The sequence below is a fragment of the Panthera onca genome, chromosome B4 (assembly GCF_046562875.1).
Source record: "Panthera onca isolate mPanOnc1 chromosome B4, mPanOnc1 haplotype 2, whole genome shotgun sequence".
NCBI classification, from domain to species: domain Eukaryota; kingdom Metazoa; phylum Chordata; class Mammalia; order Carnivora; family Felidae; genus Panthera; species Panthera onca.
The window spans coordinates 20,450,030-20,594,208 of record NC_138345.1 but is presented as its reverse complement, the minus strand read 5'-3'; the positions used below and the strand labels follow the sequence as shown (position 1 = coordinate 20,594,208).

General features: G+C 40.1%; 1 protein-coding gene across 1 annotated transcript; it reads left to right on the top strand.

The window, feature by feature from the left end:
• The first annotated feature begins 56,277 nt into the window (after nt 1-56,277).
• LOC132695425 (uncharacterized) lies at nt 56,278-141,788 on the top strand. The gene is made up of 4 exons (XM_078450543.1): nt 56,278-56,286; nt 57,805-58,496; nt 59,135-59,242; nt 141,693-141,788. The coding sequence occupies exons 1-3, from the start codon at nt 56,278-56,280 to the stop codon at nt 59,145-59,147; spliced, it is 714 nt and encodes a 237-aa protein (XP_078306669.1). The 3' UTR covers nt 59,148-59,242; nt 141,693-141,788.
• The last annotated feature ends 2,391 nt before the right edge of the window (nt 141,789-144,179 follow it).

Below are 144,179 nucleotides of genomic sequence, written 5' to 3'. Positions count from 1 at the left end.
GACCATGTTCTGGACCCTCTAAGGGGACACAGTTAGGAGGTGGGAGAACAGACTCTGCATGACCCATTCATTCCAACATTTTTATTCCCCTACTGTATAGATGTCTTCTTTGACATTATATCAAGGAATTTCAGGTATATGAACTTTATTTATCCAGGTTTCAGGTAACCAGTTGGGCAATCCATTAGAACCATTTCCAGCTTGGGGCGCCTGGGTGGCTCAGTCGGTTGGGCATCCGACTTCGGCTCGGGTCATGATCTCGCGGTCTGTGAGCTCGAGCCCCGCGTCGGGCTCTGTGCTGACAGCTCAGAGCCTGGAGCCTGTTTCAGATTCTGTGTCTCCCTCTCGCTGACCCTCCCCTGTTTGTGCTCTGTCTCTCTCTGTCTCAAAAATAAATAAAATGTTAAAAAAAATAAATAAAAAAAAAAAGAACCATTTCCAGCTGTTTGAGTTCATGTACCCAATAAATTCAGCCTGACCCAAACTTCCATCCCATTGTCTTCGGTTAGACATCCTCAGAATCCATTTCCAAAGTTTAGCACTATCAGTTAGCATAATCTTACAATTCTTTGGATGTACAGTTGGTATCTCTTTTATTGGATTTTGTTATTATAGCCTATCTCCTCCAGGGAATACTAGAATATATAATATAATATAATATAATATAATATAATATAATATAATATAACATAACATAATATAACTTAATATAATATAACTTAATATAACTTAATATAATATAATATAATATAATATAATATAATATAATATATGTGATTATATGCTATATGTATTCTGTATATATTATATATAATTATAATATATAAGTATTTTAACCTATCACTAATATGTATATAACTATATATAGTTACATATGTATGTGTGTGTGTATGGTTATGTGTGTACATATAACTGTAGTTATATATATACGTATATATCTATGTTTACACACACACACACATATACAAACGTATATATAATTGTATAGATAGACACAATGAAGTGTGGAGGAGACAAAGTGTGAAGAAAATATTTCTCATCAGCCCAGGTCTTTATAGACACTTCAGACAAAGCATGAATTATCTTATCAGCTTTAGTTGTCAAGGGATACTCAATGGGGGTTGGAGGTGCAGTATAGTCTGAGTTATTCTAATCCTCCTCTACATCCATATTCCAATCCTCGGGGCCCTATGCTTTTCCATTCAGTGCCTTACGTTGAATATGAGAAATCTGTAAGGCCGGTACTTCAACTGACACTGAGATAACTCACAAGATCTAAGTGATGTTTGGTTGTCAATAATCTCACCTTTTATTTTGGGGTCTATCAGCTCTGGTGTACGGTAGATAAGAGATTCTCTAAGAACAATCATAGGAAGTTCCTAGTTTTAGTTCTTGATATATATGCTGACTGCTTAGAACTTTGAGTTTGGTCTTTTTTTTTTTTTTTCCTTTAGGTTCTTCAACACCAGTAGATGCACCTACTCTACCCTGTCTTTGAATTCTTCAGACCTTTCTTGCTGTTTCTTGGGAATAGGTCTTGGGTCTCCCAACACTTTATATGAAATAGCACTTCATGCCAGGTGACTATAGTTAACGGTGCCATGTAATACCAAAGTCCCATCCTTCAGTAATGCTTGAATTTTTATTGAATTTCCATTCAGCCCCAACCTGGCCAGACAACTAATTCCAGCTTCCCTATTAGTCTAGGTATTTTGTTTCCACCTTCCCAACCCAATAAGTTCCCGTGAGATACTGAAGAAACACCAACAGATTCATGCATGTCTATCTCTGTGTTTAAGATGACATTCACATCATGGCCCTTCTGTTATTACATTGCACATACAGATGATGCAAGAAATTAAATCACAGGGATAACTCATGTTATATAATTTCTATCCTTGATATTTCTATTTTAATACTTTGGAATTAGGAAGACTTGGCTTTTCCAACCCTAGATCCATAATATACTTGCGGTATAATCTTGGGTAAATTACTCAACCTCTTCACGCCTCAGTTTCCTCATCTGTAAAACTAGGGATAATAATATTTACCTAAATTTTGGGTGATGTTGTCAGGAGAATTAAATAAAATAATCTGTGAAGAACTCAGTAAACTCTGAGCTCCTATTTCTAAAGTGAAACCTCACGAGGCTTTGAAAAGCACCCAGTTTCATTAGGAAGACATTTACAAATGATCATAAAATGCCTCAGCAGGTGCCTGATATCACCCATTATGAAATTGTCATGATTAAAAAGCAACACACAGACGACATCAATTCTATGGAGATTCTCAGTGTGGAATTCAGACACTGGTGAGGTTGCTTCTTGAGTTCATTTACTGCTGTATCCCTACACACTGTGACACCTGCTGGACATCATAGCCAAAATCGGGCAGTGAGCAAATTTATTTATTTATTGAGCAATTACAATGTTTCTTCTGATCTTGTCCCCAAATTCTAGATATGTCCTTTGTTTTTTTTGAAGCTTCCAAAGCCCTATGCAACAACATACTCCCAGTCAAAATCTCGGTAGGCTTTTTCTTTTCCTTTGAAGAAACTGAGAAAGTGGTTTTAAAATTAACATGGACGTGCAAAGTGTGAAGAACCCTTAAGGCAATCTTGAAAAACAAGGTTGGAAGACTTTCACTGTCAGATACTAGGACATGATACAATTATAAAGCTATAATAATTAGGACAGTGTGGCATTCACGCATAGAAGATAAACCATTTTAAAGAACATAATAAAGAGTTCAGAAGAAAATTCATACATGTCACCTGATTTATGACAAAAGTGATATTGTAGGCCACTAAGGAAAGGGTTGATGTGGGTCAATCGGATGTCTATATGGAAAAAAGGATGTTAATCTTTACCTCATTGTCCATAAAAATAAGTTTCAGGTAGACTCCACGTGAAAGATAAAATTACAGAGCTTTTAGAAGAAAGCACAGGAGAAATATTTATGACATTGGAGTTGGTAAATATGGTGTAAGCACAACACAAAAAGGGCTTACCACTAGAGAAAAAAATGATAAACAGAACTATATTAAAATTAAGAATTCTGTTCTTTCATGAAAGAAGACAAAAAGTTCACCCTTAAGAGAATGAAAAGGCAAACTATAGAATGGGAAAAGATATAACACTACATATATGGACAAAAGACTCACTCTGAATATGTAAAAAGCTTCTACAAATTTTAGAAAGATGAGCTAAAAATAGTAGGGGCACCTGGGTGGCTCAGATGGTTAGGTAACCGACTGTTGGTTTTGACTCAGGTCATGATCTTGTGGTTCGTGGGTTCGAGCCTTGCATCACATCTGTTTGGGATTCTCTCTCTCCCTCTTTCTTTCCCCCGCCACCTCTCAAAATAAATAAATAACCATTTTTAAAAAGTGGCCAATAAGCCTATGAAAAGATGTTCACCTTCTTAAGACAACAGGGAAATGCAAATTAAAACCATATTCATTATACCAAACATTTAAAGAAGAATGAAGAGCAATTATTTCAAACTGTTTTAAAAAATGGAAGAAGAGGAAACCCTTACCCACTCATACTATAAGACCAGTATTCCTCTGATACTAAAGCCAGACAAAGATACCACAAAAAAGAGAAAACTACAGGCCAGTATTCCTTATAAATAAAAGTTCAAAACCCCTCAACAAAATACTAGCAAATCAAATCCAACAACATATTAAAAGAATTATATGCTCTGACAATGTGGGAAGTATCCCAGAAATGCAAGGGTGATTCAACCTAAGAAAATCAATGTGACATACCACATTAATAGAATGAAAGTAAAAACCACACAATCATCTCAATTGATACAGAAAAGGCATTTGACAGAATCTAAAACACTTTCATGATTAAAAAAAAAACACTCAGAAAACTAGGAATAAAAAGGAAGGTCTTCACCATGATAAAGGGCATCTGTGAAGAACCACTGTTAACATAGTCAACAGTGAAAGACTGAAAACTCTCCCCCCTGAGAGCTAACACACAAGAAGGCCTGTTTTAGCCACTACAATTCAACAATGTGCTGAAAATTCTATCCAGAGCAAGTGGGCAAAGAAAAGAAATTATAGGCATTCAAATTGGGAAGGAAATAGTAAGACTATCTCTATTCACAATGACATGATCCTACATATGGAAAATCTCCAAGTCTCTACCAAAAAAGGGGGAAAAAAACTGCTAGAGCTAATAAATGAATTTCAGCAAAGTTTCAAAGTGGAAGATCAGAACATACACACACATATTCTCTCTCCCCCATCTCTCTCTCTCTCTCTCTCTCTCACACACAGTTGTGTTTCTATACACGAGCAGTGAACAACCCAACAAGGAAATTAAGAGAACAATTCCATTTTCAAGAGCATCCAAAAGAATACAGTGCTTGGAATAAATTTAACAACATTGGTAAAAGAATTGTACACTGAAAACTACAGAACATTGCTTTAAAAAATTAAAGAAGATCAGGGACGTCTGGGTGGCTCAGTCGGTTAAGTGCCCAACTTCAGCTCAGGTCATGATCTCCCGGTCTGTGAGTCTGAGCCCCGCGTCAGGCTCTGGGCTCTGTGCTGACAGCTCAGAGGTGGGAGCCTGCTTCAGATTCTGTGCCTCCCTCTCTTTCTGCCCCTCCTCCACTCACACTCTGTCTCTCAAAAATGAATAAATGTTAAAAAAAATACAAATACAAAATTGAAGAAGATCTAAATAAATGGAAAGACGCCCTGTGCTCATTGAATGGAAGTCTTAATACTTTTAAGATGGCAATACTTCTCAGAGCAATGTGCAAATTCAGTGCAATCTCCAACATCCTAATGACTTCAATTCTCAAATTCATATGCAATTGCAAGGAGTCCTTAACAGGCAAAAAATACTGGAAAAGAACAAAGTTGAAAGACACACTTCCCAGTGTCAAAACTTAACTACAAACCCACAGTAACTAACAGTGTGTACTGATGGAAGGACAGATGCATAGACCAATGTAATAGACTTGAGATTCCAGAAATAAGTCCATACATCTATGGTCAGTTGATTTTCCACAAGGATGATAAGATCATTCAATGGGGGAAAGGACACACTCTTCAGAATGGTGATGGCAATCTACTGAAAATCAGCCCTTGAGAGAGGGTTTGCAAAAAGAAAAAAAGGGAAGAAAGTTAAAAAAAAAAGAGAGAGAGAAAAGCTAAAAAGTGCAAATGGTGCTGGCATAGCCAGATGCAAAAGAATGAAGTTAACCCCTACTTCACATTATATATAGAAATTACTTCAAAATGCAGCAATAATCTAAATATAAGAGGTAAAACACCTCGTAGAAGAAAACATAGAAGTAAATCTTCACGGCCTTAGATTTAACAATCGATTCTTAGCTATGACATGAGAAGCATAAGCAACAACAGCAACCAAAATAGATAAATCGGGTTTCATTAGGATCAAAAACTTTTGTGCTAAATATTCAAGGACACTATCAAGGAAGTGGAAAGATAACCTATAACTTGGGAGAGACTTCACAAAAAATATATCTGCTAAGGGTCTAGTGTCCAGAATATATAAAGAACACTTACAACTCAACAACAGAAAGACAAACAGTCCAGTTAAAATATGGGCAAATTACTTGAACACACATGTCGCCAAAGAAGATATGTAAATGGCCAAGGAGCACATGAAAAGACACCCAACATCATTTTAGGGAAATGTGAATCAAAACCCCACTGAGGTACCACTTCATAGAATGGCTGTGGCCATAATAACAATCCTTTTAAAACTCTGGAAAATAGTAAGTGTCATATTTTGCTGAGGATGTGGTGACATTGGAGCCCTGGTACACTGGGGGTAGGAATCTAAAAGGGCTAGACTGCTGTGGAAACCCTCTGGCAGTTCCCTGATGAATTCAACAGAATTACCGTGTGACCCAGGAATTCTACTCCTAGGATTTATATACACTTATCCAAAAGAATTGAAAAGAGGGATTCAAGCAAATACATGGACACACATATTTATAGCAGTACTATTCACACCAAAAGGTAGAAATAAGCCACATGCCCATCAATGTATGTACAGATAAACAAATTGTAATATAGTATATATATTACATAGTATATATATAGTATATATAGTATATATATTACATATTACATACATATTACATATTACATATATATACTATATATATTATATTATAATATATATAGTATATATTATAGTATAGTATATATTATACTATAATATATACTATATATATTATATAATATATATATTATTATATATCAATATATATATTAATATATAGTATATATTATAGTATAGTATATATTATACTATAATATATACTATATTATAGTATAATATATAGTATATATTATAGTATAATATATTATACTATAATATATACTATATATTATATTATAGTATAATATATACAGTATAATATATACTATAATATATAATAATATAATATAGTATATATTATAGTATATAATATATATACTATATATTATAGTATAATAGCATAGTATAGTATAGTATAGTATTCTATATATAGTATAGAATAGTATCTATATTCTATTCAATATATACAAGTGAATATTATTCAGCTGTAAAAAGAAAGAAGTACTGCACAGTGTGAATGAACCTTGAAAACATTATGCTAAGTGAAAGACGCCGGAAGACAAAGGTCACTTGCTGTATGATTCCATTTGTATGAAATATCCAGAGAAAGTAAATCCATAGAGACAGAATGCAGTTTGGTGTTTGCCATGGACAGACAGGGAGCAGTCAGGGTTTAGGGAGTGAATGCTTAAACGGGTACAGAGTTTCATTTTGGGATGATAAGCTGTTGTTGTTGTTGTTGTTGTTTTGAGAGAGAGAGAGAGAAAGAGTGAGCACAGGAGGGGGGCGTAGGAAGAGAGAGAGAGAGTGAGAGAGAATCTGAAGCAGGCTCCGCATTCAGCAGAGCCAGAAGCAGGGCTCGATCCCACAGTGTTGATAGACTGTTTTAGAGCTAGATAGAGATGATGGTTGCACAACATTGTGAATGTACTAAACGCTACTGAATTGTTCACTTTTAAAAGGTTAATTTTATGTGAATTTTGCCTCAATAAAAAAAAAGTGTTCAAAAAAAGTATAGTTTGGGATATCTACCAGAAAAGCAAAACTGGGGGAAAAGGACACACACACACACACACACACACATATATGTTTATTTATTTTTGAGAGAGAGATGGAGTGTGAGCAGGGTAGGGACAGAGAGAGAGGGAGACACAGAATCAGAAACAGGCTCCAGGCTCTGAGCTGTCAGCACAGACCCCGACTCGGGGCTCGAACCCACAAACCGTGAGATCATGGCCTGAGCCAAAGTCGGATGCCTAACCGACTGAGCCACGCAGGCACCCCTACTTTTTAATTTTTTAATTACATTTGTTTTTAATTGTTTTTGAGAGAGAGAGACAGACAGAGCGTGAGTGGGGGAGGCTGAAACAGGCTCCAGGCTCTGAGCTGTAAGCACAGAGCCCGATGCGGGGCTCGAACCCCGAACCGCGAGATCATGACCTGAGCTGAAGCCAGATGTTTAATGACGGAGCCCCCCAGGCACCCCAAATACATAAATCCTAAGCTTTGGCAGGGATGTGAAACAACAGGAACTCTCGTAAACGGATCGGTGGGTGTGTAAATTGATTACAATGACTTCAGAAAACTGGCAGTGTCTCCTAGAGCTGAGCCATACACATGCCCTATGACCTAGCACACCTTCTCTTCAGTATATGCCCTAACGAAATGCGGACATACATGTTTATTAAAAAGAGGTGTACTCAAATAGTCACAGGAATACTGTTTGTAATAGCCCAAATCTAGCAAGCAGCCGAAAGACCGTCAATAGTAGTACAGGTAAATGAATTACTCTACAGAATTGAGAATGAACAGTCTAAAACTACACACAACAGTGTGGATGCATCTCATGAACATAATATCAACCGAAAGAAGCCAGACACAAAAGGGCACATGTCGTATGATTCCATTTATCTAAAGTTCAAAAGACAGTTATGGCTAATCTACCTTGGTAGAACTCCCAATAGTGGTTGCTATTGATGAGGTAGTGACCGGAAAAGAATTGGGCCTTCTGGGGTGCCGATGATGATCTCTTTCTTGATCTGTTGCTGTTTTCATGGGAGCATTCCGTTTATTGAAGTTCACGAACTATTCTTTCATCGTATGTGTCCTTTTCAGTTTCTATTATTCCTCAATAAAAAGTTTAACAATATTTCTTTGGAGAAGTGTTGCATGATAGGGGGAACCCGTCTCTCTGGGCCTTTGAAAGAGTAGAGATGAATCAAAACTTCTGTCCCCCCGAAAAGCTTAGGAAGCCAGGGCAACTTGGATTGTGTAACAGGAATCATTGCGACCTGCCTTCCTTTGGAGTTGTAATAGCGATGAGACTTCTACTTGGAATTTTGATTCCTATTTTGAAGGAAGAGCACCATTTCATTTGCTTGCATTAGACATGGAGACTTGTTGGGGCGCCTGGGTGGCTCAGTCGGTTAAGCGTCCGACTCCGGCTCAGGTCATGATCTCGCACTCTGTGAGTTCCAGCCCTACATCTGTGCTGACAGCTCAGAGCCTGGAGCCGGCTTTGGATTCTGTGTCTCCCTCGCTCGCTCAGCTCCTCCCCTGCTTGTGTACTCTCTCTCAAAAATAAATAAACTTATATATATATATAAAGAAAGAAATGGAGAATTGTATCTGGAAAGGACCTTAGAGATAGTGTAGTCCAATTCCTTAATTTTATTAGGTAGGAAAAAAGCACAGAGAAGTTACGTAATACAAGCCACATGTTTCCTTCTCTGTTCATATGAGTGATCTTAAGGGATTTCAAATCTCCCCTCCTCCCATTTATGATTCAAATCATATAATTTTTGGATTTGAGGCTTTCAAATTATTTTTGAAAAGAAAAACGTAAAACACCAATAAACTGTCCCTCCCCCGTCGAGCGATCTTTCTTAAATTAAAAACAAAGTACAAATGAATCTCAGGCATTTTTTGAGATTTAACAGATGATTAAATTAGGAAATTCAATTTCATTGATTTGTTCTGATAAATTTCCTTAAGAATTATACACGACATTGAAATAATAAGTTGAATGCACTACAGGATCTTAATTACAAATGAGAAGCTAATGAGTTAATTCTATAAAATGCTCTATTTCCATATCTCTTTAAAAGAAGCTTTAATAATCATGAAATCTTCTGGAGAAGTTGAAACATTTTCTTTTTTCTGCTCACAAAATGCCCCCAAGCCATTTACTGCAAATGTCCAAGTTATTTTTACATTTATATTAAAAAAATTAAATCTAAGATTTTGTCAAAATCTGTCGATTCTCTTGAATTCCAGTCCATTTGTATTAAACAAGGCATGAATTGACAAGCTCTTAACCATAAGCTTGAGACAGACAGTCATTTTGATCTTCTCAGTTGGAATTCCTGTTCTCAACACCTATACTTGATGCACATACATCGTCCCTTGGCTGTCATCCCTGTGCCCATCTGTTGGCATGGCTTACTGCCCACCACAAGTTTGGACTCCCGCCCTAGCGTGTAGGTGCCAGGAAATAACAGTTTACACGAGCAGCCTGTACAACAATGTAAATGTATTCTCGGCCCAATGTCTAGACATCGTGTCCACTCAACTTGGGGGCTGAGTGCTCTCCCTTTGTAGGATCACATTTTTCATCACACGTTTGCGACAGATGAAGTGTAGAGTGGAAGAGAAGAGGCTGAGGAAGTGAGCTTCCTGGTTTTTAAGGTTAGATCTTGCAGGTTAATTTTACTGTGGTCGCTACCTTGGCAAACCATGAAAATCATCTCAGAAGTGTCGCCAAGGTGATAGGCCACAGGAGGAAACATCTCAACTCCTTTGGTGAGATCAGCCACAGCAGGCAACTGACCCACAAAAGACTATATTTGTTTCTTTAAATTACCCAAAGGGGTACAAAGCTAGATTTCTTTTGTTTTCTTTTTTTCGCTAAAAGTTTGTGTGTGTGTGATGCCTCTTCATGTCAGGCAAAGAAATAAAAGAGGTTTTTCCAAGTGTTTCTAGGCTTTAGAGAAACTACGACTTAGTGCGGTTGAAATAGAAAAGATAAAAGACTATTATGTAGTATCTGATAAATTCTTGTTGTTCAAGAAGGCTATGGTTCATAGCTCAGTTGGAAACATGATTATTTTCAACAATAAGTCTTAAATATAAATAATCATACTCTTTCTTATATTTAATCATGCCTAGAAAATGTTAGGAGTATGCAATGAGATGTTGAAGCATAAGGTTTTAACCCCCGCTATAAGACAATTTAAAGCTAAATCCCAGGGCGCCTGGGTGGCTCAGTTGGTTAAGCATCCGACTTTGGCTCAGGTCATGATCCCACGCACGGTTCGTGAGTTTGAGCCCTGTGTGGGGCTCTGTGCTGACAGATCAGAGCCTGGATCCTGCTTCAGATTCTGTTGTCTTTCTGGTCCTCCCCTACTCGCACTCTCTCTGTCTCTCTCTCAAAAATAAATAAACACTAAAAAAATTTTTTTTTAATTTAAAGTTAAATTTCTCTGACTCTTCAAATACAAGAGAAAAGGGGCAGAAGGGAACACAAGATCTTGTAAGATCTGGTGATTTATTTTTTAGTTCAGAAGAAAATGACTCAAGTCATGACACCCAGGCATGAATCTTGCAGAACTCTTGGGAAATGAATCAGGTGTCTTTCTGTGAGAAAGACAAATAGTAAATATGAATATGATTAGAAAACATGGGCCCATTATGATACTTTTTGTACCTTAGGAAAGTACTTAATTTGTATGAAAGTTAGCAACATTTGGGCAGTTGTTTATTTTTCTGCTAAATGATATGAATTATCTTTTCTATGACAAGTCTGGCAAGTCAGAGCAAAAGAATGAATAAATATATATATATATAAATGAATAAATATATATATAAATATATATAAATTTATAAATATATATTTATATATATATTTATAGTATATTTATAAATACAAATATATTATAAATATATTTATATACAAATTATATACAAATTAAATAAATGTATTTATTTGTATATAAATATATTTAAACATGGGGCGCCTGGGTGGCTCAGTCGGTTGAGCATCCGACTTCAGTTCAGGTCATGATCTTGCCATCCGTGAGTTCGAGCCCTGCGTCGGGCTCTGTGCTGACTGCTCAGAGCCTGGAGCCTGCTTCAGATTCTGTGTCCCGCTCTCTCTGCCCCTCCCCTGCTCATGCTCTGTCTCTCTCTGTCAAAAATAAAATAAACATTAAGAAAAAAATTAAAAAATATATATATTTAAACATATTTAAATATTTAATATATTTATTACATTATAATATAATAAATATATATTATATATTTATATATAATATATAATATAAATATATTATATATTTAAATATATTTATAAATATTATAAATATATAATATATTTATATATTATATACTTAATATATATTTATTTATAAATATATATTTTAATATATAAAATATAAATATATTTAAAAATATATATATTTTACCTTAAGTGATTAGTAAACATGTACTAAGCACCTATTATATACCTTGCACATGCTAAACATACAAAGGATACAAAATCCATTCATTTAATTCAGTGTTTATCAATAGAAGATTGCGGTAAATGAAACCCTGAATTTAGTATCAGAAGAACCAGTTTTCTAGTCCTGGATACACCAATTGCCAGCTATGAAACCTCAAACAAATCACTTCTTCTCTTTGAATTTCACTTTCCTTATCTGTAAAACGAAAATAATGATGCTTGCCCTGGATTCTTCCTAATGCGGTCACTATTATAAACAAGCAGGCTATGTAAAAGCTCTTTGAAAAGCATAAAGCATTGTTAGGATGAGAAGCATTATTGATCCCTAGAAAAATCATCCTCAGACATTTCTGGAAACTTCTTTAGTTTGTTATTTGAAAAAAAAAAAAAAAGTCTTGTTAACTTTTCAGTTCAACGTTGGCTTTAAAATTTAAACTTAAATTGTAGAAGGCCTTGAATGCTAGATTAGAAGTTTGGATTTTATCATGGAAGTTGTAGTTATCCATGGGTTTTCAGTTGGGGAGTCACATGCTATAATTTGCTTATTTGACCAAATTCATGTAACCTTTTCACATTTAAAAAGCTTAGGTGGTTTTGGCTTTTGCACAACATTCTTATTTCATCACAAGTTTCAAAGGACTATCATCATCATCATCATCGTCATCTAACAATTTACTATCAACCCCATATATAATTACTGTTATAATCACTATTCCTATTTTATGAAGATACTAAGCACAGAGAAGTTAAGTGCTTTTCCCAGGTTACACAGCTGATAAGTAGAGGTGCTGGGATTTGAACACAGGCAATCTAGCTTCAGTCTGTGTTCTCCAACAAATATTCGACAAGTATTTATTGAATGCCTGCAATATGACAGATACTGTTAGATGTCAGAGTCACAAAGAAAGAAATGGCATGGTGGCTATTATCCTTCACGAAACATAATTTTTTTTTTTTTTTAATTTTTTTTTTTTAAATTTTTTTTTTCAACGTTTTTTATTTATTTTTGGGACAGAGAGAGACAGAGCATGAACGGGGGAGGGGCAGAGAGAGAGGGAGACACAGAATCGGAAACAGGCTCCAGGCTCCGAGCCATCAGCCCAGAGCCTGACGCGGGGCTCGAACTCACGGACCGCGAGATCGTGACCTGGCTGAAGTCGGACGCTCAACCGACTGCGCCACCCAGGCGCCCCGACGAAACATAATTTTTAATTATGCTTTTGCCTTAGTCACAAATACTCTGTATTTACTTATTTATTTATTCAACTTATATGTATTGGGCACTTCCTGTGTGCCAGGAATTGCTCTGGATGAATAAACAAAAGTCCCTGTCTTCATGGAGCTTGCGTTCCAATGAAGGGAGATAGACAATAAACTATAAGTAAAATATACATCAGAAGGTAATAAGTGCTGTGGACAAAAGTAGAGGAGAGATAAGAGATAGAGTGTTGGGGGGAAGGTGGATGTTGCACTTTTTAATGGGCTAGTCAGGTAAAGACTCACTGACAAGATGACCTTGAATCAAGACCTGAAAATATCTATGAGGCCATCCGGAAAAAGACCATTCTTGATAGACGACCAACAATTGCAACGATCTTGAGGGGAGAGCATGCCTGGAAGGGTCGGAGGGATAGCAAGGGAGCCAGGGTGGGCTGGAGCAGAGGTGGGGCATCTGAGGCGATTGTGAAGATCTTGACCTTGACTCTGTCTGAGATAGGAATACATCGGAGGGCTGTAAGCAGCGGAAGAGATTTTCAAAGGATCACCTCTGGTGCTCTAGTCAAGTAGACCTTAGGTATGGGGGTTGGAGAAGAAGGTTGAAGCAGGGAAACCAGTTAGGAGACTATTAAAAGAATTTAGGTGAAAGTTAATGGCAGCCTGCACTGTGACAGAGGTAATGAGTGACAGAGGTAATGAGGGTGGTCAAAGTGTAGAGAGATTATGGAGGTAGAACTGACAGGGTTTCCTCATGGCTTAGATGTGGGTGTCGCAAGAGAAAAAGAGATAAGTCAAGAATGACACCCAGGTTTCTGACCTTAGCAATTCGAAAGGAGGGGGTTGCTATTTATCGAGATGCGGAAGACTGTGGGACTGAATTTGTTTTTAGGGGGAAAATCCGAAATTCTGTTTTGGGATTAAGTTTGACGTGTCTTTTGGACATTGGACATCCATATGATGCTCTATACACGGGGATACATGCGACTGGAGCTCAGGGGAGAAGTCTGAGCTGGAGACGGAAAATGGGGCGTTGCCAGCACAGAGGTGATTCTTAAAGCCAAGCGATTGCTACGTATCAGCCCAGGAAGGAGGCAGACGTGAAGACTGAGCCATGGGGTACAGCGACATTCAAGTTAGAGGGGATCAGGAGGAAGCAAGACTGGGAAGAGCAATAGAGGAAGAATAGTGGGCAATCACTGGCGTTGTGTGGAAGAGGCACGAGAAGGTCTTATTTTGTTTTGAATTAGATCCATCAGTTTTCCCAAGAGCGTATTGTACTTGTTTATCAAAAACTTGACAGCGGTATCCCAAGTGCCACTGTTTCTTTTTACAAGCAAATAGCCTGTTTGTGGCTGTGTTGGAGTGCTACTAAACATTTAGAAAATCAGTTGCAGAACGAATTGTCCTTTAGGGAAGTCTCTGTAGCCCACTCTAGAAGGTCAAGTGTTTTATTTTTTAACAATAAACAATCGTTGCTTGAGCTCATGCAAATTACATTCTTAACCCAATTAATTAAATTTGATGTTAAATAAATATGCATAAGGTAAGATTGCTCTGTGGTCGGTTGAATTTTTTTATTCTTTTTAATCTTTATTTTTGAGGTGGGGGGAGACACAGAGTGTGAGCAGGGGAGGAACAGAGAGAGAGGGAGACACAGAATACGAAGCTGGCTCCAGGTTCCGAGCTGTCAGCACAGAACCCCGACGCGGGGCTCGAACCACAAACCATGAGAGCGTGACCTCAGCTGAAGTCAGATGCTTAACTGACTGAGCTACCCAGGCACCCCAACTCTATGGTCAATTTTAGTGAGGAACTAACTGGTATCTGGGGACATGGAAGGTCTCTAGTGCAGGGATAATATGAATCAAGAGAAATGTCTGAATTAGATCACAAGAGTTGCCTGTTCTCTTCAGGTTGAAGTTTCCCAGCTAATAGAGTCCATTGTTTGTCACACAAAGGAGGTTAAGTATGCCAACATTGTAGATGAATAATAGAAGGTTTGGAGCAAAAGTATGGTCAGCCCGGGAGTTTGAATTTTACTTTCTAGGGAACAGGGTTGAAAGACAGCCAAGGAATGAGGAAAGGAGGGTTTTAGCAATCAGGATAATCCTGAATTATGACAGGATTGGTGAACAAAAGGGCAGAGCCAAGAATGGAAAAGGTTGGTATTAGCTCACAAAATACATTCTTCACTTCTTCAGGTTGACTGCTCTGCTAGATAAATTGCTCTTCTCCCACCTCCCCATCTTGGTAACCTCATAACTCCATCATTCTACCCCACTTGAGCAACTCCTCTCTTTCATTAGCCAGAACATTCCTCCTGCTAAGGAAGTATTCCAAAGCAGTTTGGGCAGCAGGACCCACATGTATTCTGCATACTAGCCAGATATCTTTGCTATAATAACTCATGATTTTTAGCAGACACAAGACCACTCGGAATACACATTACTTTTCCAAGGCTCCCTTCCCTTTCCTTCTGACAACGTACTCATTTTGGGATTTACAAAAAATGTGGCCTCTTTCATGAAGCCCACCCTGATGTGTGTAACCGAAAGATGGTTTTGCTCTTCTGTGAACGCTCATGGGATTTTATCTGCACCTCTGTTAGGACATTTATAAAAATATCAGATGTACATTCCTTGGTATAACATCCACTATCCTGCAGACTCTTTGGACACATGAATGGGGTTTTGTGTTTGCTTCACAGCAAGTATGTGGCGAGTAGGAGGCACTCCATCAATATATTTTTTGTATTAAATTGTGGCAGTCGCTCCTTTCTCAGTCTCTACCCATGTGTTTTGCACTTCACGCTCCTGGTGTGTTTTTTCTAAATTTTCTTCTTTCTGATGGAATAAAGACAATACAACTGAACTTGAGCAAACAGAGCTTATGACGTTCTGCTTTCTTTGTCATTTGTAACATCGTCTTTGCCAAGCAATGGCCCACAGTCTTCACTGGTGATCCAGATGAATTTCCACCACTTCCAAAAATGGACTCCTTTTTGCCCATAAAACAAACCTTGTGAACTCCCACCTGTGTTATTTTGCTTATTCTCTTCCTCCAGCTGAGACAACTCATTGCCCTCAGCCTCTTGCTGAAATTCCATTCATCTCCTTATGGCCTTGATTAAAGTTCACTGCCTCCTTTTAATTTTACTTGAATACACCAGCACCTACGAATTACTTCCTTATCTCAACTTCTGTTGCATTTATAATGTACCGTTTTTCTTTTTTAATATAATTCTACTTAAAATGATCTCTACTGTTTAAATCTTACATCCTCAGTTACATTATAAGCTCTTTAAATTCAAGAATTCACACATTCCTATTGAATTATAGTTATTATGATATAATCACCAAGCAACAACAGCTCAGTACACAATAGATATTCAATAAGTATTTATGAATTAAATATTTATGATTGATGGATTGATTGGAGAAATATAGTCTACAACATTGAGTTGAATATACACTATCTTTTTACTCTTTTCTTGAAAATGTATTTGCATAATGTTTCTACTATACACGCAATTTTATTTTTCATATCACTTTGAAATAATCTGAATATCCATCTACTTATATCACTGCATTTTCAAGTCAATATTGGGGAGGTATGTTATCTCTGAAACAAAAACAAAAAATATACATTGAGGGTGCCTGGATGGCTCAGTCAGTTATGTGTCCGACTCTTGGTTTCAGCTTAGGTCGTGATCTCATGGTTTTGTGACTTCAAGCTCTGCACTGGCAGCACAGAGCCCGCTTGGGATTCTCTCTCCCTCTTTCTCTGTCCCTCCGTCACTCATGCTGTCTCTGTCTCTCTCAAAATAAATAAATAAACTTCAAAAAAATTTTAAAAATATATACATAGGCAATTCCCTCTTGAAAATTCAGTTAGCATACAAAATTAACTTGGAATTAGAAACTGGAGACAACCTGAGAAAGTTTTAGTTGTACGCTGTTTAGAAAACCCTAGCAATCCACTTTTGTCTGAAATGGAGCCTCTTTCAAATTCCTGATTTTATTGAATAATAATGTACCCTCAAGTTTTTTTTTACCTGAAATTTTAGTTAATTAACATACAGTGCAATATTGGTTTTGGAAGCAGATTTCGGTGATTCATCATTTATGTACAACACCCAGTGCTCGTCCCAATAAGTGCCCTCCTTGGTACCCATCACCTGTCTAGCCCTGCCCCCACCTACCTCTCTCTGTCAACCCATAGTTTGTTCTCTGTCATTAAGTGTTCCTTGTGGTTTGTTTGCCTCTCTCCTCTTCCCCCCTTCCCATATGTTCATCTGTTTTGTTTCTTAAATTCCACATTTGAGTGAAATCATATGGTATTATCTTTCTCTGACTGACTGGTTTCACTTAGCTTAATACACTCTGGCTCCATCCAGGTCGTTGCAAATGGTAAGATTTCATTTTTTGGTGGCTGAGTAATATTCCATTGTATATATATATGTATATATATATAGTATATAATATTCCATTGTATATATGTATGTATATATACATAGATATGTGTGTGTGTGTGTATACACACACACATATATATATCACATCTTTTTAATTTTATTTTTAATATAATTTATTGTCAAATCGGCTAGGATACAGTGTGTAAAGTGTGCTCTTGGTTTTGGGGGTAGACTCCCATGGTTCATTGCTTACAAACAATGCCCAGTGCTCATTCCAACAAGTGCCCTCCTCACTACCCATCACCCATTTCCCCCTCTCCCGCACTCCCCCATCCACCCTCAGTTCGTTCTCTGTATTTAAGAGTCTCTTATGGTTTGCCTCCCTCCCTCTCTGTTTGTAACTATTTTTTTCCCCTCCCTTTCCCCCATGGTCTTCTGTTAAGTTTCTCAAGATCCACATATGAGTGAAAACATATATCTGTCCTTCTCTGACTGACTTATTTCATTCAGCATGATACGTTTCATTTCCACCCATGTTGCTGCAAATGGCAGGACTTCATTCTTTCTCACTGCCAAGTGGTATTCCATTGTAAATATAAACCACATCTTCTTTATCTGTCCATCAGTCGATGGACGTTTGGGCTCTCTCCATAGTTTGGCTATTGTTGAGATCATGACCTGAGCCGAAGTCGGACGCTTAACCGACTGAGCCACCCAGGCGCCCCTGAAAATATATTTGTAATCACAGTGAGAGTAACAACAAACTCAGAACTTGCAAGATATAAATTAATGAGGATCCACTCTACTGGCTATTAGAAACAGTGGAAGTGTTCTTTTTGTTTTTCAAAATATGATCATGAAACTTCCATGGCTTTTATACAACATACCTGATTAAGTGACAGAAAGAATTGAATATTTTCTTTTCCTGAGAGGGTAGACTAAGCCTCAGTTCATATTATCACAGTAAAAGAATATTATTAGATAAGTGGCAAATTTCTACTATCAGCCTAGAAAAGTCTTAGTTCAGGTTTGTCCTCTGGAGGTCAATGATCATGCCTGAAAAGCCATCAACAAAGCTTACTGTGTTTTAAGTAGCTGTTCTGGAGTTGCAAATTATATGTAACAATACTGTTTACAATTTACAATGCCGTTGAGAATTTCACTATTGGCAAAAATATATATATATTAACATATGACAAATTTTCAGGAATAGAAAGAAGAAAAGAATTGTTCTTTGGTTGTAGCATTCAGGGGTCATACTTATCTGTCAGTTAGCATTTGTAGAGACTGGATTAATCAGAGACCTGATTAATTGGGAAAAATTCAGAAGCATGTATAATTTTCACCTTATAATAAGTCAAGGGCAAGCATCTTATAGTCTTTTGTAAGCCCATACAGCCACATTTATGAGCAAGATTCATGCCATTTCAGATCAGAATTTTAAGGCTTTTGGACACGGTCATTAACAAATTTGCAGAACAAATGATTACTTATTCTGATAATGGCATTATTCTAAGGTATTGATTTAAAACAGTATAGAGGCAGACTAAGTTTCCAAGCATGAAACTATGCAATATTCCAATTGGAAATATCACCATTTCATTTTAACTGGTAGGACTAAAATGTATATTTCCCTTATCTTTAAGACAACTGATTTGAAAGACTCTAAGGGGCTCCTGGGTGGCTTAGTCGGTTAGTCGTCCAACTTCGGCTCAGGTCATGATCTCACGGTTCATGAGTTCTAGCCCCGGGTTGGGCTCTGTGCTGACCGCTCAGAACCCGGAGCCTGCTTCGGATTCTGTGTCTCCCTCTCTCTCTGTTCCTGCCCCGCTCTAGCTTGTCTTTCTTGCAAAAATAAGCATTAAAATTTTTTTGGAAAGACTCTAAAAATGATTAATTGTGTTGTATAAGGCAGTGACACAACTTTTCTCAAACTGATATTAAGTATGTATTCCTCAGCTTATCCTCAAGGAATCTCTGGCATGATACTTATTACAGTGATTTCGGAAATTAGCATAAAGGAAAGTACTAAGACACACAATTGTTTTCAGGATCGATACTCTCCAGTATTTTTACTTGCTATTTGCTTATTCGGGGACTTTTGAAATTTGGAACCCATTACAGCTTGGATCTGTATTGGAACTGTCTTTAGGGGAAGAATGTGGTATTTGATGAGACATTTTTAGCAATTTAATGCAATTGTTAAAGATATTTTAAATTTCATTTCGAAACTTGCCTTCTAGTGAAAGGGTTTTGTTTTTGTTTTTGTTTTTGTTCTGTGAGCTGGTTATCTGTCATTTGAGTCTAATGATCTAATTTCATTTGAATGAAGAGAAAAAGCCAACACTAACACATGGAAACCTCAACATGCCCTTGGGTAGCCTGTTGAGTTTGGCAGAACTTATGACTCCTTTCTGATGACTAGAGCACAGCAGAAGTGATGGTGTGTCATTTCCGAGACTAGGTGACTGCTGCTTTTCTTGGGGTCACCTGTTTCTGGCTCTCTCTTAGATTTCTTACTCTGAGGAAAGCCAGCATCCATGTTGTGAGCTGTGCTCTGGGGAGGCCCGTGAAGTGAAGAACCAAGGGAGGCCTTTGGTCAACAGCCAGGGGTAGACTGGGGCCCTCAGTCCAACATCTTGCAAGAAGGGGAAGCCTACTAACACCCACACAAACACGCCTATAAGGGGGGCCTTGAAATGGATACAGTCCTGGTCAACAGCCTGACTGCAATGTTGTGAAAGGCTCTGAACAAGATCCACCCAGGTAAGCAGCCCTCAGACTTCTGACTCTCAGAAACTGTGAGATAATGAAAATTGGTTGCTTTAGGCTACCCAGTTTGGGGGTAACTTGTCATGCAGCGATAGAAAGGTGACACAGAATGTAACTTCTGACACGTCAATAAAACCCATGGGATGGAGGCCCAGAAGAACCAGTTTTAAACTATATTCTACTCCATAACTAGTAGTTATATAATATAGAGAGTAGGAGTTCACCAAAACTCAGCTAGAGCATCGTACATTCTTGAATGTGAGATTTCGTTTTCTAGAAGTCAGGAAATAGCCTGAGCTCTGGGCTTCAATCTCCTCCCTACCATTAAAAAAAAATTTTTTTTTAATGTTTGTTTTGGAGAGAGACAGACAGTGCGAGTGGGGGAGGGGCAGAGAGAGAGGGAGACACAGAATCCAAAGCAGGGTCCAGGCTCTGAGCTGTCAGCACAGAGCCCAACACGGTCTCGAACCCACGAACCACAAGACCACGACCCAAGCCGAAGTCGGCGCTCATCCGACTGAGCCGCCCAGGTGCCTCAATAAAGAAATTTTTTTAAAGTATTATAAAAAGTGCAAGGAGTTGGATTACAGTCAGATTATCAGATAGGATGGATTACCACTTTTTGTAAGTACTTGTTAAAAAACATAAATGTTGATACACTATGAATTAGGGTCCACCAAATATGAGACATTTTTTTTTAAGTTTATTTACTTAGTTTGCCAACAGGGCAGAGAAAGAGAGAGAGAGATGTGTGAGCATGCATGTGGGAGCAGGGGAGGGGTAGAGAGATTAGGAGAGAGAGAATCCCAAGCAGGCTCCATGCCATCAGGGCTTAGCCCTAACATGAGGCTCGAACCCACCATCCATGAGATAATTACCTGAGCTGACGTCAAGAGTAGAGTCAGTGGCTGAGGGGCGCCTGGGTGGCTCAGTCTGTTGAGAGTCTGACTACAGCTCAGGTCATGATCTCCCAGTTCCTGAGTTCGAGCCCCGCATTGGGCTGGCTGCTCTCAGCTCAGAGCCAGCTTCTGATCTTCTGTCTCCCACTCTCTGCGCCCCCCTTGGTGGCACTCTCTTAAAAAAGTCAGAGGCTTCACCAATGGAGCCACCCAGGCAGCCCCGTGAGCGATTTCTTTTTCTCAAACACGGTAAAACTATTCATGCAAATGGATGGTTTCCTTCAGAACGGTAACTCCCATCGACTCAACAGGCGGTGTATCTGTCTAGCCCCCCTAGTTCAAGGCACGATGCCAGGCGCGAGAGATGCGGGGATAAACGTTAACAGAGCCCGTGCCTTCAAAACATGGACAGTTGGAGACCGAAGCGTGCACGGGCCACTTCAGGACAGTGTAACGGGGACAGTGGGGCAAGCACCGCGTGCTTTGAAAACACGGGAGTGAAATTCCCTGGTCGAGGTGAAGATTGAGGCAAGTCCTGGAAGGTGATCCAGAGTGATTAGGCAGGAAGAACAGACAAGGAAGGTGGGCTGGTGTTCCAGGTGGAGCTGGCAGTTAGTGCCAGAAGAGCGTGTGGTACATTTATGAGGCAACCCAGAATTCGGTTTGTCTGGGCCATCTCGGGCCACAGGATGGGGAGTGACCAGAGACCGCGCTGAGGAGGGGAGCAAGGTTCCCATCGTGAAGAGTCTTGCATGCCGTTCTAAGGATTGTAGACTTTATTGCGAATGCATGGGTGAGCAGAGGGAGGATTTTAAGGGCAGGGTGCTCCCCAGGTTACCTACTTATTCAATACTGCTTTTTTTTTTTTTTTTCCAATGTGAAATTTATTGTCAAATTGGTTTCCATACGACACCCAGCGCTCATCCCAGCAGGTTGGGCTCACTCTTTTGAATATGTCCAATGTGGATGATGCTTTTGACAGCAGATTCGATTTGGGGGGGGGATGGAGGGTGGGGGATGGGACGGAAACCGTTTCAAAGAATTGTGTTCAGGGAACAAAGTGGGCGCTGAAGCGGGTTCATATTATTGGGGGTCAAAAATTTGCTGAGAATAACGCCATGAGGCTGAATTCTTGCTTATTACTGCCTTTCATGAAACACACATTTAGGTACATGCATTTTATTTATTTTGTTTATTTTTTTGTTTGTTTGTTTTGAGAGTGAGAGAGTGCACACTGGGGGGAGGGGCAAAGGGGAGATAGAGAGAGAGAGACTTAAGGATGCTCCATACTCAGGGTGGAGCCCAACACAGGGCTTGATCCCATGACCCCAGATCATGACCTGAGCCCAAATCAAGAGACGTTCAACCAGCTGAGCCACCCAGGTGCCCCATAGATATACTTCAGAATTTGCTAATAAATGGCTACTTATGTTTCTAACTGACTTGGCAGCAGTAGAATCAGCCAGATTCTCTGTAGGAATATTATTGCCCCGCTTAGAAAATGGCTCCTGCGGGGCGCCTGGGTGGCGCAGTCGGTTAAGCGTCCGACTTCAGCCAGGTCACGATCTCGCGGTCCGTGAGTTCGAGCCCCGCGTCAGGCTCTGGGCTGATGGCTCGGAGCCTGGAGCTTGCTTCCGATTCTGTGTCTCCCTCTCTCTCTGCCCCTCCCCCGTTCATGCTCTGTCTCTCTCTGTCCCAAAAATAAATAAAAAACGTTGAAAAAAAAAAAATTAAAAAAAAAAAAAAAAAGAAAATGGCTCCTGCGAAGCTTCCAGTCTGGGGCAAGATTGCCAACTCTCTTCACTGTCCACACTTCCCTCCACTCCCTGGGTTGTGGTCCCATCTTAGATAATCTCAGACAACATCACTGGCATTTGGGTATGAGTTTCTCACTTTGCTCTACTGTCCATCACTGGTTAAAACATTTTAAGATGCATTTTTATTCCCTAAAGTATTGGTGACAAACACTTCCGGTTCTATTGTGTGTGATTCTTATCACTACAGTGAGAAGATTTAAGGCCAATACCGAGCATCCGCCTTTTATATTCACCCTAGATGACGAGCATATGGAGGAAAGTCTGTATTTTTTCCCAGGGAACAAAGCAGAGACTTCTGTTGGGGAACAATTTAAAATATTTTGGGGGGGCGCCTGGTTGCCCCGTCGGTGAAGCAACCAACTCTTATCTCGGCTCAGGTCATGATCTCTCCACTCGTGAGTTTGAGCCCCACATCAGGCTCTGTGCTGATGCTGCAGAGCCTGCGTGGGGTTCTGTCTCTCCTTCTCTCTGTCCCCTGCCCCGCTTGTGCTCTCCCCCTCTCTGTCTCAAAAATAAACATAAAAATTTTTTTTAAAAATAAATATTTTTCTAACGTTATTTTACGGTTACGAAATGTTTAACCACAGTTTTTACTTTTGATACCTAACATCCTGACAGTTTTTATAATGTAGGAGGTAAAATGTCTTTCTTCAACAGTTGAATTTCTTGTTTAGCAGGTGTATTCTTATAATCCTCTTTATATTCATAAAGGGTTTCTGCCATGTGGAAAAAATAGGCTACAGGGGCGCCTGGGTGGCTCAGTTGGTTGAGAGTCCGACTTGGGCTCAGGTCACGATCTCGCAGTCCGCAAGTTCGAGGCCCATGTCGGGCTCTGTGCTGACAGCTTGGAGCCTGGAGCCTGCTTCGGATTCTGTGTCTCTCTCTCTCTCTCTCTCTGCCCCTCCCCCGCTCGTGCTCTGTCTCTCTCTCTCTCTCTCTGTCAAAAGTAAATAAACATTAAAAAATTTAAAAAAATAGGCTACAGAGTGAAATAACAAATTATAAGGAAGGGAATTAAGTAAAAGGGGGAAAAAGGGAAAAGGTAGGATCAGAAGTGAGGGTAGCACACAAAATATATAGAATGAAAACTATACTTTCAAGAAGGAGGCCATTCATTTGCCTTAAAGCCTTTTTTTTATATTCAAGAGGAAAAAGAAAACATCAGTGGTTAGAATTTCCAGTTTTCGGATGATTTAGAAAAATCACACCATCATCAAAATCACGACCACCAGCAACAGATAGTGTCATTGGAGAAGCCCAGCACTTTGTGATTCTGAGACTAAAGAAGTTTATCTTGTTCTGAGCTTAGTTCATCAACTGTGAGGAAATCAAATGTGCCTTAAAGTGCTTTATTGCAGGTTACCTAACTTTGCAATAGTCTTTATTGAAACGCCAGGAGACAAAAACCAAAAAGAGACAAAACCAAAACCAAGTGGAATTAATAATGATTTCAATCATTTTAATAAAGAAAGGGCAATCAAAGAAGTGCTTATTTAATCGCTCCAGAACCACCCTACCTCTGCTAATGGGCACCTGCAAAATGGACAGCTCGTACCTGCTTCCCTCACTTCGCTGCATTCCTTAGCTGCAAGGGAGTCTGGGAAATGTAGTTTTTAGCTTTCCAGTCTCAGCTGTCCAGAAACGCACGGTAGAAGGAGGTTGGGAGAAATACTGTGTTAACAAGTCTACAATAGCTACCTCAGCAAGTTTTAGTCCTTTGGACATTCTTTGGTCTAAGAATAGGTATGGAATCCAGTTCTGGCTGATGAAATGTCAGGAGTAGTCTTCTGGCAAGGGCTTCCCTTCCTAAACAAAAAGACAAAACTTCTGAAGGAAATCATTCTCCACCCACATCCTTCTTCCTGCCTGGAACACAGATGCAATGCCTGGCAATGTAGTAGCCATCTGGAGACCATGAGGTAACAAGCACGAGCATGAAAGCCAACACATTAAGGATGATGGAAAAGAAAGATAGAGTCTGCGTCCCCAGTGGCATTGTTGAGCTATTGTACCAGACCTGGATTGCCCAACTCTTGGGCTGTTTTTATGAGAAACAAAAAAAAGAAAAAGAAAAAAAAAAAAACTCTACTGGTCAAAGCTACCATAGTTGAGGTTTCTGTTGTTTGCTGCTGAACGTATTCCTAATCCAAGGTCTAGTACAGTAGTCCGGGCTGGGGCAGGGCTGGTAGCTGTGATGATGGTGAGAAGCAGTCAGACTCAAGATATATTTTGTAAGTAGAACCAGCAGGACTTGATGAAGGGTTAGCGGGAAAGAGGGGGTAAGGATGGAAGGAATCGAGGGCGCCTCCTAGGTTCTTGGCCAACTGTGGCTGATGGAAACGTGCGATCTTGTTTCTATCCAGAATGTGGGAAAATTCTTTCTCCCACCACTGCAGAAATAGCTAAGGAAGATAAAAACGTCTTCATGTTGCTCCCTTAACACCTGTTTTCCATTGAGCCTAAGGAAAAACTGGGTTAAACTCCTGTTAAATAATGCAGGAAGAGATTGGAAATACCTAACATTTATTCTGAATACTGTAACTGGAACATACAACAGCCTCTCCAAAGCCTTCTCATCATCAAAGCCTTCTTTCCCCTCGAAGTCCAGGTGTACAAAAGCAAACCCTTACTTCAACCATTATGTTCTGTGTTTTATTGCTTGCAGGAGTAGACTATTATAATACTAATACTTCTAAAGAATATATTAATTTCTTGAGTCGGGAGAATAATACTCCACAGCTGGGTCAAATAAACATTCCAAATCAGAGCTTTTTTTTTTTTTTTTTTTAAGACTGTATTCTTTAAAAATACCTACCATCATTATATGCATATATTTTAACATTAAGTAGAAAAGAAAAATCACTTTGTATGTTTTGTACCTATTACTTACATTGCTGAGGCCTTTCTTTTGTTAATGAGGTATACTAGGCATCTCAAAGACATTGCCTACTACAACCATACGTGCTTCTAAGGAAGATGGATTATTCCCACTTGCCCCCAAGCCCCCGCTCCCTGAACCCCCTGACATGGCAGACTTTCAGGACATGTGCTCTATGATCCCTTTCATCCCATGTCCCAGCACCAGCTGAAAGGACAGTAAATTCATAGGCTGGCCAGAGACCCGTGGCCTGACTAGGCTTGGAAAGGATGAATGAGCCATTCAGATTCTCTCTCCCTCTCTTTCTCTCTCAGTCTCTCTCTTGTCTGTCTTTCTCTCGGTCTCTCTCTTTCCCTCCCCCCTTCTTTCTGTCTCTGTCAGGAATTTGAAACAAAAAACTTGAAGCGAACGAGGCAGTCCGCTGTGGACAGTGAAACTTTCAAGTTAGGAAATAGATCAATGCCTTGAGAGTAGCCAGGTAGGTCCCCAGAGGAAAATCAAGGGTCAATTTACGGACTTGAGCACAGAGAGGCAGGCCATAGTCCCCGAGGGTAAAACATTCTTCCACTCCCCTCTTTCCCCTGCCCACCATTTGGAGCAGGAGGAGGGAGCCCGGGTGCAGCAACGGTGAGACAGGTCTCAACAGTGGACACCAAAGACACCCAGGAAGTGAGCAAATGCACCCAGATGTCACCAGACTAGGCCTCCTTTCCACATAGCCTCTCTCTCACCTGACCATTGCATCAATTAGTTGAGGGAACTTGGCATAATCTCTGGTTTTTTGTTTTTTTTTTTAAGATTATTTACTTTGAGGGGGGGAGGGAGGGAGAGAGAGAGAGAGCGCGAGAGAGCGAGAGAATGAGAGAATTCCACGCAGATTCCATGCTGGCAGCATAGAGCCCGACCTTAGGCTCAGTCCCACAAACCATGAGATCATGGCCTGAGCCTAAACCAAGAGTCAGAGGCTTAACCAACTGAGCCACCCAGGTGCCTCTAATCTGTGTTTTGTTTTGTTTTTAACGAAAAGAGCCCAACTAAAACCAAACAGGAACAGAAGTCTAATATCTTTGATACAAATTGTTATTAACAACAATTACAATAATACTACTGTTGCTGTGAACAAACAGTTATACACTTTTGTGTTCTTTCCAAACCTAAGCTGCTGGACAGTAAGCATTTTGGGAGCCGGGATACTTGCATGTGAGAAATCGTGGGTGTTTTCTCTCCAAGGCGAGCCCAAAACCCCGCGTGAAGTATTTCATTCAAAAATTGTATTCAGAGTGGAGCGTTCTGTGAAACGGAGGAAGAATTTCCAAAGAAACCACGCATGCAGCCTCACTGCCTAAGCCTGGGCGAGGGGTTGGTGTCGCGGGGGAGGGGTGCCGACTGGGGACTTGCCTAATAGCATTCAAGACAAGCTTGAGATTATGGCACCCCATGGAGGACAGCTTTGTAACAGTTTCCTCAAGGACAGGTGTTGTTCTTCACCGGACAGTGTCCTTGGACCCACTGTCTATCCCCCTTCTCCTCTCCACTTCCCTTTCTCCCAGATCATCTGTTTCAACAGCACAGAGGCAGCTATTTAGAGCGTGGAGCTATTTGAACGCAGCAGGAGGAAGCTCGAAGGAATATGATAAAGTGGAATCCCAAGAAATCCAAGTTCAAGTCACACACTTACGCTTAATGTAAGGTGGTGAGTGCTTCAACTTCTGCAGGGCATGGTTTCTGCCAGGAATCTGCCACCTGCATCCTGGGGAAAGTGGCCAAGAATGCAGGAGTCTGCTCGTCTCCCACACTCTTTTCTGCCTGCCAGGTTCCCAGTGCTTTCTGCTACAGTGTAACTATAGTTATCCACAGACTGATGGGCTTAACATTGGCATTTTAATTTTTAAAAAATGTTTTTGAGACAGAGAGAGAGACAGAGCATGAGCAGGGGAGGGGTAGAGAGAGAGAGAGACACACACAGGATCCAAAGCAGGCTCCAGGCTCTGAGCGGTCAGCACAGAGCCTCACAGGGCTCGAACTCACGAACGCATGAGATCATGACCTGACTTCTCATGACCTGAGCTGAAGTCTGGCGCTCAACCAACGGAGCCCCCCAGGTGCCCCAACACTTGCATTTTAAACGAAGAGGCTGAGCTCTCCCTTCTTCCCACCGGTGAGTCTAAAACAGGCGACAGGGAGATCTGCACGCTCTACTTGGTATCCTGGAAGACAGAAAGCAGCCCTTTCGGATTCGGCCATTTCTGATACTCGTTTTCTAATTTCCCCCAGCTTCCTTCTTACTAAATGTAACCATTCAAACACCTCCATAAATTGTAGGTGAGCAGAGCTGCTAAGACAAATAATGAAAAAAACCTTATGCCTCTTTTGCTGGCCAAATGGAAGAGACCTGGGCCATTCTGGATATACACAGCAGCCATCCCAAACCTTATCCTACATATGGAAGGAGAAAGGAAGAAGTGTGTGAGATACAGGGGTCATGGGAAGTGTATCTGGGGAGGTGTTGCTTAAGTGAGAACTGAAGGTGAGAAGAAACCAGCCAGGCTGGATCCAGCATTCTGGCAGAGGAAACAGCATATGCAAAGGCCCCGTGTCAAGAAGGAGGTTGGTGTATTTAAGGAATTAAAACAAGACCAAGTGAGCTGGAGCACACTGAGTGGATGGGAAATGGCAGGACTCTCGCACTTGGGGAAGTATGCAGAGGCCAGATTGTGTTGGGGCTTGTAGGCCACGGTAACGTGTTTATATTTTAGTCTAAGTATAAAGGAAGTATTTGAGGAGTTTAGGCTGCAGCGTCATAATTTGTTTTATGTTTCAAACCTGTTACTACCAATCATATAGCAGTGTTCAAAAATGGGCAAGAGAAGTCAGATCACCTGGGGAAGGTAATGACTGGAAGGGATTATCGACAGGGGGTGGGGGGTGTCTCTGGAGTACTGATAACATGATAACATTCCCTTTCTTGATCTGAGCATTGGTTATATAGGTGTCCTCAGGCTGCAAAAAGTCATTAACTGTACATTTATGGTTGATGCGGTTTTCTGTAACATTTCTGTGAAAATTTTACCAAAAAATAAAAATAAATAAATTACAAAGGCTGGATGGAGAACAGATTTAGGCGCAAAGCAGAGGGGAGACCCCATTAGGAAGTTACTACATTAGTACGGAGAAAAGTCAGTGATGACTAATATGGCCGCTATCAAGACAGAGAAAAAGGGAAAGACAGTCCACCTTGTGGAGTGAAAATGATAGGACCTGGTGATAGACTGGACGCAAGCATTTGCAGAACAGTGATTTGAGCAACTAGGCAGTGAGGCCATTCGTGGAAATTGCGAGGAGCAGATTTGTAGGCAGAAGGTCAAGGATTCAGCTTTGGATATACTATGTGATTGTAGATACCCATGGAGCATTGAAATGATGGTAACAGGGAGATAAGTCGGATCGATAAATTGGCGCTCGGAGAAGAGGTCTTTGATACAGGTGTGTCGTCATTGCAGACGAACAGATTGCAATCGAAGCTGATCGAAATTATGAGAATGTTTGGGATCATCTAGGGAAAGGGAGAGTCAAGGAGAGAGATAGGGCCCTATCTTAAGGAACTTCATCACTGGGAGTTAAGATAAAGAAGGAAGAGGCAGCAAAGAAGGCTAATAAGGTAGGAAAAAGAGCTGCCAATCGTGATGTCTATCCAAGAGGGTTGACTGGGGCTTTGGGTTCAGAAGGGTAAAAAAGGAGCCGCTGGATCAGACAACAGGGAAGCCCATTCGTAACACTGTTAAGAATCTCAGCCACTTTATTAACTATCCTAAGCCTTCTTTCCTCAGTAACGTGTCATAACAATTGTATCCCCGTCGCCGAGTCCTTAACGTGCAAAGCACTTTACGCGCTTTGTATCATGCTTGGCTCAACGTGAGTTGTTACAATAACTCACAATACCTTCCTCATAAACTTATCGCAAGGAAAGAATGAAGAAACATTATATGTTGGAAAAGTAGATTCAAAAGAAACTATAGCTAGGCCTTCAGCGCATCTCTCTCTGAGTTCATCACAGCCGGGCGGATGTGTGAATAAAAGACCAAACCAGATCTTCAAGGAAGCGGAATGCTCATTCCACCCATCGTTTTTATGTCAGAATCCTAGAGAGAAAGTACTTGGGTATCAGTAGAAACAGAGAGAACTATGATGCAGGAAACACGAGAAATCAAGTCACTAACGTTTATTTCACCCCTTATGCAGAACACAACCTGGCCTTAACTCCCCAACGGTTGGACTGCTGGTAGGAGACGCTTCGCAGATGTGCCGGGGTTTAGCGAAAGTTGTCGCAGGGCCAAACAAAGGCAGTGGCCCGGGATTCGGGCATCTGATACTAGTGAAGTCAGGCTCATGACGTCCTCCACGGTTTTCAAACATGTGGTTCACGATGAGGCCAGGGAAGGTTCTCAGAGAAACCTGGTGGAAGGCTGTTTTTTGGCAACCGACAAGCTAAAAAAAATATATGTATATTACACGTTGCCCTAGCACGACTGTGTGGTGCTGCAAAGGTGAGGATTTTCCTGGTCTGTTCTTGATGAAGCATGCAGCTACTCATTCATAGACATCTGACAGCGGGCACAGTTAGTGGACGGGGAAACCCAGTCAACAGGCGAGCAACAGGTCCCTTTTCTTACGGAAGGGCAGGTGGTCAGAGGGCCATGCTACCAGGGAAAATAGCACTGTTTGCTGAGCCACGGTGTCAGCATTCGCTGGGAAGTGTAGACTGTGATCGGAGACACAGATAAGAATCTTTTCAAAACCAGATAAACACTAAGAAAGTATGCTTGAAATGCAGATGAGTCAAGTCAAAGCTCGGAATACTGGAGGAAAAACTTCAGCCTGCGATCGCAAATGAAGAAACCAGAATCAAGTCAGGTAAGGGAGGAGACCCTCAAAGGCTATGAAAACTGGACTCAGGAAGCTGGTTAACGCTAGGGAAAAGTCTAGAATCCTTAAATGCCTGAATGTATCATATCTGAAGGTGGATCTCCTTTCATCAGGAGCACAAACTAAACAATTCCTTCACAAATCAGCATGACTCAGCTTCCAAAATCAGCAGATCTCTAAATCTCTTGAATTACTATTAAGAAATGTCACGCCATTGAGAAATAATTTTCTGTTATACTTATAAAACTTATAAAAGTGGAGTGCTTGGGTGGCTCCGTCGGTTAAGCGTCTGACTTCGGCTCAGGTCATGAACTCGTGGTTCATGGGTTCGAGCCCCACCTCGGGCTCTGTGTTGACAGCTTATAGCCTGGAGCCTGCTTCCGATTCTGTGTCTCCCTCTCTCTCTGCCCCTTCCCCCACTCACACTCTCTCTCTCTCAAAAATAAATAAATGTTAAAAAAAAATTTTTTAAATCGGAGTCTGTTTATGTTTGAAATAACTGAACCATTACATGGTTAATTCTGAATTAACAATCGTTATAATTTCCACACAGTGTGGAAATCATCATTAATACAACCAATAGGAAAAAAAAAACCCTAAATCCTAGTACGAAAATGATTTAAGAGACTCTTTAGTCATGATATTTATTAGCACAGCTCACAGTAAAGCTGAAATTTAGCAATCATCTAGTTAATTTGATTTATGTAGACAGATAAATTATCTGGTTGTCAAATACATACCACAACTAATATTTCACTTTCTATTTTATAGACATGACTTTAATGATCTGCACGTTTTACATTCAAGTCAAGTTCACACCTGAAATCTCTAATTCATTCTTATTCCATTACACCTTGCACTGATAACTTAATTGCTCAGATACAAACACTGGTATAAAATGAAGTGCACTGTAGATCATTTAATGCTACTATGAAACGGGGTGTTTTCTAGGCAGTTGCTTTGGACCAGGCCAGATGGAGGACACGGAGGTAGGTCTCTATTCCTCAGTAATTGCCATCCTCAGCCTGTTCTCTGTCCCTTCCTACCTCCTGAGTTCTCTTCTTATCATGTTACTCAGTGTCCTGCAACTTTCTCTTCCTTTAACTGACACTTGCGCTGACACTCATTCAAAGGTATAAATAATTGATAACAGCTGAGAATGTGAGTTTTTTTTTTCAGTAGCGCTTTGGTTTTACCTAGGTTCTACCTTGTAAACTATAAAAATGTTGAAAGCATCAGGAAATGGTAACAGAGGTTATTTGGGGAGGGTATCCTGGGGAGGATATACTCTACAGTTGCCCTTGAAATTATACCAAGTAGCAATTTGCCTACCCCACCTGGTAGGAAGGCAGAGGAGAATTCTGCACCAGCCCTCCCTTCCCATGAGACTCTCCTTGCTTTTGCATACCCAGAAGATACTGATTTTAATTATCTACCTATTTGTGTCTGTTTCTCCCGGACCATTGTAAGGAAGGACACGATAAAGGGAACCATATAACTAATGTATTTTATGCTTCATATTCTAAGTTAAGAATTAAAATCACAATTTGTAGATGCCGGTTCAAACGATTAATTTTACCTTACGTTGCTCATAAGGATGATCTATCACTTTTGGAGTTTTTTCCTACCAAGTGGCTTAGTTAAAAAAATAATTAGGTAATCACTAGTTCCTCCATGGAAAATAAATTATGTAAGGAGACAAAATACAATTAGAAAAACAATTGGAAAGCTCCACTCTAGGCTGCCTTCAGTACAATGTACAGTATGCAAATGTTCATTCATTTGTTAATTTTAGAGGACAGCATTTCAGTGCAATAATTGGAAACAGCTCATAGCCTGTTCTGTGAAGAAACAAAACATTGTTTGCATTGGCGTCAGGTAAGTTAATTATGCTTTATAATCATCAAATGGAGCATATAATTGATTTATGAAATTCTGTTATCATTGTGCTTAGACCCTTGTTAGTAACCAAGAATTCTAGTAGTTTCTTATTATTCCTAATGTACAAAAATCAGCTGGCTATTCTGTAGGTTGTAAAACAATACAATTCAGAACACATTACCAAAATAAATAATTTTAAGCAATATATTAAAATGTACAAAAACCACTGAAAAGGCTTTTATAAAATATTGCATTTATTGTAGTAATAATTTTGTGTTCATTAAAAAACTGTGATTTTTCTGTGTTACTTTGTGGAATTTTCCTTGACACCATTTAAGATCAGTGGCTTATATACAATTTTTATTTGTGACATGAAAACTATAAAATTTTTGCCAATCAATATTCTTTTGCTCTCTTATGTTTAGGTCTTTATAATTCTCTGAGTAATTGTCTGAAGCATTGGATATATTGTCAAATATTTAGCTGAACACAAACAAAAAATGTTTTCAGGCAAACATGTAGATAAAAAAGGTGTAAGATTACCTCCGCCAATACCACACACGCTTTTTTTTAGTATTTGTGGTATCATATACAGCCTCCTAAAGCAAGAGATAGTATTAAAATAAAAAGAACACTACTTGTAAATTCCCAGTTAATACAGAATTATAATCCTTGAACTTCCTGTCCTTCAATATTTATTTTCAACACATTAATTGCTTAGGTGATCTTGGACCTCAGTAAATTCTATCTCTCTGATAAATGAATGCGAGTTTTCATCTTAAGTTTAGATTTAAAATGGCTAATATCTTTGAACTATATTGATTTTTCATGAAACAAGAAACAATATCAAACATTAAAAAGGGAGATAATTAAAAATTTTCATCTCATTTCATTATCTAAGTGTTTGATCATGCTTGGTATCTACTAGACGTAATCAGAAGGGTATTTAGTGAAGCACTGGACAGGGAAGGGATAGCTAGAGAATTAATTGTATTACTTTTTAAAATTTCAATACAAAAATAAGGTTGTGACAAACTGGAAATTTACTGGATGTTTTTAATTAAATGTTCTTAAAATGCCAATAGCATTATAGTAAAATAACGTTATTTTCTTTGCTGCTTCCTGTGCATGCCTTATTTCAGGCACTTAAATTTGGGCCCTATTAGAATGAAATACCTGAATGTGTGTTCCTTATACTAATATATGACAAAATCTGGCATCAAAAAAAAAAAGTACTTCAAAATGTAAAAATTATAGATGTTTAAAATTAGAGGCAGTCATAATACAAATAAGGACCATTTAAAAGACACTTAATATAACATACCTCAGTGGGTTAAACCAGTTACAACTTGTAACAGTTATGACAGTGTAACAAAGCAGGCAATTCTAAAGAAAAGCCTTAACAGTATTCAATAAATTACCAATATTAAGACTTTGAAAAACAAAAGAGATAAGTAATGCTAAAAATAATAATCAGTATAGTTTTGTAAAGCTTGTATTGTGATAAGTTGACTATTCCTATATTGAACATTTGTGAATTAGTTCTTTGCATTTTTTAAAGAACTATTTTGCCAAAAATTTGCTCTGCAGGTAAGTTGTATCACCTTATCTTTCTAAAATGGATTTTGAGTAAAATATGAGAGTCCTACTTAAAATTCTGCCTCTTCTTTTAAGTCTAAGACAGTGATTGTTTGACTTCGTTTAAATGTTAAATCTGTCAAATAGAGATGCTTTTTCTTCTTAAGTTGCATATTACCCAGCACTATTTAACACATGAAATGCTGGAAGGGGATACATTAAATGGTGATCTTTGTCCTACTTTGAAATTAATCAGCACATGGATTTATGAAAAGAAACCCTAATTTCTCTTCAGAGTTTGAAAAATGCTTTACAATGATTTTTTTTTTTTTTAGTAGGCCTTAATACCTAATCAATTGCATTCAGTGGTTAGATGTAAGAGGATAGAGTACTTACCAAATTACAAGTTACAACTTTTATTTCTGAAAGAAGTGATCCTGGAGAGATAAGAAGGTAACTTATTTTAAGCTTTATTTGCCCTTGTCTTTAGCTGCCATAAATATCCTTTTCTAAATGGCTTCAGGGTCTGTACTTAAAAAAAGAAAGATCATGACTAAATTGAAAGGAAACTGGTGACTAAAAAGTAAGCTTTCTCATGAAAGAGGAAAACACAAAAGACTGTTGAGTGTATCCAAGAAACATAATATAAACCTGAGTCTTATGGGCAATGCTCACTCTAAAATTTCATGTACTGTGAAATGATAAATGCCTATTCCAGACTCTGAATACTTTACTTTTCAAAATGTCCTATAGCTCTATTTTATCTGTCTCAGACACAGAGGTTGGAATGTTATTTGTGAGCTAGGCCTAGAGCTGGTCAATATTTTTACTTCTTAATTGGATGGAATATTCTGAAACCATCACATAGGTGTCTGAATTTGAAGTTTTGACTTTAGGATTTCACACACACACACGCACACACACACACGGATCACCTTAACTAGAGATGTCAAGACTCACGTTTGAGTTTAGTCCTCTAGCTTTCGCTGTTAGGGAACAGTTTAATGCTAAAGTAGTTTAAAGCGTCCATTTTAATGCAACTTCTCTAATAGAAGAATAGAAGGAGAAATCTGGGTGGTTTTTGTTGTTGTTGTTTTGTTCTGTGTGTGTGTTTGTGTGTTTGCTGTTTGGTCCGTGTAAAGCTGTCGTCTGAAAAACTAGACATACAAATAATCAACCGTCGATAGTGACTTAAATGTTTCAAATTTTAAAGGTCAGTCAATAAATACATCAGTAGTCATAAAATAGCAGGGTTATAATGACCGAGGCTCACCCGCAAGTGGGCATGCGCCGTCGGTGGCTTTCAGGGTGACTGGGTTCGAGGGCCGCGCGGCCCGCCGCAGCTCAGCTTCTAAGGCGCCAAGTCTGGGCGGCGCTTGTGATGTATTGCGGGGTCTGGGGTTATCAGAGCACGCCGGGAACGGGTGACACGCACCATGGTCTGCCGTTAGAGTTGGCCGGGCAAGGAGGACACAGTGGTCCGGTGGAACACGGGAGTGAAGACGTTTCCTTTTAGGTGCAGAACCAGTGAAGCGCTGACCCACACGCCCAAGGACAGTGGGGTTCGGTAACACTCTCCGCCTTGACCTGCTGCGCTCCATCAGCCTGAAGGGTCCGTCGCTTCCAGCCTCCAGCCACCCCACCTCTGCAGGATGCAGAAGCGAGGGCCCAGGGAAGTAGCAGGCGGCGCAGGGCCATGCGGAACCCGACGGCGCGGGGCCCCCGCAAGGATGCCCGCTTCGCTGAGGCCGCTCTGCACGGGTCAGCGCGAGGAGCCGGGCCCAGACCCGCCGTAGCCCCGGGACGTCCTTCCCGCCCCGGCGTCGTCCTGCCCGGGGGGCCCTCGGAGGCTCGGGGGTGGCGGGGGACAGCGGACCCGGAGGCTGGGGTGCAGACGCCGCAAACCCAGGGCTTCTGCAGCTCCAGCTAGGACTTAACTTTGAGACAAGGACAATGTCAACTACAAAGGGAATAAGAGAGGGGAGGGGTGCGAACAAAGCGTACTTTGGATGCGTTTGGCACTCTCACCACGGGCAGAGATCTGATTTGACGGAAACCAGCATTTGGCGGGGAGGGGGGTCCGGGGCGAGGTGACCTATGATTCCTGAACCGCCGTCAGCTGCTCTGGAGCTCAACCCCGAAGGAGCTTCGCGACAACGACAGCACCTAAAATCCCTGGGAATGGCACCACGAAGACCAGTGCTCCGGGGCCGCCTCCTGGACGCGCGCTCCGAGGCTGGCGCTGGCCGGTCCCTCCCTCCGGACCCGCCCGGACCGCGACCGCGTGGACATTCTTCCGGCAGCCGGGAGAGGCCTGGCGGCCTGGGCCAGGCGCCGCGTCGGGCAGCCCGGGCTCCCGGCCGCGCTGGACGCGGGCCCCCGGCGCGAGCGCGCGGCCCCAGGCCGGGCCGCCCCCCGCCGCTCCCGGCTCGCAGGTGGAGGTGGCTCCGCCGGCCGAGTGCCGGCCCCGAAGCCCAGCTCCCTCGAGGAAGCCTCTATTTTCGGGCGCCGCGCCCCGCAACCCCCCACCCGCCACCCCGGCGTGCGTGCGCCCCCCGCCTCCTCCCCACGGGTTTAGTTCGTCTTTTTCGGTTTCTTTCTTTGACGCTTCTCGGTTCCCCATCCCCGCGGCGGCAATCGCCCCCAGCCAAGACCGTGGGCCGACCTGGAGGGCTGCGGCGGGGCCCCTGCGTCGCGCGCCCTCCCGGCCCGGGGGGCCGAGGGGAGGCCGGCGCGCCGCGGAGAGGCGCGGGGGGGCGGGAGGTGCGCGAGCGGCCCCGGCCGGGGAGGGGGCCGCGCGGGGGCCCGGGCCGCAGGCGCTCGTCCCCTCCCGGGCCCTCCGTCCCTCCCCATCTGTCGGACCGAAGCTGCTGAAGCTGCAGAAATGTGCTGGCGCCTGTCCACCGGCTGCAAACAAAACCCAACAAAACGCGGCGAGGGGGAAAAGCGAATATGGCGCTGCTGAAAATGGAGCCTCGGCATCTAAGAACGTCTCTCTTTGCTCCGTCGCCTCTTGCTTCGTCGATTTTGCCCCCTGGTCCTTCAACGTGACGCCTCCTTCGCGGCCCTCCGGGTGCTGCCAACCCCACCACCCGTTTTCCTGTTCTTATCCGCAGCCTCCTTTCCGCCGCTTTTCCTTCTTTTCTTTCCCCTCTCGGTTCCTCTTTCTCCATTTTGTGTCACAGGCGCTTTTCTTCTCAGTTCCCTCTCTGGGCTCGCAGCACCCCCGCCTCCGCCCCCGTCTCACTTTATTGTGTGTGTGTGTGTGTGTGTGTGTGTGTGTGTGTGTGTCCGTGTCCAGCAGCGGCGCCGAGGGCAGGGCTGGCGAGGCCAGGTGGTGGGCTGGTTTGGCAAAGAAAGGTCTTCTCCTAGGACCCCAGAATCTCCTGGAGAGACTCGCGCGCTTGCCTGGCAGCGGCGGGGACCTTCGCCTCCTTCCGTCGCCCACGGCGCTGCCCCCGGACTCGCGCGACAGACACCGTCTCACCAGCCGAGGGCCACCCGCCCAGGAGGAGGCTCAGGGTGGGCGCCGAAGTGAATACCTTTAAAAGGGGGGGGGGGGTGGGGGTGGAAAGGCTTGGACTCTCGAATCTCGCTTTTGCAGCGTTCGAGGGCACGGCACGGTTTGGGTAGATGTAGAATCTGAATCTCATTTTCCCCGGGGGGACTCCCAAGGACCATTGTAAGAGGAGCATGCAAAGGAGACAGCAATGTGAATCGTATTTTTCTTGTTTTGTTTTGAACAGAGGGAACCCCAGGCACTAAGATAGTTATGTTTCTAAGGATCAACTTTTTTTTTTTTTTTTAATAACTTTTCTCTTTTACAATCATAGCTGACTTTGATCCCCTTAAAAAAAAAAAAAAAAAAAGGATGAACTCTTTCGGGAGACTAATGCTTTTTGAATACCTAACACCCCCAAATTGAGGTTCTGGCACAGTTTCTCTTATGATTTTGAAGTTCAAGGTCTCTAAGCGCTGTTCAGTGAAACAATGAGAAATATGTTGCTACATTAAAGGTAAAGCAGAAGGTGGTGTTTTCTGCCTTCGTAGTGGAGACGCTTGGATTTGGTTTGGGTTTCTTTTTTTTTTTTTTTTTTTGGTTTGGGATGGGAACAGTTTGCCTGGGTTCCATGAAAGAAGCCACTGAGAGAAGCTGCGTCAAGTGAGAGACTTCATTCAGTCAACACAAACGTGAGAAGCACTGACATCATTTTCTGACCCGAGTGCCTCTTCCAGTCTTAGTAAAAAAAGGTTCATCCACATACAGTATTTGAAAACAAAATGATTTTGCCTCCCAGTACGCTTTTTTAACCAACTGTATTTCACTTTGTTCATATTTGCTAGTGCATTCTCATCATCATCTGGCCAGTTTGATCTCCTCACTGTGGTCTGTCAGAACCTCATCCTCCAGAAAAAAAAAAAAAAAAAAAAGAGTAATAATACAAATATTCATCCCTTATGTGACTCTAAATGTTCCTGGAATTATTTGAAAAGATCAAATTTTTATAACGAGATGCTTTTTAAAAAATGTATTAAGGAAGTGTTCTTTGAAGGAATCTTAGAATGTTTCTTTTTTAAAAATTAACTTCCTTGGTTTTTCATGAATTGCTTTTGATTCAAGTTAGGTTACGTATCTTACTTTCAGATTATTTCTCTGTGAAAGAAAGGAGAAAGGAAGCAGGTCTTGGCAGGAACTAAACCAGTGTAACTAGGCCTTATTAAGAGCCTAAATCTGTAAATTGGTACCCTCACAATATGCTTATCAAACTGAGTTTGGTGTGTGTTTTCTTCCGACTAAAATAGTTGACTTACAAGTCTTAAAAAAAATAGGTTAAAACTTGTTTTAAATTCAGGTCCTACTTTGTTAATGTTTTTCTCCTGGTAGATAAACAAGAGGAGTCTAACTTGAAGGTAGGTAGATTTTGGTTTTTCCCCAGACAAGATTTCTTAAAATGGGCAAAGTTAGGAAGTTATTAGTACCCTTTAGTTTAATTGGAATGATTCAATACTTTGGCCATGTTAATCCTATTAAGATGTTATTTCCTGTTCAGGGGTGGGGGTGAGGTGGGGGATAAATTAAGGCACAACTTGGATTAATCTACATGGACCACTTTGTATATCCTCTAAGCAGTGGGGGCTAGAAAAAAGTATCAGTTATCCAAAAAAATATATGTATTTTGAGAACCAGTAACGTTCAGAGTCCACTGAGGTAGTATATTGAGGAGGATATAGGTAAATCATGGAGTATGTTGTCGAGGAGCTGACCGATTATAAAGGAGTAATTAATTCTTTATTTTCTTTCATTAGACAAATTCATATTGAAAAACCAATCCTGACCTTATCCCACTCACAAATTAAAATTCCATCTTGATCTTATCCCACTCACAAATTAAATTTCAGACAGATGAAAACCTTAAATTAAAAAAATAATAGAACTTCAAAAATATTGGAGGGGCCCCTGGGTGGCTCAGTTGGTTAAGCATCCAACTCTTGATTTTGACTCGAGTCATGATCTCACCATTTGTGAAATCAAGCCCCACGTTGGGCTCTGGGTCACCAACTCGGAGCCTTGGAGCTTGTGTCTCCTCTGTCTCTGTCTCTCCTCTGTCTCTGTCTCTCCATGCTGGTGAGTGCTCTCTCTCTCTCTCAAAATAAACATTAAAAAATATATTAGAATGTAATACAGGAGAATATCTTCATGACCTTGGAGTAAGGGAAGATTACAATACACAATCTAGAAATGAAATGATAAATTACATATTCTGTAAGTGAGAGTATAGTCTACTGACAGGAAGGATACATGCTGACTTCAAAAAAAAAAAAAAAAAATGATTTCTTCTTAGGGAGAAAGGAAAGAAGGAAGGAGGAGAAGAAGTCCAAAGGGGGTGTCTCTTTGTAAAAGGGTCGGAGGGAACAGTTGCAAGATGTTAACCCTTTGTGTTCTTTGTACTTTCTTATAAGCTTGCTACAGTTCATTTAAAATTCTGTAACAGCAATTCCTAATCCAAAAGACAAACCAATGACACATTTCTTTTTCTCAGCCCATTATAATCCTTGTGAGCTGGTGTTCACATGTATGGCAACAAAGTAGACATCATTCCCCTATAGTTTTCCTGAATAATCTTTAAAGGGTATGTGATGTTCACAGCCGAGATTTTCCCCTCATATGGTGTCTCTCTGTTGTAAGCTTGTTTTCTGAGCAGATCTAGTGGGAAGAGAGAAACATGTTTGAAAGTATGACTCAGCATAAAAGCATTTATTCTCAAGTGACGAAATCACTCAACTGTTTTTTAAAAGTGAGCAAATTAAAAACCCTCCATACCATTATAGAAAAACCCTTTTAAAAAAAAGTTTCATTTATTTATGTAATCTCTAAACCCAATGTGGGGCTCGATCCCATGACCTCAAGATCAAGAGTTGCATGTTCCTCTGAGTCAGCCAGGCATCCCGCTGTTGAAACACTCCAGAAAAATCTAACAGTTTCAGGCCTAGCATGTAAAATTTATTATTTAGGTATGTCTAGTATTTTTGTGCAGATCACATATCAGGAATTTGGTCTTTTGGAAGCATATGTGTGGTCCCATTCTCTCATTTTATATGGCAGGAGTTCATACGATGTTTAACTCTACCATTGGTACTTTTCATGAACAGAAGTTTTGTTTACTTGTAACTTCCTCAGGGGCTATTCATATCTTGGCAGCGCTGAAATGATGTAACAACTCATTTGTTTTGAGACCTTATGTTTGTAGTAGGTCAAGACAAGCATCATGAAGCAACATGGTTATTGTTTGGCTTCCTCATGCGTGAACCGAGGCGGTTTTCACACCCACTGAGTCACACAGCGGGCGTCGCCAATACAATCACGCCCAATAAAGGTCAGAAAGTTAGACAAAGAAGAAGCATCACTCTTCGGCACAGGTGGATCCTGCTAATTTTGCCAAAGTAATCTTCTGAAAGTTCCAAAGCTACTCAAAAACCTTCTATGGCCCCCTATTGCCAACACAATTGCAGCCCGAGTCTCTTTTTGGGTATTAGAGGCCCCAGTAGCCTCATTTCATTTGCATTTCCAGCCTCATTTCCAAATACTCCCAAACAATCTCTGTGTCCTGTAGCAGACAAACCGTAGTGTTTGTAACATGTCCATTAGAAAGAGTGATCGGTACTTACGGTCTCTCTTTTCTTTCTTTCTGTATCAATGAGTGTAACAGAAAACCTAGCTAAAATAGACATTTATGTTTCCATATGACAAGAAGTCTAGAGGTAAAGAGTTGCTGGTGTTTTCTTGATGATGTGATGTCAGAGCTCTGCAATTCATTTGACCTTCACTTCATGGTTGCAAAATGGCTGCTGCAAATCCAGGAATCACATCTTCACCCCGGGTTCGAAGGCGGGAAGGCAAGCAGAAAGTGTATTCTTCAGGAGCTTTTCTCAAAGAGGTAAAATGTTTTCCAAAATATTGCAACCACTAAGGGAGCTCCCCTTACATACCATTAGTGAGCACTTTACCATATTATCATCCCTAGTTTAGGGTCTGGACCCACCTTTCTACACCAGAGGGAATCTTCTCCATGCCTAAAGAAAACTGGAATTCTGGTTAGCAAGGAATAAATGGGGGAATGACTGGAGGCAGTGAACACTGCCACATTTTCCAGTCTGTTCCTCAACAACTGTAAACCAGCCTCTCCCGGTCCCTCTCTTGAAACATCTTTGATTAATATCATCAGTGACTTTTAGACCTTTTCATCCATGTTTATTTTTCTAATTTATCACTTTTTGTGGTTCTCAACCACACCCTCCCTCTAATTTCTTCATTCATCACATATCCATTCTTCTCCTCAGTATAGTGGTGAGTATCCCCACCTGTCATCAAATATCCACTCATCACTTACTCTGTATCAGGCACTCTGCTAGGTGAAGAGAATATAGCAATGAATCATGCATAGTCTTGGCCCTCCACAAGTTTGTGGTCTGGTGAAGGAGACAGGTGAACAAATAAATGCAGAAGAATCTCTGTGATCGAATGAAAGAAAATAGAGCACAAAGAAAGGCGCCGTCATTTATGTCACTCAGGCGCTATGCTTCTTTTCAGGGAAGGGAAGGGGTAGTACAGCCGTCAACAAAGACAATCTCACTGTTGCCTGTTACCCACCCTAGGAAAATACAGATCTCTACAGAAAATGGGGAGCAGGATAGGAACCAGGGGAGGGCTACCTCTTCTGTTGCCCTGACAAATACAAATAGAATTCCAGATAATAGCCAGTCAATTGTCTCTATCCCTTCCCTTCCCTTCCCTTCCCTTCCCTTCCCTTCCCTTCCCTTCCCTCCCCTCCCCTCCCCTCCCCTCCCCTCCCCTCCCCTCCCCTCCCCTCCCCTTCCCTTCCCTCCCCTTCCCTCCTCTTCCTTCCTCTTCCCTCCTCTTCTTTCCCGTACCCTCCCATCCTCCCTACTCTCCTCTCTTTTCTTTTCTAACTTCTAATAATGCAACTCATACAGAATCCACCCAGTATAGGGTTTATGGAGCGACATCCCTGATTTATTTACTTCATTCTGTGTTCTATCGAAGGGACCAGCTCTCGTCCCTAGACCCTGGATAGACCATGTCTCTACTCTCTTAATGTCAGAGCCGAATCACTGGGGATGGCAGGAAGGACACATTTGAGGAGATGTAAGCCTATCTGTGGAGTTGTAGAGTAGGATTGGGGGAGAAGGAAAAGCAAGACAAGGAGAGAAATGAGGCTGGAGAGGTGGGTAAGGGCCAGTTCATGGTGTACTGAGGGGCGTGAACACACTTGGTAGGTCATAAGTTCCCCAACCTTCTCAGTTCATTGTACCTTTAGTGTCTTCATGATTTTTTCATGATGTCTTAGGCCAAAGGAAATACCCAACAGTTCTCTTCATGGAGTAGTTATGTTCAAACGACATGATAGTGATAGTCTGGGGTCTAATAGATGTTGCACTTGCCTCACAAACAAAAAATATCCTGCTGTAACTCCATGAGTTCACCTTGGCACTCCAGGGTGACTCATGTGCAGTTTGGGAACCATGATACAGGTAATCACATTTGTTGTCATTTGGTGAATTAAATATTTGCTTTTGTATTTTAGAAAGATCACTCTCTCAAGTGTATTGCCGGGTTAGTTGGAGTAAAGTCACGATGGGAGGTAGGGGGACCATGACTTAATGGTAACCATTTAGGAAAGAAATGGTCAGGATGTAAAATGAGATGAACGAACGAGAATGTCATTGAATCTCAGATATGTTACGGTGGTGGAATGGATAGGCTTGCCTTATCAATTGGTTTGGGAGAAAGAAAGAGACAGGGTGATTCCTAGATTGTAAGGTTGGGTTAAAAGGTACCTGAGGGTAGAGATATAGGAAGAAAAACATGTTCTTGGGAGGAACAGTTCCTGTTTTCATGTTGTCACTGAATTTGATGTCTATAAGGACAGGACGGCTATATCTTGTTGCACATCAGGAATGAATCTGGAAAAGAAATAGAAATCGATAAGCTATCAGTATGGAGAGATGACAACATGAGAGCAAATGAGATTAGAATAGATGTAGATGAGAGTAGACCAGACTAGAAGAAGCACGCCCATATTTAGACTCAACAGAGGAAGAGGGTCCTGCAAAGGAGCTGGAACCAGGAGAGGGGTCATGAAGCTTGTGTAAGGTATCCTGTTCCAATGAAACCCGGACTCTTCCCTACTATTGCTCTGTTGTACTAGATATCACAGTCTTCCTTTTCTTCTGTGTGTGTTGGGGGGGTGCAGTGGGAATGCCGAGTAAAGCTTCATAGAGACAGAATCACAGAGAACCATGCATGGGCTTCATTCTGCGGTGGAGACTGCAGTGGGGGTTGGGTGGGCAGGCAAGGGGCAAGGGGAGGTGAGTCGCACACGCTGAAAGGAAGGTTTTGTGCAGGGGCACCTCAGGCACATGTCCAAGGAGCTGCCTTTTCTGAATCCCCAGGAAGGAAGCACCATTTTGATGCTGACATTTTAAGAGAAAATAAAGCAATGGTCTGTTTGCAGAATCAAATGCAAGACAGTGACAGAATAAGGACTGGAGAAAGCCCCTGCAATCTGACAATTTGGAGGGTTGTGGTGACTTATTTAAACACGTTGTTGCAGTAGAGGAAGGCAGAAACTGGAGGAGATCAGGGAATAGCAGACATGTAAACAAATAATAACAATGTAATATAATAAGATACGTTTTATATCAGGCAGGGTGACCTTCTCCTACTTCTGTATTTACTAACCACTTCTTATCAGTGCCTGTTACTAGTAGAATAATTTCTGACCGCTCTGAAAAGTCTGTCCCCAGGGTTCTGTCCTAGTTCCTTTCTTCTGTCTGCTTGCATTTCCTAAGGAATTCCATCCAATCTTAGGACCTTAACCAGCACCCACAGACCCACGATATCTCGATTTATATTTCTTTTTTTTTTTTTTTAGGTCTATCTTTATTTTGAGAGAGAGACAGAGAGCAAGCAGGGGAGGGGCAGAGAGAGAGGAAGAGAGAGAATCCCAAGCAGGCTCCACGCTGTCAGGGCAGAGCCCGATGCAGGGCTCAAACTCATAAACTGTGAGATCACGACCTGAGCCAAAGTCAAGAGTTGGACCCTTAACTGACTGAGCCACCCAGGTGCTCCTCTCAATTTATATTTCTAGTTCCCTGACTTTCTGAGCTTGAGTTCTACATGCGCACTACTGGGTACATGCTAGGTATTTAATCAATGCATACCAATTAATTTAAAAGTTGACCCTAAATACATCGATGACACAGAAGGAAATTTAAATGTCAAGTCACTGCATTTTACATAGTGAGTAGGGGGAGAAGTGTTTCCCGCCAAATGTGTCATACAATTTCAGTAAATAACTGGAAGCTACGTGACAGTTTCAGCTTGGGAATTGGGTTAGATCTAGTGAGTCGCAGTGAATCAATAGGTTAAAAGATGCAGATTTGCAAATCAGAATGCAGGTTCTGTTGCTAACTTGGGGCAATATAGCTAATTCTCTGTGCTTCGTTTGCAAACTAGTAAACAATTCGAAGGCACAGTTTTGTTTCCTGTTTTTATTTATTTTTACTGAGATGTAGGTCGCCTACCACAAAATTCCCGCTTTCAAAGTGTACGATTCTGTGTATATATGGAGTTGTGTAGCCATCACTAGTATCTGATTCCAGATCATTTTCAACGTTTTTTATTTATTTTTGGGACAGAGAGAGACAGAGCATGAACGGGGGAGGGGCAGAGAGAGAGGGAGACACAGAATCTGAAACAGGCTCCAGGCTCCGAGCCATCAGCCCAGAGCCTGACGCGGGGCTCGAACTCACAGACCGTGAGATCGTGACCTGGCTGAAGTCGGACGCTTAACCGACTGCGCCACCCAGGCGCCCCTTCCAGATCATTTTCATCACCTCCGGAAGAAACCCCAAGCCCTTCTCAGTCACCTTCCCATCCTCCCTCCCCCACTTTCTGCCTTCTCCTTTCTGTCTCCACAGTTTTGCTTATTCTAGACATTTCAGATAAAAGGAATCATACCCTATGTGGTCTCCTGTGTCTGGCTTCTTTCCCTTAGCATGAAACAAACAAACAAACAAACAAACAAACCTTAGCATAAAGTGTTCAAGGTTCACTCATCCTACAGCATGTGTCAGTACCCCATTCCTTTTTATGGTTAAATCATACTCCATTCACTGGACGCACCACACTTTGTTGATCAGTTAGTTCATCACTTGATGGACTAGGTTGTTTCCACTTTTTAGCTATTATGAATAATGCTATTATAAACATTGTGCAAGTTTTTGTGTGGCTGTTTCCAATCGTCTAGGGGTGGAATTCCTGTGTCAGATGGTGACTCTGTGTTTAACATTTGGAGGCACTCCCGAACTGTTTTCCAAAGTGCCTGCATCACTCTACGCTCCCAGCAGCAATGTTTAAAGGTTCCAGTGTCTCCACATCCTCATCTACACTTGTTCATCTCTTTTATCATTGCCATGTTCGTAGATATGAATAGCTCACTGTGGTTTGATTTGCATTTTGCTGATGACTAATGATATTGAGCAATTTTTTCACGTGTCTGTTGGCCAGTTGTATATCTTCTTTGGAGGAATGTCTACAAATGCTTTCCCATTTTTAAATTGGGTTATTTTTCTTTTCATGAATGCATTGTAAGCGTTCTTTATATATCCAGATGTTAAACCCTTCTCCGATATGTGATTTGCAAATATTTTCTCCTATTCTGTGGGTTTTATTTTCTGCTTTCTTTAAAAAAAATTTTTTTTAATGTTTATTTATTTTTGAGAGAGAGAGAGACAGAGACAGAGAGAGAGAGAGAGAGAGCATGAGCCAGGGAGGGGCAGAGAGAGAGGGAGACACAGAATTGGAAAGAGGCTCCAGGTTCTGAACACAGAGAGACTGACGTGGGGCTCAAACCCATGAATTGTGTGATCATGACCTGAGCCAAAGTCAAGAGTTGGACACTTAACTGACTGAGCTCCCCAGGTGCCCCTCCACTTTCTTGATAGAGTCCTTTGAGGCACCAAATTTTTAAAATTTTGATGACATTCAATTTATCTACTTTTTCTTTCATTGCTTGTGCCATTTTTAAAAAAGAAATTATTGCCTAATCCACAGTTACAAAAAACTACGGCCAATTTTTTTCTACCAGTTTTAGCTCTTACACTGATGTTCTTTTTTTAATTTTATTTTTTTGAGTAGGCTTCACACCCAATGTGGGATTTGAATTCATGACCTTGAGATTCAGAGTCACATGCTCTACCACCTGAACCAAACAGGGGCCCCACATTAATGTCTTTAATCCATTTTGACTTAATTTTTATATACGGTGTGAGTTAGGGATCCAACTTCATTCTTCTTTATGTGGATATGTACTTGTCCCCTTTGTTGAAAAGACTGTATTGTCCCTATTGAATTATGTTTGCACTCTTGTTGGAAAGCATTTGGCCACGGCATTTGAGAACGTCTGGGTTCTCAATTCTATTTCATTGATCTTTATGTCTATGCTCATGCCAGTAGCATAACTACAGTTCCAAAACAGTAAAGTGAATTGCATTGAAGAAATTCTCATTCTCAACCTCCTTGGTAATTCAAGGGATTGCGAGTCTGGATTTTCTTTCATAACTTTTTAAAAAGAATTCTCCATGTCAAATCTCCCATTTAAAATAACTAAATTGTATGCACAAATCTAAATTTAAATGCTCACTGGCAGGGAACTTTTATATAATTCTACTTATGTTGATGATGTGGGCTTTGGCAATCTCTTTCTCTGTGTATTCTGTGAAGCAGTTAAAAAGGCAATTATAGGGAGGCCTGGCTGGCTCAGTGGGTAGAGCATGTGACTCTCTATTCAAAGTGCAAGTTCAAGCCCCACGTTGGGTGTGGAGCCTTGTTAAAAAAAAAAAAAAAAGTCAATTTTGAATTGAGGTATTCAAATTCATATTGTTAGGATACTTAATGTTAATCTAACTTCGATGCTGGGGTTTCACTTCACACAAAACCCTTCAAATGATTAATTTTAGAAAAAAATACTTTGTTTATCCTATGGATTTACACTAGGAATTTAAAATGCCTTTCCTCTAAATGCAAGAATTCTCAGAAGCCCAAAATCTCAACTCTAGCATAATAGAATGTGCTGATTCAGTTGTAGTCTCTGTATTTCTGCCACTGATACATTTCACAGAAAAAAGAAAAAGTATAAACAGTATTCCCTAGGTAGAGGAGATATGATAGCAAGGAGAGTCTGACACGAAGGAGAAAAAATAATTTTCTCGGACTGTCATAGACAGGTGTATTGGATTCTTTAAGAACAACTTTTAAAGGAGTTAAGGGAAGATCTTTTTTCTTAATAAGAAAAGACTTTTTTCCCCTAAGTAAAAAGATCACAAGTTCCTTTTTGTTTTCACAAAGGGGAGCACTTGGCACAATGTTTCTGTTGAGATTACTGGTTGAATTGTGCATGGATCCCCTGTTATCTCTGAGAGGACTTTTTTTTTTTTTATCTCTGTGATTATTTAGACAGTGCGAAATCTTTGGCAAAATCTCTGCTCCCTGTGTTTTATTGGTCATGCTTAAGAACTGTGTGATAGTTAATTTTATGTGTCAATTTGACTGGGCTAAAGGATGCCCAGATAAGCTATTAAAACATTATTTCTGGGTGTGTCTGTGAAGTTGTTTCCAGAGGAGATTAGCATTTGAATTAGTAGACTGAGTAAAGAAAATCCCCCTCACCAATGTGGGCTGGCATCATCCATCTGAGGATGGATGGCTGGAGGGCCTGACTGGAACAAAATGGCAGAGGAAGGGCAAATTTGCTTTCTCCTTAAGCTGGGACAGCCATCTCTGCCCCAGACTTTGGCAGCCCTGGTTGTTAGAGCCTTTGCGTTTGGACTGGAATCACCAGCCTTCTGGGTCTCCAGCTCGCAGACAGCAGCTTGTGAGACTTCTCAGCCTCCATAACCCTGAGAGCCAATCCTTCAAAACAAATCTTTTTCTGTATATCTGTGTATATCCTTTTTAGTTCTACTTCTCTGGAGAATCCTAATACAAACTGTGGGAGGCAACCCAGGACTAGAACAGGCACCCTTGATTACACCTTGACATATCCCAGCAGGTCTATGTGAATCTTAGAATTGCAGTCTTAAAGTTCAAGTTGATCTGTTCACCAAGGGGCTAACAGGTGCGGAAGACTCGATTCTTCATAAGCAAGTATAAGAAGGATTTGGTTTTTAAACTCTGCAACACTCAATGACCATTCATCAAGGGTTGCATCTTACCAAAGAATCAGAACCAATTCCATGCAATGGTTACTCCCCTTTCCTGTGGGTGTCTCTCAAGAGACGTAGTGTCGGATCAGAATTCTTTGGTGAATATGTAACTGAAAGAAACAAACAAACAAGATGTGGTTCAGGGACTCCTACGTAAAAACTTAAATTATCATTTCAAGAATATTCCTGTTTAAGTGGTTGAGACCATTCATATGGTATGATGTAGAGAAACTTGAAGTTCTATTTCTGCTAAATAGAACAGAATAGAATAGAATAGAATAGAATAGAATAGAATAGAATAGAATAGAAATAGAATAGAAAAGTTCTATTCTAAACTCATGATAACACCACCCATCTTTGTGCTTATTCTAGCCCATTTTATTTTATTTTATTTTACTTTACCAGTGTTTCAGATTGGTGTTACAATGGCCAGTTTACTAAATGTGTCAGAGGGAGCAAAAGTACCTAACTTGAATCTAGTCATGAGGAAACACCAGACAAGCTGACATTTAGAGACATTTTACAAAATAACTGGCCAGTGTTCTTTAGAAATGTCAACACCATCATGTGCAGGAGAGAGAAAGAGGGACGGACTCAAGAATGGTTACAGATTTAAAAAGACTAAAGACATGACGATTGAATGCAAATCATGATCTCGAATTTTCTTTTGCAATAAAGGACCTTATTGGAACAATTGGTGAATGCCGAATAAGGTCTATATATTATGGCCTAACTGTAACAATGCCGTTATCAATGTGAAAATGCTAACTTTGAAAATTGCACTGTGGTCATTTAATAAAATTCCTTAATTTTAGGAAACACCCTGAAGTATTGAGGGGTTATCATGTCTGCAATTTACTCGTAAACAGATGAGGGAAAAAAATATCGAGAGAAAGAAAGAGAACAGGATAAAGTCAGTGCAGTAAGATATTACCATTTGGAAAATTTGGTTGAATTCTTCCTGCTACTCTTGCAACTTTTATTGGAGTCTGAAATTATGTCAAATAAAAAATTTGTAAGTAATGGGAGACTTTAAAGTTTCCCAATTGTTAAAAATAAGTTTGGGGCGCCTGGGTGGCTCAGTCGGTTAAGTGGCCGACTTGGGCTCAGGTCATGATCTCGCGGTCCGTGAGTTCGAGACCCACGTCAGGCTCTGTGCTGATAGCTCAGAGCCTGGAGCCTATTTCAGATTCTGTGTCTCCCTCTCTCTGACCCTCCCCCGTTCATGCTCTGTCTCTCCCTGTCTCAAAAATAAATAAAACGTTAAAAAAAATAAAAAAAATAAGTTTAACTGTAAGTACAAGATTTATTGTGTAATTAAAAAAAGAAAATCGAGGCAGCGTAGCCTAGTGGTTAGGAAGGTAGTGTGGAGAAGGTTGCCTTGATTTGAATCGTTGCTCTGTCGCTTACAATTCTGTGATTTTGGGTAAGTTATTATGTTCTGAGTTTTCCCATCTGTTAGACAGTGATGATAATAATGGAACCTACCTCACAAGATTATTATAAAATTTAAACTAGTAAATATTTGCAAGGGATTTGAAAGAGCCCCTGACACGAAGTACTATGCAGGTATTTGTTAAATGAATACATTTAGGATGGCACTTTAGTCTTCATGGTATCGAAATCACCTTTAAGGATAGCAGTATTTTTTTTTTAACTTTAAAAACTTTAACATTTACAGAAGTTTTTCTAGAAACAACTGATTTGGATTCTTATTGTCTCTTCTTGAACCAATGTCAGATTCTTGTCATGACCCTTGATAACCTCTTATACTAATTTTTGGCCTGCTTCATTATTAGGAATCTGTAAAATCTGCTAATATTTTACCAAAAATATTTAATACAGTTCGCTCATTTTCACTTTTGTTTTCAATTATCCAATATACTTATCTAACACACTAAGTCAAATGCTACAGGAGGCATAAAGATGGATCCCATTTCCTTTTTTTTTTTTTTAATTTGTATTTATTTATTTTGAGATGAAGAGAGAGAACCAGCAGCGGTGGGACAAAGAGAGGGAGAGAGACAATCCCAAGCAGGCTCCGTGCTGTCAGCACAGAGCCCAATGCAGGGCTCGAACTCAGCAACTGTGAGGTCATGACCTGAGCTGCAGACAAGAGTCGGACGCTTAACGGACTGAACCACCAGGCACCCAAAATGGATCACATTTCTGACCTCAAGGAGTATACGAAGGGGGCATTAAGTGCCAAATGGTTTACAAGAGGGAAAGATTATATCTAGTTCTCAAACTAGAGCAGGAAAGGCTTCATAGAGAAAAAGTCTTCACTATATGAGCCTGAAGAAAGCATAAGGCTTAAACAGGCAAGATGGCCAAGGGAGGGTGTTCTCCCTAGAGGGACGAGCAAAAACAAAGCACAGCAACCAGGACCAGCAGGCGGTATCTTCGGCAAATTATCTGAAGTTCAGACAGATTTGGAGTTTAAATTTTAAACCGCTGTAAGCCTTAGTTTTCTCATTCATAAAATGGGCATAACAACAGTCCCCATCTTACAGAGTAGATGAGAGAGAAATAGAATGGATGCGACTGACAGTAAATGCTCATTAAACGTTATTATTTTGGGTGCCCAGTTGTTGGAAACGAGCTGTATGTCAGGAAATAGGTATATTGGATATATTGGGTTAATACTGAACGGTGGGAATGCGTGTGCAAAGGAAATGAAGTGACAGTTGAGAGAAGTTATGAAGGTAGAATCTGTGACTTTGGGCCCGACCAAAGGTAAGAAAGAAAAGAAAGGAAACTGAGATGATGTCAAGGTTTCAACTCGGGCGGCTGGAAGAGTAGAAGCGTCCTTACAGGGCCACCAGCTACCTTGTCAAGGGCCAAAACCTCATAACTTCGTCCCTCATGAACGCTGGACATTGGGCTAGTGCTTTATTCATGTTATCACATATTTGAAAAATATCCTTTTCATGGGTTCCTACTTTAAATAGAATAAATAAATACGAGATTTAAATAAATAATTTAAATAGATATTTAGATAAATCTAATTTAACAATATAATTAAAAAATATTTAAATAAATATGAGAGCACTCACTATGTCCAATAGTCTAGGATGAATCATTTTGTAATACGGCAAAATCTTTTTTTCCAACTATGGATTTAGCTGAGCTTGCTTTGTATATATGCACACACACATGCATATAATATTATATATACATATATATATATATTTATATATAATATGCATATATATAGATGCTATGGTTCACTATTCATGGAGTAGGCAGTTCATTGAGTACCTGCTCTTTATTTTTAAATTTTTTTTTTTAACGTTTATTTATTTTTGAGACAGAGAGAGACAGAGCACGAACGGGGGAGGGGCAGAGAGAGAGGGAGACACAGAATCAGAAGCAGGCTCCAGGCTGAGCCATCAGCCCAGAGGCTGACGCGGGGCTCAAACTCACTGACCGCGACATCGTGACCTGAGCTGAAGTCAGACGCTTAACCGACTGAGCCACCCAGGCGCCCCGAGTACCTGCTCTTTAAAAGGTACAGTCATCCTAATGACTTAGTTGACTTTAATTCAAGGTTTCCTATTCATTTTCTGGAAAGCAGCTGCAAGGAGAGAGCTATTCTTGGAGCATTAGTCTGCCCCCTACCCCTATACCTGAAACTCTATTGGAACTGTGGAAACGGGGGGCAGTGGCTTCACCCTACATCTTTCTCTGCCTTTACTGGGAACATCTGGAGTTCACCAGGACCGTGACAGGGACTGGCGTTGCTCCTGAATAAATCCTCTTGGCCATAATGACTAGAGGCTTAGATCCTCTGGTTTAATCTAAGTTGCACCTTCTGATTGGATTAGATATTATTCTTTCACTTCCGTTACAGGAGGTCTAAAGAGTTGTAACTTTTTGAAAAATGTAAACGGTGTATCTGCATAACGTCTTAAAAGTGAAAGAAATGTATCCATGTGTTATTTTGCAATAGCTCTGTGAATTGGGCAGTGCAAAGTTGATAAATTCTCAAGAGTCAGGGAGCCTCTACTTCCTCCAAGACCGGCAATATTTAGCACTCTTCCTTCTCTGTCTTGCTACCTTGCTGATTGAACGCCTTCCACACTGGTTTTCTCCTGTTTCTGAGTTCCTCAACTGATTGACCGTTGCCTCCCACCTCCGGGCAGTTCACAGCTGAGAAACTGAGTCTCCCTTTGGCAGTTGCCGATTTTCTTTATTCTTTTGAAGGGAATGGAAAGAGGATATCTGTTCCGATTTTTTTTTTTTTATGTTTATTTATTTACTTTGAGAGAGAGAGCGTGCGAGCGGGGGAAAGGGGCAGAGGGAGAGAGAGAATCTTAAGCAGGGCTCCACACTCAGTGCAGAGCCTGAGTGGGGCTAGATCTCACGAACCCTGAGGTCACGGCCTGGGCCGAAATCAAGAGTCGGACACTTAACTGAATGAGCCACCCAGGCATGCCTCTTCCGATTTTTTTTTTTTTTTTTTTTAGTGTTAATTTTTAATAGGTAAATTCAGACTGAGAGGCCTGCCCGTTCAGCAGCACATTCACTGTATAGATGGCATAGCAAAAAACTATTGCCTTGAAGTGTTTCTGTGAAAGCATCATGGGAAATACAAGGCTGTGGCTTTTGTATTACCAGTGTTGGGGTCAAGAAATGGACTGCGAGGTAGAACCTATCCAAATTACTGAGATAACTGTAGGCTTCTTTTCCTGGAGAAGTTTCTGGCGTATACTAAAGCAAGTTAAAATCCATGCTGTCCCCCAACCCCCATAATTTCTAGCTGAGGCCAGGATTCTTTTGGTCTGGACACAGTTGAAATCATCAACACAGCTTGTGAATAATGCTTTCCCACTAATGAAAAAAGCAATGACTAAAATTTTAGATCTGTATAATTTGGCAAAACCATACAAATGATTTCCATATACAAAGGAAAGCTTTGTGACGAATAAACTCTAGTTTTAATAATTTTCGTCCGACACATTAGGTAGTGTATCGATATGTGATTTCTGCCTCTCTACCTTTTCTCTTAAATCATGTCTATTAAATTAAAAGTGAAATGGAGATAATTATCTGAGTAATTTCACAAAACCTTCCCACTAAGTGAGACAATTTTAAAAATGAAGAAGGGGCTCCTGGGTGGCTCAGTGGGTTAAGTGTCCGCTTCGGCTCAGGTCATGCTCTCACGGTCCGTGAATCCAAATAGTAGTAGCGTAGAATAATCTAGCATTTCATTGTCTTCAGTAACTAACCATCACACATCTACTATTAATTACTATGAAAGGGGGAACCTGGCTGGCTCAATCTGTAGAGCATGTGACTCTTGATCTTGAGGTTGTAAATTCGAGCTCCGTAGTGGGGAGAGAGCTTACTCAAAAAAAGAAAAAAGTTTAAAAGCTAGATCTAGATTTTTATGTTTGAAATACAACATTACAAACAAAACCAGCTATATATAGTATTTTCCGAGTGCCAGAAACTGTTCTAAGTGCTTGTCTGATTTTACCCTCAAGATGAATGCTAAGAATGAATCCTAACATGCGTGTACTATTATTATCTCCCTCTTACAGTTGAGGAAACTGAGGCACAGAGAGGTTAAATGACCTGCCCAATGGCACACAGCCATTAAGCATAGAGCTAGGTTCCAATCTAGGCAGCCTGAGTACAGCATGCATGCACTTAACCATTACACTCTTCACCAATTCTGGCTTTAAAATGCAGAAATATTCACGGGTGCCTGGGTGGCTCAGTTGGTTAAGCGTCCGACCTCGGGTCATGATTTCATGGTTCATGGGATCGAGCCCCAGGTCAGGCTCTGTGTTGACAGCTCAGAGCTTGGAGCCTGCTTCGGATTCTGTGTCTTCCTCTCTCTCTGCCCCTCCTCCACTCACACACTCTCTCTCTGTAAACATTAAAAAAGAATGAAATGGAGATAATTATCTGAATAACAAAACTTTCCAGCTAAGAGACAATTTTAAAAATGAAGAAGGGGCAAGCAGGTGGCTTGGTCAATTAAGCATTCACTCTCTGCTCAGGTCCTGGTCTCCCAGCAGGCAGCCTGCTTGGGATTGTCTCTCTCCCTCTCTCTGCTCCTCCCCCACTCATGTGCACACACACTCTCTCTCTCTCTTAAAATAAATAAATAAAAAATAAAAGTGATGAAGACACAATATTCTAAAATACGTTTCTTAATTTTCTTAGTTTGTGAGTAGACCCACCTTAGCAGTAAACTGTGGAAGCAATTGTTCTCTGTGAACAGTGTTTTGGACGCTGCCATTGGCCTGCTAACCTGACAACTGGCCCTTAGTCAACAGTTTTGAATGATACTTTTTGTGAGTAGGAAATAGAATTTAAACTTGAAACTGCCTGGAAGGGTTCAACTCTACTATAAGTCAGTTTTAAAGCGTGACTTCAATGGCTTTGGACATTGGTCTCATAGTTTTCTTGCTCTCAGTGACACTTGGTTTAGTGTTCTCTTTTAACTCGTTTCCCGGTGCCACAATCTTCCATTTATTGAGATAATTTCTCCAACTTGCTGTATTTACACAAAAGTCCTGACGCACTGGGTTTTTCATTTTTAACCACTCAGTCACCATCTTGCTGAAATACAGTCATTCAAAAGAATAAAGGTCACGTACCAGTGTGTTAACGGGAATCCTGTGAGTTGCCTATTCTGTCGGTCTGAGGCTGGAGGCACGTTATCCGGAAGCATTGGACTTGTACTACCTGGAAGGTGTATAAATCAACGTGGTCCATCTTGCCTTGTCTGGTAAGACGGGTGGATCCCATTTGCACAGATGTTCTTTCTCTCCCTCTCTCTCTTTTTTCCCCTCTAAGAAGGAAATAAAATATATATAGGCCCATTAATCTGCACAGGTCAGCCTCTTTGATAGGGCACATTCTTGGAAAAGGTAAAGTTCAATTGTGTATGATACACAAAAAGGGGGCAAAATGCTCAGTCCTTTTCACTTTTAGTAATTATAAAGACCTAAGTACTAATGAAGCCATAAAACTTGTTTATCTTAGGCTATCCTGAAATTTAAGAAAAGATAATGTATGTTTCTAAAATTACTCCAGTGGGCTTAATTTGGGTTTAAATACTGGGCATAGATAGAAGGCCTAAGAGGAAATAACTGCCAAGGTTTAGAGGACAACACATACTTTTATTTTTGTAAGGGGGCATTTTGCATAAAAGCTGTTTGATAGACAGCTTATTATTGGAGCAAAACACTGAGGTTCCATTTAGTATATTTAATATTTACACGTTCTTTTGAAGTATTTTCAAGAAATGACACCAAAAACAAAAAACACAAAAAAACAAAAAAGAGACAAAGCTAATGAGCCGTGGAAATAGCCATTTATTTTATTAAAAAATATGAACAACAGAACCAGACTCAAGACTGAGTTTAAAAACAAATGTGGCATTCACATAGACACATTTTTAGCATGCAAATTAATATTCCTTTTTGAATCAGTTTTTCTCATCAGCCGCTTCTCATCGTCTCTCTTTTTAGAAGTTAACCTGTTCGTATGATGACTGAAGTGAGCCAAAGAGCTGAAGGTATTCACATGAAAAGAACAGTTTCTAATATTATTTTAAGCAGGAGGGTTAATGCTCAGTGAAGGGGTGATGAGGGACCTCCTTGCAGTTTGCTTTCACTGAACAGACACAGGAACAACAGCAGCCGAAAGGACACTCACTTTGGTATCCACAGAAGTAAAACCAGCGGGGTAGTCTTAACAATAACAGGTGCATAAAATACAAACGAAGGTTTCTCATCATATGTGAAGGTAGCAGCATAAAACGAAATAAGACTCATTAGCTATTCTTTAGAAGCGCTTCCTGGATTTTTCCCCCCCCCCAAACTCAGAATTCTCGAGTCCATTTCTAAAAGTTTGTTTAAAGACGACTGGTACAGCTGGGTGTGAATTCACAGCTGTTTCATGTCCCAGTGCTTTCAAGGAATCCTGCTAATTGTTTTCCAAAGCCGATTTAAATTGCCTTATCAAGCCACAGGAACTCCAAATGTTGATTGGACTGAGGATGTAGCCACAACCTCTATAAATCACAAAACGAATTCTTTCTCCAGGGATTCTGGGCAAAGCAATGTAGTGACTGTTCAAAATTTAAATATAGAGTTGTCAAGTGGAAACGAGCAGTTATTTGAGGAGAGAAGAGGCAAAAAAGAGTGTTGAGCGTTTCGAAGAGTACCTCAACGGACATCTGGAAATAGTCACACAAAGGGGAAAATTTTCAGAGAGAGCATCTATAGAGATTTTTGTCAACAGCTAGGGATTTTTAGGAGTTAGAAATCATTCTTTTTTTCTTAACTTCTTTTTCCTCAATTGGGCTATAAATATCCTGCGAGACGTGTGTTTCAAGTGGCATGGCTCAAATGTGCGTATTTAGGCTACATCTAGGGAGCATGAAGGGCGATTTAGCAATGAACTAGAATGCACAGGACTAACGAATGTTACTGTATGTAGCTTTTTCCTAGAGCTCTTTTCCAATAAAAACATGTCAGTGACAGATAATTGCAAGCAGGCCAGTACGTGACAAGCAAACGGGGATTGCCTATATGTACTTAATAATACCTGGAAAATAAAAATAAAGAAGGCAAATAAATACAATTCAGATAACCTTATGAATGCCACACAAGTAAATCATGAAGATTAGCGAACAAAACCCTGGACAAAGAGTTTGAAACAAAAGGCAAGTTTCTCAGCGCACAAGGTTAAATTTTTTATTTCCCTATAAAAAGGAAACATCAGAAATAGTTATCTTCTTGAAACAGAACGTTCCAAACGGGAGCTGGGGCGGGGGGGGGGGGGGGGGGGGGAACGACGGTATTTTAATACACGCTGCAATCTGAAATTCTGCTCGATCTTGTTGTATTTTATAACTTCTCAATATGCTTCAAAGGCTGAAAATAAAATGAAGAGACGTAGATATACTGAGTGAAAGATTCTGGTTTTAATAGTATGAATCGGGAAACAGCAGAGAAAATAACAGGCGCGCATTGCCTTTACACTTCCCCATAGAAGCTATAGCTGGCGTAGCAAGTGGCACCGGAGTCTCTGTGGCGCAATCGGTTAGCGCGTTCGGCTGTTAACCGAAAGGTTGGTGGTTCGAGCCCACCCAGGGACGGCTCCGTCTTTTGCGGGCTTGTCGCCGGTACTTTTGCACAATTCTCGGAGTTCAGACCTACAGACGACTCGGAGGTGGATATCCGGGGGTTGAGGGAAAAGAAACCGCCCAGCTCACTTCGCCGCCCACCCTGCGTGCGGCTCTTCAGCTTCCGGGAGCGCTGGCGGCCCCTCCCCCAGCCGTGCCCTGCTGGAGACGGGCAGGTGGGCTCTTCCTGCCCTTCCCCGGGGTCGGCGGGAGGGTCCAGCGCCTTAAAGCCCGCGCCTACTTTCACTTGCGATCTCCCAGTTCCCAAACTCAGGCCGCTGGGTGCCCAAAGGAGCCCTCGTCCTCCTCGCTCTTTCCTGAAGCTCAGGCCGCACAAGTCCCTTCCCTGCCTCGCCAGGCTCCCGCGGGCTCCGAGCGGACCGGCAGGCTCCGGCGGCGAGCGCCGAGAGCGCGCAGAGCCCGGGCGGGCCCCTCAGCCGCGCGCGCGCGGCCGCGCCCGGGGCTCGAACCCGCCTCCGCAGCTCCGAGCGGCCCCGGAGGCCCCGGCGGCGGGAGCGCGGCCCGAGCTGCTCTCGTTCTGCTTCAGGACCCCTGAGATGTCAGAGGTCGCGTGCATGTATGTATTTAAAAGGTGCCAAGTTCAAGCTGCACATTGATTTAAAACTCTTCACAGTTTTTAACACTAATGTTGAATCGTGCGTGCAACGTTGGTCTCTTCTCCGTCCGCGTAAGCATAAACTCCCGTATAATAACTTCAACGTTGACTCTTCCTGGTACTGGTGAATTCAGAAATGTTTGTTCTAAAGCCTTTGAGGGGGCTCGATCGTAGGCGCATTTATGTATTACATTTCACTTTTTATACTCAAGGGCCAGAATTTTATAGAGGATGGAAAGGACCTGCCACATTTCCCATCTATTCGGAAAGGGAGCAAACCCGCTTTTTGTTTTTGTCTTTTAACAGCTGTGTGACTGTGTTAAACTTAAAAAAAAAATTATGAGAAAGATGCAAAGTGAAACTGCTAACATATTTTGCCTCGATAAGCATATACGATGGAGTTCCCAAAATGCAAAGTCCTCTGAAAATAGTTACCTTGTACTTCATTCTCTAAATATATGCTGCCTTTCAGAAGTAATCATAGTTTCTTCATAATTATTGTCTTGGGTCTAGATTACAGAAACGTGAAGGATGGTTCTGGAGAAAAGGGATGTTTTATTCCCGCAAATGAATAGTTACGCTTTTCTTTGTATTTTCAGGTGTACATGTTAATTAGGGCTCACATTTAGTGAGTGTTCAGTCCTGGCCAGTCACTGCTCTGAGTGCTTTCATGGAAGAAAGTGCGATCCTTACAACAACCCTTCCAGGTAGGTCCTACTGTTGCCACTGTACAGATGAGCTACCAGAAGCAAAGTGCAGTGGGCCGATTTGCCTGAATCTGCAGTTAGTCACTAGCGTGGTACAGATTTGAACCCAGGCAGTCAGGCTCCAGAGCCCATGCTCCTCACTGTTGTATTATACTTCTCCTTCTGACTTAGAGCTCCTTGATTAATTAGTTAATTTAAAACCAAAGGTGATATTTTTAATGAATTTTTGTGAAGTTTCATTAACATTTTGTTCCAGAGTTCATGAAGGAAAAAAGAAACGCATCGAACATTCATGGAATACTAAAGGGCATTGTTAAATTGCACATTCATTGTGCTGCTTCGTTTTATTGAAATGAAAACTGGGTAGGAACAGGAAATCTTAATGTGAAATGGATCTTTGGGAAACAATTTGATAGCATTTCCTTGGAGAAGGCCAGATTAGAAACAAAGACAGGCTGGAATAGCCCAGGCAAAATAGGGAAGAAAGATAGAAAGAAGAATAGATTCAAGCAATGGGGGCTAATGTGCAGCCCAAGGATTCTTGGACTGATGTTTGGCCTTTGGGATATACCCATACAGACCCCGATTTCGGGACACTTTGGGGAGATAGCACCACGGTTTGCCCTGGACAGCTGCCTAGGCGGCAGTTTTAAATTTGATCCTAAAATTTTTTCAGGATGTTCAATCTCATCCTGTTTCGGGGATTAATAGGATTTAGAGGCCAGAAAGTAAAGAGGAGGGATTAAATGAGAATGGAGGCGGGGCAAGGAGTGCAAAACTGCCCTCTAATGTAAGTAGTTGATTTTATTATGTAGGCAGCTGCTTAGTGCATTTCCTCGTACTCGCTGTGGCATACAGAGAAGACAGGTGGGAAGGCTTTTGGAAAAAATCGCTTAAATATTTATGGAGAAATTGGCTTTGTAAAATTTCAGTGTGTATTTTATAGATGTTGCAATTAATGCTACTTCTGGGGAGCGTTACTTGGTTTTCAGTTTCTTGGTTCTGTGATACCAGCAAAGCCCAGAAATGCGTCGAGATCATTCAGATCATTAATTGAAGACGGAAGAGCCTTTAACAGTCTATGTCGAGCATCTGAATATGTAAATATGTTCCTAATATTGTTATCAAACAGTTGTATACTTAAACTTCATGTATCAAGTATGAGAAAAACTCACTAAAGTAATGCAGTAAAAGGTGAACATAGGTGCTGTGGCTTACAAACTTATTAGAGAAGGTGAGATTCAGGTAACTCGTAATAAATAATAATTTAAAATATTTTTTATATCACCGCATTTCTTTAAATAATGGAGGTCAGGAGGAAGCCACATGGGTACTATGTCTCTGTTTTCATTTCTAACACCTGCGTCTGATGTCATACGATACAAGGTTTGGGGGGGGGGGAAACTTTTAAACTGCCAAAGAAACACAACTGCCTTATTTCTGCATACGTGACACATCATAACGAGTAATGCCAACATGATTTTTAATTTTATTTCTCGGAATTTTGCTGGGCTTGAGGCCTAAAAAATTCAACTTATAGCTATAGCCGGCGGAGCAGGAATAAACTGGTGGTAGGATAAACTATAATACATTTAGCTAGAAAATAGTTGAAGAAGTTGAAACCTTTTAAATAACTAAGAATGTTAATTGTATCGGGGCGGGGCGCCTGGCTGGCTCAGTGGAAGGAGCATGCAGCTCTTGAGCTCAGGGTTGTGAATTCAAGCCCCACCTTCGGTGTAGCGATTACTTAAATAAATTAATTAAAAAGAACAGTTTCCCATTCCTGTTAAAAGAATGTTAATTTTATCAGCCGCAGAAAGTCATTAAAAATTGTTTAGACTCATATACCTTAAGGAAACTCTTAAAATACAATTTTAAAGGAAACTCCTTGTAACCTACGTCTTGATTAATAAATAGAATAATTATCAACATCCCAGAGACTCCCCCCTTGTTCTCCTCCCAGTCACCAAACTATAACTTTTAAATTGCAAACATACGGATTCTCAGGTTACAGTGAGCATTTTACGTTGTCTTAGATGGGGAGTCAAAAATAAGTTTACTACCAAACGCTATCAGATGAGTACTTACACATGACGATCAGGAGAAATAATAGAAATTGAAAATCAGTTTTCCATGCCTGCTCACTTTTGATCTACCATCTATGATAAACTTGGTAAGAATAAATTTGTGCTATTAAGGCGGAAAATATGGGAAATTTACTATCTATTTGAAGTTTTGAGTTTTGTCTGTAAGTAGATAAAAACGGCTCCTACCCCCACCTATTTAAAAGCATGAAACATGGGGCACCTGGCTGGCTCAGCTGGTGGGGGGGGGGGGGTGGGGGAGCATGGTGGGACTCTTGACCTTGGGATTGTAAATTCGAACCCCATGTTGGGTATAGAGATTACATAAAAATAAAATCTTTAAAAAGATGAAACAATAATAACCTAGAAATTACTATGACATTTATGTTAATCAAAATTTTACTTTTGAAAACAAATTAAAAAAATAAAATAAAAATTTGAAAAACAATAAATTTTAAAACCAAAATGAGATTTGAGATTAAAAGTGCAGAAAGAAGATGACGCAGTAGTTTTCAAAATAATATATTCTAAAATCTCAAGGATCCAGAGGCCTCTGTTGGAGGAAAACACACAGTCATCCTGTTATTTGGAAACTATAAATAACTATAAAGGAAAATCTAATTTGTGTGGGGGAAAAAAGCCATGTTTAAAGCCGTGGAAAGTTCAGTTTTTAATACCACTAAGGAGAGGCTTCGCAGAAAGGGTCAGCATGTAAGAATCCAGAGCAAAAACTTTACCTTCTTACTTCAAAGAAAATTCTTCATTGTTATCAAAGTAGTGTATGTATAAGGTTATAATAATAAATATGTGTAGAATTTACTATGTGATATTTACTATATACTATCTAATAGAAATCATAAATAAGATAAAACATGCAATACTTATGGAAGTAGTGAAATAAATTATGGTATATTATTTAGACATTAGAATACTATATAGCCATTTACATAATATTTTTCAGGAAAAAGGCCTTTGGACAATGTTAAAATATAGAATCAGGTATAAAAAGTTAGATACAAAAACGGTCCAAAAAGCATGATCCTAATTTTGTAATGAGACTAAATTACCTACATAGGGGATCTCTAAATATTTCTTGATGGTGAATGAAATACACCAAAAGAAGATTATTAGTGATTTTTCTTTTTTATACTTTACTTTCCAAATTATCTGTAATAAGCTTGTATTCTCTTATTTGTTAAATAACATGTTTATAATATAAAATAATACCCGAACTCATACTATGTATACAATTTTGAATTCTACTTTTCTCTCTTAAAACTAACACTGAGGAGATTAGGGAGCTCATATATAAACCTTTGTGTACACGATCAAATGATTTTCAACAGGAGTTCACAGACCATTCAAGGGAGAAAGGACAGTCTTTTTAACAAATGTTGTGGAGAAAACTGGATTTCCACATGCAAAGAATCAAGTCGGGTCCTTCCCTTACATCATATACGAAAATCAACTCAAAATGGATCAAATACCTACATGTAAGATCTAAAATTATAAAACTCTTAGAAGAAAACATAGGGGGAAATCTTCATGACCTTGAATTTGGCTGTGATTTCTTGGATATGACAACGAAAGCACAGGCAACAATTTAAAAGTAGATAAATGGACTACATCAGAATTAAAAACTTCTGGCAAATGAATGACACTATCAGTTGAGTGAAAAGGCAGCCCATGGAATGGGAGAAAATATTTGTAAATAGTATATCTGTTAAAGGGTTAATATCTGGAATATATAAAGAACTTCTACAACTCAACAATAAAAAGCAAACAACTCAAAAGTGGACAAAGCAGTCAAGTAGACATTTCTGTAAAGAAGATCTACAAATAGGGCACCTGAGTGCCTCAGTCGGTTGAGCGTCTGACTTCGGCTCAGGTCATGATCTCACGGTTCGTGAGTTCAAGTCCCACATGGGGCTCTGTGCTGATCAGCTCAGAGCCTGCAGCCTGCTTTGGATACTGTGTCTCCCCCTCTCTCTGCCCCTCCCCCACTCACGCTCTGTCTCTCACTCTCAAAAATAAAACATTAAAAAAATTAAAGAAACATAAAAAAAAAAGAAGATATACAAATGGCCAGTAAGTCCATGAAAAGAAGCTCAACATCAGTAATCATTAGAGAAATGCAAATCCAAATCACAGGGAGATATCACGTCACCTACATTAGGATGGCTACCGTTAAAAAACAACAGAATAATAACTACAAGCTGTAAATAAATAACAAGTGTGGGTGAGGACACGGAGGAATTGGAATCCATGTGCGTCGCTGGTGGGAATGGAAGGTGATACGGTCACTATGGAAAACGGTGTGGTGGTTCCTCAAAAAATCAGAATTACCATAAGGTCCGGCAATTCTGCTTCTTGATACATAACCAAAAGGTTTGAAAAACAGTATGTCAGAGAAGCATTTGTACACCCATGGTCACAGTGGCTAAAGTGTGGGTATAGAGTTTTAGTTTTGCAAGATGAAAAGAGTTTTGGAGACTGCTAGTACAACAATGGGAATGTCCTTAACAATACACTTAACATGATAAAGATGTTAAGTTTTGTGTTCTGTATATTTTAACCATAATTAAAAAAATTTTTAAATTATTTTGAGGGGTTGTGTCCCCCCTCCTATGAAGTATATAATAAGACAGTAGAGTATTGATGCAGGGATAGATACGTAAAGCCAATGGGAATGATTGAAAACCCAGAACCATACTTAAAGACATTTAAACAATTTTTTGAAGATGTTATTTTAAGTCATCTCTGCACCCAGTGTGGGGCTCGAACTTACAACCTGGAGATCAAGAGTCACACGCTCCACCAACTGAACCAGCCAGGTGCCCCAAGGATATTTTAATTTTTTAAGAAGGTGGCTCCGCAGGAAAGGGGGAGCATAATTCCCCACTCCTTAAGTGTGTGCTGTGAAGAGTGATTTTCTTCTAAAGAGTACAGTACGGAAAGGGATGGAGAGAGCAAGGAAAGGGCAACTTTACTGACAAACACTACCTCAGCCAGGTGATCAAGGACAACATCAATAGAGAGAAGTCATGTTGGTAGTATGTTCCCTTGATATGATGGCACTTCGCCTCTGTGGTCTTCCTTCTCCCAACCCGTAATCCCCAGTCTACTCATGATGAAAACACTAGACAAAGTTCAGCAGAGGCTCATGTTGTAGAATACTTGCCTGGTCCTCCTCAAAATTCAAAATCCTCAAGAGCAAGGAACGTCAGCAATTATTACAGCCAAGAGGAATCTAAGGAGACAAGACAAGTAAATGTAATGTAGTATCCTAGATAGAATCCTGGATGGAAAAGGTCATTAGGTAAAATCTAAGGGAATATGAAGAAGCTATGGACTCTGGATAATAATGTGTTGATAATGGTTTATGATAACGAATGTACTATATTAACGTAAGATGTTAATAATAGGAGAAAGTAGATGTGGGGTGCATGAGTACTTTGCACGATGGTCTCAATTTTTTCTGTAAATCTAAACCTGTTCTAAAAAAGCGAGACTATTAAAAAATATCGGGTGGCCCTGCGGAACAGTGGAGAAAGGACTGAATTTTCAATATATGGTATGGGGACAATTGGTTATCTATGTAGAAAGAACGAAATTGTATTCCTATGTCACACTTCACACAAAAATTAATTCCAGATGAATCATAGACTTAAATATGAAAAATAAAGCAGTTCTGTTTTTAGAAGATAATGCAGATAAAAATCCTGTGGCCTCATGATAGGGACTTTCTTAAATAAGACACCCCCCCCCCCCCAAAGACCCCCAACTCATCACAAAAGTAAAGATTGATAGATTTTTAAAAAGATTTTATTTTTAAGTAATCTCTACATCCAACGTGAGACTTGAACTCACAACCCTGAGATCAAGAGTCACATGCTCACAGACTGAGCCAGCCAGGTGCCCCAAAGATTGATAAATTGGATTACATCAACATTAAGAGGTCTCTCTCTCTCTCTCTGCTGGGAAGGGAGGGGTTCTCCCCCTCCTCTCAACAATTAAAAAATTAAGAGCTTATGTTTATCAAAACACATTATTATTTATTTATTTTTTTTAGAGAGTGAGAGGGAGAGGGAGAGAGAGAGAAGGAGTGCGAGTGGGGGAGGAGCAGAGGGAGAGGGTGAAGGAGAGAGAATCTTAAGCAGGCTCCATGCTCATTGTAGGGCCCTACGTGGGGCTCCCTCTCGCAACTGTGAGATCATGATCTGAGCTGAAGTCAAGAGTCAGATGGTCAACCGACGGAGCTACCCTGGCACCCCTCAAGAGACGTTATTGAAAGAGCGAAATGGCAAGCCAAGAGTCATAATTCATAAAACCAACACTGGAATCATATGTAGATTAAAAATCATACGTAGATTTAAAAAGAAGAAGAGAAATACCTAATAGAAAAACAGTTAATGGCTATGAACAGGAAAGTCAAGTGGCCAATAAACATCTGAAGAGATTATTTCATTAGTAATCAGGAGACTGTAAATTACATTTGGAATGAGTTACCATTACACAGGCACCAGACTGGCAAACATTTTAGCCTAACACTTGCAAGAGTTGGTGGGGTGGGGCGGGGGGGGGGGGGGGGGGGAGGAGAGAAAATAATAGGAACCCTTAAACATGGCTGTATTTGGTGGAAAACAAAACTTTGGAATTATCTGATAGAGATGGTTTGGTATCTTATTTTATTTTTATTTAAAATTTTATTTAAATTCTAGTTAGTTAACATACAGTGCAGTATTGGTTTCAGGACTAGGATTCAGTGATTCATCACTTACATACAACACTCAGTGCTCATCATAACAAGTGCCCTCCTTAATACCCATCACCCATCTAGCCCAGCCCCCACCCACCTCCCTCCATCAACCCTCAGTTTGTTCTCCATCATTAAGAGTCTCTCATGGTTTGTTTCCCTCTCTCTCTCTCCGTTTTTTCCCCCTTCCCGTATGGTCATCTGTGTTGTTTCTTAAATTCCACATATGAGTGAAATCATACGGTATTTGTCTTTCTCTGGCTAACTTATTTCACTTAGCATAATACGCTCTAGCTCCATCCATGTTGTTGCAAATGGCAAGATTTCAGTCTTTTTGATGGCTGAGTAATATTTCAGTGTGTGTGTGTGTGTGTGTGTGTGTGTGTGTGTGTGTATCACATCTTGATCCATTCATCAGTCAATGGATATCTGGGCTCTTTGCAGAGTTTTGTTATCGTTGAAAATGCTGCTGTAAACATCAGGGTGCAGGTACCCCTTGGAATCTGTATTTTTGTATCCTTTGTTTAAACACCTAGTAGTGCAATTGTTGGATCATAGGTTACTTCTATTTTTTACTTTTTGAGGAACCTCCATACTGTTTTCCAGAGTGGCTGCACCAGTTTGCATTCCCAGAGATGGTTATCTATTTTATGAGACTGACGCACTGCCCACCGCACCAAGAGGGCTGCTTCATTATCTATTTTAATACAAACTTGGATTCATTGAGCAAGTTGACACAGATCAAGTTCCTAGGGAAATGGATCCTGAGATTTGGGTGTAAGAGATTTTTGAAGATTGCTCTATGGAAAGACACCTCTGAGGGAACAAGGGGAGTGAGATTGAGCAGAGGGCAGAATTGAAATGAGACACAGTTTCAGAATCCCATGGGGAACTCTGGAGCTGCGGAAGCCTTCCCAGAATATCCCAAATCAAGGCACGGGTGCCGGGCTTTTGTACCTCCACGTTAAGTCATCATCTGATGTGGACCATCCATGGGGAGAGGCCGGAACCTTGGGTAAAACCTCTTTCTTTGCCGAGGGAAATTCTTGAGGAGTGATAAAGCTGGAGTTACCAACATCCAACATTGCCAGCAACAGCAAGACTAAGTGCCTTGCTCCTGAGGGTTTCTCTACTGACCAAATGTACTTGCTTTGTATGGTAAGTTCATTCCACCTTCTCCACGATCGTGGACAGCCTCTTTTTCTGGGAAATTCACAAGAGGAAAGTTAGTGGGATGAATCATAGCCCTAACCGTTGTAGCTGGTCTTGAAGCTACAATCGATATTCGTCATCTCTGTCCTGATCCTTTGCTAACACTTCCTCTGGTCTAGGAAGCTTGTCTCACGGAGTGATGCTGACTTCCAGCCTTGGGGGATGGGGGGGGGGTCTGAACTCATGCTCATTGCACCCTTTGTAAGCTGTCAATTCTGCATTTCTTTATTAACAATCAAAATTGGACAGGTGTCCCAAGAGACACCACAAGTGAGTCACCTGGCTGTGAATGCATTCCTCTCCATACCACGTAATAGCAATCCTTCCTCCTCCTGGTAATCACAGGCAAGTACGCCTTCCGGAAAGATGACTAGTTTTCTTACCTGATGGTCTCTTGACAAAAGGAGCTTGAAGTGACCTGGAGGCAGCTATGCTTTAAGTTTAATGACAGTCTCGCTGTATCCCTTGGTGGAAGCATTTGGCTTAGGATCGTGGGTACAGGAAGTACAAATTTCTCAAGGAGGTTACTGAGAGGGATGGTAAACTGTTGACTCCTACTTATAATCCTTGGTTTTCAGACTCCTGTATTCTATGTATTGGGGACACAGTACCAAATAACAGTCATTGATTTCAGCTATATATTACTATGTCCCATGGAGTGGCCATCCAGGGTATCATTTCCAAGCTGGCTTTGGCTTTGGCTCAGTTATGTCTTTAAGCAGCCATTCCACTCTTCTCTCAGGCCAGCAGCTTCTGGATGATGTAGTCATGAAAGGCTAAGTTGGTCCCACGGTCATATGCCCCTCCTGTTGCAGTGGCTCAATGCAATGCCATGCCACCGTTTGAGCCCCAGTCTTAGATAGGTTTTGTGGGTTGCCAAAGGGAAATCACTGCCCCTGTCGGGGTGCAAGGGGTCCAGGGTAGTCTGCTGGCCACCAGTGACCAGTTGATATCCTTGACTGGTTGCCATATTAGGGGCTTGGTGTTAGTTTCTCTTACTGACAGAATGAAACGTTCAGCAGTGGCTGCAGCTGGCCTTGCCTTGGCGGCTGCAAGTCCGTGCTGTTGGGCCTGTGCATACACAGCCTCATCCCTAGCACCATGGCTGTTCCATTTATGAGCTCATTTGATCCGCGCTGGGGTGGCCGATGACAGATGCAGGCTGGTGTCAGCTGGCTAAGGTGTTTTGCGAGTGTCTCTTCTTTGGTGGATGTTTTCTTGTGGGAGGTAGCAGACAATACAAAGAACTCCACTTTTCATGCCTACTACCATTTGCTGGCTCTTCCACATTCCTCTCCCCCGGACCTCCCTACCCTATTTTGTTGTCCGTTGCCACATAAAAAGCCACACCCAAACTTAATTATGACAGTTTAGTTATATCTCATGATTTTGCAGTTTGGCCGGGGGCCCGCCTGGGGCTCCTGTGCTGGTGTTGTGTGGGGTCTCTCACTCAGTTGCAGCGAGATGGGGCTGGGCTGGTCGTCTGGCATCTCGGTACTCTTCCATGTGAACACTCCATCCCGCAAGATAGCCAGAAGCTCTTGTATGTTGTCTTAAGGGACAAAGAGGGAGGAAGTAGAAGCTACTTGGCCTTCTGAAAGCCTGGGTTCAAAAGTCCTGGAGCCTCACCTCTTGCATTCTGTTGATCAGCCCCAACCCACGTTCATTGGGACATTAGCTTGGTCTCCTGTGGAGTAGCGGTATGTGCATGCAAGGAAGGCCAGAGTTATTAGGGTTGTCCTTGAAGAGTGGCGGCCACAGTCCATCCTCTGGCCACTTTTCATATTCCCCCCTCATATAAAATATGACTCACCCCTTCTTCCAAGACCGTAAGTCTCATCTCATAATGTCTGCACCTGAATCCGGGACTTCATCATTAAAATTAGGCGTAGGCGTTGATGGGGCTTCTCAGATGTGTTTCCTTGAATGTAGCATCTTAGGTATGGCTCCTCTTGCTCTAAAGAATTATAGAAGAGATAAGTTGCTTGCTCGACACTCACCCAACGATGATGAGGCAGGAACAGGCAAATCAGAATAGCCCAAAGGGGGAGACACAGCGGGTATTGCACAGTTACAGATTCATATAGTAATTTTGAAATCCAGCAGGCAACGTGTTGCCAGTCCTTCATTTTAAACCAGTCCTGATTTGTGCGAATAGCTCCCAAACCTCTTGCCTCTACCCTGAGTCATCCTTCCTTTTCCATAATAAATGGCCTCTCTTTGAAGCTAGACAGCTTTCTTAGTCTGTGTACCGCCTATGGAAGTCTGAGGACCCAAAGACCGTTTTTCATTATGAACAGTCTCTATCCCTTTTGGTCCAAATGGATTCAGTTCCCTGAAAGACATCGTGCATTTTGTTTGTATCGAATCATAATCAACTCCATTTGGCAAAAGCCATACCTGCCTTCTTTCTGAAACAGGACTGGGAAGTTGGTCTGGAACAACTTCCTTATGGTTCTTAGAAGCCCTGTTGGCTAGTTGAGAGGTACGCCCTTCGCATTCTTAGAAGGCTTTTTGTTCTGCTGGAAGGCCCTGTGACACATCACCTAAAATCTTCCTGAGCTTTCAACAAAGCGTCTTCTAGGTCCATCCTTGACCTGAACTTTACGCCAAGGCAGGTTTTACTCTCGGGCTCCTGGATTTGATTTTTTTCTTTTTCCCTCTGGGTCCGTTTCTTACCTTGAGAGGCTTTCTTCATCTGGAGAGACAGCATTGCTTTCAAACCTATTCAGTCCTGGTTCCTTTATGTTCCCTCTCAGTTCTGCTTGAAAACTATACTTCCTTTTTTTCTTATCTTCCTCTTCATGTACTTTTGTCATAGGCAGCTCAAAACAAAACAAAACAAAAACAGTTGGAGCTTTTCCACCGTGCCTATAAATATCCCCAGCCGGACCCGTGAGTTCCTTGGGTACCTTTTCTATTTCCCGCCTCACTGTACATGACAGTTTGACCTCTGTGTTGTGTGTGTGTTTGCACCATATACTGTTGATACAGAATACTCAGGTCCCCTTGCCTTTAGTCTCCAATGACGATTTTGTCCCTGTCTCTCAAGCCTTCACGAATGGTCTCTTCAAGGAGCTCAGCCTTCTGTTTGCCACTTGGTCCCAAAGCTAATGCGACGTGTTTTCATTTTCTGTCCAGGTAGACACCTTATTTTCAGACCCCAAGTTCCGCTTCAGTCACCTATCGTTGCGTAACACGCCACGATAAAATCCGGTGGCTTAAAACAACAGCCGTTTTACTGCATCCCTTGATTCCATGGATGGACTGGGGCTCAGCCAAGCAATACCTTTACTGGCGTTGCCTGGGGTCTCTCATGTGTTCGCGGTCGGGTTGGCACTGGGACTAGATGCCTTGCACCTCAGGTTCCTCCATGTGGCCTCTCTCTCCACCCGGCATCTCATCTTCCAGGGCCCGTCTCTCCAGCGGGGTAGCCTGGTTTTCTTCAAATGGCAGCTCAGGGCTCAAAGAGCCAGAGGGTGGAAGAAGCCAGGCTTTCTTAATGTCTGGGCACAGAGGTCTCACAATGTTGTTCCTCTGCATTCTGCTGGTCAAAAACAGTTCTCGGTTGTGCCCAGATTCACAGGGAGGGGACGCAGGCCCCTCTTGTTGATGAGTATAGCACCGTGCCTGTTGAGGGCGTTAGAGAATTATCTGGGGTCTTCTTTGAGGACTTGGCTACCAGTCCTTTGATCTTTTACCTTTGTAGCCCCAGACTAAGCAGCCAAGCCACTCACCGCTGCCATGAGTCTATATGTATACATTACCTTGGGCTATGTCCCTGTCCACAGAGAGGTACCATCTGAGTGAGACTCCGCCCATTGAAAGGCTTTGTCCTCATTGCTGCCTTTCAGGGTCACTCCTCAGGGGGGCAGTAGTATAGTTAGTATACATTTTTGGCTTGCACCTGCATCCCGAGCTGACCCACTGTGACTACATGCAGCCTTTTTCTTCCTTTGTCCTCCGGTCAGAAGAGACCTCCTCCCACGCCAGCTTCCCAATATGGCCATAGATGTTGACTGAGGGAGAGGCAATGCTGGTGGATGAAATGGGGATTTAGGGCCACCTGCCCGTGTGGCTTGCTTATCTCCTTTCACCCTGATCCCAGAGGTATCCCTGCCATTTTACAATGGATGGCCGCGGGGCCTGTGCAACCTTAGAACACGGGGGGGATCTGCTAGAGCCCAGTTCAGGCTGGGCAGTTCTGGGCTCATGATCACTCAATGGCCTGTGGTCAGGCATTCTGTTGCCAGGGTCCCGGCGCATGTTCAAAGGTGGTTTTTAAATGATAGGCGACAATTTGCTGCCGATGGCATGGCCTTGGTCCAGAACTGTGGGGGTCTGTATTGTGATTCTCATTTTTGGAACTGCCATTGACTCCACAAGGCATCTTTGCCTACCAAATAAATAAATAAATAAATAAATAAATAAATAAATGCCAAAAAACCAAGACTCATCTAATACCACAGGGTATGTTGAGTTGTATAGCCCACAAGGCAGGACTACATGCGTTGCAGCCCAGACTTACTGCAGGGCCCTTTCCTGCCCTAGACCCTAGTCACAGGTGTTCTGATGGCCTTTTACGTCACCTGATAAATAGGTAGAAATAGTGTTTTTGAGTCTCTAGCAGACATTTTTGCTATTTTTTTTTTTTTTTTTTTTTAGCGGTGGGAATTGTGAGATGCAGCACTTTGCCAATTGCTTTTGGAAGGGACGCTTGAGACCACAGGGTTCCTTATAACTTCACCACTGTGGTGGCCCCTGAATCTCTGTGGGATTCGTTTCCCACGCTCTCTGGATCGCGCAGGTGTTACCAGTACCTCCGAGGTTCTTTTCCTTCTTTCTTATCTGGTCTGCCTGAGGTGATGTCATCGGTAGAGCCAACCCCGTGATGTTCTGCACAACGCCCAGACAGTCCGGGTCCCCTCTGATCATACTATGACTCGGAGCGAGAGAATGAACATCGCCCTGGAGCTAGACTAGAAACACAGTCTCATGTCTGTTCCACATGAAGGCAAACTGCTTCTGACCTTCCTTCCTTCCTGGTGGGACGACCACCTGCCATACACCCAGGGCCGTGGTACCACTGAGGCGACTGCTTAAGAGGTCATCTTCCGGGAATCATGTGGTTTTTGTAAAGGTCGGACCAGTAAATTGAATGGAGATGTGATGAGGACCTCCACTGCATTCTTTGGATGTTCAAGGGTGGTGTTAATGTCTTCCATCCTCCTGTCACATGATATTGTTTCTGTTTACCAGCTAGGCTGGGGGCAGGAAGGGACACTTTCAGAGTTTCTGTTTGGCTTTTCCCTCAAGGGTCTCTTTTGCCCCCACAGGGCAGGGAACCAATGTGGGACTTTGTGCCAGCTATCAAGTATATCCATTCCGGTTCTACATTTATGCATTCAGCACTGCTGGCTCATGATGTCACAGTGCCATTTATTACCCGGGTTGTGCCAGTGCCCACTCTGCTGGGAGTAGGGGGCGGTGGGGATGGTGTGGGAGCATGATGATAATTTAGGTCCTTGGGTATTAGCGTTAATTCTGACTCTGTCTGTGTCCTTGAAGTGTCTGGGAATTCCTCTTTCCCCCAGTGTACCATAGCGAATGGCTGTACGTCTCCCTGGCAGAAGGATTGGGAGAATCTTTATCTTATATACTGGACACGAGTGATAGGATTCTTCCACCTGGGGCCTAGTCCACTCTTCAGTCAGTGGGCTTTCAGCCTGAGTAATGACTCAGATCCAGAAACTGGGCAGAGTACAGCAGTTCTTGGTCGGGATGGCTACTCTCCGTCTCTAGAAGATCCATGCTTCTTTTGATTGTACGGTTGGACTAATATGCTTATTGGCTGCTCACCCATCTCATCCCTGAGAATGCTGTGTCCTATGAAGCATCTCCTTGTCTCAGTGGGTCAGACTCCCACACCTTCAATCTAACCTTTCCAGGCATTGCAATAATTGTCCACAATCTGGCCTCCATTACTCCAGGACTCAATCACCCAGTTGCTACCAGGGAAACCAATTCTGTCAGAGTATCCCCAGTATCAGTCCAAGAAGTCACTACAGAAGACAGCAGGACTGCCCCTCACCCCAGTGTGTTCCCTTTTTATTAAAGAGTGTCCTCTGGGCGCTGCCACTGAATATTGTCGGTGGGTAAGTCTTCTGGCCTGAAGTAGTATAACCACTCTAGACCATTTTTCTGAACACCCTGAAACCTTTATTCTCTTGTTTGTTCTGGCATCTCTGGCATTTCCTCCTCAACTAATGTAGCTGTGTTTCCTACCTGATTCTCAGAGCCATCTCAGGCATCATCTCAGGCATCATCTCCCAGGGTGCTTGTCAGGTTGTAGGTCATAGGATCGTCCGTATTGATCAGCTTTCCTTTATCCAGCTTTGTTTTCTACCCACCTTGTTCTGACACCCAAAAGATCTGTCCCAAATCTTGGCTTCTGCTGGTACATGTTAGCTTGGTCCTATGGTTCCTTTTGCGGGGCATAATCTCTTTTCTCCCTCAGCAGGCTGGGTTCTGTTATGCCTTTTAACCCTACTGATTTGTCTGATGACTAGAGGGGAGGTGGGGTTAGGTCTGAAGGGAGTGCAAGGTCTTGCAAGGCAGATGACTCTGCATCATCTTCAAACAAGGAGTGAGTGTTGGCCATTTACAGGAGGAATTGCAGACCCAGAGGAGACCTCTGCAGACCCAGAGGCTGAGGAGGGAATGTAGGAAGTCAAGATGTCCTCATCCCATGCCCTAGGGCAGGCTCTGTCCCAACAGGTCCTAACTTTGGGTAGTAGATTGGCCTGGCTTGAGAATTCAACCTCTTCTGAAGCTCTGCTACTCTTATAATGAGTCCTGGGCTTGACCCTGAGACTTTTCTGGTCTCTACTCATAGGAGATGAGAGTCTCTTTATATGGTGCCAACGAGGCATGACTTTCACGCTGACACTTAACTGGTGATTAATTAACTTCCACCTTTCATTGTCCTTGCCTAGTTCTTCCATTGTCCTCAGCAGCAGCCAGTTTCATAATCCTTGTAATGACCACCTTCTCTATCTCTCAAACTCCTGAGATACTGCCTTTACCAGTGCATTCCCCCCCACCAGTAACCTACCCCCATTCACATGGTGAGCATTTTAATACTTGCACAACTACCTCAGGCTAGAGACTATCCATGCTCCGTTTACCACCAGTTATGGGTCTTCATTGCCACCTGGCCAGAGGTTGGTGCAGCTCCAAAATTTCATTTTAAAGCCTGCTTCCTAGGACCCCTTCCAGCACTAGCCGTTGCTGGTTGGATGATCGTAGTAGCCAAGATTCTGAGATTTGCACTTGCAAGTTTGAGAAATGCTCTCAGGAACAGCTCTTTTGAGGGACCAAGGGAGGCTTGGGCAAAGGGAGGAGTTGAACTGGAGTACAGTTAGCAGTAGCAGCCCCAGCTGATTCCATGGGGAGTTCTGAGGCTGAGTAGCCCATCTGAGATTGATTACATCAAGGCATGGGTGGGGGGGTGGCTGGGCCTTTGCACTCTTGTATCAACCAGCCATTGGATGTGGGCTGCCTTTGATGAAGGGGCATAAACTTAATGCAGGGCAACTTCCTTTGACTGATGGTAATTCCAGAGGACGAATTCAACTGGAATCATCAGCCGCCAGTACTCCAAGCAGCGGACTTGAACCTGAGGGGGGTCTGGTGGGGTGGGGCATACCATCAGTGGATGCACAAGTCTAGACATTTTTTTGTGTTGTTTACTTATTTTCCCTTTTATGTTTGCTATTTATTAATTCTTCCTGTTTTCCTGAAGTCATTGCTACTTTTGCTACTTTTCTTCTTTCTTTCTTTCTTTCTTTCTTTCTTTCTTTCTTTCTTTCTTTCTTTCTTTTAGTTACATGCTTGGTTCTTCTTTTTTTTTTTTAAATTCCAGTATAATTTACATACAGTGTTTTATTAGTTTCACATACGACATAGTGATTCAACAATTCTACATATTTCTCAGTGCTTATCATGATAAGTGTTTTCTTAATCCCCTTCACCTATTTCACCCATCCTCCCCCCACCCACCTCCCCTCTGTATCCACCAGTTTGTTCTCTGTAGTTAAGAGTGTGTTACGGGGCTCCCGGGTGGCTCAGTTGGTTAAGTGTCCAACCTCAGGTCAGGTCATGATCTAGCGATTTGTGAGTTTGAGCCCGCGTCAGGTTCTGTGCTGACAGCTCAGAGCCTGGAGCCTGCTTCGGATTCTGTCTCCCTCTTTCTCTGCCCCTCCCCCACTTGTGCTCTGTCTCTGTCTCCCAAAAATGGAGAAACATTAAAAATTTGTTTTTTAAATAGTGTGTTTCTTGGTTCATTTCTTTCTCTTTTTCCTATGCTCATTTATTTTTGTTTCTTAAATTCCACATATCAGTGAAATCATATGGTATTTGTCTTTCTCTGTAGATCTATCCATGTTGCAAATGGCAAGATTTTACTCTTTTATGGCTGAGTAATATTCCATTGTGCATATTCACCATATCGTCTTTATCCATTCATCTATCAATGGACTCTTGGGTTGCTTACATACTTTGGCTAATGTAAATAACGCTGCAATAAACAGAGGGGTGCATCTGTCTTTTCAAATCAGTGTTTTTGTATTCTTTGGGTAAATTCTTAGTGGAATTACTACTGGATCATATGGTAATTCTGTTTTTAGTTTTTTGAGGAACGTGTATACTGTTTTCCACAGTGGCTGCACCAGTTTGCATTCCCACCAACAGTGCATGAGGGTTCCCTTTTCTCTATATCCTCACTAACATTTGTTTTTTGCTGTTCTGGCAGATGTATCTCATTGCAGTTTTGATCTGCATTTCCCTGATGATGAGTAATGTTGAACACTTTTTCATGTATCTGTTGGCCATCTACATGTCTTTTTTGGAAAAAATGTCTATTCACATTCTCTGCCTGTTTTTAAATCAGATTATTTGTTTTATTGGTGTTGAGACATAACTTCTTTGTGTAGTTTGGATATTAACCCTTTATTGGATATTAACCCTTCATTGGATATGCCATTTATTGGATATGTCATTGGATATGGGCAAATACGTCCTCCCATTCAATAGGTTGTCTTTCTGTTTTATTGACTGTTTCCTTTGCTGTGCAAAAGCCTTTTGTATTTTGATGTAGTCCTCCTAGTTTATGTATGCTTTTGTTTCTCTTGCCCCGGGAGACATCTAGAAAAATGTTATGACAGGTGATGACAGAAATGACTGCCTGTGCTCTCTTCTAGGATTTATATGGTCTCAGGTCTCACATGTAGGCTCTTAATCCATTTTGAGTTTATTTTTGTGAATGGAGTAGGAAAGTGGTCCAATTTCATTCTTTTGCATGTAGCTGTCCAGTTTTCCCAACACCATTTGTTAAAGAGACTGTCTTTTTCCCATTGTATAGTCTTGCCTCCTTTGTTGTAGATTAGTTGACCATATAATTGTGAGTTTATTTCTGGACTCTCTATTCTGTTCCATTTGTCTATGTGTCTATTTTTGTGCCAGTACCATACTATTTTGATTCCTACAGCTTTGTAGTATATCTTGAATTCTGGGATTGTAATACCTCCAGATTTGTTCTTTTTCAAGATTGCTTTGGCTATTCAGGGCCATACAAATTGTAGGCCATACAAATTGTAGTTCCATACAAATTGTAGGATTATTTGTCCTAGTTCTTTGAAAAGTTACATGCTTGGTTCTTATATTTTAATTTTTTAAGAAAAAATACTGAAGTCATTTAGATCTAAACTTGCCAAACAGAAGAATTTTCCGTTTAGTTATTTTATAGGTAGTGTATAATTATTGCTTGCTTTTTTTACTTAAACTTTATTCAGAAGAGGTTTAAAAATTTTTTTCAAGCGGCGTATGTCATATTTTCAAAATCGATTTTATAAATTTACAGTCATATCATGGTAGTCAGAGAACATGGCCAGTATACTGTCTACTTTTGTAATTTATTAAAGTTTTCTTTGTGGGGAGCCTAGGTGGCTCAGTCGGTTAAGCGTCCAACTTTGGCTCAGGTCATGATTGAGCAGTTTGTGAGGTCGAGCCCCGCATCGGGCTCTGTGCTGACAGCTCAGAGCCTGGAGCCTGCTTCGGATTCTGTGTCTCTCTCTCTCTCTGCCCCTCCCCTGCTCACGCTGTGTCTCTCAAAAATAAATAAACGTTAAAAAAAATTTTTTTTAATGAAAAAAGGTTTTCTTTGTTTCTCATTGAAGTTTTGTTTCCATTTGTTTCCATTTTTTTCACATAGGCCACGAAAGCTATAAAATAATTGAATGTAATTGAATCTGACAAATACATTTGTATGTAATGAGATACATGCTGTGCAGTGCATACAGTCGAAGAAAGTCAGAGTGTCTACTATTTCTTCTCTTTATATTGCCGAAGTTTTGGGGGAACAAGAAATGAATGACAGCAAGGTGAAATGATTCTCCTACTCAGAGCCCTCATATAACGACATTAGAAAGGCAGTTAGGATAATAAAAATTTCCGTTTTGTATTTCCTGAAATGTTGAGTGTTTACTAATAGATTTTAAAAATTATTCCTGCGTAGGCATTTAGTGCTTTAACAATGAAGCAACAGTTATTTTTGTGATAAGCATGAGGGTTTCTTTATATATATATATATATATATATATATATATATATATATATATATGTATATGTTTATACATATATATATATATATATATATATATATATATATATATGTTTATTTCTTTATGTTGAGAGAGAGCGAGAGCACGGGAAGGGCAGAGAGGGAGGGAGAGAATCCCAAGCAGGCTCTGTGCCGACAGTGTGGAGCCCAACATGGAGCTCGAGCCTGTGAACCATGAGGTCATGGCCTGCACCCAAATCAAGAGTCAGAGGTTTAACTGACTGAGCCCCCCCCCAGGCATGAGGCTTTCTAAGGCAACATTAGATTCTCATTGGCTGAGTCAAGGTAAAGTGAATCAGCACACACACTGTGTTTCTTTGATTCGAAGCTCACGTGTATTCACTTAGCTTTTGGCCTCAATGAAATAAGCGGTGTTGAGGAAAATCGTACAGCGTTTTGATTACGGTGATTTTCGTAGAAAGGAGATGGGGTGGAAGGAGGACAAGAAGTACTTTGTGGAGAGCAGTGATTCCTGATTCAACTTTCAGTGTTTTAAAGCTCAAATTAAAATTTCTGAAGGCTTGGGGGCACCTGGGTGGCCCGGTTGGTTAAGCGTCTGACTTCAGCCCAGGTCACGATCTCATGGTTCGTGAGTTCGAGCCCCACGTCAGGCTCTGTGCTGACGGCTCAGAGCCTGGATCCTGTTTTGGATTCTATCTCCCTCTCTCTCTGCCCCTCCCCCATTCACGCTCTCTCTTTCTCTCTCTCTCTCTCTCAAAAATAAACATCAAAACAAAACATTTTTTAAAAAATTCTGAAGGTTTGTACTCTGTTTAATGTAAGTTATATTATTACGAACTTGCAAATCGCAACTTTTCATTAAAATGCTGTCCTTCCTCAGCCTTCTTTTTATTATCTCTAATCTGCCTTTCTTTGAAGTTTTGTGTGCCAGGTTGCCAATGATGAAAACTATGGGAACATTTTATCTTTTGTTTCAAAGAAATATTCTAAGCTTCTGAAATTAAGCAACGGATAAATCAGCTATTATATGTAGAATGTTGCCACCTGTGTTGTTTTTTTTTTTTTAAATAAAGAGTATTCCATTCTGATTGTGAGTGGCTGTCCTTAAAAGAGGTTGCCATATTTGATTCTATTTGTAGTAATTAAAAAAAATTTTTTTTAATGTTCATTTATTATAGAGAGACACAGAGCGTGAGCAGGGGAGGGGCAGAGAGAGGGGGAGACACAGAATCTAAATTAGGCTCTAGGCTCTGAGCTGTCAGCACAGAGCCCGATGCAAGGCTCGAATTCATAAACTGCGAGACCTGAGCCAAAGTCGGTCGCTCAACCAACTGAGCCACCCAGGTGCCCCTATTTGTAATAATTTAAAATATTTTCTTTTTACATTTTTTTTTTAACGTTTATTTATTTTTGAGACAGAGAGAGGCAGAGCATGAACGGGGGAGGGGCAGAGAGAGAGGGAGACACAGAATCCGAAACAGGCTCCAGGCTCTGAGCCATCAGCCCAGAGCCCGACGCGGGGCTCAAACTCACGGACCGCGAGATCGTGACCTGAGCTGAAGTCGGACGCTTAACCGACTGAGCCACCCAGGCGCCCCTAAAATCTTTTCTTTAAAAACATATTTAACGAATCTAGATTGGAAATAGTTGGAGGGGTAAATATTTACTGTAAACGTAGTTGTAAAGTGAAGACTGGAGGAAAAATACATCTCATAAAACAGACGGAGGTGTACGTGATCACTAATTTATTCTCTTAGATATTATAAGACGTTTCTAAATGTGGCATATTCAAGATAATTTAAAAATAGAAAGAAGAAAAAAGTTAAGCTTCGTTCTGAGCATACTGTTTCCATAATTTGGGGCTGTTGTTTTTTTCTTTTTTTAAAATGTTTTATTTATTTTGGGAGTGAGAGCATGCGCGAGGGGGCGGGGGCAAACGAAGAGGCGGCAGAGGATCCGAAGTGGGTTCTGCACTGACAGCCGCGAGCCTGATGGGCTCGAACTCGGGAACTGGGAGATCATGACCTGAGCCAAAGACTGAGCCACCCAGGTGCACCGTGCTGTTTTTTTCCTGATATCATGCACGTAATAGTAATTTTCCCATATGAGCATGTCCTATATTTTTAGCTGCTGTACAATATTCCATCTAGTGTGTATACCACAGCACTCTTAATTATTTCCCTGTCAGTGAGCATTTAAGAGGTTTCATTTCTTCAGTATGATACAAAATACCGAAATGTGGATCTTTATATACAATGATTTTTCCCTCATATTTAGGATGAATTTTCTGGGTAATATTTTTATAGACAGCACCACTGGGGCAGAGTATGACTGTATTTAGAATTCTTAACACGTATTGGTAACCTGCCTTCAGAAAGAGCTGTGCCAGTCCGCACCCTTGCTGACAATACATGAGAATATCTGTTTTGCCATACTTCTACAGCAGTGAAAATTATTATTTAAAAAATTTCCCCCTATTTTTTGATAATAATAGTATCTCATTTATCTCATTTTTTTTTGATTACTAAGGATGTTGATAGTTTCCTCGTGTTTGTTAGCTTGCTTTCTCTTCTGTGATCCGGCTGTACAGTCTTAGCAACAACAACAAAAAAGAGTGTTGGGGCACCTGGGCGGCCCAGTTGGTTGAGCATCCAGCTTTGGCTCAGGTCACGATCTCGTGGTTCATGAGTTCGAGCCCCGCATCGGGCTCTGTGCTGACAGCTCGGAGCCTGGAGCCTGCTTAGGATTCTGTGTCTCCCTCTCTGTTCCTCCCTCACTTGAACTCTGTCTCTCTTTCTCTCACAAATAAATAAAGATTAAAAAATAATTTAAAAAGTAAGAGTTTGTTATAATAAAGCTATTTATAATATTGTATGTTGATATAATATGTAGTATAGTGATATCGTATGTTATGTATTGCATATGGAATATACAGTATTGTACAGTGATGTATTCACATATCGTATAATTCACCCAGTTGTAGAGTACAGTTCACTGAGTTTTAGCATATTGCTGTGGTGTGGTACAACCATCACCACAATCAATTTTAGAATATTTTCATCACCCCAAGGAGGAACCTCATACGCGTTGGTAGTTGTTTCTCACTTCCTAACCCCCTCCCAGCTGGGCAACCCCTAATTTTAAATTTTCTGTCTGATTATGTCAGCTATTCTGGGTATTTCACAGAATCGTGACTGTTTCATAGAATACGATATTTCATATAACTGCGTAATCTATCTTCTTTTCTGATTGGCTTCTTTCTTTTTGCGTAAGTTTTCATTGTACCATGTACCATGTATTACCCTGTAATATTCCATTGGATGGAAATAACACATTTTATCTGTCCAGTCACGGTTGGTGGTTATTTGGGCTGTTTCCACTTTTTAACTATCCTACGTAATGCTTCTTTGAACATAAGTGTACAAAGTTTTTGTGTGGACGTATATGCCTCCCTCTCTTGTGTATATACTGGAAATACAATTGCTGGGCCATATGGCAAATCCACGTTTCAATTTTTGGAGTACTGACAGACTATGTATGATTTTTGCATAGTTATCTATTGGGGTCTTAGTACTTTTCTTATGGATTTGTGTGAGCTCTTTATATAAGGTTGATACTAATCTGGCATACTTGAAGAGAGTATTTTATTCCAAAAATTGCTTGCCTTTAATTTGAGTAATGTTTTTCTGTGTGCGAATTAATTTTAATTTTTAATCCTGTCAGTTCGGCCAGTATTTTATTTTGTAACTCCTTTCATTGTTTCTGTGCTTTAACAAATTATTCTTCTGTCAAGTTTGAGAAATGTTAATGTTCACTTTCTTACAATTTTTATATAGTTTAATCTTTTTAATAATTTTTTAGGTGTTTATTTTTGAGAGAGAGAGAGAAACAGTGCAAGTGGAGGAGGGGCAGAGAGAGAGGGAGACACGGAATCCGAAGCAGGCTCCAGGCTCTGAGCTGTCAGCACAGAGCCTGACGCGGGGCTCGAACCCCTGAACTGCGAGATCGTGACTTGAGCTGAAGTTGGTGCTCAACTGGCTGAGCCACCCGTGCGCCCCTATAATTTAATCTTTAAAAGTGTTTCATCACTTTATCTCTTTAGTTTGAGTGAATGGTGTAAGATTAAGATCTAAATGGATTTTTAAAAATTTTATTTAAATCCGAGTTAGATCTAAATGGATTTTCACTTTCAGAGATCTAACCAATTATAACGTTACCATTTTTCTAACACTTCTTCCCTCTCCTGTTGAATTTGTGTGTCTCTTTCATCATTTCTTAATCTTTTATATGTACTGATGTCTGTTTTGTTCACTGTGTCTATTCCTACAGCAGTAGCATTGTTTAAATTGTTGAAGGTTTGTAGTATGTTTTGTATCTGGACGAACAAGTCGTTTTTTTCCCCAGCCCTGTACCTCACATTCAATGAATCATTCTTTTCAAAAATTTCTTAGGGATTCCTATTTTTTCCCAGATGTTTCCCAGGTTAGGTTTTGTTATGCTTTCTAAATACTAGCGGAATATTTATTGCACGTGCATTAAACGCTCAATTTGATTTTGAGAGACTTGACATTTTAATAGTACTGAGTTTTGTCATCTAGGAATCTGGTATATGTCTCTGGTTATAGCATTTTGAAATATTCAGCCAAGTATTGTACTCACTTATGGAAATCATATTATTTATTGCCTCACTGGGACAGATCCGGGTTTTGTGGGGTCTGAAGCTCATGCAACGTTGGAGGCTTACTTTAAGCAAAAGAATACACCATTGCAAATGCAAAATCAGGTGCTGATGTTGGGAGGTGACCACGCGGGAGAAAGCTGAGTTTCGCAGTTGACCTCTTGTCAGAGAGGTGTATCTTTGTTGCTCTTGTGGATGATACCTCATTAATTATGTATTTTTAGTATTTATTTATTGCCTATAGGAATGCAAGAAACCATTTACTGAACTTAGAAAATAGTTTTCAAAACTTTTCTAAAAAGCTTTCCATTTTGGATTTTCTATGCCAATGTTCACACTGTATGCGGCTAGCGATAGATCTGTGTTCATCTTGTATGCTGTTTCTTCCTACATCTCAAACTTCTTAAGGGAAAGAACTGTATTTTGTAGGTAACTAATAAGTGCTTAATAGTGATGGCTGATAAAGGATCATAATATTATATTGTACTTATTATATTGTGTTCATTGAAGACATAGCTAGCTAAATTTATAGTCACCAAATTTCATACTTCAGATGGCACATAATTTTGTACATTCAGCAGAATGGACACTGCAGACCTGTAAATTTGCCTTAAATACATGTACTATATTGGAACATATAATATACTTTGCATTACAGAGAGGCTTTTAATATAATTTCAATGCTCTAAATTCAGATTATATTTGTAGGGGATTTTCAACAGTTTTTATTCCAGAAATTATTCAAGGAACCTTGTATTTGGCCTAGATTCTCATGCCAAAAATAAATTGCCCAAATGGGAAAGAAAGCTTCCTAATGAAATAGTCTTGAGACCATAAATCAATAACTAGGTTAAAAAAAAGTCTCACTGGGGACATATTCTATTTACAAAAAGAAAGAAAGAAGAAAGGAAGAAAGAAAAAGAAAGAAAAGAAAGGAAGAGAAAAAGGACAAGAATAAAGAAACCAACAATTGTTTATATCTCCTATGGCTCTAGCATTTTATAAAATAAGCGATCAGATTTTTTATGGGCAGTTTGAAAACTGAATATTTTAGGAATTTCAGAAAGCAAGTGATTTATTACTTTAGCCTCTTTAATGTCTTTGAACTCTGATGTAAAATACTACAGGACAACAGAAAAATGGGCAATTCAAGTTACCTATCGGTTAATTAAACCAACTGTCTTTTTGTGGCTGGAACAGGTTTTGGAAAATTCACAAAATCCTAATCATACCCACGGAAACCTACTGAGTGCTCTACAGGTGTGCAACACATTATTGTTCATGCCACTGTGAATACCAGCCCAAATTCTTCATTACCCAGAAAATCAATAATACGGGAATATTTTTAGTAAACATTCTCCATTTTGATCATCTAAGACATCTATTCGCAATAAAGAATGCTCAGACTGCTTCGATTATAACTGTTAGTTAAATTAATGTATGTGGGGGCACCTGGGTGCCTCAGTTGGTTAAGTGTCTGATTCCTGATTTCAGCTCAGGTCATGATCTCACGTTCCTGAGTTTGAGCCCTGGGTTGGGCTTGGTGCTGATAACGCAAAGCCTGCTTGAGATTCTCTGCCTCCCTCTTTGTCTCTGACCTTCCCCCACTTGTGTTCTCTCTCTCTCAAATATAAGTAAATAAACATTTAGAAAATAAGTTAAAAGTATGGTTAACTAAGTGTTGGAACATGGGATTAAGAGGTTACATGGTAAAATGCATGCACCCTTAAGTGGCATTAATTATCACACCATTAAGATGGAAAGAAGAACTCACACAGGCACCTGAAACTCCTTTCAGTCGATCTGATTTGATACTGATTAGATTTTGCTATTGCCTAAACAAAACAAAACAAAAAGCCTAGGGTTTATATGCACTTTCAGAATTGGTAACCACAGCAAAATCCGTGATGTTTTAGGATTCTTTTTTAATGTATGGGGGTTTGGGACATTCCTTCCCATAAATCTTACCTTTCCCACCCCCCCCCCCCCCCCCCCCCGACAAATGGACTTTCGGACATCAAGAGTTGATGGCTATTGTGAATTAATGCAATAGAAATAATTTATTGAGATGCACCGATATACTACCAACATTTTTTAAAAGCCAAAATTTGGAACAACAAAAAAAGGTAAAACCATGACTAAATAAAACATAATAACCCTTAATTGCATTTAGTGGCTAAACGAAAGCGAAGAGTGACGGTATAGTTACTGTGTCTCTTCCTTTGGAGAGCTCTCAGTAGAGTGTTGTGATTAGCGTTGTGGTTGCTTCGGTTTTAAGCATTTATCATTGTCTGGTTTTTAAAGCAGGGCATGCAGGATTGTATCTTAAAAGCTCTTTAATTTTGAAAAGCCCCAGAGAGCCTTCAAGTGTGACTTTAATTAAAGTTCAAATCAACCGTGGATGTGTATCCGAGGGCAATTTTCAAAACACACGTACGCGCAGCCTGTGCTCATTTGACTCACATCTTGACGTTACCTCTTCAGTTGTTCTCGCTCAGGGCAGTGCTCGCTCAGTGCCAGCGAGTTTGGAAATGTGAGGCATTTGGGGTCGACAGGAGGATTTGCTATGTGGGGGTACCGCTGGCACTTAGCAGAAGGGGCCAGCCTTGCTTGATGTCCCCAAAGGCTTCGATCCAGTTCCGTACCATGGAAACTTTTCCCGTGTCTTGCTAGAATATAAAAAGATACACTGAACCAGCATCCTGCTGCGAATATGTCGGTAGACCTTTCATACAAGTGCAAATCAGTAGCCCATCAGTACAAAGTATTACTGAACAGTTTTGTAAGAAGCTACCCCCAAAAGGCTCATAATTTAGGGAGAAGTCGTTATGGAGAAGGATTCTTTTTTTGATTTTTTTTTTTTTTTTTTTTTTTTTTTAATTTTCAAGTTAGTTAACGTACAGTGTAGTCTTGGCTTCGGGAGTAGAACCCAGTGATTCATCTCTTACATATGACACCCAGTGCTCATCCCCAAAAGTGCCCTCCTTAATGCCCGTCACCCATTTGCCCCAGCCCCCCCAACCACACCCTCTCCATCAACCCTCAGTTTGTTCTCATATGTGACATTTGAGAAACTTAGCAGATGAACATAGGGGAAGGGAAGGACAAATAAGATAAAAACGGAGAGGAAGGGAAACCATATGGAGAGGGATTGTTAAATGGCATGATATTGTGTCAGAATTACCGAAAACCTTAGTCACTCTGTAGAGACTGTGCATATTTAAGGTTCTGTTTCTTTGTTCATGATAGGTGGTTTTGGCATTCATTAGAGGCTTTAGTAGATTGCATATTGTTTGTCTTGATTACGGAGTTTATATCTAAGAAGCCCTTTACCTTTTATGCCCCAAGTGAATGCCTTACTATTCACCCCAGTCCCAGCTTTGCTGCGCATAGTTAGTTGAAAAGGGTATTAATGCAGTCAGCACAGTTACTGCAAAAGCAAAGCGATCCATCACATTACGTAACTAAGATTTGAGAATCCCTTTACCAGACTAAGAAATCGAATAATATTAAGAGGCACGTGAAATGCAGGAATCACACTAAATTTGAATAAATATTATTTAAAAATATTTCATATTGTTGCCCTTCCATATATAGTTGGCCCTTGACCTATGTGGGTTTGAACTACGTGGGTCCACTCATTTGCAGATTTTTCCCCAGTAAACACAGTACGGTGCTGTTAAGTGTATTTTCTTTTCCTTATGATTTGTTTAATCACATTTTCTGTATTGTAAGAATACAGTATATGATACATATAACATACAAAATGTGCTATTTCACTGTTTATGTTATCAGTAAGGCTTCCGATCAACAGTAGGATATTAGTAAAGTTTTGGGGGTGAACAGTTATATTTGGATTTTCAGCTACACGGTGAGAGGTGTGGGGGGGGTTTGTGCCTCTAACACTCAAGTTGTTCAGGAGTTCATGAGTCAACTGTATTCAATTTTTTGGTAGTGAAATAAATTAATGATGTGAAAATCACATTTTAAACTTATTTATTTGAGCATTACCTACCACTTTTCAGTTTTGCTCTGATATTTCTCTGACATGTATAGTTTCTACAGTCCTTTTTGTTTACTTCTTAAAAACCCATCTGATATTCTATATGGGTATTGAAAGATGTGATCTCCAAAGTTTTTTATTCTTAAGTATTGGAAACTGAATATCTGCTTTGACCTGTGGTAGGATTTTAAAATAGTTGATATATTTTCTGTAGTCACATAGGGAATTATTTTGATCTTATGCTTTACAGATAAGGCCCAGATCATTTTTGAAAATATTATATTTCCCCTCTAATTTATCTTGATTATTTTTCCTTATTATGAACAAAAAACCCTGATGTGTTACTACTTACCCTAACATTTTTGTTGTTGTTCTAGGGTCCTCTTGTATCTCTGTTCATTTGGTTTATCTCTCTTATGGAATGACTTCGTATCTTTTCTTAAATCAAAACTTCATCTCTAAGTCAATGTAAGAATCTTAACTGCTTTGTTAGATCTTTTAGTGTAGGTCATAGCTAAGCATATACATATTGAAATACAGATTTTATGAATTATTTCCCTTTTATTTCCCTGTTAAACTATTGTTGAGGTGCTATTTTCACTTTTCCAAATATCATGTGTGTAGTTAGATTATATTATCTAAAAATTTCATTTGAGGATATGTGCTAGATTATTTCCAAAGACGGCCACAGCAATCTCTCTCATTCCACAAGCACTTTTGCCATATAATCTTGCCACGCCTACCTATCAAAAGGTATTCTCTTTCTCCTTTCCTTGAACTTGGACCTGGGACCAGTTTTTTTTTTTTTTGTTTTTTGCTTTTTTTTTCCCCTGGGACCAGTTTTGACCAGTTTTGACAGTGTGGAGCCTGCTTGGGATTCTCTGTCCCTGCCCTTCCCCCACTCTCCTTCCTCTCTCTCTCTCTCTCAAAATAAATAAAGTTTTACAAAAATGGTAGAGTTCTCATATTTGAAATACTGGGAAAACCACTGGTGGAGGTCCCTATGTTTGGCTGCTAATGGATTTGTAGCTGCTAATTCAAACAAATTGCTGTCTGCTGTTTGTTTGGTTTTGTGGATCTTGAAATCATTTGATTTCTTCCTGTAAACGGAACAGCGAGTATAGGAAAATTAATCTCTTGGAAAAGTTTGAGAAGAAATTTTGGTGGCCTTCCTAAGTTAACAGAGCCTTTAATTAACCATCACAAAGAAATTGCTTCATGGAGCCATTTTTAGAAGGCACAGACTTTTGTGTAAAGGCCACTGGTAGAAAATAGAAAAGTTAGTCATTGTACATGAAAGGAAACTTGTAGTACTCTATGGTATTTCGCTTGGATGCTATACACAAGTAAGGATATTTCTGGAAGTGGCAAAGCAGTAAATATTTATTGAATTGGAGCAAACATTTAAGTATTTTTATACTGCTTTGTAGTTTTCAAAGGATTTTCTGGACTCCGCTCCCTCACCAGAGTGTCATGAGTTATTATTAGAGATATCTAACGAGATATTCTTCTCCCCACTTAGAGGCGAGACACCGAGGGCACAAAGAGGTGAGGTTCCAAAGTGAAACGCAGAGCTAAGACAGGAGTTTCAGTCTCTGAATCCTTATCTAGTTCTTTTAGAGTAAAAGTGATCGTTATGATCAAAAATTATAAAACATGTGTCCTTGTCAGGCACTGACCCTGGGGTTGCCAGCCGCCATTGGTATTTGCTTGAAGTATCTAGCCAGTGAGAACTTACTGGAATACCCATGTGAGCTCTAGGTCTATGTCCAACAAAAGATGAACAAAACCGAGTTGAGAGCATCATAGTTTTGAACATTTTTATATCAAAGCCGTTTCACGTAATTATTTTTCTTATTTTTTAATATGGACAGTTGACATTTTCTGAATCTGGAGGAGAGAATGAGCAAAACACCTGAGAGACCCATTAATGCTATCGTCATTAGTTTATAGCATACAAGTAGACAAGGTGCTTACTGTATAATTTGATCTTCACGATGAGTCCTGTAGGCTGCCATCACCAGGTGTGTAGGTGAGCCCTAAAACTACCTACCACAGTTGACCTTCAGTTGAGTACTTGTTGCATTTTAAATTACTTTTTGGAGGCATCTGGCTGGTTCAGTTGGTTGAGCATGTGACCCTCAATCTTGGGGTTGTGAGTTCAAGCCCCATGTTGGGCACGGAGCCTATTTAAAAAAATTAAATTAAATTACTTTTTCTTTCATAATTTAAATATACACCAACCAAGAGGTATAACAATGTAAGAAAAAGACCCAGGTTTAAAAGAACTAAGAGATCTGTTGAGATCTGCTGGTGCAAGAAAAACTGGAGGGCCATTTGGAATTAATTTGCATTGATATTGGAAGAAGCTTTAGATATATATCATTGAAACAGTAGGTGGTTTTCATTTTTTAAATGTTGGCGACCAATAGAAATCCATCAAATCTTAAATTCTGGTGATAAGAACAATCCAGGGGTGCCTGGGTGGCTCAGTTGGTTAAGCATCTGACTTCAGCTCAGGGCATGATCTCACAGTTCGTGGGTTCAAGCCCCGCATCGGGCTCTGTGCTGACAGCTCGGGGGCTGGAGCCTGCTTCAGATTCTCTGTCTCCCTCTCTCTCTGCCCCTCCCCCGCTCACGCCCTGTCTCTCTATGTCTCTCAAAAATGAATAAATGTTAAAAAAAAGAAAAAACAATCCAAAGAAGGAGTTGAAGGGAAGAAGGAAGAGTTGGGAGGGGAGAAGAAGGAGAAGGAAAAGCAAACAGCTATTTTCATCACTGTTTCATGCACGATGGGACCCACTCTCAGAGTAAAGACCTGTTTGGATTGGGTAAAGTTGGCTTCATGACAACCTCACCATTTTCTCTCAATTGGTGGAGATTTAATGACAGAAAAGTGTGGCTTCGCCTAGTGGCATTGGTAACCACAGATCTAGGCCCATCTCTTCATTTTACTGATGAGTAAATAAAAATTCCTCTTCAAGGAAATCCGAACATACTTAAAGATGCATAGTTAGGTGGTTGGTTGTTTGTTGTTTTCTTTTCTTTCTTCTTTAATTAAAAAAATTTTTTTTTTTTTTTTATTTGGAGAGAGAGCATGGAGAGGGGCAGAAAGAGAGAGAATCTCAAGCGACCTCCATATGCAGCATAGGGCCTGATACCGGGCTCAATCTCATGACCCTGGGGTCATGACCTGAGCTGATATCAAGAGTTGGACGCTCACTGATTAAGCCACCCAGGAGCCCCTTCTTTTCTTTTTTTTTTTTTAATTTTTTTTTAATGTTTTATTTATTTTTGAGACAGAGACAGAGCATGAATGGGGGAGGGTCAGAGAGAGAGGGAGACACAGAATCTGAAGCAGGCTCCAGGCTCTGAGCTATCAGCACAGAGCCCGACGCGGGGCTCGAACCCACGGACCGTGAGATCATGACCTGAGCCGAAGTCGGATGCTTAACTGACTGAGCCACCCAGGCGCCCCTCTTTCTTTTTTTTTTTTTAAAGCAAGGGCATCCTGCTTCAGTTTCTCTGCTTGTGCTAGCCACTTGCCTTAGGAAAACGGATGGAAAGGTCCCATAATAACGTCCAGTAGTCACGAGGATTTCTTGCTTATGTCAAATACAATGCTATCTTTCTGGGAAACACTGGCTTCTTTTCCTTTATTGTTTTCTCTGGAGTAGTCCATAAAAAACACGGTTTCCTGATCCAAAACCTGACTTTTCTAGCCACTGACATCACTAACCAGAAAACTCAGGTCACTTGTTAACATTAACTAGGTAGGGGTATGTGTTGAATTTGGGACTCTTTTATTTTAAAATTTTTTTCATGGAATACTGAAGAATTTTCATGGCATTTGTACCTTCACAGTGTCATGTCTCCTGTTATGGTTTCTGCAATGCATGGAATTTTGTTTTCTTAATTTTTTTTTTTTATTCTGGCTCCTTCTGGATTTGCATATATGGGAAGAAAAATATGAAATTCTCTCTTGAATTATCTCTTGAATTATCACCAATCTATTTTCCTTGTTGGTCCTTCATATTTCACTTTCTCTGCCCCTTCTCTCGTTTTTCACTGTACTCCACTCCTCTCGCAACACATTCCTGCTTCCGGAGAGAATTTCCAAAATTTATCTTTGGAAATTTCAGTTTACCTTAATTTTAGTCCAGGAGTTTTCATTGTATTAATGCCCTGGGACACAGCTCTCAATGATGTCAATCATTTACACCCTAGTATGAATAAGTTCATTTGTTTCTCTCCTGCCCATAGATCTATTTTCTTGGAGTGAGTGAAAGAGGAGAGAGATAGAGAGACAGGGAGAGAGAATGAGAGGGAGAAAGAAAGAGAAGAGCAGGGGGAGGGAGGGAGTGAAAGACAAAACATGAAGATAATGGATCTTGGAGAAGGGTGCCATCAAGTGGGGAAAATGGCAAAAGAATGGGGGAGGCTAAAAACATTGAACATGAATTTCATCTACTTTACAGTTTTACTTAGGACTGAATGTTGCCTCCACTTAAAAAAAAAGAATCCAATTAGCTCTTCAGACTTGCCTACAGACAACTTGGAATGGACAAAGAGAAATGGGTGTGATTATGTTAAAAAAGTAGAAAATCATGCTTTAGAAATAATCAGTACCAATACTTCCGGTTAATCATGGTGAATTGGACAGATGCATTTATTTGTGTTCCCTCTGTAAACCACACTGAAAGGATATCAAAGGATTAAAAAGGAACAAACCCACAAGAACAAAGGAGAGGGAGGAAATGACAGCAGACAAAAGATGTCAACAAAGATTGGGAAAGCAGGCGAGTGACACCTGAGTTAGCAGTATGACTAAGGTTGAAACCCAAGACTGTGGGTGGAGAGCCAGCTTCTCTAAGAACTCCAGAAAGCCACAGGAATTCGGCGGAAGCTGAAACCTCAAGGAGACGAGGGCGTATAGTAGCATTCGGAGAATTGTTTGAAGGACTTTACAACTGGATTTCCAGGTCACCTCTCTGTCCTCACAGCGCGGGGCAACTACCTCTCCCCAGCTCTTCAGAAGGCTGGAGGTTTGGTTGATTTGGAGATGTGTGTGCATGACTCAGGTAGCTATAGAGCAATCCACGCAAGGAAATACCTGGGGGAAAGTTATCATAGAACCTGGTGTGGCTTAGTTATGTAGATTTGTGATCAGAATAATGAATCATAGAAGGTTGACTCATTATGCCATAACTTTAAATATTTTTTAATGTTTATTTTTGAGAGGCATAGAGACAGAGAGACAGAGTATGAGCAATGGAGGGGCAGAGAGAGAGGGAAAGACAGAATCCGAAGCAGGCTCCAGCCCCCGAGCTGTCAGCACAGAGCCCGATGCAGGGCTCGAACTCACAAACGGTGAGATCATGACCTGAGCTGAAGTCAGAGGCTTAACCAACTGAGCCATCCAGGCACCCCATCGTGATGCTCTAACTTTATTGGGAGGAGGGAAGAGGCTTTGTTTGGTGGGGTGGGTGGGTGAGAAATTAATCTTCCACAGGAAGAAGTCAAGCAACAATATTAAGAACAGCAAACAAAGTCAAGGAATGGCAGACTATAAAAGTTATTTTGAGTTACATAGTTACTATAAACTAGAAGAAAGCCAAAAGGCTGAGGAATGGTATCTCCACAGAGCGAGATCCCAGAATGAGAAGGAAAACTCCTTATAAAGTTTCAAGTGTAATTGAAATTTAAAGAATTTTAGAAATTACTTTTTTCATACCCTTATTTTACTCTCCGCTTTTCTGTAAACACATCATAGTGTGAATGTAAGAAAACAAGATGTTGCTTTAAAAATATCCAGGGTCTCCTGAGTGGCTCAGTCAGTTGAGCATCTGACTTCAGCTCAGGTCATGATCTCGTGGTTCGCGGGTTCGAGCCCTGCATCAGGCTCTGTGCGGAGCCTGGAGCCTGCTTCTGTCTCCCTCTTTCTGCCCCTCTCCCGCTCATGCTTGTCTCTATCTCTCAGAAATAAGCATTAAAAAAAAAATTTTTAATAAAAATTTTAAAATATCCATATCGCTCTGAACTTTGACATAAATAAAGATGAAACTAAGAAAAATATTTGAGAATGAATCTTCTCTGGAAATGTTAGACTTGATTGCTTGTCTTTAGTCCTTTCTTGATTTTATTGGTTTCTTTGATTTTGTTTGCTTTTTACTCTACTTGGTTCTGCTTTCTTCATCATCTTAAGAACCAAAATAGTAACTTTCCAGGTTTTGTGTTTGTTTGTTTGTTTTTTTTAAAGAGTAATGACATGTGAGGAATTTAGAAAATCTGAAGTTTTTTTGTTTTGTTTTGTTTTGAACCTGGAGAGTAAAGAAGGTTAGAGAATAATCATAGTGACAGTGGAGGTTTTATAACTGGCTGTTATCCTTCAAGCTTAGATAGGTTCACTTTTGTTTTCCATTTAAGCAAAGTAGAGAAGTTTAGATAAGAGAGAGAATTAAGAAACAATCGAGAACAAGAAAGATCCTACCACCGAAGCTTCTGCTATGGATTGGATAGATTTTGAAGTTGAAATTTACTCAAAGAAGTAACAGGCGATATGGCCGATGGACTCCTTTACAAAGGAAACTGATTGCTGAAATGGATGTTGTAAATCAAAAGAATTCTTTTCATTTATGCATAAAGGAACAAAGAATTGGAGAAGGTACAAAAAAAGCTGATAATTGTGGTATTTGTATTGTCCCTAGAATTGTCACTGAATTTTCTAGCCAGTTTGTGAAATTGGAGTTTGAGTTTTTATCTTAAATTGATAAGCTTATCAAATGCCAGGCTGAAAAAAAATCTGTTATCAAAACCAAATGTAAATTTACTTTAGGAAAAGGAGGGCAGGTACTTTAGATACTGGAAGATGAGCGTGGGAATGATTGTTTTGGATAAACATCACAATATTCATTTTAAATTCTTTTGGAACATTAACTAGGTCGTTGGTAAAAAAAAAAATACAATTATGTCTTACAATTACCTTTTTGGAGTCGAAGTCAATGAGTTGATGTAGTACTCAGAATTCTCAGTAAAGCACGTGAATGTTAAAGTAAATATTCCCATACCATGTGTATAATTTTAATGCCTCAGATATACTCAGTGACTTAGTAACTGAACACTTCTTAACTCTTTTGTATGACTATCATTTCAACTAAAATACCTAAGTAAGTGTTTTTGGTCTCTCGGTGATTCGTGAGAAACTGAGAGGATTAAGTGTTTTGTGTAAAAGTGTTTGTTAGGAAGGAAAGCCTGGACAGTCCTTGGTAGTATGCTATTTAATACGGTCCGTGGGGAGCTGTTTTGTGTAGCTGAGACTATGCGATGAGTCCGTGATAACGAAGGTAGCATGATGTTTGATCGGGAGCCTTGAGCCAGTCCAGTCATGTGCTAACTTGTAGAGTCATGGACATGCCCTTATGCCTCTTATCCACTCTGTGCCTTATACCATGAATGTTTGCTCTAGATCATTCCACTTTCATCCCTCAAATTCTCTGGTAAATTTTTTTTTAAGTTTTTATTTAAATCCCAGTTCGTTAACATAGAGTGTAATTAGTTTCATTGGTACAATTTAGTGATTCAACACTTACATATAACACCTGGTGCTCATCACAAGTGCATTCCTTAATTCCTGTCACCTGTTTAACCTGTTCTGCGCCACCCCCCCTCTCCCCGGCCCCAACCACCTCCCCTCTGGTAACCATCAGTTTGTTCTGTATAGTGAAGAGTCTCTTTCTTAGTTTGCCTCTCCCTTTTTCTCCCCTATGATCATTTGTTTTATTTCTTAAACTCCACACATGAGTGAAATCATATGGTATTTGTCTTTCTCTGACTTGTTTTGCTTAGCCTAAGACCCTGTAGTTCCATCCATGTTGTTGCAAATGGCAAGATGTCATTATTTTTGATGGCTGAGTAATATTCCATGGTGTATATTTACCACATCTTCTTTTCCATTCATCAGTCGATGGAAATGTTGGCTCTTTCCATAATTTGACTATTGTAGATGGTGCTGCTATAAACATTGGGGTGTAGGTATCCCTTTGAATTAGTAATTTTGTATTCTTTGGGTAAATACCTCGTAGTGCAGTGGCTGGGTCATAGGATAGTTCTATTTTTAACTTTTTGAGGAACCTCCACACTGTTTACCAGAGTGGCTGCACCCGTTTGCATTCTCCCCACTGCCAAAAAAAGATAAATTAAATAAAATAATCTCGTAATTAATAGGAAACATCTGATTATTTAACAATGAAGGCAGGAGTTGATTTTTCTCGATTAAAGAGTTATTAATACTTATTCAGAGAAATTTTTGAAACGGTACCATGGTTGAAGAGGAACAGTGTTAAAGCTGGTTTAATTTCATGCTGTCTGTAGTCAAGCGGAGATTAAAATGCACGTTAGGTTTGGTACTAATGTTGAGTTGGGATTCTGGAAGATTTATGTGATACTAACATTGTCAGAGCTTGGGAATAAAATATCCCAAATACAAAGCGCATGTTGGCAGAGGTGAGGTGGTTGATTTGATGATGTCTTGGCCATGATGCTGTGCACGCCCTCACTGAGCTCTCACCCTATGCCACGTGCTTTAGGTACATGGTATCATTGACTCTCCTCAACACCGTGAACGGTAAATAGTACTATCCCTGCTCATCTAGTCGGGGAACTGCACAGTGCAGAGCTCAGTTCACTTGTAAATTACCTTCCCTTTAAGTAGGCGTATTCCTTAATTTCGTTATAGCAGACATACATAGAAAAAAGAGTGTCATTACACATATACCAAGTGAGAACTTTTTCCGAGCTCTTATCTCTGGGTCTTCACCAGGAAGAAATCCTAATTCCTATTACAGTTATGTGAAGTGTGTCGATAACGCTGTAGCTCCTTGTTCTTCCTGGGGAATCCTTGAGACTTTCGTAATAGAAAGAATAGGTAGTCTCTTCCTCTAGCATTTCATTCATCCAACTCTTCTAGAATTAATATGGCTGTCTTAACTGCCCCTGCAAGGCTGTCTTAACCCATCCTTCCCTGCCACACTTCCCTGGACGTGGGGAGTTCTTATTTATGTCCCATGGTTGATCGGTTATTATATTAATTCCCAGTGACTCAAAACACTGCCTCATACGCTTCCTCAAAGAACTGCCTTTGGCACCAGAGCAAGGTCTGCTCCAAGATGCTTCTTTCAACTTTTCACATGTAGGTTTAATTAAAATGTTTTCGTTTATTTAATTGACTGTTCACAGCATTCGGAGACCTCTAAAAGTGCAGTGTGTGAAACTGAAGGAAGATTAGACAAAATCTTCTGACAGGAAATCAGACCGTGCTCAGTGAGAAAGGCATTCATTATACACTCGGGAGAGGTTCCAAAGGGCTTCCACTCAGTTATTAGGAAATGGTATGTTATATGGTCAGAGAATACTTACACCCTCACAAATTGGTGTATTTGGTTCATATTTTAATATGATTGAGTTAATTGTTAGAGATCTATATCGGAAAAATTATATATATACTTAATTTTTATAAATAAGTTTATTTATTAGTACCTTTTTTGTTGTTAAAACTAGATAATTTTATTGGAGTGGAAAAGCCAGGCAAATAATCAATTTTTGGAAAAATCAGTCCTAGTACTCCTCAGAGATTTTATTATTTTTTGATTATTCTTTTCCTGGGATCTTTATTTTACTGATGTATTTTTTTTTTAACGTTTATTTATTTATTTTTGAGTTAGAGAGAGACAGAGCATGAATGGGGAAGGGTCAGAGAGAGAGGGAGACACAGAATCTGAAACAGGCTCCAGGCTCCGAGCTGTCAGCACAGAGCCCGACGCGGGGCTCGAACTCACGGACCGTGAGATCATGACCTGAGCCGAAGTCGGACGCTTAACCGACTGAGCCACCCAGGTGCCCCTTTATTTTACTGATGTATGATGGATATACAATATCCTATTAATTTCAGGTGTACATCATAGAGATTCAACATTTTTATACATTATGAAATGATCCTCATAATGTCTAGTTACCATCTATCCCCAAAGTTATCATAATATTATTGACTGTATTCCCTAAGCTGTACATTACAACCCATGACTTATTTATTTTATCCCTGAAGTTTGTACCTCTTAATCCTCATCACCTAGTTTGTCTGTTCCCCAACCCCTCTTCTTTCCGGAACCAACAGTTTCCTGTACCGATGAGTCTATTTCTGTTTTGTTTATTCATTTGTTTTGGTTTTTAGCTTCCACGTATAAAGAAATCATATGGTGTTTGTCTTTCTCTGTCTGACTTATTTCACTTCGCATAACCCTCTAGACCCTTCCATGCTGCCCCAAATGGCACGATTTCACTCCGTTTTATGGCTGAGTGATATTCCATTGTGTGTATATACCTCATCTTCCTTATCCATTCATTTATGGATGGACACCTACAGTGCCTCCATATCTTGGCTTTTGTCAAAAATGCAACAATGAACAGAGGGGTGCATGTAGCTTTTTGACTTGGTGTTTTTTATTTCTTCAGATAAATACCCAGAAGTGGAATTAGTGGATTGTGTGGTAATTTTTTTGAGGAACCTCCATACTGTTTTGCATAGTGACTACTTTATATTCCCGTCAACAATGTATGAGGGTTCCCTTTTCTCCACATTTTCACCAATACTTGTCATTTTTTGTCTTTTTGATAATAGCCAATCTGACAGGTGTGAGGCGATATCTCATTGTGGTTTTGATTTGCATTTTTCTGATGCTTGGTGATTCTGAGCACCTTTTCATGTGCCTGTTGACTGATTATATGTTTTTTTTAATTTTTTTTTTGGAAAATATCTATTCAAGTCCTCTGCCCATTTTTTAGTTAGGTTATTTTTTCCTCTTAATTTATATAAGTTCTTTATATATTTTGGATGTAAACCCCTTATCAGATTTATGATTTGCAACTATCTTCTCCCATTCAGTAAGTTGCTGTTTGGTTCTGTCGATAGTTTTCTTCACTGTGCAAAAACTTTTTAGTTTGATGTAGTCCTGTTGGTTTATTTTAGTGTTTGTTGCGCTTGCCTGAGGAGACTGGTTCAAAACAATACTGCTAAGACTGATGTCCGGGAGTTTATTACCTATGTTTTCTTCTAGAAGTTTTATGGATGCAGGTTTTACATTCAAGTTTTTAATCCATTTTGAATTTATTTTTGTGTATCGTGTGAGATACTGGCCTAGTTTCATTCTATCGCAGTTTCTGTCCAGTTTTACGAACACTGTTTATTGAAGAGAGTGTATTTTCTCCATTGTATATCCTTGCCTCCTTTGCCATTGATTAATTGACCATATATGCATGGGTTTTCTTTTTTTTTTTCTGTGTTCTCTCTTCTATTGCTCTATGTGTCTGTTTTTGTGCCAGTACCATACTGTTTTTATTACTGTAGCTTTGTAATATAGTTTGAAATCAGGGAGTGTGATATCGCCAGCTTTTTTTTTCTTTCTCAAGATTACTTTGGCTATTCAGGGTCTTTTGGGGTTCCACACAAATTTGAGGATTGCTTGTTCTATCTCTATGAAAAATGCCAGGGGACTTTTGATTGGGATTGTATTGAATCTAAAGATTGCTTTGGGTAGTATTGCCATTTTAGCGTTAATTCTTCCAATCTGGAAGCACAGAATCTCTTTCCATTTATTTGTGTTGTCTTCAACTTCTTTCATCAGTGACTTCTAGTTTTCAGAATATAGGTCTGTCAACTCCTTTGTTAAGTTTATTCCAAAGTGTTTTATTCTTTTCGATGCAATTATAAATAGGATTATTTTCTGAATTTATCTTTCTGGGATCTTGTTATTAGTGTGTACAAGTGCAACCAATTTCTGTATGTTACTTTTGTGATATCCTGCATTTTTACTGAATTCATTTATTAGTTCCAGCAGTTTTTTTGGTGGAGGCTTTAGAGTTTTCTATGTATAGCATTATGCCATTTGAAAATAGTGACAGATTTACTTCTTTCTTTTCAAATTGGATGCCTTTTATTTCTTTTTCTTGCCTAATTACCGTGGCTAGGGCATTTCAATGGCATGTTGTATAAAAGGCCAACTCTCACCAGAGTGGGCATCCTTGTCTTGTTCCAGTCTTAGAGGAAAATCTTTCCGCTTTTCACCATTGAGTATAATGATAGCTCATCATATATGGCCCTTATCATGTTGAGGTACATTCCTTCTATACTCACCTTGTTGAGTTTTTATCATAAATGGATGTTTGAATAGGTTTGTTAAAAAAATTTTTTTTACATTTATTTACTTTTGATAGAGAGAGACAGAGCACAAGTGGGGGAGGGGCATAGAGAGAAGGGGACACAGAATCCAAAGCAGGCTCCAGGCTGTCAGCACAGAGCCCGACGCAGGGCTCGAACTCACAAACTGCAAGATCGTGACCTGAGCCGAAGTCTGACACTCAACCAACTGAGCCACCCAGGCGCTCCTGAATAGATTTATTTTTAAGTGACATAAACTACATTTCTTTTTTTTTTTTAATTTTTTTTTTTTAACATTTATTTATTTTTGAGACAGAGAGAGAGCATGAACAGGGGAGGGTCAGAGGAAGAGGGAGACACAGAATCTGAAACAGGCTCCAGGCTCTGAGCTGTCAGCACAGAGCCCGACGCGGGGCTCGAACCCACAGACCGCGAGATCATGACCTGAGCCAAAGTCGGATGCTCAACCAACTGAGCCACCCAGGCGCCCCTAAACTACATTTCTGAAGCCAAAGATGATCTTTGTAATGTGAATATTATGTTCCATAATCGGGTCTCCTAAAAAGAAGCAACTATTAACTTTAATGTTCCCCATGGAAGATATATTAAAATATACAAAAGTTTGCAAATGAAAATATAATACATTTCTTGTATAAATGTCATATTGTTTGTACCATGGAATTTAAAGTTGTGCTAACTAAAAACATTTATGATAGCACAAACCTCTATAATCCTCAGAATTTTAAATCTACAACAAACTTGAAATATTCCAACTTCAAGTTATTCAAAGTTTAACAGTTAAAATTTCTTGCTAAATTCTGGAATTAGTGGCTGTAAATGATAGGCTGTTACATGGCTTTAATTTGCTCTGCGTTAAAAGAAATAAAAGAAAATAACTTTTAGAAAGCTGCTAAAATTGATGTTATCTTTTGAGTCCTTGTTTTAGGAATTTTTTTTTAATGTTTATTTTTGAGAGAGAGAGAGAGAGATAGAACGCAATTGAGGGAGGGCCAGAGAGAGGGAGACCCAGAATCCGAAGCAGGCTCCAGGCTCTGAGCTGCCAGCACAGAACCCGACACGGGGCTCAAACTCATGAGCGGTGGGATCATGACCTGAGCTGAAGTCGGACGCTTAACCATCTGAGCCACCCAGGGGCCCCTTGAGTCCCTGTTTTAAAACAAGCCTTAAGAAAACTTGCTTCAGCGTGCATCAGAATCATCTGCTTAGACTACAGATGGCAGGGTCTTACCCTGAGCCTTTCTGGTTCAGTAGCCAAGGTGGGGAACATACAACTTGCACTTATAACCAATTGACATGTGATGCTGATGCTGCTGATAGCTGGATCACACTTTGAGAACCACTCACATTTTCCTCTTTATTTCCGCCAATGATGACTTGGTGTTTCTTTTTCTGGTTTTCTTTGTTTGAAATCTTCCTGGTTGTGACAAGTCTGCAAGAACAGTACTGCCTAATGTTCGTATTTAAGTCAAGGAACTTGATGCCAAAGACTTCCATTGTTTCTAGTTTTGATTCTGAAACAGCGATGAGGTAACCCTGCCCACCGGAGGGTCCTGTTACATCAATGCCTGTAACTATGGAAATAACACGTTTGGTCACCCGACTAATGTTAGTTGGATGACTACTTAATATATCATACCATTTATCCCTGTTGCCCATCTGTTTTCCAACTTTATTATCCAACAGTGGCAGTGTTTATTTTCCAATGTGTTTGTTTCTGTGTGTTCTTAGTGGTGTTGGTATCTGGTCCACATTTGGCCAATGAACACAGAAACATTTACGGGATTCATCACGAGTAACTAATAAATTAATGTTCGTGCAAGGAGTAGTTAATTAGCTCTAATCTTCACAGTAAGGATCATTAGCATTTAATGAGAATTAATAATTTCATAAGACATGAAAATATATTGCCCCAAGCCAAATAGTTTATAACCATAGGTTTGCAAATCGCTATTTAAATTTAATGAATAACATTCTCACATATTGTTAGATGATCTATAGTATTTTTATGTCATACCTCGAGGTGCAAAAGAATGTATACTAGGGTCAGGTAATTTCTGTGTAAAGTATTACCGTCAACCAGACCTGAGATTCTGTCCTACTGTGAAATGCTGCTCCTCTTTTCCTGGCTAACTTCTATTTCGGTTTAACTACCACTTTCTTTGAGAAGCTTTCTCCGATTTCCTACGTCCATTCATCTCCTCATTCTCATGACGCTCAGTTCTTAAACTTGCAGGGTACTTCCTGCCATTTATAAACATGTATTTACTTGCATGTTTTTATGTGGTTAATGTTTCTCTCCCTATTTGATCACGAGTGTCATGAAGGGCAAAGAACAAAGGTGAATGATTTAATGAGCCAAGACTCCAAGTGTGAAGGACACCAGATACTCTCAAAGTCTCATTTTTCTTCATTAGCTATAAATGCATCAGGGGTCAGTTGGAGGCATCAGGTTGAATCATTTTGAGAGTTTTAACAGCCAATATTGGAATACTCTTAAAAGTCTGTGGCTGTGTTGCCTAATACTACCTCCGACTTAGCCCTTATATACTTACATAAATACTTCTGTAGAACCAAATACCTATCCAGTTAACATCATTTGCCATTGATTGCGGTGTTGAATAAAGATCAGTTTTGATTGTTGTTCTCTTTCAGTTACCGTTCTTGGGAACAGAGTGCTACAACTGAAAAACAAACCCTAATGTGTCCTGACTGTGCCATTGGATTGAAGGGTTGAAAACTGTTCCCTCTGCTCTTTGAAAATAGTTGACATTGCCATGTGCGATTCTCCCATGGTGTCCTTTGTTTTGGCAGAGTTACTCTATGAACATGCTTGATTTTTAAGAGTAACTTAACTTTAAAAAAAATATCCTTAGGCTAAAATCCATATTAGGACAGAGAAAATTACCTGTCGTCCAACTTTGAAAACATCACCATTTTAAATAAAGCATAGCTGCATGATGACGTGTTGACACTGATTCTCTATATGACATATCATCCCTGCATCTTAATTGGACAGAGCCTCATTTCTACTCCCCTCCCGGCTTTCTACCGCCTTCCATCTGACAGTTGCCATTTCATCTTCCTGGAATACAGCTATGATTGTGCCTCCCCTACTGCTGAACCTTGAGAAGATCTCTCCTGGCTTCAAAATCACTGCAGACTCCTCAGGACATGATCATGGAGGCCGTCATGACCTGAATGAAGTCAACATTTCCGGTCTTAAAATTCTCCACTCTTTTCAGTCAGTCCTGCCCTTGGCTCAAACCAAACACTTGCTTTTCCCCACCCGCAAGCTACATTTCCCCAGCTGTGTGCCCTTGCTCCTTTCGTTAGTGACAGCCCCCTCCCTTACCTCTACGTTCCAAATCCTACTACCGTTCAAGGACCAGTTTAGTTGTCTTGTCCTTCATCAAGCTGTCCTAAGCACCTGAGCCTCCGTCTCCCATCTAGAATAGCATTTTGTGTTCCTGTCTCATGACATGACTTTCTACCCTGTCTTAGGCTTATTAATATTCATCGTTTATATATATCTCTATCTAATTTCCCTTACTGTGAAACATGATCACTGAGAGTTGGATTTCCGCTTCATTTTCTCATCTCCCGAAGTGCTTAGGATAGTTCTAGCTTGGCAGGATGGTGCAGTTCTGAAGGAATTAACTATGGCATAAATACTATAATATAGTAATGAATACTTCTGGTTTCAGTATATATCTCTCTCATATTGTGGTCTACGTGGTACACATGTGCTAAAATCTTGATGTATTTATGTTATATTTCACAAAATTGGCTAAGCCAGGGTTGGCAAACAAAGGGGTCAGAACATATTACCCCCCAAATGCCACTGTAGCATATCGATTATTTTGAGCTGAAGGCAGTTTAGAAATGGCAGATGCAGGATGGGCTGTCTGCCCTCCTCCTTTCTACCCAGAAGTAAGGCAGAAATGTCCCATGAGAAAGGTGCCCTCCCCATGACAGAAGGAGAAGAACGGTCTTATTACCCAAGTCAGGGGATCGATGCTGAAATGAATTTGTGCCAAAACCCTACTAAAATAACCCTTATCTTTCATCAACTTCCCCCTGATATTTCTGAGACACTTTCCCCCAATTTCTTGCCCCTAGCCCAAACCCTGTTTTCCTTTGTCTTGTCGCATCTCCTCGATTTCTCACTCTTTGTTAAAATGGTATATACACTCTCAGTATGTACTTCTCTGACTCTTCATTTCTTTTGTACGAAGACCTCTTTGAACACAGAAATATTAACATCAGATAAAACCTGCATGCTTTTCTCTTTTGTCAGTTTAATTGTCAGTGTCAGTCACAGACCCTAAGAGGGTAGGGGAAAAGCCTTTCCTTCCCGACACGGACATTTTATAACCAAGATACATCTTCTTTCCCTAAAACCTCGTGCACTCTGGAGTGTGTGTGTGTGTGTGTGCGCGCGCGCGCGCGCTCTGTTGTTGTTGTCTGTGAAGGAGTCCTGATGATGAAGCTTCTAAGTATGGTGGGGGAGGGGATTTGCAGGTACCTGTGCAATTATTATAATTTGCTGAGGGACTGAGATCGGGTACTCACCCTTCAGATCTACCTGTTGTCTTTCATAGCCTCAGTGATCTCTATTCCGATGATTTGCTTACTTAAGTCCTAATGTTACCTTCTGTAGTACCAGTTCTGCCTTTCCCACTCCGCGCCCAGTATGAAGCCCAGTGTGGGGCTTGAACACCTGAGTCTGAGATCGAGACCTGAGCCGAAATCAAGAGTCAGACATTTACCCAACTGAGCCATGCAGGGGCCCCTAAATTCACATCTTTAATGTTGAATTCGTCATTCCCTATCCTTTACCCCTTACCTACTTATCTTGACCTGCCAAGATCCCATTGGTGTCTCTAAAGAATGTTAGGATAATTGCCTCACTTACGTCTCTCTGCTGCCAGATTAGCCGCTTTCCAAACCATGAATCGTATTACCTTTGTTTGCACACTTTCTTTTGTACTGATTCAGGTTTCCAGCCTGGACTTCAGAGTCTTTGATGGGCACAGGGCCACTATGACCCAAGCAGTACACGACCAAGTCTACATGACCAGAGTGAAGCTGATCACAGGGCAATTATCCAGTAATTTCTAGAACATTAGCGACAACTTGACGTGGAACGCCGGACACGACCATCACACTGGCATTTTTCTTTCTCTGGTTAAGCTGAACATGATCAAAAAGGAAACAACCATGCTCTGACTTTTGCAGCGCTTGATGCTTTTGTTTACAGGAAAATATTTAATTTCCACACCATTGTCAGCTCAACACAGTATTAAGAAACTTGCTTTTCAGTTTTACCCTTAAAGAAAAAGAGTTAAATGGAAATTTAAGACAAGTTTTCCCGAAGAGTAAACCTATGGAGAGGGAAGAAGGTGGACAAAGGTGTCAAACAGCTGTTTCTGAGAATTCATTGTCCTTGTGTGATTTAGCTTGGCTCTCTATATTGGTCAAATGCACAAACAATTATTTTTAAGGACGTTAGAAGAGGAACTCAATTAATGAAAGGAGAGGGGAGTCCTTTTATTTTATTTTATTTTATTTTATTTTATTTTATTTTATTTTATTATTTTATTTTGATCTTTTCAGTAATCTTTACACCCAGTGTAGGGTTTGAACTCACAACCCTGAGATCAGGAGTTGCATACTCTTCTGGCTGAGCCAGCCACGTGCCCCCACAAATGATTACCGGGCTCCGTGTTACTTTACCTGAGGAACCACAGCTTTAGTCTGATACTGACAAATCATTAGGAGAAAATTTTAAACATGATCTGAAGGAGAAAAAAATTTCCCATAGATCTCACACTTGGTTTTTACCTCCACTTCCACCGAATCCCTGGTCACATCAGTGAAGAGCTAGGGTGAAAAAAAAAATACATATTTCTTTGGTGTAGGTGAGTCTCACATATCACGTGATACATTATTTCAAGATCGTATTCATTGGAGATTGAATGAAAGAAAGAAATGAATGAATGAGAATGAATGAAGGAAGCCTCAGCCTCACCTGTTACCGGTCTAACTTGTCAAAATGTGACCTCAGATTTAGCTTCTTAATCAGATAGCTCCTTTATTACTACATTGTGTTAACTATTCATGCTTACGTCAATTATCGAGGATTTGCAAATTCTCAATTACCAGTGAAATGAGAATTGCACTCATTATTAGTTGTTCTTGGTTCGTTGATTTTATTCCGTCAATCTAGTATATTTGGGAATGGCTATTCTATTTAAATTTGTTCTCTACAAAGAGAGAGAAAGAAATAGGAGTGTTTATTGTATCCGCCTGCCTAAGCACAGCTTACAAAGCCACTGGCACCTTCTTCCTGTTACAGGGGAGGAGGACGTATTGGACCAGGAGCCCAAACCCCTGGTGACAACAGCTTTTCTCTTTTGTGGGAGTCTAGAACTCTAGGATCAGAAATTTTTGTTCTAGTTCTAGCCCTGCCTCCAACTAAGTGTGCTTGCTCGTGTATTTATTACATTTTCAATACTGTAACAAACATCCTCACACCCACTGTGCAAAACGGAAGTTAGGACCTTGACAACCCAAATCTTAACCATAATTTCTTTAATTGTTTAATGTGCATTTATTTTTGAGAGAAAGAAAGAGACAGAGCATGAACGGGGGAGGGGCAGAGAGAGAGGGGGAGACAGATCCGAGGTAGGGTCCAGGCTCCGAGCTGTCAACACAGAGCCCGTCGCAGGGCTCGAACCCGCGAACCGTGAGATCATGACCTGAGTGGAAGTCGGACGCTCAACTGACTGAGCCACCCAGGCACCCCTGGGTGTGTGTTTTCTGTATGTTTTCTTGAAAGAATTTTCTGTTTTAGTTGTTTTTAGCCTTACAAAGACATTAGTCTAGGATACCTGATGACTCAGTCAGTTAAGCGTCTGACTTCCGCTCAGGTCATGATCTCACGGTTCGTGGGTTCTAGCTCCGGCTCGGGCTCTGTGCTGACAGCTCAAAACCTGGAGCCTGCTTCAGAATCCCTGTCTCCCTCTCTCTCTGCCCCTCCCCTGCTTGCTCTCTCACACTCTCTCAACAATAAATACACATTAAAAAAACAAAAAGGGCATTAGTCTACCTCCAGACTTATCTTTTACACGCCAGTGTGTTGTTTTGTTTAAACCAATATGAGTTGCGTTTGTCCGTACTTGCAACATAAAGATTCATAACGGATTAAATGACAGGCTTAAATGGAAATGAAGGACATGGTCTCTTCACATTTGCTTAAATGAGCTGAGCGTGTTTATGGATGGCTTGGTGCAACATCCTTATGCATTCATGCTTCTTATGTGGAAATGATGGGCTCTGAGAGCTGGAACTAGACCGTCAGTGCTAACATTGCCTTCGTTTGTGGACTTCCCTCCCTACTCCTAAATTTAAGGGTTGGGCTGAAAGGCGACAAAAGGGAAAGGGAGCAAACTAACTCTCTTACTGCATCTGAAACACACGTCATATTTTTCTCTTACATTTCTGGAAGAAATGATCCTGGAACTGAACACTGAAGTAAGCGTTATCTAGACAAGAAAGCGAGTGAAGAGAAACTCCTGCCTAGAAGAGCGCCTGAGTGGAGAATAGAGGCAAGCAGCATGGTTTATACGTAGAATTGCAAAAACATAGTGTTGAAACTTAAGATCTAAGGTAGAAGGATTTGAGGTTGGAGTTGTAGGCAGCGATGAAGTCCAAGAGGGCTTTATCTTTCTTGAGGTTTTTAATTCTCGTTCCATGGACCAGAGTCACATTGAACCATGTTTGGAGAAATGTACTTATGTACTATGAGGTGGTTAATAGTGCTTATGATTATTTTTTAATGTTTTATTTATTTTTGAGAGGTAGAGAGCATGAGAGGGGAGGGGCAGAGAGAGGGGAGGACAGAGGACCTGAAGCAGGCTCTGCACTGACAGCAGAGAGCCTGGTGCGGGGCTCGAACTCACCACCTGTGAGATCATGCCTTGAGCCGAAGTCAGATACTCACCTGACTGAGCCAACCAGGCACCCCAGTAGTGCTTAGTTTTAAAGAAGACTTTATTCAAGACTATTGCAATAGGAGAGAGAGATTGAACTAACTCCCAGGCAATAGTGGGTTTTTTTTTCAGCTTTATCGAGATATAACTGTCGAATAAAAATTGTAAGATATTTAAAGTGTTCTGTGTATGATTTGACACACACGTACATTGTGAAAAGATCTCCTTCTATCAAGTTAATGAACATGTCCACCACCTCAACGTATTTACCTCTTTTGGGAGGGGGATGAGAACATTTAAGTTCTACTCTCTTAGCAAACTTCATATATTCATATATTATATATATATATATATATATATATATATATTCAGTATATAATACAATATAGTTTTATCATGTTATACATTAGACTCTCAGACCTTATTTATCTAACTGAAAGTTTGTGCCCTTTTACCAACCTTTCGCTATTTCCCCCATCCTTCACCCCCTAGTGGCCACTTTTTTTACTCTCTACCTCTATGAATTTGACTTCTTTTTTTTTTTTTTTTTCCTTTCAGGTATTAGTGTTTTAACTTACACCCTCCTCCCACTTAAAAAAAAAAAAGTTTGGCTGGTTAAACATACTTGAAAATCTCTATAAATTATATTCCTATCAGAAATCCATGATGCCCGTGAGTATGTTAAAAGTCCTGACGAGTCACAGAATAAAACAAAATGTTGCTTTGTGGAGTTCAGTGACTCTTAGATTTATTTGACCACAAAACCTCTTTCTTCCCCCATAGAATTCAGTGCACATCTTGAGAAATACTACAAGTCAGCGGTGACCCACTGACCAGTTTGACACTAGAGAAGGACGTTGTTAACTTTGAATCTTATAGGTTGCTTTATATTTGATTCCAGCTCTCAGAAATAGCAGAAATGATAGGAATGGAGAGAAATAAATTTAAGAATTATTTAAGAATTATTTAAGAGGGAAAGCAGTGCTTTACTGATTAAGTAGTGGTATTGAAGCCAGATTACGGGAAGCATTACAACATTTTGGGTTTTATGTAACTTAGAGATGGAATCTCTAAGAAGGAACCAACATTTGCCATTCAACCTGCATTTAAACATGTGGGACTCCACATATCTCTTCCAAGTAACCTTGGCTGCTTCTGACTTTGGAAGCTAACAGTTGTTGCCACTTGTATTTCTTTTGGGCAAAAGCCTGGATCTTTCCGTTAGTACAACATACAACACTATTTTAAAACACCTTTTAAATGTTTATTTTGAGAGAGAGAGAGAGACAGAGAGTGAGTGAGCAGGGAAGGGGCAGAGAGAGAAAGGGAGAGGGAGAATCCCAGGCAGGCTCCATGCTTAGTGTAGAGCCTGACGCACAGCCCGATCTCACGAACCGTGAGATCGTGACATGAGCCGAAATCAAGAGTCAGATGCTTAACCGACTGAGCCACCCAGGTGCCCCTTTTTTTCACTTAGCATAATAACATTTAGGTCCATCCATGTTGTCACAAATGGCAAGATTTCATTATTTTTTATGGCTGAATAATATTCCACTGTATGTATATAACACGTCTTTTTTATCCATTTATCTATTGGTGGGCATTTAAGTTGCTTCCATTTCTTGGCTATTGTAAATAATGCTGCAGTTAATAAAGGGGTGCATATATCTTTTCAAATTCGTGTTTTTGTTTTTCTTAGGTATATACTCAGTATTAGAATTACTGGATTATATGGTGTTTCTATTTTTAACTTTTTGAGGAATCTCCATACTGTTTTGCATAGCGGCTGCCCCAATTTATATTCCCACCACCAATGCATAAGAGCTTCTTTTTCTCCACATCTTTGTCAACACTTGTTATTTCTTATCTTTTTGATACTAGCCATTCTGACAGGTGTGAGGTTGATATCTCATTGTGGTTTTGATGTGCATTTTTCTGCTGATGAGTGATGTTGAGCATCTTTTCGTGTGTCTGTTGGCCACCTGTGTGTCTTCTTTGGAAAAATGTCCGTTCAAGTCCACTGCCTGTTTTTTTTTTTATTTTTATTTTTAATGTTTATTTATTTTTGAGACAGAGAGAGACAGAGCATGAACGGGGGAGGGGCAGAGAGAGAGGGAGACACAGAATCCAAAACGGGCTCCAGGCTCTGAGCCATCAGCCCAGAGCCCGACGCGGGGCTCGAACTCACGGACCGCAAGATCGTGACCTGAGCTGAAGTCGGGCACCCAACCGACTGAGCCACCCAGGCGCCCCTCCACTGCCTATTTTTAATCAGACTCTTTTTTGGTGTTGGTGTATAGGTTCTTTATATAGTTTGGGTATCAATTCTTTGTCAGATATATCATTTGCAAATATCTTCTCCCATTCAGTAGGTTGTCTTTTTGTTTTGTTGATGGTTTCCTTCACTGCGCAAAAGCTTCTTATTTTGTTATAGTCCCAATAGTGTATTTTTGCTTTTGTTTCCTCATACAACACTATTTTTAAAAATACTTGTATACAGAAATTAGGAGAGAAAATGCCAATGTGTGAAAAGGAATATGTTGTGAGTGTTGAATTGCTTAAGTCTAAATTCAAACTAATAAAATTTCAATCGTGGGTATTTTAGCTGTTTTAGCTTCTGGATTTGGGTGAGTGAGGAATAATTCCTGTATTTAGAATAGTTTCTTGCCCCAGTTTATCCTGCTGCTTCTGCCATTTTCAGACCTAGATTCCGGCTGCTATGATTGCTTATATTAGTCAATTTCTGACCTAACAAGGTCTTCTCACTAAGGAATATAATGTCGGGGTTTGGGATGCCATCTTGCCCCTCATTGCCATTTCTAACCCTGGTAAGGAAAACAAATCATTAAGACTGTAAGGAGAGATTTGTGAGTGCATTTTCCGAGCCAGGATTGTGTCTTATTCATCTTTGTGTCCTCATTCATCCGTTTATTCACTCAATAAATATTTATTAAGAGCACACTATTTTCTGGGCAAAATGCCATAGGCTAGGGATGATGGGATAAACACAGAGAGCTTTTAGTATAATGGGAGAGACATGTATTAAGTAGCCCCACAAATAAACATGCCTAATTACATAAAGTGGTAAGTTCTTTGAAAGAAAAATGAAGAGTTAAATGAAATATTAAAAAAGAGAGAGTTGACTGAACTTCTAGAGTCATAAGAGGGCTTCCCTGGGAGAATTTTGAGTCCTAAAGGCTGAGCAGGTGTTCTCTAGACACAGTGTGAGGCAAAGAAGATTCTAGGTAGAAGGAATAGCCACAGAGAAGGACTTGCAGCAGGAAAGTATTACTGTCTTCAGGAAATAAAAGAAAATACTATGAGGAAAATCTAGTAGCATTAGAAAAGAAGAGATTGAAGAGGAAGACTGTGAAAACTCTGGATATTATTCTAGGTGCGGCTATAAACTAGTGAAAGGGTTAGGGCAAGGCAAAGACATAACCTAGATGTGTTTTTAAAAGGTCACTCTAGGGGCGCCTGGGTGGCTCAGTCGGTTGAGCGGCCAACTTCAGCTCAGGTCACGATCTCGCGGTCCGGTCCGTGAGTTCGAGCCCCGCGTCGGGCTCTGGGCTGATGGCTCAGAGCCTGGAGCCTGCTTCCGATTCTGTGTCTCCCTCTCTCTCTGCCCCTCCCCCGTTCATGCTCTGTCTCTCTCTGTCTCAAAAATAAATAAAACGTTAAAAGGTCACTCTAGGGGCGCCTGGGTGGCTCAGTCGGTTGGGCGGCCGACTTCGGCTCAGGTCATGATCTTGCGGTCCGTGAGTTCTAGCCCTGCGTCGGGCTCTGTGCTGACAGCTCAGAGCCTGGAGCCTGCTTCATATTCTGTGTCTCCCTCTCTCTGATCCTCCCCTGTTCATGCTCTGTCTCTCCCTGTCTCAAAAATAAATAAACGTCAAAAAAAAAATTTTTTTTAAAGGTCACTCTAGCTGTTAAGTGCGGAAGGAATGGAGAGAAACAGAGTAGGACAGGGGAATCCATTCTGGAGGCCAGATGAATTGATCAAGCAAAAGAATGGTAACTTGGACTAGAAAATTGGCCGTGGAGAAGGAGAGAAAGGCAGTATTTGGAGTAGATTTGCAGAGAAACTCTATCAGTACATCATACCTGTTCCTTTTACCGTATGTCCCTGGTAAAATGATAAAGTAAGAAAAATAAATTACAGGCACAAAAAAGTGGAAAGTAAGGAGTCTGAAAAAATGGCCGTCACTTGCAGGTGACACAAGGAGAGACCCCAAAAAGCCTACAGAAAAACTGGAAATAACGTGAGACTTAGGAAGGTGTTTAAGCACAATATTCAATTTGAAGACGAGGAGAAGAGGAGGGGAGTACAGGAGAGAGGTGATGGAGAGAAAGAGGAGGGCTATCAGTTAAAAAGATGAAGAGAGAGAAAAAAGAGGGGAAAAAGGGAGAAAGAAAGAAGGAAGGAAGGAAGCAAAACTATTATACTCCAAGTAATTGAACACGAAGGATGCAAAGTTGTGGCCAGAAGAGGTTAGTGTTATTGAATTAGTGTTATTGACGTGATGCAATTCCTGATAGCTGTGTGACTTGGGGGTGGGTATTGACGTGGGAAAGAAGTCGCAGAACAGGAGGCATTCAAAGAATTGAAGGAGTGTTGATGGACCACCCAAGCTTGGGTCGAACGAACTCAAGACGGTGGCAGGAGTTGAGACGGAGGAAGCCCGAGCCACCCGCTTGGTCTTTTATGAATGAGGGTCGTAGATAATTGCCGTAGGGAGTGGGGGGGAGAAGACATAAGCAGATGGTTGATTCGCTGAGGAGGAGAAGTTTAACGAATGTGAGAGGGAATGGTGTGCTGGGCGCTGGGAGTGGCAGTAAGGAGGAGTGAGGATGGACAGACCGAATGGATCCTCTATGTGAGAGGACTGAAGAAGACAGTGTATCCCCAAGGGACCACCGTGGCTCAATTATGGCAAGCAGTCAAAGTGATCCTTCAAAGAAGATGATAAAAATAGAAGTGTTTCTGGTTTTAGATCAGAATTTTGAACAGCACCTGGCCAAGTGCCCATGCTCAGTAGCTGCTCAATACGTATGGGTTGGTTGAATTCATACAGCAAGCAACTAATGACGCATGTGGTGGAGAAACCTGCATCATATCGAGCCTGTAGCCCAACCTGATTTGCACGTTACACACAAAACAGGCGCTGTGATTCAGAGCCCTTTAGCTTTGATTTCTTTATGTTGGAACTCCATTCGGGCGTCCTGAAAATCTTCAACCCTCAGTTGGAGAAATGCCTCCTTCTTGGAATTCTTTGTTCCTACATACGGGAGGGTTGGAGTCAAAGAGGATACATCTCCTCATTGTCTTGTAATTGCTCTAGTCACGAGGTTCAATCTGAGTCTCCTGATTTGCCAAACTGAAAGCGTCAAGTGCCTTTAACCCCCACCTCCATACTCCTCGTCTCCAGACTTACCTAGTTCTTTTAATTTCCTTTACTGACACTCTTAAATACTCTTTTGAAACACGTCTCTAAAGTTGTATCTCGGTTTTCAGACTTCGTAATACTCTGTTTCCCCACATGTCAGAGTAAATAGCATGTTAAATGCCCTCGATAGTAGCTATCCTTACTTATAAATCCACTCATGCAGTATATTTTCCTGAGGGGGGGGGGGCGGAAGTGACCATCGGACCCTAATGAATCTTGGCTTTACCGTGGGGTACCATCTCGCCAAACCAGTAATGAATTTTTAAAATAAGACCTACGTGTGTGTTATCCCTTAAATAGAACCTTTGATGAAATTCTAAACGAGTTTTTTTTTTTTTTTTGCTTTTGCTACAGACCACTATGACCCTCTATTTCTTGTGCAAAATGTGCATTATTTCTAATGAAGGCATTTATAGTTCTCTTTAATAAGGTTTTTCTTTTTTTTAAATTTTAAATGTTTATTTTTGAGAGAGAGAGAGAGAGAAAACGTTTAAGTGGGGAGGGGCAGAGAGAGGAGACAACACAATCTGAAGCAGACTCTGGGCTCCCAGCCGTCAGCACAGAGCCCGACATGAGGCCAGAACCCACAACCAAAGACAGAAGCTTAACCGACTGAGCCACCCAGGTGCCCCTAATAAGGTTTTTCTAAGTAGCTTTATTCAGATATAAATGATAGACCATAAAGTATGCATGTTTAAAGTGTACAGTCACATACTCAAGAGACCATCACCCACAATCAAGACAATGAATTTATTGGGGCACCTGAGTGGCTCAGTCGGTTAAGCTTCTGACTTCAGCTCAGGCCGTGATCTCGCAGTCCATGAGTTCAAGCCCCATGTCGGGCTCTGCATTGACAACTCAGAGCCTGGAGCCTGCTTCGGATTCTGTGTCTCCCTCTCTCTCTGCTCCTCCTCTGCTCGTGCTCTGTCCCTCAAAAATAAATAAATATTTCATAAAATTGAAAAAAAAAAAAGACAATGAATTTATCATCTCCATAACTTTCTTCCTGTCTCTTTCCAATGTATTCTCTCCTCTCTGCACTCCATCCCCAGGAAACGATTGGTCTGTTTTTTGTCATTATGGATTAATTCTGCAATTGCTAGAACCTTCTCCCAGGGGGTTTATTTTTCCTTTCCCAATCGACTTACGATGTTGAGTATCTGATCATGTATTTGTTTTTGTCATCCACACATCTTCTTTGGTGAAGTGTCTGTTTAACTCATTTCCATTTTTTATTGGGTAGTGTGTTTTCTTATTCTAGGTTTTCCCCACTCGCCAAAAGTAGAGCATGCCTATGAAACCTTTTGTAAGCCAAAATGGCTTAACACAGAGTACGCACCCCTACTTTCCAAAAGTTTGTTAGGACACTTTGGTTTTACAAAAGACCTACGTTAATATGGTAATGGCCTTTTTTCATAAAAGCTAAAATCCTTTTTAGATTCCTTCAGTTATTGAAAACATGTACCAACTAACGTAGGTCTTTCCCAAAAGGAAGTGGCATAATGGGAACTTTCGGAAAATGGGTGATATTGGATTGCATTTTGAAAGTTCTTTATGTATTCTGGATGTATATTGTTCAACAGATACATAACTTGCAAATATTTTCTCTCATTCTGTGACTTGTCTTAACAGTATCTTTTGAAGAGCAAAAGTTCTTAATTTTGATGATCCCCCAATTGATCAATTATTTTATAAATTGTGCTTTTGGTGTGTTCGATCTAAGAAGTCTCTGCCTAGCCTAAGGTCACAAAATTTTTCTTCTCGAACTTTTTTTTAAATATAGTTTTAGGTTTTAAATTTATGTCTAGGATCCATGTTGAGATATTTTTTGTAAGGTGTGAGGTACAAGAGAAGTTTTTTGTTTTTGTTTTGCATACGGATAACCAAATGTTCTAGTACCATTTATTGAAAAGAGTACCCTTTACCCAATCAATTTTCTTTGCATCTTTGTCAGAAGTCACTGGCTGTATATGTGGGGATTTATTTCTGGAGACCATTCTGCTCCATTAATCTACTTGCCTATCTTTTTTTTATTTTTTAACATTTATTTATTTTTAAGACAGGGAGAGACAGCATGAACGGGGGAGGGTCAGAAAGAGAGGGAGACACAGAATCTGAAACAGGCTCCAGGCTCTGAGCCGTCAGCACAGAGCCCGACGCGGGGCTCGAACTCGCGGACCGCGAGATCGTGACCTGAGCCGAAGTCGGATGCTTAACCAACTGAGCCACCCAGGCACCCCTCTACTTGCCTATCTTGATGACAGTAACACACTGTCTCAATTACCGTAGCCTTAAAATGATTCTTGAAGTCAAGTCATGTACATTCTCCAACTTTGCCATTCTTTTCCGACGTCATTTCAGCTAGTCTAGATTTTTGGCATTTCCACAGATCAGCTTGTCAACTTCTACAACAACAAAGAAAAGCTGGGATTTTTAATACGAATGCATAACTTGGATGGAGAACTATAGCTTAATATTGATTTACCCAGATCAAGAGTACAGTATATCTCTTCAGTTATTTAGACCTTTTTAAACTCCTCTCACCAGGGGCGTCTGGTTGGCTCAGTCAGTTAAGGATCTGATTCTTAATTTCTGCTCAGGTTGATTTCGGCTCAGGTCACCATCTCCTTGTTCATGAGACCGAGTCCCGCATTGGGCTCTGCACTGACAGCACAGAGCCTGCTTAGGATTCTCTCTCTCCCTCTCTCTTTGCCCCTCTCCTGCTCAAACTCTGTCTCTGTCTCTCAAAAGAAATAAAATAAATACTAAAAAAATAAAAATTCCTCTCAGCAATATTTTGTGGTTTTCAGGCAACAAGTTTACATATTTCTTTTAATTAGATTTTTTTTAAGTAAGCTTCACACCCACCATGGGACTTGAACTCACGACCCTGAGATCAAGAGTCACATGTTCTACTGACTGAGCCAGCCAGGCACCAGCCAGATTTTTGATGCTACTCTAATTATTGATTGGTTGATTTTTCCTAATTTTTTTTTTAAATTTCAAATCTCCTTTTCTAATCTGGATGACCAATTTTTTCCCCCTTTTGGCACTGGTTAGAACCTAGAACCCCAGTACAAGGTTGAATAGAGACAGTATTAGTCAGCATCATTGTTTTCTTCCTGATCTTAAGAAGATTCAATTCTTTACCATTAAGTATGATGTTAGCTCTAGTTTTTCCTAAATGATCTTTAGCAGCTTAAAGAAGCTTCCTTTTATTCCTAGTTTGCAGAGTTTTAATTTAAATTAATTAATTAATTAATTAATTTAAATTTACATCCAAGTTAGTTAGCATATAGTGCAACAGTGATTTCAGGAGTAGATTCCTTAGTGCCGCTTACCCATTTAGCCCATCCCCCCTCCCACAACCCCTCCAGTAACCTTCAGGTTGTCTCCATATTTATGAGTCTCTTCTGTTTTGTCCCCCTCCCTGTTTTTATATTACTTTTGCTTCCCTTCCCTTACGTTCATCTGTTCTGTGTCGTAAAGTCCTCATTTGAGTGAAGTCATATGATATTTGTCTTTGACTGACTAATTTCGCTTAGCATAATACCCTCTAGTTCCACCCATGTAGTTGCAAATGGCAAGATTTCATTCTTTTTGATTGCCGAGTAATACTCCATGGTATGTATACACCACATCTTCTTTATCCATTCATCCATTGATGGATATTTGGGCTCTTTCCATACTTGGACTATGGTTGATAGTGCTGCTATAAACATGGGGGTGCATGTGTCCCTTCGAAACAGCAAACCTGTATCCCTTGGATAAATACCTAGTAGTGCGATTGCTGGGTCATAGGGTAGTTCGATTTTTCATTTTTTGAGGAACCCCCATACTGTTTTCCAGAGTGCCTGCACCAGTTTGCATTTCCATCAGCAGTGCAAAAGAAATCCACTTTCTCCGCGTCCTTGCCAACATCTGTCGTTGCCTGAGTTGTTAATGTTAGCCATTTTGACAGGTGTGAGGTGGTACCTCATTGTGGTTTTGATTTGTCTTTCCCTGATGATGAGTGATGTGGAGCATTTTTTCATGTGTCGGTTGGCCATCTGAATGTCTTCTTTGGAGAAGTGTCTATTCACATCTTTTGCCCATTTCTTAACTGGATTATTTGGGGGGTTTTGGGTGTTGAGTTTGGTAAGTTCTTTATAGATTTTTGGCTACTAACCCTTAATCTGATATGTCATTTGCAAATATCTTCTCCCATTTCATCGGTTGCCTTTTAGTTTTGCTGATTGTTTTCTTCGCTGTGCAGAAGCTTTTTATTTTGATGAGGTCCCCATAGTTCATTTTTGCTTTTGTTTCCCTTGCCTCTGGAGACGTGCCAAGTAAGAAGTTGCTGCGGCAAGGTCAAAGAGGTTTTTGCCTGCTTTCTCCTCGAGGATTTTGATGGCTTCCTCTCTTACATTTAGGTTTCATCCATTTTGAGCTTATTTTTGTGTATGGTCTAGTTTGCAGAGTTTTTATTAAGTATTGATGTTAGATTTTATCAAATGCTTTTTCTGAGTCATTTGAGATGATCATACAGGTTTTCTTTTTTAGTCTATCAAGCTGATGAATTACATTGTTTGATTTTTAAATTTTAACTTGACCTTACCATTCTAGAATAAACTCCCTTGGTCATGATGTTTTCTTTTTTATATATTACTCGATTTGATTTGCTAAAATTTTGTTGACCATTTCGCATCTATGTTCCTGGGAGATATTGGTCTGTCATTTTATTTTATTTTTGTAATGTCTTTGTTTTGGTTACAGAATAATTCTGGCCTCATAGAATGAATTGGGAAGTATTCCCTTCTTTTCATTATTATTTTTTTTTGGGGGGGGGGAAGAGCTGTTCTAGAATAGTATGTTTGTCTTTAAATATTTGATAGAATTCACCAATGAAGCCATCTGGGTTTGCAGTGTTCTTTGTGGGTTTTTTTAATGTTATATATTTTTGAGAGAGAGAGAGAGAGAGAGAGAATGAGAACGAGGATAAGCGGGGGAGGGGCGGAGAGAGCGGGGAGGAGACAAAATCTGAAGCAGGCTCCAAGCTCTGAGCTGTCAGCACAAAGCCCGATGCAGGGCTCAGACTCATGAACCATGAGATCTGAGTTGAGCTGAAGTTGGACGCTTAACTCATTGAGTCACCCAGGTGCCCCTGTGGGGTTTTAAACTACTAAATAGATATAGGGCTGCTCATATTACCTGCTTCTTCAGGGATTTTTCATTATGTGTATTTTCCAATACATGTGTCTATTTTATCTACATTCTTGAATTTACTGGTATGACGCTGTTTATAATATCCTCTAATTATCTTTTTAGTGTCTGTAGAATCTCTAGAGATGTTAGTTTCTCATTCCTGATATTGGCAATTTGTGTTTTGTCTATTTTCCCTATTGGTATGGTTAGGGTTTTATCAATTTTATGGATCTTCTCCAGGGTCTATAAGAAAGATTGAACTCTGGATGTATTTTTCCCTACATTTTAAAAAAATCCATTGTTTTCTTCTCTGAATTTTGTTGTTTCTTTTCTTCTGCTTACTTTGAGTTTCATTGACTGTTCTTTTTCTATTTCTTAGGTAGAAGCTAGGTCATTTTGAGAACTTCTTTCATTTCTAGTATTGGTTTTTTAATGCAATAAATTTCCTTCTAAGTACTGCATTAGCTGTATGTTGTGTTTTAATTTTCATCCAATTCAAATTACTTTTCTACTTTCCTCTTTGATTTTTTAGATCCATGGATTATTTACAAATATGTTATTTAATTTCAAAATATTTAGGCATGTAAAAAATATAGTTCTATATTGTTAACTTTTACAGCTTTATTTGTATAATTTAAATGCCATAAATTTCACCCATTTAACATGTAAAATTAAATCCTTTTGTCATATTCACAGAGTTGTGCAGTCATCCCCACAATCTAATTTTAGAGCATCTTTATCACTTATCATCTTTATGAGCCTGATGTGGGGCTCAAACTCAGGAACCATGAAATCATGACCTGAACTGAAGTCGGATGCTCAATGAACTGAGCCACCAAGGCACTCCAGTATTTCATTCCTTTTAATGGACAAATATCATTGCATGTTGTGGTTATACTGTGTTTGGAATCTCGTTTGGTAGATTGTGTCCAGACGTCATGTTGCCTGACTTGTAAACTTTCAGATTTACCAAGACTTCTTTTATGACTCCAAATATGTACCGTCTTCGTATATGTTCCAAGTGCATTCAACAAGAATTTGTATTCTTTGCTTGTTAGATGTTTTCTACTTATCAGTTCAGTCAGTTTAGTTGGTTATATTGTTCAAGTCTTCTGTGTCCTTTCTGATTTTGTCTACTTATTCTATCCATTATAGAGAGAGGCGTATTGAAACCTCCCATTTTAATTGTGGATGTGCCTTTTCTCCATGCAGTTCTATCAGGTTTTGCTTCATGTATTTGGTATTTTTCTATTAGGTGCCTGAACACTTAGGATTTTTATGCCCTCTTATTGCATTGATTCCTTTATTGTGATATATATAACCCTTTTTATGCCTGGAAATACTCTTTGCTCTAAAATTTCCTATGTCTGATCTCAATGTAGCCAGTTTTCATTAGTGTTAGCACGTGAAATCCTCTCCATCCTTTTACTTTTAACTAGTTGTGTCATTGTGTTCAATTTTTTTTTTTTTTAGGTTGTACATAGTTGGGTCTTACTCTTTAAATTTCACCTGCCAATCTTTGCCTTTTAATTTGGTTAGAGCATTATATTTATTGATATGATTTGGCCCATTTGGCTAGTTTCTTTGTTCCATCTGTTCTGTGCTTCTCTTTTTCTCTTGTTCTATTTAAAATTATTTGAGGGGTGCCTGGGTGGCTCAGTCGGTTAAGTGTCTGACTCTTGGTTTTGGCTTAGGTCATGATCTAACGGCTCGTGGGATTGAGCCCTGCATTGGGGTCTTCACTGACAGCCCAGAGCCTGCTTGGGATTCTCTCTCCCTCTCTCTCTGCCCCTCCTGCTCTCTCTCTCTCTCAAAATAAAAAAATAAGAAAAATAAAATTGAGTATTTGGTAGAATTATTTCTTCCCTAAACACTTGGATAGAATTCTATTTTATCCCCTTCATTGGCATGCTAGCTATATACTTTGTTGTATTATTTTATTTTATTTATTTATTTATTTTTTAACGTTTATTTATTTTTGAGACAGAGAGAGACAGAGCATGAACAGGGGAGGGTCAGATAGAGGGAGATACAGAATCTGAAACAGGCTCCAGGCTCTGAGCTGTCAGCACAGAGCCCGACGCAGGGCTCGAACTCATGGACCGCGAGATCATGACCTGAGCCGAAGTTGGCCGCTCAACCGACTGAGCCACCCAGGCGCCCCTGTTGTATTATTTTAGATGTTGCTTTATAGTTCACAGTATATATCTTTAACCTGTAAGAGTCTTCTGCTAAGTGATACCATGCCACTTCATGCTTAGTGTAAAGAACCTTACCGCATTATGCTTCCATTTTTTCCCCCTCAGTCCTTTGTTGTTGTTGTTGTTGTTGTTGTTGTTTTTACATTTATTTAGTTTTGAGAAACAGAGTGAGACAAAGCGTGAGCAGGGGAGGGGCAGAGAGAGAAGGAGACACAGAATCTGAAGCAGGCTCCAGGCTCTGAGCACGCAGTAAGCACAGAGCCTGATGAGGGGCTCGAACCCACAAACCGTGAGATCATGACCCGAGCCAAAGTCGGACACTCAACTGACTGAGCCACCCAGGTGCCCCTCCCCTCAGTCCTTTGTTCTGTTGGTGTTGTACATCTTAACTTAAGTGTAATGCTTCAGCTCCACAGTACGTTGGTTGTTTTTTTTTTTACTTTGGACAGTGCATTATCTTTTAAAGATATTTAACTAAGAAGAAAAAGTGTGTTTTATTTATGCACATAGTTATCATTTATGGCACTCTTTCTTCCATAGTGTAGTTTTTTATCTAATATCATTTTCTCCTTGCCTGAAAGACTTTCGTTAATATTTCCTGTAGTAAAAGCTAGTTAGTGATTACTTTTTCTGTATGTCTTCAAAGTCTTCACTTTGCTTTTATTTTTAAAAGATATCTTTGCTGCGTATAAAATTCTAGTTTGACAATTTGGGGAATGTCTTTAAATATATTGCTCAAGTACTTTCTGACTTGCATTGTTTCCTATAGGAAATCTGTTTTCATTGTATATTTATTCTTCTCTGTATAATATGTCTTCTTTGGCTGCTTTTAATAATTGCTCTTTGTCAGTGGTTTTGGTAAATTTGTTTATGATACACTTTGTAATTCTGCTCATTTTTCTTGTGTTGGGGTTCATTTAGTTTCTTCGTAGTTTATTTTATCAAATTTGGGAAGTTTGGGGCCATTTTTCGTAACTGTTTTCCCCCCACTCTTGCAGACTCCGGTTACACATATATGAGGCCATTTGAAGTTTTATCATATCTCACTGATGACCTATTCAATTTGGGGGAGGATCTTTCCTCTTTCTGTTTCTTTTTGGCTAATTTCAATTGCTAAATCTTCAAGTTCGCTGATCTTCTGCAGTGTCTAACCTGCCATTTATGTCATCCACAAAAGTTTTCATCTCCAACATTGTAGTGTTCATCTCTAGAGGTGTGATTTGGGTCTTTTAAAATGTCTTCCATATTCAATCATCCTCTAACTTCTGAACATCTAGAAGACAGTTACTGTAGTGGTTTCTTGTCTACTGATTCTATATTTTGGTAGTATTTAGGTCTTTCTTGATTGATTTTTCTCTTCATTACATTATAATTTCCAGGTTATATTTTCCTGATGCCTTATATCACTAGCAATTTTTTGCTGGATGCCAACCATTGTGAATTTTATCTTGTTATATGCTGGATATTTTTGTATGCCTATAAAATATTCTTGATCTTTGTTCTGGGACAAGGTTAAGTTACTTGGAAACAGTTTTATCCCTTTGGATTTTAGTTACAAGGTTTGCTGGGCAGGACCAGAGCAGTATTTACTCTAGTGCTAATTTGACCCATTACTAAGGCAAAACTCTTTCAAGTACTCTGCAAAATATCCCATGAATTAGGAGGTTTTTCACTCTGGATTGTGGTAACCGGAACTCTTCCTGGTCCTGCGTGACTTATGAGAGTTTTCCCTCTAATACTTTCTGGCGTTCTTCCCGTGGCCTTTGGTAGTTCTGTCCATGCATGAACAGATCAGTACTCAGCTGAAGGCTCACGGGGTCCCTCTGCAGATGTCCAGTGTTTTCTTTCTGAGGCTCTCCCTTTTCTGTTAGTCTGCCTCAGAATTTAGCTGCCTTGGACTCCCTGAATGCCTCACTTTGTCTCCTCAACGTACAGAGATTGTTGGGCTCCATCTGAGTCTTTCCTCCCTGAACTGGGGCCTGGAAACTCTCTCCAGGCAGTAATGGAACTATCATAAGACTCACTTCATGTGTTTTCTACCTCTCAGGAATCACCATCCTTTTTTTTTTTTTTTTCCTGACCCAATATCTTGAAAACTATTGTTTCACGTATATTGTCTGGTTTGGGGTTTGTTTCGGTCAGGAGCTGTGGTACAGTAAGAAATATATTTGGTCTTTGTCCGTGGTTCTTGGCACAGAACTCCTCTAAAATTTTTGGAATTCCCTGAGAGATAGGATTGTTATTCCTAATGGGCTCTTTTCATCACATATGAGTTTATGCTAATAAAGTGACATAAGCTAAGAGCCCTAGAGAGCCTCGGAGATGAGCTGATCACCAGAAAGGTCAAGTAATTAGAGACTTGGAACGTTCAGCTACACCCCCCATTGACCTCCAGAGAGGGAAGGAGGCTGGAGATTGATCTCTGTTAAAAGTGGGGGTGTGGGGGGAGGGAGTGGGCGATGGGCATTAAGGAGAACACTTGTTGGGATGAGCACTGGGTGTTATGTGCAAGACAGTAATCACTGGATTCTGCTCCTGAAGCCAAGACTACGTTGTATGCTATCTAACTTGAGAATAAAACAAAAACAAAAACAAATCTTGTGCAAGAAGTTCAGACAGCTTCCAGATTGGTGAACACATTGGCTGGCTGGAAGGGTGGCATGCCATCCTCCCACCTGCCCAGCATGTGCCTCGTTCTATGCAAAGCTTCCATTTGGCTGTTCCTGAATTGTAGCCTTCATAATAAAGCATAAGCACACATAACTAAAATATTTACCTGAGTTCTGTGAGCCATCCTAGCAAATTATCCAGTCTTAGTGGGGTCATGGGAGCCCCTGGTTTATAGTTGGTCCGTCAGAGTAGTGGTGTTTCCAGACTTGTGACCGATGTCTGAAGTGGGGGCCGTCTTGTGGGATGAGCCCGTAGACCTGGGGATTCTCGTTGGTTTCAGAAAGAACATGCAGAGCAGAATAAGTCCCTGTTAAGTGATCTAGGCTGGAAGTCAAACTTTCCAGTTTCAAAAAGTGTAAATAAATAAAATACTAAATTGAGATGTAATCAACAGGCCCACTGAGTGTGAAAAGAATATCCCAGGGACGCCTGGGGCTCAGTCGGTTAAGCATCCGACTTCGGCTCAGGTCATGATCTCACGGTTTGTGAATTCGAGCCTCGCGTCAGGCTCTGTGCTGACAGCTTGGAGCCTGGAGCCTGCTTCAGATTCCGTGTCTCCCCCTCTCTCTGCCCCTCCCCAACTTGTGCTCTGTCTCTCTGTGTCTCTCAAAAAATAAATAAATGTAAAAAAAATTAAAAAAAAAAAAAAAAGAATATCCCATATCATAGAAGCAGCAATAGAGTTTCTGGACAGGCAAAATTGTACGGTATTTGAGTAAACTGACTAAATCTCCCACCCTCCCAAGTGAAAACAACGACGACAACAACAAAACTGGAAACTTGGCATGCAAGACAGAGATGAAAAACCTATTCTTGAAGAATATACATAATTAAAAAAAATTTAGTAGCCAAATTTAATTAAAAAGTGTGAAATTAATTTTAATAATGTCTTTTGATTAACTCAATATAACTTAAATATTATTTCAACACATAATCAATTTAAAAATTAGTAAGGAGGTATTTTAAATTATTTCTACTAAGACTGAATCTGGCATGTATTTTATACTTGGAGCGCATCTCAGGTAAGACTTGTCACATTTTAGTTTCTCAGTAGCTGCTTGTGGCTAGTGGTTCCCATGATGACCAGTGGGGCTACAGAGGAACTTAATGAGACTACGAAATTAACAAGAGAAAATAAGAAAGTTTAAAAAATGAGCTGAAACGACAACACACAGGTTGAGGGGGAGTTTATATTAGTGTCCGACCCGTATCTCCCCAGCCTTGCCCTCTATACAACTATTCTCTATAGAACTGGGAGTCCTGTGGGTACCTGTGACACTGTGCCTGAGGTCACTTTTCTGACCAAAGCAGTAGGCTCAGCCCACCTTCAGGGCAAGTGAGAAGTCTCAGAGTGTGAATGTTCCCAAGAAACAGCCTACACGTAGTGACAGACAGACAGGAAGCTGGTGGACAATACTCCAGCTTCTTTGCCTTCAGTTGGGATAATTCTGAGACATGTTCTCGAGTGTCTCAAAGAGTTCCCCCGTAGGTTTTAGCTCTAGCTGCCCACAGCGATTACTTGCTTGGCACTATTATTGGATCGCTTCCCTTTCATGTTTTACTTCCCCACTCCTTTGTTAGTGTTTCTTGGAATTGCCTCTCAAATAAATTACTTGCACTCACATTCTTGGGTCTGCTTCTGGGGAGTGCAGCTCATGACATATAGTTTAGGAAGAAATTGACAGACCAAACAACTTCCCCACAAAGCCATTAAAAATTTTTAAAAAACAGTGAAGAGAGAACAGATACAGTGTAAAATCAATTATTGATAATACGCTTGAGAATCACAGTGTGTAGATTTTTTTTTTTTTTTTAAGCCAGAGAAACTTAAAGAGTAGATATGTAAAGGACAAAGACTAATTAGAATAAAGGTAATTGGGGTCCTGGAATTAGAGAAACTAAGAAATGGATTAGTCATTGTACCTAAAAGTTAGTAAAAGAGAATTTTCCTAATTAGAGGAAGAAATTCACCTAGAACATCTTGCTCCTGGAACAGAATTGACATGTGAGTGGTAAACAGATGTATCCTAATGGTTTTTGCATTTCACTGATTAGGGCAAATTCTTTACATATCTAGGTGAATACTAATTATATATCCGAAAAAAACCAGGGTAGCCTGACTTCTCTAAGAATTATTCAATGTCCATAAAGTGCTGAGAAAAAGAAGGTAAGATCCAAGGATGTTTTTCTCTGTCAGGCTGACATTCAAATATAAAGGCAAGAAATAGACACACAGATAGATAATCTCAATCACAAACAAACCCAGGAGCCACATGACATTTTTGAAAAAAACAAGAAAAAACAAAGCCAAATAACTAAGAAGTGAACAGGGAAGCCACATTTAAAAGACTGTTAATAAAGACTCAATTCATTTAAATATAAAAATTAAAACAAAACAATTATGAAAAATGGTTACAGAATGTAAATGTTATAAACCTTGACAATGTAGGGATGCCTGGGTGGCTCAGTAGGTTAAGCGTCTGACTTCAGCTCAGGTCATGAGCTCGTAGTTCTTGAGTTTGAGTCCCTCATCGGGCTCTGTGCTGACAGCTCAGAGCCTGGAGCCTGCTTCAGATTCTGAGTCTCCCTCTCTCCCTGCCCCTCCCCCACTCATGCCCTGTCTCTCTCTCTGTCTCTCTGTCTCTCTGTCTCTCTCTCTCAAAAATAAACATTAAAAACAATTTTTAAAAAAAATTTTGCCAGTGTAATAAAAAAAAGGTAATATAACAATCAAAATCAAGCATGGAGGGAGAGGAAGGGAAGTGAGAAGAGGTTTATTTGTGGTCTTTTTTTTTTTAGTATTCTTCTGTAACTGGGACTCAACAGATGCAGTCTGAAGTTGTTAAATCAAGAAATGGAGAGTTAATAATAGTAAATGAAGTTACCGTGATTTTAAACAATAACAACCCCAAACGCAGATTATAAACTTCAAAACTTTTCAAAGAAACACACACACACATACCTATAAAACTAAATACAGAAATGGCTATACATTTGGCAATTGGTTGTAATAGAAAACTTAAGGTAAAATGGAATAATAATTACTAAATATATCTTTTATACTAATATATATAAATAAGAATAAGTTTACCCGATTCAAAAAGCTACAGAATAGAAAGAAGAAAAAACTCACAAAATCCAATCATACATTTAGAAGAATGAAATACTATGATTGCAAAATTAGGTGATTTTTTGAAGACATTATAATGAACTGATCAAAACCAGATAAATCCCTGGCTAGTGTAGTAATGATTTTTTTTTTTTAAAGAAAAAGGGACTGGGGTGCTGGGTGGCTCACTTGGTTGAGTGTCTGACTTCAGCTCAGGTTATGATCTCATGGTTCGTGAGTTCGAGCCCCACATCGGGCTCTCTGCTGTTCGTGCAGAGCCTGCTTTGGATCCTCTGTCCCCCTTTCTCTCTGCCCCTCACCCACTCACTTACTGTCTCTCAAAAATAAATAAACATTAACAAAAAAAAAAATAAAAAGAAAAAGGGACAGATATGCAATACTAGAAATGGAAAAGGGAAAATAGCTATTGATATAGAGGAAATGAAAAGGTCCTGAAAAAAATACATTTGAAAATATAAGTGAAAAATATTGGCTAGCAGCAGACAGACATATCTGAACAGGTAAGTAACAACAGAAGCAATTGAAAAGGTTATAGAAGAATTTCCTCCCTAATATCTCCAGGCTCATATGATTTTCCTGTAAATTCTTAAAATTTTTTAAGAGACAGGTAAATTGGATAGAATTTAAACTGTTGCAAAACACCAGAAAAAAGGAAATCCTTCAGATTGTATTTATGAAGAAAGCCTAACATTGGCATCAAAACCTGCAAGATAGGGCCAACCTGCTTATCAACATTCATGTGAAAATCCTAACAAATGGTGGAAATTGTAGGTCAGCAGTACTTAAAAAAAAATATGTCCTTAATAATTGGGTTCCTCCCAACCCACTAACAAGCGTTGGCTAGGAGGTGGAAGAAAAGGAACCCTCGTGCATTGGTGGCAGGAACGCAGGCTAGTGTGGCCACTGTGGAAAACATTGTGGAAGTTTCTCAAAAACTTAAAAATAGAATTACCATATGGTTCAGTAATTTCCCCACTGGGTATTTACCTAAAGGAAACAAATGCCAATTCAAGAAGATATATTCACCCTTATGTTTATTGCAACATTATTTACAATAGCCAAGATGTGGAAACAATGTCCATCTATAGATGAATAGATAAAGAAAATGGGGTATGTAGACATATATATATAATTCCATGGTATGTGTATATATATATATATATATATATATATATATACACATATAAATTCCATGGTATGTGTATATATATATGTATATATATGTATCCATGGAATTTTACTCAACCACATAAAAAAAAAGGGATCTTGCCATTTGCACCAACATGGATGGAGCCAGAGGGTATAATGCTAAGTGAAATAAATTAATCAGAGAAAGACAAATACCATATGATTTTACTCATATGTGGAATTTAAGAGACAAAACAAATGAACAAACTAAAAAAGGAGACGAACAGAAAACCAGTCTATTAAATACAGAGAACAAACTGATGGTTTCTATGGGAGAGGTGGAGGGGGGGATGGGTGAAATAGAGGGGATCGAGAGTACACTTATTTTGATGAGCACTGGGAAATGTATACAATTCTTGAATCATTTTATTGTACATCTGAGACTCATATAACACTGTATGTTAATAAAAAAATTGGGCTTCCTCTCTGGACTGCAAGGGTGAGTCAATATTAGGAAAACTCTGAATATATTATATCTTATCAATAGCCCCAAGGGGGAAATGTATATAATTACTGTAATAGACGCAGAAAAAAAGTTAGACAAAGCCCAACATCTAACATGATTACCACAATAGAGAATAAATTAAGAATAGATGACAACAGCAGATTGCACATATTCCTCAGGTGGACATGGTGCATTCTCCAGGATAAACCGTATGTTAGGCCATGGTAAGTCTTAGTAAGTTTCAAAAGATTGAAAGCAGACAAATTATCCCTTCTGATCACAATGGGATGAAACTAGAAATCAATAACCAAAGGAAAACTGGAAAATTCACAAATACGTGGAAAGCAAACATGTTGTTGAACCACCAGTGGATCAAAGAAGAAATCACAAGGGACATTAGAAAATCCTTTGAGCTAAATGAAAACAAAACACCACAGACCAAAACTTATGGGATGCAGCCAGAGCAGTGCTAAGAGAGAAAGCTATAGCTGTACATGCAGACATTAAAAACGGTCTGTCCTAGAAAGTGTTCCACGTCCAAGAGAAGAATGTGTGTTCTGCTGTTGTTGGATGGAGAGAATGTTCTGTGTGTGTTTTATGTGTGTGTAGTGTTCTGTATAGATAGGTTGTCCATTCATCCAGCCATGCACACACCCACCCACCCACCCACCCATCCATCCATCCATCCCACCCACCCTCCCACCCTACCCCTCAATCTTTCTATCTTACTATGGGACCTTTATACCTGTTAGCCCGTGGCTTGGAAAATGGCACCCTGAGATGTTCACATGGCTGATTTCTCCCCATCACTCAGATCTATGCTCCAACATAACCTCAGAGAAGTTGTCTGATCACAGTGTCTAAAACCTACCTTACCATATCCCCAGTCATTCTGTATCTTGCTTCTTGGTCTGTTTTTTCCCAGATTGCTTCTCACAATCTGAAATTATATGAATTTATTGAGTTCTTTAGTTGTGTGTTCTCTGTCTCCCCCAGGAGAATATGAGCTCAATAAATGCAGAGGCTTTGTCTTGTTCACAGCAAGAGCATGACACATAGTTCATGAATATGTGTTTGTTAACATTTGTTAAATATTACCTGCTTTTCAAAATAGCACACTATTTGGAGTCAAATAAACTTGTTTGAACGGTTTTTCATGCTGGGAGATTTGAGAGGCAGTTCTATACCCTGTGTAATTTTTCTGTACTTTTTCCTTTGCTGGGGTTGCTACTTTTTTGGGGAGGGGAGGGGTTACTACTTTTTAATTTCATCGAAATTCTTTTTGTCCTTGGTTGTGTTGGGAGTAAAATGTTGGATCCTCTAAATCCATTTATACTGTATCTTTTACAGTTTTACATGTTTCAGTGAAATCCTCACTAACTTTTATCTGTTTTGGTATTTCGGATTTTAGAGTTGTTTCTATAAAACTTTTCCACAAGCAAGTTCTTTAAAAGCATTGCTATTCTTTTCAGAATATTTATACTATCTATGTTTCAGTACAATAGGTATTTCCTGTGATGATTACTTATTACAGTAAGTAAAAGTATTTGGGTGCCTGGAAGGCTCAGTAGGTTGAGCATTAAACTCTTAATTTCAGCTCAAGTCGTGATCCCAGGGACATGGGATCGAGCCCCATGTCTGTGCAGAGCCTGCTTAAGATTCTCTGTCTCTCTCCCCCTCTCCCCTGCTTGTGTTCTCTCTCTCTAAAATAAAATAATAATAATAATAATAAATAAATAAAGTAGAATTACTTAAGAAAATCTTAGAATTTCAGAGTAGAAGGGAACGTTAATTTATTATGTGGTATTCACATTTTTGTGTATTGAACTGCCCGTATTGAATATACATGTATGTGAAATTAGGTTGTGTGCAGTTAATCTCACTTTCGGAAGTTTGGCTATCAAAATGATGACTCTCCCATCAAAAGTATGCATTTTTTCATGTTACCTTTTAATAACCTATAAAGGCAAAGTTATGCGCTGTTTTTACTTTGTCTCTTACTACCTTTAAAGTTCCTTTTCATCAAGGTCTTAGGTGTCCGTGTCTCATAACAGTGTCTCTTTACTTTGATCAGCGTCCTCTTCTTTATCCTCTCTCCCCAGAGTCGCTCAGATTCTCATGTGCTTTGAGTCTCAGATAGAGCCAAACACCCCACTGGATCCAATACCTGGCACTTCCTTTCTGTCTCTGACAACACTAACTCTAGGCAATATTTTAGAGTCCGTTTTAAAGTTAGATTAGTATTTAAGAAGCAAGAAAGCAAAAGAGATTGTGTTATACAATCTGGGGTCAAACCACTACCTCGTTCTTGTTTTCTCCCTGGGCATATGGCTTTTGTTGGTAATGGAAAAATACTGGCTATGAGGGGCAGACATGGCCCCCATGTCCTGGAAACAACAGAAAGAAAACTTGCTTATTTAAAAGTGGGATTGTGCTCCACTCAATTTTTATCACATCTTCAAATCCTGCCCTTGTTGAAGCTCAGCTCCTTATTCTAGGAAGCCATCTTTTTTGTCTGGATTCCTTTAAGGAACGGTCATTCATATCACATCACATTCTAGTTTTGTGATTGTTTCATGTTGTAGGACTGTTTCACCCTCTGCCTTGGAAAATGTAATCTTCTTGAAGGCAAGAACATACTTTAATAAAAAAAACAAATAAGCAACTATTTTTTAAATAAATTTTTAATGTTTATTTATTTTTGAGAGAGAGAGGGAGAGATAGAGAGAGAGGGAGAGGGAGGGAGGGGCAGAGAGAGAGGGAGACACAGAATCCGAAGCAGGCTCCAGGCTCTGAGCTGTCAGCACAGAGCCCAAGGTGGGGCTCAAACTCACAAACCATGAGATCATGACCTGAGCTGAAGTCGGACGCTCAACCGACTAAGCCATCCGGGCGCCCCAACAAGCAACTATTTAAATAGTACTGTAACTTTAGGTGATATATCCGGTACGATCATTTAAAATGATCTATTAAGGATCTAGTTTCTGAGAGGGAGTTTGATATCTAGATATAAGTCCAATTTCCGGAATTTTAATTCAGTAAATAGAAAAGGATCATTCTTTATGAGACATTATCATTTCCTTAATGTAGTTTTTAAGAAGTTCTATTCTCTGTTCTCACCCATCACTGCCACTCACCCCCATCGTGATAATCGCAGTTATCTTTATAGAGCAGCAAAAATGTGCCAAACAATGTGCTAAGCCTCCACAATATATTACTTAAATCTGACACCAACTCTACAAAATAAACGTTACTATTATAGTTATTACTATTATAATTATTATTGTTAGGGTCTCAGTGCACAGAAATGGGTTGAACATAATCCTCGGCTCATTCACAGCTCTTATTTGTTTAGTTACTTAATTACTGACTTTTAATAACATGCTAAACATCTGTGATCCCACCACCTGGAATGAAATCCAGGACCATAAGCTCGGGCCTGCTCTTCATCAACCAGTTCTCCTGCCTCTTCCCCGCTTAGGTCATAGAAAAGTAGGTATTGTTACCCAGTATTTCACAGATGAGGAGTCTGACACTTGGCGGAGGTTAAGAGTATTTTTTAGATCACCTAGCTGGTAAATGGACCCTTTGGGATCCAGACCGAGATGGGTCTAACTGCGACATCTAGCCTCGAAGCTGCTTGCTGCTTCTCCCAATTGTGTTTGCCTGCAAGATGGCAGAGAGGTGGTGTTCAATGAAATAAAGTGGGTACTGGGACCCAAGTCACGGAAAATACGGGAGCCCCCTGCGAGTACGCTGGTTCATCCTCAGCCTGGAACTTTGTTTTGGTTTATTCAGCCCTCTCTAGGTTAGTTCACAGCTCAGTTGTCTCATGGCAAGACATACTCCAGTTGGTTCAGCTTTCAAAACCCAAACGAAAAGAAGATATAATTCAGGGCAGCACTTATAAACCGCTTAGGTGTGGAAGAGAATTTTTGCCAAATGACCACCTTGTTGCACGTGGTAGTTTGAAAGCGATAATTTCAGCAGAAAGACCTTACTTGATTACTATAAAAAGAACCTTTTTTGGGCCTTCAGTTGATAGTGGCTAATGTGCAGAGTCTGATGTTCTATAGAATGTATATAGGTTTATACTTGGTTGTCTTAATCCCGCTAGTATATTGAATTACAGATGAGAACATGTGCGTGCGTGTGCTCGCTCTCTCTCTCTCTCTCTCTCTCTGTCCTCCTGTAATAGAAATGCAAAGTTAAAGACAGAGACTAATTAGTGTGGCCTTAAGAAATCCCATAAAACAGCATGTGCTCAGATACCCAGGAGAATGCCAATAGAACTGAAAGGCACATCCACTGGACATCACAGGGGTTTGTCCTCAGATAATTATTTCCTTTTTGGATTTAATAGAGAAGAACGTAAAACGTAACACTGGAAACTTGCAGAATGATTGATCCTTCACAACAGAATTAAACAAGAAAGAGTGAATCATCGTAGCAAGGGTGTGTGGTGAATGAGGAAGTGGTTATTATAGCGCAGGGAGAACAAGGTCTCCATTAATGGTGCCAAGCGTGTGAAACGCTAAGGGTAGGATATTCGATTATCAAGTCTTGACCATGACCATTGTGGAATAAATAAGATTTATGTGAATAATCTATTGAACTGTATTTCCAGCCTCCTGAGAGAAATAATGTTACCAAAAGAAAGCATGTCCACAACTTATCTGAGATGCTTTACCTGATTCCCAATTGTAATTAGGTGGGGGGGCTTTGGTTTATTTGCACAAATCAATTTAAACACATCTGGTACTTAGAAAACAAGGGAAATAGCTCAAAATTGTGGCTCATACATTCTATTTGTGTTGTTGGTCACCATACCAAGGCTAGAAATCAACACAAGGTATGTTTACTACCTATTTGGCTGAGACTATGTTCTAAAACTTGAGCCTTGGTGGACACAGTTTTTTTTATTTCAGTGATACAAATTCATATTTCCCCCTGGATTCCAGTTAGCTGAATTTACTGCCTATGGGGTCCAAATGCCCAGTACTTTCAAACTTCTTCACAATATCTTTGTTCTTGAAATAAATACAGAAAGTAAGGGTTCCACTTTGCTTCAAATGGCAATATTCTCTTTGAGCAGATACGGGTCTAATAGAGCGCTGAGCAGATATTAATTGGCTGAATACCTCCTAAACATTATATAGAGTGCCAGTCAGGAAGCACAAACCCAGAAGAAAAGAGATCTGTTTCCAACCCTCAGACCTAAGTAGAGCTCAGAGTCCACTCTTTGCCTTTTTCGAACACGGTTTCTCCTCTGAACTACCTTCCGAGGATGCTATGTAACTAGTACTATTCTAGATGCTTGGAAGGTAAGTCATTTTATACTTACAATGGAGGCCTTCGGGTATTAGGAACTAATTTTCCCTCTTAACCCTAGTTAAGAAAGGCTGGTGGATTTGAGTAGAGGGGACAGGGAGATAAGTATTGAATAAACATGTACACATGTAATAAATTATAATTGTGAAAACACATTGTGAGAGACTTTACCTAGGGGTAGACCTTTGGCCAACTCTGTGGGGAGGTAGGGTAGCCTTTCATTCAGGCAAATTTCCTTGTTGAACTCTTTGGTTTAATTTTTAAAATTTAATAGCAGTTTTCTGCTATACAAGTAATACGTTGTATAAAAAAATTGGGAAAAAAACTTAAAAAATAAGGAAGAAAGAGCATCTCCCTTTTTTGGTAGTTAATTCTTTTACTCTCTTCACTCAGAGTATTCTGTGCTTTTATTTTTAGAATGACTTTTTCCTTCTGCTACCTTCCAGATCCTATAAAGAGTATTCAAGTTCTCCCCAAATGTTTTTGTGCTTTCATTTTTCTCTTGCTTTTAACTCTTTAATTCAGGCAGTTCCATTTTTCTATGGGTAGTGAATTGTTCCATCCCCATTTACTGATCATTTTTTCTCACTATTTTGAAATGCTTCCTTTCTACTGTAATATTTATATGTATGTGTGCAACTGTTCCTGAACGTACTTTTTTCCATTGAAAAAAATTTCCTATGTTTTGTTGTATTTACTAGGACAGCTTTAGACTACCTTTTGATGACTGATTGCACTTATCTCAAACGTTCCCAGCTATTTACTCTTCCGGTTGAACTTTATTTTTTTTTTTTTTTTAATTTTTTTAACGTTTATTTATTTTTGAGACAGAGAGAGACACAGCATGAACAGGGGAGGGGCAGAGAGAGAGGGAGACACAGAATCGGAAGCAGGCTCCAGGCTCTGAGCCATCAGCCCAGAGCCCGACGCGGGGCTTAAACTCGCGGACCGCGAGATCATGACCTGAGCTGAAGTCGGATGCTTAACCGACTGAGCCACCCAGGCGCCCCTTCCAGTTGAACTTTAGAATCAATGTAACAGTTCAAAAATTCCACTGCACTGAATTTATATGTTAGTGTGGGGAACGCTGGCATATTTACCCTTTGAAGTTTTCTGATACAGCAATCGCAATATTTTGTCAAGCGTTCTAGTGTTTGTACGTTATTCAAGAAAGTTTTGGAGTTATCCTCTCATAGCTCTTGTACATTTATTATTAAATTTACCCCTAGGTATTTTTGAAAAATTACTTTCTTATTTGGAAAAGGATCTGCTTTTAATTGCATAGTCACTGGTTATTATTGGTTTTTTGTATATTCATCTTACATTTTGCTACACTTTCAGACTAATTCAAATTATTTCTCAGTTGATTGTTTTGGATTTTCTCAGTGGCCAACACTATCATCAAAAATAATGATATTTTCATCTCTTCCTTTCCAGTGTTTATTATTCTTACGATTTTTGTTTCAGAATCGTATCACCTAGGATTTTGGAATAATGTTAAACAGAGAAGACCGAGTAGGAGTTCATGTCTTTTTTCTTACACTAATGGGAATGCTTGCAAGAGGATATGCAGTCAGTTTCTAGATCATTTGTTAATTAACAGAGCCTTTTTCAAGCTAGGGAAATTTTCTTCAATTCTAAAAATATATAGCCTTTTTTGTGTGTATGCTATTCTTACAGATGGTTTTGTATCTATGCCGTCAGTGTTAGGCTAGCCTCACGTAACATGCTAGAAAAGTTATCACCTTTACCTATGCTCTGCAGTGGTATTGGGAATGATTAAAGATCTGTTTCTTAAAGATTTGCTTTCCTTCATCTCTAAAACCACGTGATACAGATGGCTTGTTTTGAAAGTCGTATCTTTAACAACCTTCAGTGCTTTCTATACTTGGTTTTCTATAGCCTGGTTTTCTCTCACCTTTGGAATCAGTTCTGACAATGTATGCTTTCCTTGAACTCATCTGTGTGACTTCTTATTGCCATAAATTGGCGTGTAGGATTCGCTAAATTATTATTATTATTCACTGATAGATGTATGGATAAAGAAGATGTAGTATGTATGTACGTGTGCACATATGTGTATATATGTACATATATGTATATATATGTATGTATACACAGTGTATCCACACACCGTGGAATATTATTCAGGCATAAAAAAGAATATCTTGCCACTGGCAATAACATGGCTGGACCTAGAGGGTATAATGCTGAGTAAAATAAGTCAGAGAAAGACAAATACCATATGATCTTACTCATGTGTAGAATTTAAGAAACAAAACAAAGAAAGAAAGAGAAAAGACAAAAAAGCGAATTCTTAGAGAATAAACTGGGGTTCCCAGAGGGGAGGTGGGTGGGGCATGGGTGAAATCAGTGATGGGGCTTAAGGAGCACACTTGTAATGAGCACTGGGTATTGTATGGAAGTGATGGGTCACTGTACTGTACATCTGAAACTAACATAACATTATATGCTAACTATCCTAGAATTAAAATTCTTAAAAATTGAATGAGGTCACACTAAAAATAATCGGGTTAAAGTATATCTAATTAATATCAAGGGATCTACTATATTGACTTAGCGTAATACAAAGTTGTCTTGAAGATAGCTTAGAAAGAACCTAAAATTCTGGGCGAGGAAGGTCGGAATTTATTCTTTTGGTCAATAATGTCGGGGAAGTTTTATAAGTAAAAGAAGGGCACATTCACACCTGAGGCAAGAAATCTGATGCAATGTGTCAGAGGTCACAGAAAAGGACACTGTAAGCTGAATGATAAAGAGGTTATTGAATAGCACAGTCTAGAAAGGAGAGAAGTTAGGGTCATTGTATTCCACTGGGAACATAGATGAGCTAGTTTGGAAAATGCCCTGAGTATATGACATGCATCTGGGAGGTGGATGTGAACAGAGTATAATAGAAAACCTGTAATACCTGGCCTGGGAGAAGGGAAGGAAATGGGGAGAGAGTTCAAGGAGACCACGATAAGAACTATCCAGTGGCTAGGCAAAATTGGTCTTTTGCCTACAGCTGGTTCTCAATCTAACTGAAGACTGATGGGGAAATAAAACATACTTTACTCAACTTAACACAAACTTAAAATGTTTTCTGCTTCTGTGATTTCAGTGTTAACAGTCAATTCTAAACAAGGAAGCTCCGGTAGAAAAATGTATCCTCTTTTTTTTTTTCACTTCCCTTAGATTTAGCAGGTGGTACAGAGGAAGGAAAAATAATAATATTTTTTTAATTCTCTTTTTTGAATTTTAAGGAGGTTCCACACCCAACATGGGACTTGAACTCACAACCCTAAGATCAAGAGTTGCATGCTCTACCAACTGAGCCAGTCACATGGCCCTAAAATTATTATTATTTAAAAAAAATTTTTTTAAGTTTATTTTTGAGACAGGGAGAGCATGAGCAGGGTAGAGGCAGGGAGAAAAGGACAGAGAGAGAATGCCGAACAGGCTCCATACTGTCAGCACAGAGCCCAGTGCGGGACTTATACTCATGAACCATGAGACCATGACATGAGCTGAAATTAAGAGTCGGATGCTTAGCCCAGGCACCCCTAAAATTATTATTTTAAAAAACATATGTACCCAAAGGAGTAGAAAACTTACGTCTATGCAAAAACCTGCACATAGCTATTTATGGCAGCCTTATCCATTATTGCCAAAACTTGGAGGAAGCCAATATGTCCTCCAGTAGGTGAATGGATAAATAAACTATGGTACATCCAGACAGTGAAATATTATTTGCCACTAAAAAGAAATGAGCTCTCAAGCCATGAAACTATGGAAGAAGCTTAAAGGCCTATTAGGTGGAAGAAGCCAACCTGAAAAGGCTACATACTATGTGATTCCAACTATATGACATTCTGGAAAAGGCAAAGCTATGGAGACAATAAAAAGATCAGTGGTTGCTGAAGGGGTGAGAAAATCAGGGCAAGAAGAAATAAATAGGCAGAGCACAGAGGATTTTTTTAGGGCAGTGAAAATACTCTGTAGAGCACTAATAATGGGCACATACAGTTATACACTTGTCCAGATCCATAAAATGTACAACACCAGAGTGAACTCTAAGGTAAACTGCGGACTTAGGGTCATTATGATGTGTCAATGCAGATTCATCCTTGGTGAAAAATGTACCATTGTGGTAGGTGACGTTGATAACTGGGGAGGCTATGTGTGCGTGTGTGCGTGCGTGCGTGTGTGTAGAGGGGGGTATGTGGGAAATCTCCGTACTACCTTCCCAATTTTATTGTAAACCTAAGACTACTCTAAAAAATAAAATCTCAAATATATATAAGACTTAATTAAGGGACAGTGTTAGCAGCGAGAATATCCTGAATTCAGAAGCGTCTGGAATCCAGACATCTAGGAGTCACTACGGTGGCTGGCGGCTGCCGATCAGCACCCACAAAGCTGGTGCCAAACACTGGGATGATGACTTGGGCCACTGCAGTTGCGTTCCCATGACTCCATGAGATTTCTCCATGAGATTTCTTGTCGTGGAAATAGCAACAGTGGCCTCCTTTTCTCTGCAGCCATCAAAAATGAAGGAAATGCATTTAATTGGATGGTACTTGCATCCAGAACATTAGCACCAAGAAACCAGGAGATGTAGGTTATTCTTATTTTTTATTATTTTCGCTTTTCCGCCCCAGCGGTGCCCTAGAAGGTGGGAGGAATGGAGTTGAGGAAGCCAGTCCTCAATTTGTCTTTTTCTTCCCATGTATTTATTTTTACAATCATTTGTTCGTATAAGTATGGACTCATGAGTATTCATTTTGTGCTCTGGGTTATCCAGTACTAATTTATTTAATTGCCCAAATTATTTCAGCCTTGACCCTTGGAACCTCTTTGAGTTGGTCCCTGTGTCCTTTTGACATATGCCCCTCAATTTGGTTTCTGTTGTTTGAGTTGTGTGTGTGTGTGTGTGTGTGTGTGTGTGTGTGTGTGTGCACGTGCATCTCTGTTCTGACACTACAGGGTGTTCTAGGCTTTTCTCGTATGTTCCCCAACTCAGCCCTAGAATGAGCCACTGTTTCAAGGACCTGTAGTTCTTTTGTTGGAGAATGGTACTAGGAACAAAGATTGATTTGGGCACTGATTGTCATTCTTTGACCGTTGATCTTTCTGTGGCCTTATGTTTAGATATATATCTTACAAATATCATATACCTAAATTAAAAAAAATATGTAGTGTTACAATCTTGGACTTTCAATTATAGAATTTACATCCTTTGTTTGCTGTGATTGCTTATAATAGGACTCATTTTTGTAACACTTCGGATTTGTCCTGTTTCCGTGTTTGGTTTCACTTTTTGATTGATTTTTGTTTTGTTTCTCCTTCCCTGACTTTTTTTTTTTTTGATTGATTGATTAACTTTGCTTATATTCCTTCTGTCTCATTCTGTTTTTCCCTCTACTTGTTTGAAAATTATATGCTCTCTGTATATGTGTATACTTTTTTTTGAGAGAGAGAGAATGTGCAAGCAGAGAAGGGGCAGAGTGAAAGGGAGAGAGGGAATCCCAAGCAGCCTCCATGCCCACCGCAGCCCCGACACAGGGCTCGATCTTAGGACTGTGAGATCATGACATGAGCTGAAATCAGGAGTCAGACACTTAACTGACTGAGCCACCCAGACGTCCCTGTATACTCTTTTAGGAGTCACTTCACTCTTTTTTTTTTTTAACCTGCATTTAACTCAACAAAATCTGAAGTTAATATACCTCATTCCCAGACAATACGAGGACTTCAAGATGCTTCAAATGTATGATTAGTACCTCTCATATTATAGTCTATTGTTGACCTATATTTCATTTCTAGCATATTTTCCTCTCAAAAATCAAGCATTATATTATGGTTGTGTTCATTCAATGTTTATTTAGCTTTGTCCAGGTATTTCCGAATATCTTTCCTCATTAGTCTTTCTGTGTCTTGCATTTTCTGTCTTCAGTCATTTTTCTTCTGAGTCATATCCTTTAGAATTTCACTTAGTGAGGATGTTTTGACATTAAACCTTGTCAGTTTTTGTTCTTCTAACCATGTCTTCATCTTGCTGTAACTATTAATGTTTCATGATTCACTCGGTGACTGGGCCATGAAGCCAAGGTTAAAGGCAAATAGGTGCCACCCAGGGAAGAGACCAGTGCATGATTTGAGGTTGCTGAGAACAGACAACACATTTACAGCAAGAGAGGAAGAGAGAGTGCACAGTGTAGGGACACTCAGGCAACGTAGCTGCACCCGTCCTACTTTACATGGCAGTGGAAAGACCCCACACGCCACCCTGGGGTCTAAAAGACAGAAAGTGGGGAGCATGCCGAAGAGCCATTGATGCTTTGCTTAAGTGTACATCAAGCCCAGAACAAGGAAAGATATTCTTCCACAAGACGACAAGCTCAGCGCAGGCTGTGAGCACTCTTTAGGACATGTTCTGGGCTCAAGGCCAATGTTATGCAGCCAAGCAGGGGATGAGGCATTGCTCATGGCTGCCTTTCCTTTCAGTTTCTTTTCAGCTGAAATCAGTTTTGCTGTGTATAGAATTCTAGATTGACAGCTTTCCCCCCACTCAGTACTTTGATATATTATTTCAGACTCATTTCGGCTTCCATTATTGTTGTTGAACAGTTAAGTGGGAATTTACTTGTCATTCCCTTGAAGATGATCAGTTTTATTTCTCTAGCTACTCTTAAGACTTTTTTTCTCTTTGTCTTTGGAGTTCTGAAGTTTCACAGTCGAAGGGGCGATTTCTTTATTACTGTCCTATTAGGGACTCATTAGGCTTTCTTGATCTGAGGATTGGTGTCTTTCCCCACCTCTGTTAATTCTCAGCCATTATCTTTTAGTGTATTGCTTCCACTCTTTTCTCTGTTGTCTCTTTCTGATACTCTGATAAAATGTTTGTGAGTCATTTTTATTCTGTTCTCCGTGTATTTGAGACTTGGCTTCTTCTACATTCCATGTCTCATAAATCCCTCCTTTGTATTTTCCATGTCTTTATTTTTATGGACTGCATTTTAAGTGATTTATTCGGATATCATTTCAAGTTGACTGATTTTCTCTTCAACTATAGGCTTCACCCATTGAGTTGTAATTTTCACTTATATATTTTTATTATTATTTTTAAAGTTTATTTATTTTGAGAGAGAGCGAGGGGGGAGGGGGCAGAGAGAAAGGGAAGGGAGGGAGAGAGAGGATCCCAAGCATGCTCCGTGCTTAGTGCAGAGCCCGACTCAGGGCTCAAAGCAACGAACCACGAGATCATGACCTGAGTCCAAGTCAGACGCTTAACTGACTGTGCCAGCCAGGTGCCCCTTCACCTACTACATTTTTAATTTATAGAAGTGGTGTGGTTCTTTTTCAGATTTTCTTCGTCATTCTTTATAGCCTTCTCCCCTCCAACATGTATTTTTTTTTTTCAAACACTCCCAAGCAACTCTTCAATTCTCAGCAGACACTGACTGGTGTCCTATACATTTAACTCAATTTTGACACTGTCTACCTACAGAGTAGAGTCAGATACCATAGGTCAAGGGCTCAGTCCCACAAGACTGCCTCCCACTGTAGATACCAGTGGCAATTTATGTTATCACCTGTGCTTCTGACTGAGCAGCCATCAATCAGAGGTTCTCACAACCCCTCCTTGGGTTTTGACTAATTTGCTAGAGTGGGTCATAGAATTCAGGAGACCAGTTTACTTATTAACCATTTATTACACGGGGGATTAAAGGATGCAAATGAATAGTCAGATGAAGAGATACAATAAAGGGAAGTTTGAAAGGGTCCCAAACACAGACGCTTCTGTCCCATGGTTTTTGGAGTGCATCACCCTTCCAATACATGGATGGATTTTGGTTTGCCAACCTGGAAGCTCTCCAAATCTCTTACTCTTGGGTTTTTATGGAGGCTTAATTACATAGACATGATTGATTACATAATTGGCCATTGGTGATTGAACTCCATCTCTAGCTTCTGTCCCCTCCCCAGAGGTCTAGGGGTGAGGCCAAAAGTTCCAACCCTCTGATTACCTGATTGGTTTCCCTGGCAACCATCGTTCATCCTTAGAGCCTTTCCAAAAGTCTCATTAGCATAAACTCATGTGTGGTTGGAAGGAAGCTGATATAAATAGCAAGACACCTTTATTACTCTTGACATTTAGGAAATTCCAAGAATCTCAGGAGCTCTGTGCCAGGAATAAGGATGAAGACCAAATATATATAGATATAGATATAGATATAGATATAGATATAGATATAGATATTCCTTATTGTAAATCAAAATATCACCCCCCCCACACACACACACTATATTGTTTAAGTTTCTATTTTAGTTCTTTAAACACTCTATGGTTAATATTCTGTTTCTGAAAATTTGAATAGTTAAGGTCTGAGTGGGTTTGCTGACTGAATTTCTGCTTGTTTTCCATCAAGATGTCCTGTTTTCTTATGTTTCAACATTTTTCAAAAACTCTTACTTCCCTTGCTTTCATTTTCTGAATTAATAGGCTTCCCTCACTTTTTTTAAAACCAGTTTTGGATTTATACACAAATCAACTGGAAAGTACAGAGAGTTCCCAAATCATCCTGTACCCCCTGCCTGTTTCCCTTATTATTAACATCTTGCATTAGTGTGTTGTATTCGGTACAGTTAATGAGCCAATATTGATACATTATTATGAACTAAAGTCTATCGTTTCTTTAGGGTTCACTCCAAGTGTACATTCTGTGAGTTTTGATGAATGTATAATGACGTGGATCCACCATTACATTATCATACAGAATAGTTGCACCGACCCCAAATTCCTTGTGCTCTGTTTGTTAATCCTACTCTCCTTCCCCAAGCCCTGGCAACTATTGATCCTTTCACTGCCTCCATAGTTATACCTTTTCCAGAATGTCATATATTTGTAATCCTATAATATATAGCCTTTTCAGATTGGCTTCTTTCCCCTAGCAAAATGCATTTAGGCTTCTTCCATGTTCTTTCATGCTTGATAGCTCATTTCTTTTTAGTCGTGAATAATATTCATTGTCCAGACGCATCACATTTTATTTATCCATTCACCTGCTGAAGGACATCTTGTTTGCTTTCAAGTTTGGGTGATTATGAATAAAGCTGTTATAAATAGCTGTATGCAGGTTTTTGTGTGGCGTAAGTTTTCAACTCATTTGGGTAAACACCAGGGTGCACAGTGGCTAGAGAGTGTGGTAAAAGTATGCTTAGGTTTGTAAGAAACTTCTAAACTCTTTTCCAGAGTGGCTGTGCTGTTTTGCATTCCCACGGCGATGAATGAGAATTGCTGTTTGTATACAACCCTGCCAGTGTTTGGATTTTAGACATTCCAACAGGTATGTAATAGTATTTTCTGGTTTTAATTCGCCATTCTCTATTGTCATCTAATGTTGAGCATCTTTTCAAATGCTTATTTGCCATATGTGTATCTTCCTTGGTAAGATGTCTATTCAGATTTTTGGCCATTTCTAAATTGGGTTGTCTTCTTATTGTTGAGTTTTAAGAGTTCTTTATGTATTTTGGAAATGTTCCTTTGTCATATACTTTCTCCTAGTCTGTGACTTCTCTTTTATTCTCATAACAATATCTCTTATTGAGCAGAAGTTTTAAATTTCAGTAAAGTCCAATTTACCTGATTTTTCTTTCACGGATTATGTTTTTTGGTGCTGTATCTGAAAAGTCTCACCAAGCCCGAGGTCACTTAGGCGTTGTTCTGTGTTATCTTCTAGGAGTTTTATACTCTTGTATTATGCCTTTAGGCCTATGATCCATTTTGAGTTGGTTTTTGTGAAAAGTGTAAGGTCTTTAAGATCCCTGTGTTGGCTTGTGGACGTCCCGCGGTTCCAGCACCATTGTTGAACAGACTGTCTTTTAAACATTGAATTATCTTCGCTCCTATTTCAAAGTTTGGCTGACTATAATTTGTCTGGATCTATTTCTGGGTTCTTTATTCTGTTTTATTGGTCTATTTGTCTATTCTCTCACCAAAACTGTGCTGTCTTGATTATGATCGCTTTACAGTAAGGCTTGAAGTCGGGTAGTATCAGTCCTCCAAATCCATTTTTTTCCTTCAATCTTCTGTTGGCTATTCTGGGTCTCAGTCTCTCCATATAAACTTTAGAATCAGCTTACCAATATTTGCAAAATAACTTGTTGGAATTTTTATTAGGATTGCATTGAATCTGGAAATCAAGTTGAGAAGAACTGGTATTTTGACAATATTGTTCTTATTCATGAACATTCTCTCCATTCATTTAAATCTTCCTTGATTTCTTTCATCAGAGTTCTCCTATAAGTCTTATACATTTTTTTTGTTAGATCTATACCTAAGTATTTCTTTTTGTTGTTGTTGTGGATATAAATGGTATTATGTTTCTAATATCAAATTCCAGTTGTTTACTTCTGGTTTATAGAAAGCAATTGGCCTTTATATATTAACCTTGTAGACTGCAACCTTGCTGTAATTGCTAATTAGTTTCAGGAAATTTTGCTCAATTCGTTTAGATTTTCTACGTAGATAATCATTCTTGCCTTGTTCTTGTTCTCAGTGGGAAAGCTTCTAGTTTCTTACCTTTGAGTATGATGTTAATTATCAATTTTTGTAGAACTTCTTAGTCAAGTTGAAGAAGTTTCCCTCTATTCTTAGTTTGCTCAGAGTTTTTATCATAAGTGGGCGTTGGATTTTGTCAGATGTTTTTCTGCATCTATTGATATGATCATGCGAATTTTTAGCCTGTTGCGGTAAATTACATTCATTGGTTTTCTTTCCTTATTGCTTTGTTATTTTGATAGACTTTATTCAAAAATACAAACACTCTAAAACAAACATTTCAGGTGGTGGCTGACACATCATTCAGTTATTTGCTCTGCTGAAATGCCTTCAACTCCCCCTCAAATAAAAATTGAATGAAATTCCCAGACAAGCTTGAGCACAAGCTGAGACACAGCACTTTATTTATTTATTTATTTATTTATTTTTAATATTTATTTAGTTTTGAGAGAGAGAGAGAGAGAGAGAGAGAGAGAGCGTGAGCACAGGAGAGAGAGAGGGACACAGAATCCAAAGCAGGCTCCAGGCTCAGAGCTGTCAGCACAGAGCCTGAAGCGGGGCTCAAACTCATGAACCGTGAGATCATGACCTGAGCCAAAGCCGGACGCTTAATTGACTGAGCCACCCAAGCACCCCAACACAGCACTTTAGAAACGTCCCGACTTCTAGAATTAAAAGAGACAACAAAAATCACCAAAATTAAAACTAGAAGAGTTAATTCAGGTTCCAGGGTCATATCTTTCTCTTTTCTCTTTTGAGTGTAGTTGATAACACAGTGTTACGTTAGTTTCAAGTATATAACATGGTGTTTGGCAAGTTTAACCATTATGCCGTGGTCCCCACAACTGTATCCACCATCTGTCACCATGTGGCACTATTACAATATCATTGACTGTATTCCTCATGTTGTACCTTTTATTCCAACGACTTACTCACTCCATAACTGCAAGTCTGTCTTTCCCACTCCCTTTCACCCATTTTGCCCATCCCCCTACCTTCCTCCCTTCTGGCAACCATCAGTTAGTTTGTTTTCTGTATTTAAAGATCTGATTTGCTTTTTGTTTGTTTGTTTGTTCATTTGATTTTTGATAGATTCCGCTTATGGGTGAAACCATGTGGTATTTGTCGTCCTCAGTCTGATTTATATCACTTAGCAGAGTACCCTCTAGGTCCATCCAT